The sequence below is a fragment of the Tachyglossus aculeatus genome, chromosome Y4 (assembly GCF_015852505.1).
Source record: "Tachyglossus aculeatus isolate mTacAcu1 chromosome Y4, mTacAcu1.pri, whole genome shotgun sequence".
In the NCBI taxonomy this organism is placed as follows: Eukaryota; Metazoa; Chordata; class Mammalia; order Monotremata; family Tachyglossidae; genus Tachyglossus; species Tachyglossus aculeatus.
In genome coordinates this window covers 2,251,205-2,390,167 of record NC_052096.1, presented here as the reverse complement: position 1 = coordinate 2,390,167, position 138,963 = coordinate 2,251,205, and the positions used below count along the sequence as shown (strand labels likewise).

Genomic DNA, 138,963 nt, shown 5'->3' with positions numbered 1-138,963 from the left:
GTAGTCCTGATCCCTGCCTTCAAAGAGCGATCTACCTAGCAGGGGAGAGGGGCCCTCAAATCCGTTACAGGGATGGGAAGTGGCAGAGCGTGGAGGTATGGACGGACAGTAGTGCTGTGGAGGGTAGGCCGCACCAGGGCCAGTGAGACAGACAGATGGGCGGACAGACAGCCACAGAGAGGAGAGAAAGAGTGGGACCCAGTGAGAGCACACTGATTCCCCCTCTTCCTCCTCCATCATCTTCCCCTTCCTCCTCCGTTTTCCTCCCTGTCCATTTTCCCCTTCCTCCGCCCCGGAAAGGTACTCCGGTCAGTTGACCGCTGGTCGGCAGGCACGCAGGAGAGCTCCATCCTCAACGCTTACCTCCACACCATCCGCCACAGCCGCCACTTCCTGTACATCGAGGTGGGAGCGGCTGAGGGGGAGGGCAGGGGGTGTGTGGGTTCTCACCGGGGTACAGTGTGGAGCGGGGTCCTGACCACTTTCCCCCTCCTGCCAGAATCAGTTCTTCATCAGCTGTGCGGACGGGCGGACGGTGTTCAACACAGTCGGGGATGCCATTGTGGAGCGGATCCTACTGGCCCATAAGTGAGTGGGGGCGGCGGGGAGGGGGGACCAGCTGGGGAGGGAAAGAGGGGGGCACCCATACTGGTCAGCCTGGCCGGGGTCTGAGCCTCACTGGGTCCCACGGGAGAGGGGAGAGGCCCAAGGAAAGATGTAGGAAGAACGTGGAGGGTTCGTGGGGTGGGGACCCACTGAGGGGGATGGTCAGTCAGTCATATTTATCGAACACTTTCTGGGTGCAGAGCACTGGATGAACACTGAAGTGACTTGCCCAAGAGCACGCAGCAAATGCGAGGTACTTAGACTGTGAGCCCTATGTGGGATGCGGAATGATTAACTTGTATCCTCTATGCGCTTGGGAGAGTCTAATACAAGAGAACTGAGAGACATGGTTTTTTTTCCTCCCAAGGTACTTGTTAAGCGCTTACTATGCGCCAGTCCCTGTACCAAGTACTGGGATAGGTACAAGGTAATCAGGTTGGACGTTGTCCCAGTCCCACAGGGGGCTCACAGTCTTAATCCCCATTTTACAGATGAGAAAACCAAGGCCCAAGGAAGTGAAGGGATTTGCCTCAGGTCACACAGCAGACAAGTGGAACTGGGATTAGAACCCAGGGCCTTCTGACTCATGGGCCTGGGCTCTGTCCACTAGCCTTGCTGATTCTCTGCCCACAGGCAGCATTGCCTAGTGGAAAGAGCCCCGGCCTGGAAATCAGAGGACCTGGGTTCTCGTCCCCGGCTGAACTTGGGCAAGTCACTTAACTTTTCTGTGCCTCAGTTACCTCTTCTGTATAAAGGGGATGAAATCCTATTCTTTCATTCATTCAGTCGTATTTATTTAGCACTTACTGTGTGCAGAGCACTGTATAAGGACTTGGGAGAGTACAATACAAAAATAAACAGACACATTCCCTGCCCACAACTAGCTTACAGTCTACAGGAGACATATAGTAGGAGTCCAAGTCTCCTACTTAATAATTATGGTATTTGTTAAGCACTTATTATGTGCCAAGCACTATACTAAGCGCTGGGGGTGAATACAAGCAACTCGGGTTGGACGCAGTCCTTATCCCACATGGGGCTCACAGTCTCAATCCCCAGGGGTAACTGAGGCACAGAGAAGTGAATCAATCCCCATTTTACAGATGAGGTAACTGAGGCACAGAGAAGTGAAGTGACTTGCCCAAGAGCACGCAGCAAATACGAGGTACTTAGACTGCGAACCCTATGTGGGACAGGGACCGAGTCCAACCTGATTAACTTGTATCCAGCCCAGTGCTTAGAAAAGTGTTTGATACATAGTAAATGCTTAACAAGTACCGTAATTAAGGAGTTTATAGTCTGGAATGAGCTTACAGTCCCCGGGAAGAGGAGGCATCTGAGGAGGCAGAGGGAGGGGAAAGGGCCCCCATGGGGCCCTGGGCTGGGGAGGAGGGAGCAGGGCTAACCAGCTGGGCCCCCTGCATCCCTCCTCCGACATTCTCCGCTCTCTGTCTCCCGCCCCAGAAAGGGGGAATGCTTCCGAGTGTTCATCCTCCTGCCCCTTCTACCCGGCTTCGAGGGAGACATCTCCACCGGGGGCGGGAACGCCATACAAGCCATCCTGCACTTCACCTACAGGTCGGTGACACCCTCCCTGGGGGTCCCAGTGGGACCCCCACCTCCCCCCTCAAGCCGCCTCTGTGTCCTCACACCTTGTCCCCGTCTTCACCCCCTCGTCCCCAACTCTGCCGCTCTCTCTCCCGTCATACCAGGACCCTGTGTCGGGGGGAATATTCAATTCTCCACCGTCTGAAGGCGGCAAGTGAGTGTGCGGGGTCGGGGTGGAGGGGTAGGCCTTCCGTCTCCCCTGTGTACACCAAGCTCCTAGCTCTGCGCCCCCCGCCTGTCCTTTGGGAGTCCTTGATGCCCACTGGGCACACGTCCCGCTCTTCCTCAAACTCATCCTTCCGCAATGCCCCCTTCCTGGGTTCCCCCACATCCGCTTTCCCGCTTCCCTCTCCCGGGCCCCCCTCCATGAGCCCAGGCCCTCCCCTCCAGCTGGACCGCGAAGGGAAGCGGGGGATGGAGGGAGGGCCCGCAGTCCACCAACCGGGCCCCTGCCCCCCCCCCCCCCCGACCCAGTGGGCACTGAATGGCGGGAGTTCCTGTCGGTGTGTGGCCTGAGGACCCACGGAGAGCTGGGCGGCAAGCTCCTGTCCGAACTCATCTACGTGCACAGCAAGCTCCTCATCGCCGACGACCGCACCGTCATCATCGGTCAGGCCCGTCGCGGGGAGGCCGGGAGAGACAGGAGAGTTGAGGGGGAGGCTGGGAGGAGACCGGGAGAAGGAGGGAATGGAGCCCAGAAGGAGAGACCATAGGAGTCCGGAGGGGCTGAGAGGAGGCCGGGAGGAGCCGGGATGGAGGCCAGTTGGGGCCGTGGGAGTCAGGAGAGGCTGGGAGGAGGCCAGGAGTAACTGGGGGATTTGAGGGGCTAGGGGAAGTCGGGGAGGCTGATGGAGGTAGATTTTGGGTGGAGTTGGAGGATTCGAATCAATCAATCGTATTTATTGAGTGCTTACTGTGTGCAGAGCACTCAGTGGAAAGAGCACGGGCTTTGGAGTCAGTGGTCGTGGGTTCAAATCCCGGCTCTGCCAATTGTCAGCTATGTGACCTTGGGCAAGTCACATAACTTCTCTGGGCCTCAGTTCCCTCATCTGTAACATGGGGGTTGACTGTGAGCCCCCCGTGGGACAACCTGATCACCTTGTAACCCCCCAGCGCTTAGAACAGTGCCTTGCACATAGTAAGCGCTTAATAAATCCCATCATCATTATTATTACTAAGCGCTTGGGAAGTACAAGTTGGCAACAGATAGAGACGGGCCCTACCCAACAGTGGGCTGGGTTTGTGGGAGGTTCGGAGAGCCGTAAGAGGAGAGCAGGGAGGTTGGGGGCGTCTGCAGGAGAGCACGAAGGTAGGTGGGCCACCCGCCGCCCCCAGGCTCGGCGAACATCAACGACCGGAGCCTGCTGGGGAAGCGGGACAGCGAACTGGCCGTGCTGGTGGAGGACACGGAGACGGAGCCGTCGGTCATGGACGGGCAGCCCTACCAGGCGGGACGCTTCGCCCTCGGCCTGCGCAAGCAGTGCTTCAGGTGGTACGGGGTTGGCGGGCGGAGGGCGGGGATGGCGGGGGGCGGGGATGGCGGGGGGTCTGAGCCCCTCCATCCCCGCAGTGCCCTCCTGGGGACCGCGGCCCAGCCGGGCCTGGACCTGCAGGACCCGGTGTGCGACCACTTCTTCGACCGCTGGCTGGACACGGCCCAGGCCAACGCCGACATCTACGAGCAGGTGGGCGGAGGCCGGGGAGCGGCGCCCCCTAGCGGCCAGCGGGGAGGCTCGAGGGGGTGGGCGGGGCTTGCGGGGTGGGTGGGCGGGGCTCCAGGCGGAGGGCGGGAGGCGATTGGTGGAAGGGCGGGGCGGGCGGGAGGCGATTGGCTGAACTCCTTGTCTTCCCTCCCAAACCCTGCCCTCTCCCTGACTTTCCCATCTCCGTTGACGGCACTACCATCCTTCCCGTCTCACAAGCCCGCAGCCTTGGTGTCATCCTCGACTCCGCTCTCTCATATGTATATATGTTTGTACATATTTATTACTCTATTTATTTATTCATTTATTTATTTTATCTGTACATATCTATTCTATTTATTTTATTTTGTTAGTATGTTTGGTTTTGTTCTCTGTCTCCCCCTTTTAGACTGTGAGCCCACTGTTGGGGAGGGACTGTCTCTGTTGCCAATTTGTACTTCCCAAGCGCTTAGTACAGTGCTCTGCACATAGTAAGCGCTCAATAAATACGATTGATTGATGATGATGATGATGATTCACCCCTCACATCCATGCCATGACCAAAACCTGCCAGTCTCAGCTCCGCAACATTGCCAAGATCAGCCCTTTCCTCTCCATCCCAACCGCTACCCTGCTCGTTCAAGCTGTCACCCTATCCCGTCTGGACTACTGCATCAGCCTTCTCCCTGATCTCCCATCCTCGTGTCTCTCTCCACTTCAATCCATACTTCATGCTGCTGCCCGGATTATCTTTGTACAGAAACGCTCTGGGCATATCACTCCCCTCCTCAAAAATCTCCAGTGGCTACCAATCAATCGGCGTATCAGGCAGAAACTCCTCACCCTGGGCTTCAAGGCTGTCCATCCCCTCGCCCCCTCCTACCTCACCTCCCTTCTGTCCTTCTACAGCCCAGCCCGCACCCTCCACTCCTCCACTGCTAATCTCCTCACCGTACCTCGCTCTCGCCTGTCCCGCCATCGACCCCCGGCCCACGTCCTCCCCCGGGCCTGGAATGCCCTCCCTCTGCCCATCCGCCAAGCTCGCTCTCTTCCTCCCTTCAAGGCCCTACTGAGAGCTCACCTCCTTCAGGAGGCCTTCCCAGACTGAGCCCCTTCCTCGCCCCCTTGTCCCCCTCTTCATCACCCTCATCTTACCTCCTTCCCTTCCCCACAGCACCTGTATATATGTATATATGTTTGTACATATTTATTACTCTATTTTATTTGTACAGATCTATTCTATTTATTTTATTTTGTTAGTATGTTTGGTTTTGTTCTCTGTCTCCCCCTTTTAGACTGTGAGCCCACTGTTGGGTAGGGACTGTCTCTATATGTTGCCAATTTGTACTTCCCAAGCGCTTAGTACGGTGCTTTGCACATAGTAAGCACTCAATAAATACGATTGATGATGATGATGATGATTGGCTGTCCCACCCGCAGATCTTCCGCTGCCTGCCCTCGGATGCCACGCCGTCGCTGCGCGCCCTGCGGGAGTACGTGGTGGCCAAGCCGCTGGCCGCCGTCAGCCCCGCGCTGGCCCGGCCTGAGCTGGCCCGCCTCCGCGGGCACCTCGTCCGCTTCCCGCTCAAGTTCCTGGAGGAGGAGTCCCTGCTCCCGCCACTCAACAGCAAGGAGGGCATGGTGCCCGTCGAAGTCTGGACGTGATGGGGCGGGGCTGGACTGTGCTGGACGCCCCAGCAAGCACCCAGACCCTCTGAGATTCCCCAAACGGCCGTGAGCCCACTGTTGGGTAGGGACTGGCTCTATATGTTGCCAATTTATAATGATGATGGCATTTAAAAGAGAAGCAGCGTGACTCAGTGGAAAGAGCCCGGGCTTTGGAGTCAGAGGTCATGCGTTCAAATCCCGGCTCTGCCAATAGCCAGCTGTGTGACTTTGGGCAAGTCACTTAACTTCTCTGGGCCTCAGTTCCCTCATCTGTAAAATGGGGATGAAGACTGTGAGCCCCCCCCATGGGACGACCTGATCACCTTGTAACCTCCCCAGTGCTTAGAACAGTGCTTTGCACATAGTAAGCGCTTAATAAATGCTATCATTATTATTATTATTATTTATTAAGCGCTTACTATGTGCAAAGCACCGTTCTAAGCGCTGGGGAGGTTACAAGGTGATCGGGTCGTCCCACGGGGGACTCACAGTCTTAATCCTCATTTTCCAGATGAGATAACTGAGGCACAGAGAAGTAAAGTGACTTACCCAAAGTCACACAGCTGACAGTTGGTACAACAATCTAACATACTTCAATTATACCAGACCAACAATTACTGAGTGCTTTACTATGTGCATAGCTCCGTACTAAGCACTTGGGAGGGTACGCTATAACAATCTAACATACTTCACTTATACCAGACCAATTTGTACTTCCCAAGCGCTTAGTACAGTGCTCTGCACATAGTCAGCACTCAATAAATACGATTGATGATTCATTCGGTTGTATTTATTGAGCGCTGACTGTGTGCAGAGCACTGCCCTAAGCGCTTGGGAAGTACAGGTTGGCAACAGATAGAGACGGGCCCTGCCCAACAAAGGGTTCCCAGTCGAGAGAAGCAGCGTGGCTCAGTGGAAAGAGTCCGGGCTTTGGAGTCCAGAGGTCATGGGTTCAAATCCCGGCTCCGCCAACTGTCAGCTGGGTGACTTTGGGCAAGTCACTTCACTTCTCTGGGCCTCAGTGACCTCATCTGTCCAATGGGGATGAAGACTGTGAGCCCCACGTGGGACAACCTGATCACCTTGTAACCTCCCCAGCGCTTAGAACGGTGCTTTGCACATAGTAAGCGCTTAATAAATGCCATCATTATTATTATTAGAAGGGGGATGGCACGGCTGCCCAGGGCTTCGATGCCTCCCGCTCCCAATGGGGACCAGTAGAGCAACCTAGGCTCCCCTATCCCTGGCTAGGCCCGAACCCCTCCCTTGGACCTCCTCCTTCCCTTCACTTCGCCCCCCCACCCCAAAGAAGGGGGGTCCACACTAATCCCCCTGCCCATTGGCTCATAGACACTAACCTTGGACTCAGACACTTTATAACTTTGGACTCAGACACTTTTGTTATTTCCTAAATAAACATTAGAAAAGGTATCTCTCTGGATTCCTTGCTTGGTCATGGGGGAGGGGGATGAACGAACATGTTGTGGGGACATTTGCTCCAGCCTTCGCCTCCCCCCCAGCTCCCTTTTATTTGTTTTTTAATGGTGTTTAAGTGCTTACTATGTGCCTGGCACTGTTCGAGGCGCTGGAGTTGAGCCAAGCGAATCGGATTGGACACAGTCCCCGTCCCATATGGCTCACAGTCCCAATCCCCGTTTTATAGATGAGGCAACTGAGGCCCAGAAAAATTAATAATGATGGTATTTGTTAAGCGCTTACTATGTGCCAGGCACTGTTCTAAGCGCTGGGGTAGATACAGGGTCATCAGCTTGTCCCACGTGGGGCTCACAGTCTCAATCCCAAATGAGGTACCTGAGGCACAGAGACGTTAAGTGACTTGCCCAAAGTCACACAGCTAAGTGGCGGAGCCGGGATTAGAACCCACGACCTCCGACTCCCAAGCCCATGCTCTTTCCACTAAGCCACCCAAAAGTGACTTACCCAAGGTCACACAGCAGACAAGTGGCAGAGCAATGACCCGTCTCCCAGGCTCATGCTCTATCCGCTACGCCTTGCTGCTTTTTATGACTGCCCTCTCCCACCCTTCTAATTCTTCACTAGTCCAGACACCCCCTGGAACCTCTCCCCTTCCCATCCAAGGATGAAGGAACAAATCCATCAATAGTATTTGCTGAGCGTCTACCGAGCGCAGAGCACCGTCTTAAGCACCCGCTGACTTGAAACCTGTCTGAAAAGTGATGGTGCCAATAGCATTTGGATGTCATGCCCAGGAACAGGCCTTGGGGGTTTGTGTCCTCCTGGTTCACGCGCTTTCTATTCCACCCTGGACCAGTGGCCCCCTCAGAGCTCAGCTCAAATTCTGTCCTCTCCAGGAAGACCTACTGGATTGCCCTGGAACCCACATCCCCTCCTCCCCCTCAGCCCCATCACCTCCGCCTCCACCACCATCTTCCCTCCCATCTGTCACTTCTCCGCTTACTCAGACGCCGCTTTTCGGGGGAGCCGATGCATTTCTGGGCTAGTTACAGACAGCACAGATGGCAGAAACAGATAGAGAGAGAGAGACTGAGAGATGAAAAGGAAAGAGGCAAACAAAGAGACAGAGAAAGAGGTGAGAGAGAGAGCGGGGAGAGACACGCACCTAACCCTTCTCTGACCTCAGGGAGTTGTCAGTCTAGTGTGCGTTCAGGAAGCCCACCTGTGCATGTGCGCGCGCGTACACACACACACACCCTCCCCACCAAGGTAAAAATATTGAAACCACAGAGAGCAGAAACCACGACTTCCATGTCTCTCAAAAAATCTCCCTGTATCTCTCAGCTTCTGTGTCTTCTCTCATCTCTATTGGCCTCTGTTTCTCTCTCCTCTCTCCCAGCCTCTGTTTCTCTTTTGTCTCTTTTGGCCTCTGTTTCTCTCTTGTCTCTCCCTCTCTCCTGGCCTTTCTCACTCTCTCATCTCTTCTGGCCTGTTTCCCTTTCATCTCTCTCAGCCTCTTGGTTCTCTCTCGTCTTTCCCAGCCTCTGTTTCTCTTTTGTCTCTCTCATCTCTTTCGGCCTTTGTCACTCTCTCACCTCTCCCTACTTGTTTCTCTCTCAACTCTCTCAGTCTCTTGTTTTTCTCATGTCCCTCTTAGCCTCTTGTTTCTCAGCTCTCTGTTTCTGTCTTGTGTCTTGGTTTCTTATTTCTTTTAGTCTGCTAAGTGTGCTCTGCACACAGTAAGCGCTCAATAAATACGATTGATTGATAGATTAGTCTCTTTTTCCCTTTCTTCTCTCTTGGACTCTCTCTCTTGGCTCTCCTGTTCGGGTGTCGTCCCCCCCAACCCCCTCCCACTTGTGACTCAACCTCCCAGGGATTCTGATGGTTCATGATGTGTCAGCCCAGAGCTCAAGAGCCTAGAGCTGTTCTGGGGGTGGGTTTGAAACCTCTTCTTTCCCTCCCCGGCAACCCCAGGGAGCCAGTCCCTCACCCTGTGGAAGGAATCTGGGCCTGGAAGTCTTCAGAACCTGGGTTCTAATCCCATCTCCACCGACTGTCGACTGTGTGACCTCGGGCGAGTCACTCAACTTTTCTGTGCCTCACGTACCTCAGCTGTGTAAAATGAGGTTTAAGACTATGAGCCCCGCGAGGGACAGGGACTGTGTCCAACCCGATCGGCTTGTACCCACCCCAGCGCTTCGTAAAGTGCCTGGCGCATAGTAAGTTCTTAACAGATGCCATCTGGGTTTTAATTCCTGCTTTGCCACCTGCCTTCTGGGTAACTTTGGGCAGGTCACTTGATTTCTCTGGGCCTCGTTTCCTCATCCTTACATACCTGTTCTCCCTCCCCCTTAGAGAGCCCTGGTGGGGGACAGGGACCGCATCCGAGCGAATGAAACACCCGGCATTTTCCGCCTCACCTTCCTGCCTGCTCTCCACACCCCTCACTGCGGCCAAGCAAACTGCCTTCAAGAGGCTTTCCCCGCCTAAGCTCTCCTTTCCTCTTCTTCCACTCCCTTCTGCGTCACCCTGACTTGTTCCCTTCATTCATCTCCCCTCCCAGCCCCAAAGCGGTTAGGTCCATCTCCATCATTTATTTCTATTAATGCTTGTCTCCCCCTCTAGACTGTAAACTCACTGTGGGCAGGGAGTTTTTCTGTTATATTGTCCTCTCCCAAGCGTTTAGTCCAGTGCTCCGCACACAGTAAATACAATTGACTGACCGATTGACTCCCCTCCTCACCATCGAGGAGACCCCCTTCCTGTCCTGCTTTTCCCTCCCCGAACCTGCAGCGGGAATGAGAGGAGGCCTTGCAGCATGAGACCTCAGAGAGCCTCGAGAGACAGTTTGTGACTGCGTGGACATTGCTGTGAACTCTGAATCACGAGGAGAAGCTCTGCTCCTCTGACTATGGCTCTCTGTTGACTTTTGTTTGCCTCTTGTGTATTGTGTATCTGTCCTTGTCCTCTATGCTGTATTTATGTCTTAGTGTTTCTTTGCTCCCGATGGGTCCGTCTCCAGTCCTCCCCCGAAGCAGCGTGGGATAGTGGATAGAGCACGACCCTGGGATTCAAAAGGTCATGGGTGCCACTCCCGGCTCTTCTACTTGTCTGCTGGGTGACCTTGGGCAAGTCACTTCACTTCTCTGGGCTTCAGTTACCTCATCTGTAAAATGGGGATTGAGACTGTGAGCCCCATGTAGGATAGGGACTGTGTCCAACCCAGTGCATAGTACAGTGCCTGACCCATAGTAAATGCTTAACAAATACCATAATTACTATTATTATTATTATATTCATAGATCGTGAGCCCTTCAAGGGACAGGGACCATTTCTAATTCCCACCTGTAGACTCTTTCCCAATGTTTACTACAGTGTTCTGGAATCAATCAATCAGTGGTATTTATTGAGTGCTTGCTGGGTGCAGAGTGCTGTACTAAGCTCTTGGGAGGCTACAGGACAGCAGAATTAGCAGGCATGTTTCCTGCCTATAACAAGTTTATTTTATGCAAAGAAAGCACTTAATAGTGTTGCTACGACTATCCTGTATCTAACCCAGACTTTAGTATAATAGTATATAATATAATAATAATAATATGCTTAGTACAGTGCTCTGCACACAATAAGCGCTCAATAAGAGCAACTGAATGAATTGAATAATAATAATTGTAGCATTTGCTAAGCGCTCACTATGTGCCAGGCACTGTACTAAGTGCTGGGGTGAATACAAGTAAATCGGGTTGAAAACAGTCCCTTCCTGTCCCACCTGGGGCTCACAGTCTTAATCCCCATTTTACCGATGAGGTCACTGAGGCCCAGAGAAGTGAAGTGACTTACCCAAGGTCACACAGCAGATAAATACAATTGAATGAAAAGTGGAAGAGATGGAATTAGAACCCAGGTCCTTCTGATTCCGGGGCCAGTGCTCTTTCACTAGGCCCTGCTGCTACTACTAATAATAATGGTATTTGTTAAGCGCTTACTATGTGCAAAGCACTGTTCTAAGCGCTGAGCACTGTTCTAAGCGCTGAGCTGCTCAGCATATAGTAAGCGCTTAACAAATAGCACAGTCAGGGGGTGGGGATGGGTGCGGGGGAGAGGTCCTGGCAGGATGGATCCTGACCCAAACTGGAGGGAGATGGAGATTGAATTGGTGTCAGTTTGGACTTTATCCGGGCTACTCAATCAATTCATTCATTTATTCATACTTATCGAGCTCTTACTGTGTGCAGAGCATTGGAGTAAGCTCTTGGGAAAGTACAATACAACAATAAACAGTGACATTCCCTTCCCACCACGAGCTATGAGTCTACAAGAGGGGAGAATGGCATCAGTACAAATAAATAAAATTACACAATCTGGTATTTATTGAGTGCTTACTATGTGCAGAGCACCGTACTAAGCCCTTGGGAGAGTACAACAGAATTAGCAGACACATTCCCTGACCATAACAGCTTTACAGTTTAGAGGGGGAGACAGACAATACGAATAAATCACTCATTTACAATATATAATTTAAAGATAAGTACACAAGTACTGTGGGGTTGGGGGTGGGCAAATATTAAATGTCCAAATGTCATAGATCTAAGTGCACAGATGACAAAGAAGGGAGAGCAAGAAGGGGGAAAATCAATCAATCAATCGTATTTATTGAGCGCTTACTGTGTGCAGGGCTTAATCATGGAAGGCCTCGATTAAGGAAGAGCAAGGGCCTAGGAATCAGAAGATCTGGGTTCTAATCCAGCCTCCGCCATTGTCTTCTGGGTGACCTTGAGCAAGTCACTTAACTTCTCTGTGCTTCAGTTATCTCACCTGTGAAATGGGGATTACGACTGTGTGTCCCACCTGATCAGCTGAAATCTCTCCCAACCCTTTGTATAGTGCCATCATGTAGTAAGTGTTTAACAAATATAATTTAAAAAGGAAAAAAAAAAAAGACCAGCCCCACTATTCAGCTCTTGGACTATGCCCACCCCTTCCTCCCTCTCAACCTCCCCTGTTTCTTCCTCACCTCCTGCGATAATAATAATTGTGGTATCTGTTATGCACTTACTATGAGCTGAGCACTCTTCTAAGCGCTGGGGTAGATACAAGGCAATCAGGTTGGACACAGTCCTTGTCCCACATGGCGCTCACAGTCTGGATCCTCATTTTACAGATGAGGTTAACTGAGGCACTGAGAAGCGAAGTGGTTTGCCCAAGGTCACACAGCAGACATGCGGCAGAGCCGGGATTAGAACCCACATCCTCTGACTCTCAGCCCCATGCTCTTTCGACTAGGCCATGCTGCTTTCTAAAGGCTTTTGAATTTGGGAGCAGAGGTTGAGGAAAGGGACAGACTCAAAGCCTGAAAATTAATTTGTTGGTCCTCACTCTTGATTCCCTCACTTCCAACTCTTTGCTCATACCTTCCATCTACACTCTTCACCCCCACCCCGACTTCCTTCTCTCCACTCATTTAATCATTCAATCGTATTTATTGAGCGTTTACTGTGTGCAGAGCACTGGACTAAGTGCTTGGGAGGGTACAATACAGAAATAAACAGATACCTTCCATGCGCACAATGAGCTTACAGTCAAGAAGGGGAGATGGACATTAAAATAAATAAATCGATTATGGGTGTTGGCAGAAGTGCTGTGGGGCTGGTAGGGGGGATGAATAAAGGGGGCAAGTCAGGGCAACACAGAAGGAAGTTGGAGAAGAGGAAAGGAAGGCTTAGGGAAGGCCTCTTGGAGGAGATGGGCCTTCAGTAAGGATTTGAAGAGGGGGAGAGTCCTCTCCAGCACCCCCACTTCACCAAATCTCATCCCATTCCTCCCTCAAAGTGCTCCTAAAAAAACCCCCACCTCCTCCAAGTGGCTTTCCCTGACTAATCCCTCCCATCCTTCCCCCTCCTGCTGTTCTAACATTACAGCATCCATGAGTCTAGTGAGTTTTACATTTCCTTGTTCATCTGTGACCGGCCAGGGTGAGGCTGGGGCTTCTCGAGGAGACGTGGGGATGGGACTAGAGATTTGTGGTTCCCACTCCGTGTCTGCATAGCGAAATTCCCATTCGGGCTAACTTGGCACCGAAAGTGAGATTTCCCTTGTGTGAATTGAGACCAAAAATGGAAGTTATTTTACCAGAAGCCTCTTCAAAAAATTTGCTTGGTCCCAGAGAGACCTGGCCACTGGCCTCAAGTTCTCTGGTTATTTTAAGCTAAAAATGGGGATTAAGAGTGTGAGCCCCATGTGGGACAGAGATGTTTCAAACCTGATCACCTTGTATAGTACAGTGCTTAATACATAATACAGTGCTTGGTGCATAGTAAGCTCTTAACATGTACCATTATATAATAATAATAATAATAATAATAATATAATAATAATATGGTCTTTTGAGGCCCAGTTGCCCAGATAGTTGAGGCTGAAGTAGATTCTGGGGATCTGGATTACCCAGATAATGTCTCAGTAGGGTCAATGTCACCATCTAAACTGTTTGGGAGAGGGGTCAGATGTGGTTAGTATTTCTGTGGCCAGGTCCCTGGAGTTGGGGGGCTCTGGTCCCCTAGGAAGGGTGACTCTAGGAAGAAGCGTGGCCCAGTGGATAGAGCATGGGCTTGGGAGTCAGATGACCCGGGTTCTAATCCCTGCCCTGCTCCTCGTCTGCTGTGTGACCTTAGGCAAGTCACTTCACTTCTCTGGGCCTCAGATACCTCATCTGTAAGGTGGGGATTAAGACTGTGAGCCCCATCAATCGATGGTATTTGTTGAGTGCTTGCTATGCACTTGGGAGAGTCCAATATAACTGAATCAGCAGACCCATTTCCTGCCCATAATGAGTTTACAGTCTAGAGTTCAGGTAAGACCTGGACTGTGTCCAACTTGATCAGCTTCAAGTGCTTAGTGCAGTGCCTGGCATATAATAAGTGCTTAACAAATACCATAAAAATAAAGACAAGCAAACGAAAAAAAACCTTCGGCCCCTCCTCGGGGTCTCAGTGACCTGTTACAGGAGGCAAAGTGGCCCTACAGCACCAGAGCCTCTCTCCCTAAGGCACCTGAGTCATTTCCACTCAGGTTCCACCTGGGACACCCTCCCTCTTCATATCTGACAGACGATGACTCTCCCGTGGCCTTATCAAAGGCCCACCTCCTCCAAGAGGCCTTTCATCATCATCAATCGTGATGATGAAATTTCATCAATCAATCGTTTCCTGACTAAACCCTCCTTTCCCCCTTTCCCTCTCCCTTCCGCATCATCCTGACTTGCTCCCTTTATTCATTCCCCACCCCCCCTCAGCCCCACCCCACTTATGTCCATCTCCGACTATTGATTTCTACTAGTGTCCATCTCCCCCTCTGGACTGGAAACTCAGTGTGGGCAGGGAATGGATCTGTTTATTGTTGTACTGTCCTCTCCCAAGCGCTTAGTACAATGCTCTAGCGCTCAGTAAGTGCTCAATAAATGCGACTGATTGATTGATTGACTGATTGGTAGGTGAGCTGGGCCTCCTTGGCCGGCCACCCTCGGCCCTGCCTGGGAGGCGACCAGGGGCTGAGGCGGCCTGCGCCCTTCAGGAAGCAGAGTGGCTCAGAGGTCGTGGGTTCTAATTCCAGCTCCGCCACTTGTCAGCTGTGTGACTTCGGGCAGGTCACTTCACTTCTCTGTGCCTCAGTTACCTCATCTGTAAAATAATAATAATAATGATGGCATTTGTTAAGCGCTTACTATGTGCAAAGCACTGTTCTAAGCGCTGGGGGGGATACAAGGTGATCAGGTTGTCCCACGTGGGGCGCGCAGTCTTAATCCCCATTTTACAGATGAGGTCACTGAGGCTCAGAGAAGTTACACAGTCACACAGCAGACATGTGGGGGTTAAGACCGGGAGCCCCACGTGGGACAACCTTGTATCTTTTAGACCGTGAGCCCACTGTTGGGTAGCGACTGTCTCTCTATGTTGCCAACTTGTACTTCCCAAGCGCTCAGTACAGTGCTCTGCACACAGTAAGCGCCCAATAAATACGACTGACTGATTGATTGATCTGCTCTAGAGCTTAGAGCAGTGCTTGGCACATAGTGAGCTATTATCAAATGCCGTGATTATTATCATTATCACGTGCCGGGTGGGGGCGCCTGTTGCCATGGCGACGGCGATTGTTTGGTGTGCACCCGCACCCCTCCACGAGGCCAATCACCCCGCATCACGGGCGTTGCTGAGGCTCAGAGAAGTTAAGCGACTTCCCCAAAGTCACACAGCAGACATGTGTGGATGAAGAGCCGGAGCCCCACGTGGGGCGACCTTGTATCTGCTCTAGCGCTTAGAGCAGTGCTTGGCACATAGTGAGCGCTTAACAAGTGCCGTGATTATTATCTCTATTTATTTATTTATTTATTTATTTATTTATTTATTTATTTATTTTACTTGTACATTTCTATCCTATTTATTTTATTTTGTTGCTATGTTTGGTTCTGTTCTCTGTCTCCCCCTTTTAGACTGTGAGCCCACTGTTGGGTAGGGACTGTCTCTATGTGTTGCCAATTTGTACTTCCCAAGCGCTTAGTACAGTGCTCTGCACATAGTAAGCGCTCAATAAATACGATTGATTGATTGATTGATTGATTATCCTCATGCTGCCCACACACAGAAGCAGACGTATGTTCACACACATGCCCTTTCGTTTAAATATGCCTCCAATGACGATGGGATCTGAATCATGTGGGAAGAAACATTATTTCTTGCTGTGCTGGTAGGTTTGTCCCTTCAAAGCCCTACTGAGAGCGGCGTGGCTCAGTGGAAAGAGCCCGGGCTTTGGAGTCCAAGGTCGTGGGTTCAAATCCCAGCTCTGCCAATAACCAGCTGTGTGACTTTGGGCAAGTCACTTCACTTCTCTGGGCCTCAGTTACCTCATCTGTAAAATGGGGATTAATCAATCAATCATATTTATTGAGCGCTTACTATGTGCAGAGCACTGTACTAAGTGCTTGGGAAGTACAAATTGGCAACATATAGAGACAGTCCCTACCCAACATTGGGCTCACAGTCTAAAAGGGGGAGTATAATAATAACGATGGCATTTGTTAAGTGCTTACTATGTGCAGAGCACTGTATTTTTAATAATAATAATAATGGCATTTGTCAAGCGCTTACTATGTGCAGAGCACTGTTCTAAGCGCTGGGGGGGAGATACAAGCTGATCAAGTTGTCCCACGGGGGGCTCACAGTCGTAATCCCCATTTTACAGATGAGGTCACTGAGGCTCAGAGAAGTGAAGTGACTTGCCCAAGGTCACACAGCAGACACGTGGCGGAGTCTGGATTCGAACCCATGACCTCTGACTCCAAACCCGGTGCTCTTTCCACTGAGCCACGCTGCTTCTCTGTGCACACAGATTAAGACTGTGAGCCCCCCGTGGGGCAACCTGATCACCTTGTAACCTCCCCAGCGCTTAGAACAGTGCTTTGCACATAGTAAGCGCTTAATAAATGCTATCATTATTATTATTATTATTATTATTATCACCTCCTCCAGGAGGCCTTCCCAGACTGAGCCCCTCCTTCCTCTTCCCCTCCTCCCCCTCCCCCCTGCGTTACCTCCTTCCCCTCCCCACAGCACCTGTAGATATGCATATATGTTTGTATACTCTATTGATTTTATTTGTACATATTTATTCTATTTATTTTATTTTGTTAATACGTTTTGTTGTCTGTCTCCCCCTTCTAGACCGTGAGCCCGCTGTTGGGTAGGGACCGTCTCTAGATGTTGCCGACTTGGACTTCCCCAGCGCTTAGTACAGCGCTCAGCACACAGTAAGCGCTCACTAAATACGATTGAATGAGTGAATGGTAATAACGATAGCATTTCTTAAGCGCTTACTATGTGCAAAGCATTCACTCATTCGTTCAATCGTATTTATTTAATGAATAATAATAATAACGATAGCATGTCTTGAGCGCTTACTATGTGCAAAGCATTCATTCATTCGTTCAATCGTATTTATTTAATGAATAATAATAATAACGATAGCATTTATTAAGCGCTTACTATGGGCAAAGCATTCATTCATTCAATCGTATTTATTTAACGAGTCCTAACGATAGCATTTCTTAAGCTATTTCTTAAGATATGATCGCATATCTAGATGTTGCCAACTTGGATTTCCCTAGCGCTTAGTACAGTGCTCTGCACACAGTAGGCGCTCAATAAATACGGTTGGGTGAGTGAGCGCCGGGTGGGGGCGCCTGTTGCCATGGCGACGGCGACTGTTTGGCGCGCGCGCGCCTCCACGAGGCCCATCACCCCGCATCGCGGGCGTTGCCATGGGAACCGCGGGGGGGGGTTTCTGCGGGTCTGTGCGAGGGGGGGGGCGCCAACGGCAGTGCGGGGGCCGCTTTCCCCCGGCGCCCCCCCCGCCACGGGCCCTCGCGCACGCGCCCTGTCGGGAGCGCGCGCGCGCGCCAGCGGGCGGGGCGGAGGCGCGCACGCCTTTCCCGCCCCCGCCGCCCCCCACCGGCCCTCGCGCACGCGCCCCGTCGGGAGCGCGCGCGTCAGCCCGCGCGCCTTTCCCGCCCCCGCCGCCCCCGCCGGCGCCTGCGCAGTAGCGAGCGGGGCGCTCGCGCGGCTGTCAGTCCGTCAGTCCGTCAGGGAGGCGAGGCGGCGGGGGGCTGAGGAGAAGGACGCCGCCGCCGCCGCCGCCATCGTCGCCCCCCGCCCCCCGTGTTTCCCGATGGGGGAGCCGGAGCGGCGCCGTTGGGGCAGGTGCGGCGGCCGCAGCCTCCGCCGGGACGGAGCCTGAAGCGGGACACCCCCCCCCCCCCGACCGCCCGCCCCGGCCATGGGAGACCCGGCCCCCGCCCGCAGCCTGGACGACATCGACCTGTCCGCCCTAAGGGTGAGCCGAGCCGAGCCGAGCCGAGCCGAACCGCCGGGGGTCGCGGGCCCGGGGGGGGGGGGGGGGGGGAGCAAGCACGCGCACGCGCGCGCGCCCCCGCCGCCCTTCCCGCCTCGCGGCCCCTCACCTGAGCCCCGCCCCCTCACCTGTCCCCCGGCCTCCCCACCGCCCCGCTCCCTTGCTTTGGCTCCTTCCCGCTTCAATCAATCAATCAATCAATCAATCGTATTTATTGAGCGCTTACTATGTGCAGAGCACTGGACTAAGCGCTTGGGAAGTACAAATTGGCAACACATAGAGACGGTCCCTACCCAACAGTGGGCTCACAGTCTAAAAGATATGGCTTCAGGCCTTCCCACGCTCCCCCCCCCCCATCGTCCTCCTCGCACACTCCCCCCCCCCGTCCTCCTTACACACTTACCCTCACTGGCCTCCTTACACACTTACCCTCCCCGTCCTCCATGCGCACTCACCCCTGTCGTCCTCCTTACACACTACCCCCCGTCCTCCTTACACACTTACCCTCCCCGTCCTCCATGCGCACTCACCCCTGTCGTCCTCCTTACACACTACCCCCCGTCCTCCTTACACACTTACCCTCACCGTCCTCCATGCACACTCACCCCTGTCGTTCTCCTTACACACTTACCCTCACCGTCCTCCATGCGCACTCACCCCCATCGTCCTCCTTACACACTTACCCCCCCGTCCTCCTTATACACTTACCCTCACCGTCCTCCTTACACACTGACCCTCATCGTCCTCCACGCACACTCACCCCTGTCGTCCTCCTTACACACTTACCCTCCCCGTCCTCCTTACACACTTACCCCCCCGTCCTCCTTACACACTTACCCTCACCGTCTTCCTTACACACTTACCCTCACCGCCTTCCTTACACACTCACCCTCACCAGTCATCATCAATCGTATTTACTGAGCGCTTACTGTGTGCAGAGCACTGGACTAAGCGCTTGGGAAGTACAAATTGGCAACATATAGAGACAGTCCCTACCCAACAGTGGGCTCACAGTCTAAAAGCTGCCCGTCCTCCTCACACACTCACCCTCACCATCCTCCTTACGCACTTACCCTCACCGTCCTCCTTACACACTTACCCTAATCGTCCTCCATGCACACTCACCCCCATCGTTCTCTTTACATACTTACCCCCATCGTCCTCCTTAAACACTTACCCCCATCGTCCTCCTTGCCCGTGCTCCTCTATCGCCCTTTTTGCACGCACCTCCCTATCGTCGTCCTGGCACGTTCCCTCTTCCACCCCCCGTATCGCCCTCCTGGCGCGGCCCCCCCCCCCCCCCACCGTCCTCTTGGCAAGCTCTCCCCCCCCGCCCCCCATCGCCCTCCCGGTCCGCCTCCCTCCCCCATAGTCCTCCTTGCACGCCCACCCCTATCGTCCACTTGGCACACCCGCCCCCCCCTCTCTGCGCCCCCCGTGTCGTGCCCCTTCTGCCCCCCGGATCCGAGTGGTGCCAGTCCTCCTTGGCGGAGTCCCGGGTTCCCGGGCCGGGCTCCGGTGGGGGCGTCGTCCCTCGCGTCTCGTCGTCTTGCCCCTGCTGCCCCACACCTGGCCTCTCCCTCCCCGCCGGCGTCGCCCACCCACCCACCCACCCGCCAAGCCGTCCAGGCCTGCGGTTCCTGCCGCGGGCCAGCTGGGCATCCACCTGTCCGGCCTCACCTTGGCCCCTTGCCTGGTCCTCTGACCTCCCTCCACCCTCGTCCTCAGCTCTCCTTCCCTCCCGGGCCTCCGCACACCCTTCCCACTAATTCCCCATCTCCCTCCCACCCACCAGTCGCCAGGATCCGGGAACACAGCGGCCCCCCGCCTCCCCCCCAAAAACCACACCCCTTCCCCCGCTTTTTATCTTCCTGCCTGACCCCTCATCTGGTCCGGTCCTCGCCCCCCCCCTGCTGCCTTTCCCTTCTCCGGTCCGAGGGTTATCCATCTCCCCCCCCCCCAGGCCTTTCGGGGCTCCAGCCCCGGGGTAGGGCATTGCCCCCTCTGCAGCAGCCACGGGTGGGGAGAGACGAGTGCATTTGGGGGAGGAGGGGATGCATTTTGTGGGGAGGGGCGTGGAGGCCGGCTCCCTGGAGGGCTGGGGACGGTACGTGCGGAGTGTGAGGGTGAGGGTGAGGGTGAGGGTGCGGACCCGCCCCCCGGGGGGATTGTGTGGGCGAAGCTGGCGTCCGTCGTGGGAACGCCACCGAGCAGGAGATGAGAGGGGGAGACCACCAGGCCCGCCGCGCCTTCCTCCAGCGAATCCGTTCCCACCCACCGCCTCAAACCCTGCCCTTCATCAGCCGCCGGCCCGGATGAATAAGCATTTGTGCCAGCCTCCGTCCGCTCGTGCCCGGTGCCCGGGGGAGGGCCGCGAGGGAGTTGTGGGAAAGATTCAGTCTGGGGGGAGGCCCCCTCTCCTCTCCCTCCCCCGACCCCCCGAACCCCAGCCCCTTCCACTCTCGCCGTCGTGGGCAAACTTGGCCACCGGGTCAAAAGCCTGCCAGCCCGCCCGGTCCGACGGGGAGGGGGACCGGGGAGCGGGCAGCACCGTCACGGTGGAAATGAGGTTTCTGGAGGTGACACAGTTTTCCCCGGCATCCAGGTCACCGCGCCAGCCCCGGTTTTCCAAGGAGGAGAAGCCACTCGGTGGCTCGGGGCCGCACCTGGGCGCCCGGGGAGAGGATTCGGGAGGCTTTCCAGGGAAGAGCGGAGAATCTGGGCCAGGAGCCGGGCGGGAATCTGGGAAAAGGAGACTCAGGAGGCCGAGCTAGGCCGGCGGGGTTGGGGTTGGTCTTGGGGCCCGATGGGTTCTTATGGGTTCTTGCCCACCAAAATCCCCCGGCCCAGGTTATTAACTACCCTGGGGTCGGGAGCTGTAATAAAAGGGGTGGGTCTGCCCACGCCAGCCAGACTCTGCCCTCCCCTCCCGCCTGCCAGGAGGAAGAGGAAAAGTGGGGCCTGGCTCTGGCATTCATGCACGAGACCTGGATTCTAGGCCTGGCCCTTTAACTGCCCTTGGGGGGTGGGCTTGCCCAGGGTGCAGAGTCTCTCTGGGCCCTTGCCTGCAAAATGGGGAGAAGAATCCCCGCTTTCCCCTCCCTTCCCAGGGCCCCAACTCTATGGTATAGGACTCCTCTCCCCAGCTCACGGTACGGTGCTCTGCACCCAGCGCGCACTCCATAAATGCCATCGATCGCTTGTCTGATAAGGAGGTCGCCGATGCGAAAGTGCCAGGCCCCGACCTTGCCAACCGGGAGCCTGTGACCCTGGCTCTGACCTGACACCGGAACTGGGCCCAAATGACTCCTAGAGGCCAGTCACCACCCCCACCCTTCCCTGGGGGGGGCTGCTGGTTAGGAATAATGAGATGAATAATATCGTAATTCCTTGACTGTACATTGCGCTTGTATTTTCCAAAGAACTTTCCCATTACTCCTTTCGGTTGTCCTTCTAAAGTCCCTGGGAGGCAGGGAGTGGCTGGGAAGGATTACTGTTTTCATTTTACAGATGAGAAGACTGAGGCTCAGACAGGTTAAGGGACTTGCCCAAGGTCACTCAGCAGCGCTGGGACTAATGTAATAATAGTGGTTATCTGTTAAGCATGTTGTTCCAAGTACTTTACTGAGCACTGGGGAGACAGTCTGGCCTAGTGGAAAGAGCCCGGGCCCGGAAGTCAAGAGGACTTGGGTTCTAATCCCAGCTCTGCCCCTTGTCTGCTCGGGCAAGTCACTTCACTTCTCTGTGCCTCAGCTAACTCATCTGTAAAATGGGGGTGGAATACCCTGTTCTCCCTCCCCCTTGGACTGTGAGCCCCAAGTGGGACAGAGACTGCGTCCAACCTGATTATTGTGTATCTGCCCCAGCTCTTAGTTCTGTGCCTGGCACATAGTAACTACTTACCAAGTAGCATTTTTAAAAGTTAGTTTATATATATATATATATATATGAACTATATATACACATATGCATACACATACACACACGCAAAGATCGGACACAGTCCCTGTTCCAAATAGGACTCACCAGATTCCAGGTCACCAGATTCTTAGCTGTGGGCTCCCTCAAACTGACTGGGGGTTACCAAGAGAATACCACGGGTAATGGGGGGTGGGGGTTCCCTCACCCTGGCACCCAGCAGCCTGGGCCCCATCTCTGTTCCGCTGCTGCGTGACCTCAGGCAAGTCACTTAACCTCTCTGGGCCTCTGTGTGCCCATCTATTCAGTAGGGAGACACTTCTGGAGGAGTGGGTGAGAATTGGGGTTGGAGGCTCTGTGCTATTTTCAAGAAAGGCCTTGCCGAAGAGCTGGGTGATTGTCAATCAGTTAATCAGTCAGTGGTGTTCACGGAATGCTTACTGTGTGCTGAGCACTGTACTAAGTGCTTGGCAGTGGACAGTACCGTAGAGGTGGTAAATGCGATCGATCTCTGCCCTCGAGGAGCTGATGGGGGTGGAGTAGGGGGAAGCAACTGAGGTTTAAAAAGTAGTAATTAGAATGATTGTGGTATTCGGTCTGCGCTTACTATGTTTTAGGCACTGCACTAAGCGCTGGGGTAGTCACAAGATCATCAGGTCAGGCACAGTCCCTGTCCCACAAGGAGTTCACAGTTCACAGGAGGGAGAACAGGTATTGAATTCCCATTTTGCAGATGAGGAAACAGAAATGCAGAGAAGCGAAGGGACTCACCCAAGGTCACACAGCAGACAGGCAGCAGAGCTGGGATTAAAAAGCAGGTCCCCTGATTCTCAGGCCCGGGCACTTTCCACGAGGCCATGCTGCTTCTCAGGTCTGTTCAGAGTCTATCAATCAGTTGTATTTGAGGGCTTACCGTGCGCAGAGCACTGTTACTAAGCCCTTGGGAGAGAACAACACAACAGAGTTGGTCGACGTGTTTTCTGCTCACCAGGAGCTTACCAGTCTAGAGGGGGAAGGAGACAGACATTAATGTAAATAAAGAATTATAGATATAGATATGTGCACAAGTGCTGTGGGGCTAGGGTGGGGCAAATAGCAAATGCCCAAAGGTCACAGAGACAAGTGCATAGACGGCTCTTGGGAGACTGCACAGAAAGCGGAGGGAGCCGGGCAAAAGAGGGCTTTTGGAAGCAGCAAAGGCCTAGTGGGTAATAATAATAATAACAATAATGGTATTTAAGTGCTTACTATGTGCAAAGCACTGTTCTAAGTGCTGGAAGAGCCCAGGCCTGGGAATCAGAAGGACCTGGGTTCCCATTCCGGCTCCACTGCTTCTTGTCTGCTGCGTGACCTTGGACAAGTCACTTCACTTCTCTGGGCCTCAGTTTCCTCATCTATAAGATGAGGATTAAGACCGTGAGCCCCATGCGGGAGAGGGACTGTATCCAACCTGATTAGCTTGTACTTACCCCAGCGCTTAGAACGGTGTTTGACGCATAGTAAGCGCCTAACAAAGTGCTGAACTATAAGCTCGTTATGGGCAGGGAATGAGTCTGTTCTATTGTCCTTTCCCAGGCACTTAGTACAATGCTCCACACACAGTAAGCACTCAATAAATAAGATTGACTGACTGACTAATACCATCATCAATATCATTATTACTATTATGTGATCTTAATAAAGCTTTGAAGGTGGGGAGAGTGGGGGTCTGGTATATATGGAGGGGAGAGGGGGTTCCAGGTACAGAACCACCAAGATGCCCATGGGGTGAACCCACTAAGCAATTTTGGGGGTGTCTCACGGGCAGAGAAGGCTCTGTCTTCTTCCTTCCCAACCTGGGGTGACCACGGACAGCGACCAGAGACCATGCTCGCTCAGCAGTGGAGGGGAGTTAATAATAATTGTGGTATTTGTTAAGCACTTACTATGTTCCAGGCACTGTACTAAGCACTGGGGTAGACACAAGCAAATCAGGTTGGACACAGTCCCTGTCCCTCATGGGGCTCACATTCTCAATTCCCGTTTTACAGAGGAGGGAGCCAGGGCCCAGAGAAGCAAAGTGACTTTCCCGTGGTCACACAGCCCACAAGTGGTGGAGCCAGGATGAGAACCCAGGCCCTTCTGACTCCCAGTCCTGTGCTCTAGCCACTAGCCCACACTCCCTGGAGGAGGAGGAAGGGGAGGGCACCGGGCTGAAAAGCGGCTGGGGGGGTCCGGGTTCCGGTGGGGAGACTCGCCGCTGCTGCCCTCTAGACTGGAAGCTCGTCCCCTAGCCTGGAAGCTCATGGTGGGCAGGGTATGTGTCTGTTTATTGTACTTTCCCAAGCGCTTAATACAATGCTCTGCACACAGTAAGTGCTCAATAAATACGGTTGAACGAAGGACTGAGTGACCAGGCCCATGCTGAGGGGTCAGGCCTGGAGGAGCCCTGCCCAGAGATGATGGTGGCCATGGCAGTGGGTGGGAGAGCCCACTGGGCCCATTGGTTCCACCCCATCCTCGGCCCTCCCCTTCACCTCAGCCCGTGCCAGCCTGCTGGGCATTCATTTATTCCTTCCCCTTCTGTCCTGCCTGAGCAGGAACTCAATTAATCAAATCAGTCAATCGATCGATCACTGGTATTTATTAAGTACTTACTGTGTGCGGAGCACTGGACTGAGCACTTGGGAGAAGATGTTACAACAGAGTTGGTGGACAAATTTGGGCCTCAATTCCCTCACTTGTAAAATGGGGATTGACACTGTGGGCCCTACAGGAGACAGGGACTGTGTCCATCCGATTTGCTTGTATCTGCCGCAGTGCTTTGTACAGTGTCTGGCACATAGTAAGTGCTTCGCAAATACCACTATTATTAATATTATTATTATTATTAGGAGCCCCTTCCCCCCCAGATCCAGATCCCACAACCCAGCTGCCAACCTTGGAGTCTCAGGTATCTCCCTGGCTCTGCCCTACCTGGACCTGCTGCCCATTGTCTAGCCCCTGGCCCTCTCCTACCCCCTCTGCTCTTGCTCTTTCAGTCGGGGTGGGTGAGGTCGTAGTAAAGTCGACCTCCTGTGGTTCACCTCTGAGCTCCCTGGAGGTGGCATCCATGATGACCACATTGTATCACAGTCCTAATCTCCATTTTACAGATGAGGTAACCAAGGCCCAGAGAAATGAAGTGACTTGCCCAAGGTCACACAGCAGACAAGTGGCAGAGCCAGGATTAGAACCCAGGCCCTTTTGACTCCCTGTGTGCAGAGCACTGTATTGAGCACTTGGGAGAGTCCAGTACAACTGAGTTAGCAGACAGGTCCCCTCCATAAGCTGGACTCCCCCCATGCTCGGATCCTGGTACCAAGCTTCTCTTTCATCATCATCAATCATATTTATTGAGCGCTTACTGTGTGCAGAGCACTGTACTAAGCGCTTGGGAAGTACAAATTGGCAACATATAGAGACAGTCCCTACCCAACAGTGGGCTCACAGTCTAAAAGTGACCCTCTTTGGGGCCTGAAAGTGACTCTCTAGATTGGAAGTTCATTGTGGGCAGGCAATGTCACTGTTTATTGTTGTACTTTCCAAAACACTTAGTCCAGTGCTCCGCACATAGTAAGCACTCAATAAATACAACTGAATGAATGAATGACTCCTGGGGACCATCTCTGGGCATGGTTACACCAACACCCCCTGGAAGGGATTGGGGTAATGGGGAGCGTCATGGTATTGTGGCTAGAGCCTGGGCCTGGGAGAAGGTAATGGGTTCTAATCCTAGCTCCGTCACCTGTCTGCTGTGTGACCCTGGGGAAGTCACTTCATTTCTCTGGGCCTCAGTTCCCTCATCTGGAAAATGGGGATTAAGAATGTGAGTCCCACGTGGGACAGGGACTGTCTCCAACCCGATTTGCTTGTATCCACCCCAGTGCTTCATACAGTGCCTGGCACAGGGGAAGCACTTAACAAATATAATCATCATTATTATTATTTTTCTAGTAATAAGGATGATGAAGATGGAGATGAAGATACCCACCCTTTGAACCTCCAAAGTGGTTTCTTATCTGCCCCGTACACGTTCCTTGGAGGCAGGGAGAGGTAGGGCCTCCTCTTGCCCGCTCTGGGCAGAGGAAGAAATGGGCCCGGAATGGCGAGGTGGCTTGGGGTAAGGCTAAGGGGCAGAGCCCCCACTTCACTCGGGGTCCTGCCAGCTGCGCTCAGCCCACACCCTTCGCTGGAGAGGCCACGTGGTCTCCCTTCTCCTCCTCGCCATCCCCAGACTCTCACCCCAACCTCTGCCAGCCCAGCCCACCTCACGGAGGGGGGCTCACTGAGAGCCATCCCAGTCCAAAATCACCCCTTCTGCCTGGGCCACCCTCTCTGGTCGTGTGTCCCTCCCCGTCCAACACGCACTGCACCTCCCTCGGTAGTTTAAACCCCTTCTGTTCTGCCTGGGGCGGAACTCAATCAATCAAATCAGTCAGTCAATCGATCAATGGTATTTATTGAGTACTTACTGTATGCAGAGCACTGGACTGAGCACTTGGGAGAGAATGATACAACAGAGTTGGTGGAAACATTCCCTGCCCGCAACGAGCTCCCGAGAAGCATTCTGTGTCTCTCTTCTCCTCCTCCTCCTCTGCCTCTTCCACACTAAACCTTTGCCTTTTTCTTCCAGTTAATAGTAATAATAATGATAGTCATGATATTTCAGCATTTGCTCTGTGCCAACACTTTGCTGAGCGCTGGGGTAGATACAGTACAGGCAGATTGGACACAATCCCTGCCCCACAGTGGGCTCGCCTTCTGAAGCGGGAGGGAGAACAGGTATTGAATCCCAATTTGACAGCCGAGGAAACTGAGGCCTAGAGAAACCAAGTGGCTTGCCCGAGGTCACCCAGCAGGCAGGTGGCAGAGCCAGGACGAGAACCCAGGTGTCCTGACCCCCCCATCCAGTACCCTGCCATGCCGGTCCACTGTTGAAGCGCTTGGGGATTGGCACCTGGAGGGTACCCTTTGGGGATGGAGTGGGAAGGGAGGCTGGCAGTGAGGGGTAGGTCCCTCCCTGGATTCGAGGGTCTGGCCCGGAGCAGGGCCATCCCCTGGCACGTCAGCCCAGTGGGGGCTTCCAAGGATGTTGGCATGAAGCCGGTCATTTCTCTCCTGAGGTCGAGCGGCAGCTGGGCGGGAGAGAGAGGGACAGGTTGGCAAACAGCAGGTCTCTCTGGGGGGGCAGAGCTAGGGGCTGACTGGGCTTGGGACGGGCGGAGTTGGGTGGTGGCGGGGAGGGGGCCAGAGGGCTTCTCTCTGGGCTGGGTAAGGGGGCAAGGAAGGGGAAGGGGATGGGGACAGGAGTTACCCCTGCAGTGAATGACTTAGGCGGATGTAGGAGCTAAGCGAGTGGGGCCTTGATGTGGGAGGTGAGAGGAGGAGGTGGGTTTTTTTATGGCATCTGTTTAGTGCTTACTATGTGTCAAGCATTGGTCTAAGCCCTGGGGTCCATACGGTCAGGTCAGGCCCAGTCCCTGTCCAGCATGGGGTTCACAGTCAAAGGAGGAGGGGGAACAGGTCAGTCAATCTTGAGCACTTGCTGTGCACAGAGCACTGTACTGAGCGCTTGGGAGAGGAGACTAAAGCAATAATAATAATAATAATAATGGCATTTGTTAAGCACTTACTATGTGCAAAGCACTGTTCTAAGCGCTGGGGGGGTGGATACAAGGTGATCAGGTTGTCCCGCATGGGGCTCACAGTCATAATCCCCATTTTACAGATGAGGTAACTGAGGCTCAGAGAAGTTAAGTGACTTGCCCAAGGTCACACAGCAGACGTGTGGTGGAGCCGGGATTTGAACCCATGACCTCTGACTCCAAAGCCCGGGCTCTTTCCGCTGAGCCACGCTGCTTCTCCAATAAACAGACACAGTCCCTGCCCACAAAGAGCTTCCAGTCTAGACAGACATTAATAGAAATAAGTAATTGACAGATATGGAAATAAGTGCTGTGGGGCTTGAGGAGAGGGGAATGAATACAAGGAACACTTTTCACCCCCATTTCACAGATGAGGGAACTGAGGCCCAGAGAAGTGAAGCGATTTGCTCGAGGTTGCACAGTGGGCAAATGATGGAGCCAGGATGAGAACCCAGGTCCTCTGGCTCCCGGGCCTGGGCTCTTTCTACCAGGCCGTACTGCTTCTCTCCCCCTGAGGTGAGGGCATTTAGGCAAAGGAGGACTTGGGAGCTGAGGCCCGGCCGGGTAGCCATCAGGGCGGACTCGCAGGCCTTTCTCTGACCCCTCTCTCGCCCTCTGCCCCGGCACCGAGGCCCTGGGCTAGATCCAGAAGCAGAGTGGTCAGCGCCTCCCGGCCACCCGGGAGGCCTTCCAATATCTGCGGCTCCCGTGGGAAGCTGACTGGGCCGTGGGCCCCCCCCGGGCAAACATTCCCTGGAATCCCAGGGAATGTGTCTTGTTTTATTGTCCTTTCCCAAGCGCTTAGTCCAGTGCTCTGCACACAGTAAGCATTCAATGACTATGATTGAATAAATGAGTTGGCAAGATTGACTGAGCACCTGCTGTGTTCTGTTGTCCTCTCCCAAGCGTTTAGTGCAGTGCTGTGCGCACAGTAAGCTCTCAGTAAATACCTTTGACTGACCATGCACTGCCTTGAACCTAGCGCCTGTTGGGAGAGGATGGGAGAGCTGGAGGGGCGGGGGCGTCTCTCCACACTGTGGGGCCGGGGCAGAGCAGTCTCTCCCACCGACTCTGGTGAGTGAGGGGGAGAAGAGGCATGGGCACTGGGATCGAAACTTGTCCTCTAAACTAAGTTGGTTTTGGGCAGGGAATGTGTCTGTTTCTTGTTCTATTGTAGTCCCCCAAGTGCTTAGTACAGTGCTTTGCACATAGTAAGTGCTCAATAAATATGAATGAATGAATGAAACGGACGGAAGCTCAGAAGGCGCAGACAGGGCCCGGATTCCTCCCCGCCCCTGGTCAGAGCGAGGCTCCCTTCGCTCCTAATGTCGGGTGGTTCAAGGCGAGGCCAGAGACACTGGGGGGCAAGCGGACCCCAAGGCCCTGTCAGAGGGAAAGTGGGGGCCACGCTGGGCCCTAAACTGCGAGGTTGCCTGACAGGGATGATGATGATGACGGTATTTGTTAAGCGCTCACTATGTGCCAAGCACTGCTCAAAGTGCTGGGGTAGGCAGGGTCATCAGGTTGGACTCAATCCATTTCCCAAATGGGACTCACAGCATTAATCCCCATTTTTCAGATGAGGTAACAGGTCCAGAGAAGTGAAGCGACTTGCCCAAGGTCACGCAGCAGACAGGCGGTGGACCTGGGATTAGAACTCGGTCCTTCCGATTCCCAGGTCTGGGATCTATCTACTAGCCACGCCACTCCTCAAGGAGGGCGACCGGCTGGACAAGAGCAGGTGGGGGGTCGCCTACCGTGAGTTGGGCCCGAGTCTGGCCAGGGTTGGCTGGCGCCCAAGGGCCACTGATATCCGGGGGACACTCTGGAGGGGGAGTGAGGAACAGAGCAGGGTCTGGCCCTGGGCCAGGAGGCCGGGAAGCCGGGTGGGGGTAGCGGGAAGCCTTTCCCAGTCCATGAGCCCTGCAGTCTGTCCCCACCCCCACCCCGCCATGCGAAACCCGGCTTCCTGTTGACAGAGCGGCGCGGCAGTGGGCAGGGAAACCCCGGGCCTGTCCTGCCCCACCCAGTCCAGTCTGTGCTCATCCTGCTTCCCAGCTGTGCTCTCCCTCCTATTCCTCCTCCTCTTCTTCCTCCTCTTCCACCCCGTCCCCAACCCTGCCTCTCTCACCTGGCCCAGGGGTGGAAGCAGGAGGCCTAGATGGAGCTGGGCCAGGGCATGACGCGGGCCCTCGTCGGTAGCCAGCCCCGGGTTGGCGCCTGAAGAAGGGGTCGCCCCCGGGGCGGGTTGTCTAGACACGGGGGGAGGCACAGGGGGGTTCGCCCCCTCGGAGAGGCCAGAGGGTCCCGGCCCCCGGAGTGGAGGGAGACGGCCAACGGCACCAGGCTGTCCGCCCGCGGGACCCTCGAGTGGGCATAGGGGACGGACATGGCATCCGGGACCCCTGCTGCAGCCCTGGGAGGGTCCAAGCTGGAAGCAGGAGTCAGGCTGGCACGCCGACTGGTGGACCCTGCTGGTGGGGACCAACGGGGGGGCACAGGAGATGGCATCGGTGGTGGACGGAGGGTCGGGGCCGGGGGCTTGGCTGTGGGAGGCTGTTGGCACTGTGGGCGGAGAGGCCCCGGGCCCCCAAAGCCCGTTCTGCCCCGCCCGACTCTGCCCAGGTTTGTCATCCGCTCTCTAATCCCGGGCGGGCGCTGGTTCCCTGCTCTTGCCCGGGCCTGTCTCCCAGCCGCCCCCGGCAGCGGAGGCCTCCACCCTTGCTGGTGCTGGGAAGGGCTCGGAGACCATCCACCGAGGGGCAAGACCCCACATCTGGGAGTCAGAGGACCTGGGTTCTCACCCCGACTCCACCACACTTCTGCTGCGTGACCTTGGCCAAGTCACTTCACTTTTCTGGACCTCAGTCATCCCATCTGTCAAATGACTGTGAACCACATACAGGATGGGGCCTGTGTCCAACCTGAAGCTTGTATCTACCCTAGCGCATAGACTCCTTAGACTGTGAGCCCCATGCTGGACAGGGACTGGGCCTGACCTGAACAGTGCCGGACACATAGTGAGCATTTAACATTTACCACAGTTATTATTGTTACGCCCTGTCTCTGGGCCAGGCCCGCTGGTCTGAGTGGACGTTCAAGGCACAGGGAGGGTGGGCGAGGAGCTGAGCCCAACCACAGGGAGGGCACCCAATGCCACCCACCCCCCTGCTTGACGGTGAGTCCTCTCGCCTCCCCACAAATTTAGGGCTTCCCCTCTCCTTCCTCCTCTCCCTGCCCCACTGCAAAAATGTCGTTGTACTTCCGCTGTTAGAAAGTTTTCAGGTGAGAACTGCGTTCACCTTGGGCAGAGCCCAACACACACACACACACACCCTGCTGCTGCTGCTGCTCAGGGGAGTGGCCTGGCCCGGCCTAGCCTGGGTGATGCTGACAAACTGGGAGGTGGCGGGGGTGCCAGGGTGGGCAGGTCCGGAGCCAGTGGCGGCAGGGACCGTGAGGGAAACCGAAGGCCGTGGGCAAAGGGGTGCGTGCTGACGGAGCTATGCGTCAGGGATTCGCGGGGAGCCCCGGGGATCGGGGTGGGTGGAGTCAGGCGGGGTCTGCCCCGAAAGGCTTCCCGGAGGAGGCGGGGTGTGAGAGAGAGCTCAGAAAATGGGCAGGGGCGCAGTTGGGCCAAGACAGGTGGGGAGGGCGTTCTGGATAGGGTTTTGTGTGGAAGCCAACCCCTCTTCACCAGGATCCACCCCTCCACTGCCACCCCTGAGTTCTTGACGGGGTCCTGGGGAGTCAGGGATGCCTGGGTCCTTGCTCCCGCCCCTTCATTCCCCTCCTTTGCCCCCCCCCCCCCCCCCCAGCATCCTCCCTCTCCCCCTGGTTCCCTCCCTCTCCCCGCCTCCACTCAGCCCCACACTGTTCTCTCTCCGTCTCCCTCTCTCTCCCCCATCTCTTTCTCTGTCCCCGGTTCTCTGTCAGCCTGGGGCTCCGGAGCGGCAGCTGGCAGCCTGGGGCAGAGCTTGTCTCATCCCCCCACGGATGGTGGGCGATCGGTAACCGTCTGGTCCGGGCAGGCGGACGGGCAGGCGCTGCAGCTTCCCGGCTCCGGCTCCCGGCCACACGCCACCTGCCCTTCTTAGATTTCACCCCAGGGTTTGGGTTTCAGCTGTGGGTCGGTGGGCGCCGGGCGCCCGAGGGTGAAGGAGCTGGTGGAGAGAAGGGGCGCATTGCTGAGAGAGAGATAGGGAGAGAGAGAGAGAGTAAATCAACCAGCGTAGCCTAAGGGAAAGAGCTCGGGCCTGAGAGTCAGAGGACCTGGGTTCTCATCCCGGCTCCACCACCCATCATCTGTGTGACCCTGGGCAAGTCATTTCACTTCTCTGGGCCTCAGTTCCCTCATCTGTAAAGCGGGGATTATGTGGGACAGGGACTGTGTCCAACCTGATTATCTTGCATCTACCCCAACACTTAGTACAGTGCCTCACGCATAGTAAGCACTTAACAAACAAAAAAATGGGTGAGAGGCCCAGAAGGGATCATAGAAATAGGGAGTCAGCCGAGTCTGGGGTGGAGCGTGCTGAGGAACGGGATGTCAGGGGCCAACCTGAGGTCAGCGGAGGCCGGGCAGAATCCACCAGCCCAGCACAGCCCAACTCACTCATTCATTCAATTATATTTATTGAGTGCTTACTGTGTGCTGTATTAAGTGCTTGGAAGAGTACAGTAGAACGATAAACAGACACATCCCTGCACCTCCGTGAATCCCTCTCATGTCAGCCCCAGCCCACCAATCACTGCCATCACTGCTGCTTTGTGGGCACCTCCTGTCTAGTTCAGGGAGAGGGACATGGCAAGCATGCAGATTTAGACTGCAAACCTAGCGAGGGCAAGGACAGATCTTCTCTCTCCCTCTCCCAAGAGCTTCGTACAGTGGTCTGCCCACAAGAGGGTCAGTGATGATGATGATGGTTTTTGCTAAGCACTTACTATGTGACAGACACTAGTCAGTAAGCAGTGTCGGGGGCCGGGGTGGGGGGGGGTAGAAGAGGTGGTGAGGAGGAAGTGGGAAGTGCGGGCGAAGGAAATTTAGGAATGGCTGCCCTCCCACGGGCAGGGGCCGTGGTCATCCACAAACTCTCACCGGGGCCTGGGCCAGACGCTTTCTCAATTGGACACATGCATCCAGTGCTCTGCCCATAGAAGGTGCTCAAAATGTCCCAAAATATACCATAGCACTTCTGTCCATATCCTTAATTTATTTATTTCTATTAATGTCTGTCTCCCCATAGAAGCTCACTGTGGGCAGGGAATGTGTCTGTTTATTATTCTGTTGTCATCTCCTAAGCGCTTAATACAGCGTTCTGCACGTAGTAAGCGCTCAATGAATATGATTGAGTGAAAGAATGAACCATTGAGGGATGGTGCGAGGCCTGACCAGTCACTGGCCACCATTACCGCTGCGGTTTCCTGGAGAAGGCCAGGGCTTCCATGTGACCTTAGGCAAGTCACTTCTCTGGGCCTCCGTTCCCTCAGCTGCTAAAAAGGGATTCGATCCTCTTGCTTCCTCTTACGTAGACCGTGAGCCCCATGTGGGACTCGATGATCTCATATTTTCCCCAGTGCTTAGTACAGCGCTGGGCACATGGTAAGCGCTTTACAAAGACCATGATTATGTTAACCTTCTCCTGTACTTTGATCTCATTTATCTTGCCACCGACCTCTCACCCAACCCAGCCACCTCCTCCACCCTCTCGGGAGGAAATCGGGTCCGGGAGGCTGGGACAGAAGAAGATGTGGAGCCTCCTATCCCGAGGCCTGGAAATCTGGGAAAGGTACACACCGACACTGACCGCCCCCCCTTGCCCGGAGGCAGAGGAATAGACCCAATGACCTCCCGGGGCACCATCTGGTCCGTAAAGACTGGGATGATGGAGAAGCCACCCTCAATCACCTGCTCCGGCATCTGCTAGTTGTGCCTGCCAGGAAGTTTTCTCCCTTATTAGCCTTAAGAAACACTCAGTTGCTCTTCCCTTTTTTTAAATAAAAAATTATATATATATATATATATATATATATATATATATATATGTATGTAGTATTTAAGTGCTTACTATGTGCCAGGTGCTGTATTTAGTGCTGGGGTAACTTCAAGACAATTAGGTTGGACCCAGCCCCTGTCCCACATGGGGCTCACAGTCTTAATCCCCATTTTACAGATGAGGTGATGGAGGCACAGAGAAGTGAAAGGGCCTGCCCAAGGTCACACAGCAGATAAGTGGAGGAGCTGGGATTGGAACCCAGGTTGTTCCGACTCCCAGGCTTGGGCTTCTAAAAGGATCCATCTAAATGGATATATCCAGCCTGAGGGACAGAGGCAGAGCCCAGACCCCAGCCATAGCAGCAGGCAGACAGGCAACCAACCAATCAGAGGGATTTACCATGGGCTCTACTGAGCTAATAATAATGATAATAATAATAATAATAATGATGATATTTGTTAAGCGCTTACTATGTGCAAAGTACTGTTCTAAGCGCTGAGGAGGTTACCAGGTGATTAGGCTGTCCCACAGGGGTTCACAGTTTAAATCCCCATTTTACAGATGAGGTAACTGAGGCCCAGAGAAGTGAAGTGACTTGCCCAAAGTCACACAGCTGACAGTTGGTGGAGCTGGGATTTGAACCCGTGACCTCTGACTCCAAAGCCCGGGCTCTTTCCACTGAGCCACGCTGGTGGTATTCGTTAAGCAATTACTATGTGCCAAGCACTGTTCTAAGCGCTGGGGTAAGTACAAGGTTATCAGGTTGTCCCACGAGGGGCTCGCAGTCTTAATCCCCACTTTACAGATGAGGTAAGTGAGGCACAGAGAAGTTAAGTGACTTGCCCAGGGTCACACAGCAGACAAGTGGTGGAGCGAGAATTAGAACCCAAGACCTATGACTTCCAAGCCTGTGCTCTTTCCACTAGGCCACGCTGCTTCATAAAAATAATAATGGTATTTAAGCGATTTCTATGTGCCAAACACTGTTCTAAGCGCTGGGGTAGGTACAAGCTAATCAGGTTGTCCTGCATGGGGCTCAACCTGAATCCCTGTTTTACAGATGAGGGAACTGAGGCCCAGAGAAGTGAAATGGTTTGCCCAAGGTCACACAGCAGTGGCACCACCGACCTCTCCACATCCTGGAACCCCTCCCTCTTAATAGCCAACAGATCATCACTCTCCCCACCTTCAAAACCTTATTCAAAGCCCGTCCCCTCCCAGAGGCCTTCCCTGACTAAGCCCTAATTTCCTCTTCTCCCTCTCCCTCCAGCATCACCCTTGCACTTGGATTTGCTCCCTTTATTCACCCCATCCTCAGATTCCCTCCCCCCAGCACTTATGTCTCTATTTGTCATTTATTTCCATTAACATTAGTCTCCCCCTCTAGACTGCAAGCTCCTTGTGGGCAGGGAATGTGTCTACCAACTTCATTCATTCAATTGTATTTGAGTGCTCACTGTGTGCAGAGCACTGTACTAAGCACTTGGGAGAGTCCAATATAGCAATAAACAGAAACATTCCCTGCCCACAGTGAGCTTCCAGTCTAGAAGGGGAGACAGACATGAATAGAAATAAACTACGGTTATGTATATAAGTACTGTGGGGCTGGGAAGGGGGATCATCATCATCATCATCAATCGTATTTATTGAGTGCTTACTATGTGCAGAGCACTGTACTAAGCGCTTGGGAAGTACAAATTGGCAACATATAGAGACAGTCCCTACCCAACAGTGGGCTCACAGTCTAAAAGGGGAAGACAGAGAACAAAACAAACCATTTTAACAAAATAAAATAAATAGAATAGATATGTACAAGTAAAATAAATAGAGTAATAAATATGTACAAACATATATACATATATACAGGTGCTGTGGGGAAGGGAAGGAGGTAAGAAGGGGGGGATGGGGGGGGCGAGAGGGAGAGGAAGGAAGGGGCTCAGTCTGGGAAGGCCTCCTGGAGGAGGTGAGCTGAATAAAGGGAGCGAGTCAGGATGACTCAGAAGGGAGTGGGGAAAAGAGGAAAAGTGGGTTTAGTCACGGAAGGCCTCTTGGAGGAGATGAGCCTTCAATAACTCAGTTCTGTTGGAGTCTCCCAAGTGCTTAGATCAGCGCTGTGCACACAGTAAGCGCTCAGTAGATACCAAAATAATAAAGCACTCAAATGTCATTGAGTGGGAGAGTCCAATAGAGGCCAAGCCCCCATTCCCCACCTTCGAGGAGCTTCCAATCTAAGGGGTCAGATAGACGGACAGATAAATTATTTGAAAGTAGTGGAAATAGGACATGGCGACACAGATGTGTCCATGTGGAGTGGCCGAGTTGATAATTGGGCGCACACTGAATGGACACAAAAGCGGTCAAGAGGGCATTCGGGATGTCGGGAGACCTGTCGGGTCGGCCCAGCCTGTAACATTGGCACTGGAGAGGGCAGTGAGGGACTGAGAAGCGGTGTGGCCTAGTGGCTAGAGCCAAGGCCTGGGACTCAGAAGGACCTGACTTCTCATCTCAGGCCACCATTTGTCTGCTTGTGAGTTTGGGTAAATCACGTCACTTCTCTGGGCCTCAGTTCCCTCATCTGGAAAATGGGGATTTAAGACCACGAGCCTCACCCGGGACAGGGACCGTTTCCAACCCAATTATGGTCATATCTATCCCAGCTCTTAATACAGTGCCTGGCACAAAGCGCTTAACTACCACAATTTGTTAATTTAAGGAACATGCCTACCGACTCTGTTATATTGGGCTCTCCTAAGCAATTAGGGCAGAGACGTGGAGAGGGCATTTTTGAGGTGAATTATCTCTCGTTCATCTCTCCTTCCACCTCAGGCCACCTCTCCACCCAGAAAGATCTAACCGGGGGAGAAAAGACAGCAAAAAGGGCTGCGTGTGTGCATGCCTGCCTATGTGAGTGTACGTGTGTGTGTGGGCATGTGTATGTACACATCCATACTGCGTGTCTCCGTCCCACTGGGGGAGGGGAATCCCTTATGTTCCACTGCCAACTGAGACAGGAGAGTGTAACTCCCTCTGCAGCTCTGACACCCCCAAAGTGTTTAAGTGCCTACTACGTGCTAAGTGCTGGGCTGGATGCAAAGACAGTCGGATCGGACACTGTCCCTGACCCAAACCGGGCTCACGGTCTAAGTAGGAGGGAGAGCAGGTACTGAGTGTCCATTTTGCAGATGAGGAAACCGAGGCTCAGAGTGGTGAACTGACTTGCCCAAAGGTCCCCCAGCCCTCTCCTGCCTCAGTGCCTGCCCCCCTCCACTGAAAGGGGAGAAGATCGGCTCGGACGCTTTCATGAGTTGGGAGGGGGAGGGGGAGGCTCCTCTTCTCCCTGGTTTCCCTCCCTGCAGCACTTTCTCTTGGAATTACTGTAGCTCAGATCCTGAAAAGTGGCTCCCAGGCTGATGACTGACTAAGGAATGTGTGCGTGTGTATGCGTGTGGAGAGAGGGAGAGGGATTTCTGCATGGTATCAGACTAGGCCTGCCCCCACTCCTTACTGGGCCTTTTTTCCCTTCCCCAGTCTCCCAGCCCCCTGAGATTCCTGGGGTTCCTGGGAGCCCACAAATCCGTGGTGAGGTGGCAGGGGGAGAGGGAGCAGGCTGACCCAGACCGGGAAGAACCACCAGGGGAAGCCAAGAGAGGGTGGGGCATGGGATGGCACCGCCACAGGGGAATCACCTCAGTGGGTTCCCAGGTGAGAGAGCCCAGGAATCTGGGGGGGTGGGGGGGAGAGTGTAAGTGTGTGTGTAATGTTTTGTTTGCTTCCCCCAGCGGCCTGCACCCCTCAACCCCAGGTTCTGTCCCGTGCCTCTTCCTACCTGCCTGTCTCTCTCTCCACTTGGGGTTTGAGGTCTGGCCTGGCTGGGCACTGCAGGGGGACCCGGGCGTGCCAGGGCAGCATCTAGGACGGGAAGGAACCCCAAGTCTTCAGGACCACCCTGCCGAGTGTGGCCCAGGCTGGGGGCTCCCCCCTCCATCCCTAGAGAGGAGGGCCAGTGGGAGGAGGCAGGAGCGGGGGTGGGTGGTGGTGGGGCCTGACCTCGGAAGTGGCCTGGGCCTCCTCTCCCCTTCCTCCCCCCACCCCACTCTGGCCTACCTTCCACAGGAGGGCAGTTTGTGGGGTCCAGGGAAGTGGGAGGGGCCTTCTTTTGTGAGGCCACAAGCCTGAGGGAGTGGGCTCCGGGGCTGACGGGGACTGGATGATGGGATCCCGGGTTGCCCCAGAGCTGAACAGCACGGAGCCAGGCGGGTGGGCAGGAAAACAGGCCTATTATTCTCCCCCTGCTGGGGAGAACCCTGCCTCAGTACCCTGCCACCTCCCCGCCTCCTGCTTTGAAACGGTTCAAGATAAACAGGTGCTGCCCCCAGGCCCCCCCCCCCCCTCCACCCCCAATGGGGTTCCCTCCTGGAAGAAGGAGCTGTTGGCCTAGGGATTGGCTTTGTTGTCTGAGCCGGGCCTAAGTTCCCCGACCAGCCAACAGCCACCGCTCCATCTCTCCCTGCCTCGTCCTCCTCCTTGTGGAAGTCGTCATCGCTCCCCGGACCACCTCTCTCTCCCGGGAAGCCTACCCCCAGCCAGGCTCCCCCAAGGGGAAGAGGCCAGATAGGCCCAGCCCTTAAGGAGGGCGGGCTGAGTCCCAGATGGGGACCAGCCATCTCCTCGTCCCCCAGCCCTGGGCTCCGTGATCCCGGTTTACTGGCCATCCCCTCTGTGGACACTCTCCAACCCATCCTTCAAACCATGGCATGTACTGAATGCTCTGAGCCCAGAACTAAGCAGTTGGGAGCTTTTGGTACAATATGTCCACAGGCAGCCGGGAAATGTCCGTGGACCATCCCCAAGTCCTTTCCCGCACCTCTCTCTCTCTCCCCCAGACCAGACACCAGGAACGCGTCCATCATCACCGCCAGGCATCCTCAGGGGTCAGGACTGTGGGGCGGGGCCTCCTGCCATCTCACCCACCCTGGTGGTCTCCGCCAGCCCCTCCCCGCCGCATACCCCGGGCCCCGATTCTCCATCCCCTCTGCATCCACCTCTGTGCGGGGGACAGAAGGGGTGGGAGCCAGCTTGGGAGTCTCCCTGCTGGACCCCCCCGCCTCGGGATGTCTGTGGCAGAAGCTCCCCCCTACCCTGCTGACCCTGCTGCTCAGTAACCACCCACCTCCAATAATGATAATGCTAATGGCCCGGGTAATAGCACCTCCCATCTGCCTCCGTTTATGTGGCGTCTTTATTTCCCAAAATGCGTTCTCGCCAATTAGCTCACTCTATCCACCCGACACCCCCGGGAGGCAGGGATTGGGCCCCCGGGATTCCTCTTCTCATTCATTCAGTCGTATTTATTGAGTGCTTACTGTGTGCAGAGCACTGTACTAAGCGCTGTTCTCATTGTACAGGCCAGAAAACCGAGGCCCAGAGAGGCCCGGGTCACACAGCGGGGACCAGAACTGAGGTTCCTGGGCTCCAACATGAAACCTCCCGACCTTTCTCCCACACCCCACTTCCTCCAAATGCCCCCCCCCACTGCTTTCACCTGCTGGTCCCACTGCACTCAGGCCTTCCCTTCCAGTCCCCCCTGCAGACCTGTCCCCCCACCTCCGAGCCATTCCCCTACTGGGAGTCCCCTCCCCCATCTTCTTCACCAACCCACGGCCTGCCTCTTCTTCAAAGCCAATCAATTAATCGTATTTATTGAGCGCTTGCCAGGTGCTGAGCACTGGACTAAGCCCTTGAGAGAGTACAGTATAACAGAGCTGACAGACATATTCTCTGCCCACAACACGTTTACAGTCTAGATGGGGAGCTAGACATTAATATAAATTGACATATGATGGATATGGACACAAGTGCTGTGGGGCTTAGGGAGGGATGAATAAAGGGAGCAAATCCAAGTGCAAGGGTGGCACAGAAGGGAGTGGGAGAAGAGGAGATGAAGGCCGAGTTGCGGAAAGCCTCTTGGAGAAGATGGGCCTTCAGCAAGGCTTCGAAGGCAGGGAGAGAGGTGGTCTGCCAGATATGAAGAGGCAGGGCATTCCAGGCCAGAGGCAGACATGGGCAAGGAGTCGACGGCGAGAGAGATGAGATCAAGATACAGTGAGTAGGTTGCATTAGAGGACAGAAGTGTGCAGGAAGTGTGCAGTCTGGGCTGTAGTATAATTCTATTTATTTTGATGCTACTGATGCCTGTCTAATTGTTTTGTTTTGTTGTGTGTCTCCCCCTTCTAGACTGTGAGCCTGTTGTTGGGTAGGGATTGTCTCTATCTGATGCCGAATTGTACTTTCCAAGCTCTTAGTACGGTGCTGTGCACACAGCAAGCGCTCAGTAAACCTTCCTTCCTCTCCCCCTCGTCCCCCTCTCCATCCCCCCCATCTTACCTCCTTCCCTTCTCCACAGCACCTGTATATATGTATATATGTTTGTACATATTTATTACTCTATTTATTTATTTATTTTACTTGTACATATCTATTTTATTTATTTCATTTTGTTAGTATGTTTGGTTTTGTTCTCTGTCCCCCCTTTTAGACTGTGAGCCCACTGTTGGGTAGGGACTGTCTCTATATGTTGCCAATTTGTACTTCCCAAGCGCTTAGTACAGTGCTCTGCACATAGTAAGCGCTCAATAAGTATGATTGATGATGATGATGATGAATGAATGAATGAATAGTAGGAGAGCAGCGAGGTGAGGTAGGAGGGGGCAAGGTGATGGATGCTTTAAAGCCAATGGTGAGGAGTGTTTGTTTGATGCCGAGGTGGATGGGCAACCCCTGGAACTTCTTGAGGAGTGGGGAGACGTAGCTTGAACGTTTTTGTAGAAAAATCAAGTCTCCCTCCCTCGGGAAGCCTTCCCAGACCCCAGAAGTGGGAGCTGGAGTGGCCAAAAAGTCACTCGGGGCTTCCAAACTCACGAGGGGATTGGCTCAAGGCTAGAAGCAGTGTGGTCCTAGTGGAAGGAGCCCAGCCAGAAGTCAGAAGACCTAGGTTCTAATCCTCCGCCATTTGTCTGCTGGGTGACCTCGGGCAAGTCACTTGGCTTTTCTGGGCCTCAGTTACTTGATCTGTAAAATGGGGATTCAGTTCCTGTTCTCCTTCCTACTTAAGCTACGAGCCTCTTGTTGAGATGGGAGCCACATCTGACCTGATTAGCTTGTATCTACTTGAGCATTTACTACAGTGCTCTGCACACACTAAGTGCTTAACAAATACCACCCCCATTAGTATAGTTATTATCGACCGACTTGGTCGTGCCTTTCATTCCATCCACTTCTTTTCCACCTCCCCCTCCACCCCCAGGCATCGGTTTGTCTCTGCAGGTTCATTCATTCATTCAATCGTATTTATTGAGCGCTTACTGTGTGCAGAGCACTGTACTAAGCTCTTGGGAAGTACAAGCTGGCAACATATAGAGACAGTCCCTACCCAACAGCGGGCTCACAGTCTCTGCTATGGAGAGAATGTCCTTGCCCCCACCATTGTTTGTGGGTCTCCTGGCACGTTTGTGTCTGGGGGGACAGTCTGCCCACCATGTTCCTCAAGGGCAGGGCCCGGACCAGTTACCGGAACCCAGCCGCCCCGGGGGCTCATGCCAGAAGAGTGAGGGTGGGCCTGGGGCCACCTGGCCATTCCCCTAGGTCAGGGGGACCTGCCCAGCCTGTTCAGTCCTACCTCCCTAAGCCCCCGGTTGTGTCTATTTCCCACGCTGGAGCCAAATGCAGAATTAAGTGGTGATGGGCAGGGGGGATGGACTCCCACGGGGAAGTGGGAGTTGGAGGGGCTGCTCACTCAACCAGGGGACTTTGGGGAGACAGGCTGGGGTAGCCCATCTAAGGACCCCCCAACAAATAGTGATGTAAGTCTGCTGGGGGCCGGCGGGACCCCAGATTGGCCCCTTTCCAGTCTGTTGTGGGAAGGAAGATTTCCCAATCTGGTATTTACTGAGTGCTTACAGTGTGCAGAGCACTATACCAAGAGGTTGGGGGAGAACAGTGCAACAGAGTTGGTAGGCGCATTCCTTGCTGCACAGCAAGCTTCCAGTCTAGAGAAGACCCAGAGCAGCATTGTGGCCGCCGAGGGAGCGGCTGTGGCTCTCCTAAGGCTGGTATGAGGGCGAGGAGAGGCCGTGGCAACACGAGGGAGTTGGGGCAGACTGAACGAAGGACCCTCCGGTCAGCAGACTCAGAAGAGGAGGGGAGGGCTGGTTGAAGGGCATGGGGCAGGGGATGGCTGAGATGAAGGCATCACCACTTTGCCTCTCTGGTTGGTGGTAGTGATGGTAGCGGTGAAGGTATTTACTGAGCACCCGGCGAGTTCCCCCACTTCACTGAGGACGTGGGATAGAGCAACAGAAGCTTGGGATGTCTCCCCATCTTGGGGGGGAAAAGAGCTGATAGGGTCTCAGGGCTAGGCCCGCAAAGCCATGGGGTAGCAGGGCTGCCCCTGGCGTCCCTCCCCCAGCCTGGAGGGACCTCCTGCCACCATCCCTAACCTCCCGCAGCCGACCTAGTGAGCGGCTATTTATACCGCTTCGTGGGGGCCCCAGCGGGCCCAACCAGCACATCACGGAACACGGGACGCGGGAGTAACCTACATCGGGCTGGGCAGGGGCCAGGGTGGCAAGCCATGGCTGGGGTCTATGGGGAAGTTGAGGCGGGGGGGTCCCCTAAACCTGCTCCTCCCCCCTTTCCCTTTCAACCATCAGCGTTCCCTCCGGCTTCTGCTGGCCGCCCCTCCCCAGGCCTGCTCTTGGGTGATGGTGTGGCGGGAGGGGTCTCTGAGACTCATTCCCACCCTCTCGCTTCCCACCCGGCCCCCCGAGTCACGTGTGCCCAAGTGACCGACAGATGTTTCCTTGGGCATCTGGGCCCTCCTGTCCCCAGGACAGCCCAGCCCAGCCTGGTCCTGGGGGATGGGCCGCAGCTTCCCTGGCTGACCAGCTTTGTTCAGCTCCCCGGCCGGAGCCCTCTCCGGCCGGCACAGCGGCCCCCTCCCCTCCAAGCCCTGCTCCAGTCCCTGCCCCTGCTCTCAGCTCAGCCCTGCACCAGTCAGTCGTATTTATTGAACACTTACTATGTGCCGAGCACCGTATTAAGCGCTTGGAAGAGTGAAATATAACAAAGGTGGTAGACACGTTCCTTGCCCTCAATGAGCTTACAGTCTAGAGCGGGAGATGGATAATAATAGAAATAAAATAAAATTACAGATGGGGACGTAAGTGCTGTGGAGCTGGGGCGGGGGATGAATAAAGGGAGCAAGTCAGGGCGACGCAGAAAGGAGTGGGAGAAGAGGAAAGGAGGGCTTGGTCAGGGAAGGCCTCTTGGAGGAGATGGGCCTTCAATAAGTCTTCGAATGGGCGGAGAGTCATTGTTAGATGTGAGAAGGGACCCGCCGCCACCTCAGCCTAAGGACTTGGCATTTGCCAGAAAGGCACCCCTTCCCCGTTCCCAACCCCTCAGGCCTCACTGTGCTTCTGCCGCCTGGCCCTGGGGTGATGGGGGATGGCAGGGTGGCAGTAATAATAATAATAATGATGGCATTTATTAAGCGCTTACTATGTACAAAGCACTGTTCATTCATTCATTCAATCGTAGTTATTGAGTGCTTACTGTGTGCAGAGTACTGTACTAAGCGCTTGGGAAGTCCAAGTTGGCAACATATAGAGACGGTCCCTACCCAACAGTGGGCTCACAGTCGAGAAGGGGCAGACAGAGAACAAAACAAAACATATTAACAAAATAAAATAAATAGAATAAATATGTACAAATAAAATAAATAAATAGAGTAATAAATATGTACAAACATAAATACATATATACAGGTGCTGTGGGGAGGGGAAGGAGGTAAGGTGGGGGTGATGGGGAGGGGGAGAGGGGGCTCAGTCTGGGAAGGCCTCCTGGAGGAGGTGAGCTCTCAGTAGGGCATTGAAGGTACAAGGTGATCAGGTTGGCCCACGGGGGGTTCACAGTCTTCATCCTCATTTGACAGATGAGGTAACTGAGGCACAGAAAAATGACTTGCCCAAAGTCATTCCCTTCTCCCCACAGGACCCGGCTGGCATCTTTGAGTTGGTGGAGGTGGTTGGCAATGGCACCTATGGACAAGTGTACAAGGTGAGTCAGGGTGAAAGGTTGGGGGGCGGGTCAGGGCCACAGTCCCCGCACAGAACTGCCCCCGTGGCTGGGCACATGTCCCACCCCGACGTGGGCAAAGCCGTGAGCTCGCCGGCCCCTGTCCGGTTCACCCTGGGGACTGGACCAGGGTTGGGCAGACCACGACCCCCAGGGCCAGGCAGACCGGGACCCTTGGGGACCCTTGGGGACCCTTGGGGACCCCTGCCCCCTGGGCCAGGGAGAGGTGGATTGGTCTGGGGCAGAAGAGTTGTTCCTGCAGGCCCAGGAGGGGCTAATGACAAGTCCAGGGCAGGGGAAGCTGGCCCATTCGAGTCAGTGGGCCCTACCCTGGGAGGGGCATTTGTGCCCACGTGTGTGTGTGTGTGTGTGTGCACACGAACACGTGTGTGAGTGTGGATGTGTGTTTGTATACACATGAAAGCCATGGGCAGTCCCCGGCCCCCTACCCTCCCTCTGCGATTTGGGAGAATCAGGCCCCAGCCACCCCCCACCCCTCTTCCCACCCGTTCTCCACCCCTCCACCTCCCCTCCCGTTTCTATGGAAACAGCCGCCCACCGCCTCCCTGCTTCTCACTGGGGCCTTCTGAAACAACTGTAGAGGGAGAAAATATCCTAGAGAACTTCCCCTGGACCCATCCCCCTCCCTGCTGCCTGGGGACCCTGGTCCCATGAGTGAGCCCCTGCCCCTGGCCCACCCCCTACTCCGCTACCTCCACAGGAAGGGCCAGTCGGCCTGCCGTTTCCTGCCCCGGAGACTCGGCGGGGAATCCGGAAGGGGAGACGGGGCCGGGGCTGTGGAGGGGAGGATGGGGGCACAAGGGGGCTGCCCCAGGCCTCCTGCTGGAGTCTGGGGGTCGAGGAGGGCAGACCCTCTCAGTCAGAAGGGAACTTGAGGAATCATCTGATCCAACCCCCTGCGTCCAGGCAAGTGTTTGCCCAAACGGTCCGGGGTGGGTGCTGGCCTGCCCGCCAACCGAGTTGGTAAAGTTCAGTGCCCCCACCTTCTGCTGCTCCGGGGTGTTCTCCGTCTCCCCTCCACCCTGAGGTTGTCGACTACGACCATGGCATCTAAACCCCCTCCTCCACCAACTCACTGCAGTTCCATCCTATTTCCCCCCACCCCGGCTCATTGACTTCACCCGGTCCGGAGAAGTGTCTCCCGATCCTCCCTGCCCCCACCCAGACTGCTGTCTGGCGACTTGCCCTCTCCCACCCCCCGCTGCCATCCACCCTCCAGTCTCCTTTGAATGCATTGGCACAAGGGAGGGGGCTTCTCCCTTCGTCTTTCCCCCCCACCAAGACCCGCCGGGAGGGGTTCTGTGGATGCTGTGGGGGAGCCCGAATGGAGTCTTGTGGGGTGGGAACTATAGCTGCTCCCGAGGGGAGGAACTGGGCCTGGATCTGGGGGCTGGGCCCACCAGCGGAGCTGGGGAGGGGGCACAGAGGAGAGGGACCTGGTGGCTTGGCTGGGGGAGTGTCAAGGTCAGGACCCCGCAGAGCCTGCCTCCCCTCATTGCTCAGGACCCCAAAGGTTAGTGACCCCCCTCCCCAATTCCCGGATCAGAAACCAGGAGGAAGTCGGGGCTGAGAGGAAATAAGGGGCAGGCTGGGGCCTGAGCAGGGCCATGATGAGGGTCACCGGGCCCATCCTTCTGCATTCAGGCCAACCTCCATCCTCTTGTCCCTTTCCATTAAAATCCCCCCAACCTCCCTCAGGAACCTGAGCCAGTGGCTCCCACCCTTTTAGTTAGGAAGTCCTTCCTCAGACCTAACCTGAAGCCCCCCTGCTGGGGTTTCCTGAGAAAACGGCTGCCCCCTGCCCCACCGGGAGGCCTCCAAAGTGGGCTGGGGGGTAAAGGAGGGCTCTCCCACCCACGGGTCACTCCTTTCTCTCAGGGTCGCCATGTCAAGACGGGGCAGCTGGCCGCCATCAAGGTCATGGATGTCACAGAGGTGCGTGGACTGGGGTCCCTGTGGGGGGTGGAGGGAGGAAGGAGGAAGTGGGCCAGAGAGGAGGAAGCTGTGATGGAGGAGGGGTCAGGATGGACACGGAGGGATGGGAGGGAAGGGAGAGAGATCAGGGCAAGTGGAGGAAGGGGGTGGGAGGGACTGGGTGGGGGAAGGGAGTTGGCTTCCCCTCTCTAACCCTCCCCCTCACCATTCCTTCCTCCATCCTCCCCCTCCCAGGATGAGGAAGAGGAGATTAAGCAGGAGATTAACATGTTAAAGAAATACTCCCACCATCGCAACATCGCCACCTACTATGGGGCCTTTGTCAAAAAGAGCCCTCCCGGGAACGATGACCAGCTCTGGGTGAGTTGGGGGTGACCCCCACCCCCAGCCCCGGGCCCTCATCTGATCCGTGCCTCTGTCCCTGAGCCCCGTGGAGGTCCCACAGCAGTTCTCTTCCAGGGCCAATGGACTTGGGTCCCTCCCCTCCCCTCAGGCCACCCATCCAGGATGCTCCTCTTGTCGAGGGGGGGGGGGGGTGGAACCTCCATCCCCCAACCCAGAGTACCCCCCGACACACACAAAGTGGGAACCCCGCCTCCCCTCATCCACCCAGTTCCCCGTCCCCACCCTGCCCTCTCCTGCCTGCCATGGGGCCACCACCACTCCCCCCAACCCAGGGTCCTCCGCCGGCCTACCTGCCCTCTCCTTCCCTCCGTGGGGCTGAGTCCAAGGGAGCCCCGCTGCACCTGCCCCTGCCCCCGAACTCCCAACACCGCCTCCTGACCCCACCGGGGCCCTCACCCTCCCCATCCCGTCCCGCCCCATCCCGCAGCTGGTCATGGAGTTCTGTGGGGCCGGCTCCGTGACCGACCTGGTGAAGAACACGAAAGGGAACGCCCTGAAGGAGGACTGCATCGCCTACATTTGCCGGGAGATACTCAGGGTGAGACTCTGCCCTATGCCTGTCCAGCCCCGGGCAACCCCACAACCCTCCTGGCACGGCCTCATCCAGCCCCCTACCTTTGGGCACTCTGGCTTCCCTCAGGCACTTCCCCTTTCATGCCTTTCGCCCCCCCCAACCCCTCCCAGAGATGCTCTGAGAGGTGCAGCACCTAGTGCAGCCCCCCAGCCTCCTCTCCCCGCCCCCGCCACCCCCAGGGCCTGGCCCACCTCCATGCCCACAAGGTGATCCACCGGGACATCAAGGGCCAGAACGTGTTGCTGACGGAGAATGCCGAAGTCAAGCTGGGTGAGTGTGGGCCCCAGTGTAGGGGGGTAGAGGTGGGAGGGGTGCCAACTCTTCTCCCCTGCCCTTCTGAGTCCCCGCCCCCCACACCGGCCCGCTGCCCTCAGGCAGGGAGCTGCCTCCACTGAACCATTTCCAGCCTCCATGTTGACCGCCCATGCAGCTCCCCATTCAGGGGACCCATCTCCCTGCCCCCAGCGAACCCCCAAACCCCAGAAGCCTGCCCCTCCCTGCTCCCCAGCCTCTCCCCCTACCTCAGTCCTCCCTCCATCCTCGGGGACCCCACACACCACCCTCACCTGCTAGGCGTCCCCCATGCCCTCTTCCCTCTGACTCCCGCACAAGCCCCCACTCTCCTGAACGAGGCCGAGGGCGGCCTGGGGAGTGGGCCGGGTCCCTGAGCCCCCTCCATACTGGTACCACGCAGTGGACTTTGGGGTGAGTGCCCAGCTGGACCGCACGGTGGGCAGGAGGAACACGTTCATCGGGACGCCCTACTGGATGGCCCCCGAGGTCATCGCCTGTGACGAGAACCCCGATGCCACCTACGACTACCGGGTGCGGAGGGGCCTGTGGAGGGGAGCGGGAAGGGCAAGGGCGGGGGTGGTAAGGCTGGACGCCCAGAGCCGGTGGGGGGAAAGGGGTGGGAGGAGAGGTTGAACTCGGGGAGCGGAGAGGGCCCGGGGAGACGAGACGGACCCCAGACCGCAGAGGGGGCAGAGATTCTCGCTGCCCCCTCCCCCCACATACACAGGCACACCCCTGCTGACCCTTTCCCTTCCCACAGAGTGACATCTGGTCCTTGGGCATCACAGCCATTGAGATGGCGGAGGGCGCACCCCGTGAGTAGCTGGGGAGTGGGCTGGTACTCCAAGGGGGGGCAGGTGGGAGCGGGGAACCGGAGGTGGGGAGGGGGGCTGACGGCCCTGTATCTGCCCCCCACCAGCTCTGTGTGACATGCACCCCATGCGGGCCCTGTTCCTCATCCCCCGCAACCCCCCACCCAAGCTCAAGTCCAAGAAATGGTACGTGTCTCCGGAGAGGGGGCCGGGGAGGGAAGAGACCCCGGGTGTCCGCCCCGATCTGATTTTGCAGAGGAAGGGGTGGGAGGGACTCCGGACCCGCCCCACCCCCTCAGCGCCCCCCCCCCCCAACCCCACCCCGTGCCCGGCCCGATCCCTGCCCCCATCGGACAGGTCCAAGAAGTTCATCGACTTCATCGACACGTGTCTCATCAAGACATACCTGAACCGCCCCCCCGACCGAGCAGCTGCTCAAATTCCCCTTCATCCGGGACCAGCCGACGGAGCGCCAGGTCCGCATCCAGCTCAAGGACCACATCGACCGCTCCCGCAAGAAGCGGGGCGAGAAGGGTCAGTGGGGCGGCCCCCCTACCCACCCACCCACACACAACCCCCTCCCCGGGGCACCGTCCATCCCCGACACATCCCCTCCACCTGCTGTGAGCCCCCCAACCCCGCTCCCGAGATCCGGTTCTCCCTCTTCGGGTTCGTTCCTCCTGCACGTCTGCTCCCTCCCCACCACCCGCTCAATCAATCAATCAATCAATCAATCATATGTATTGAGCGCTTACTATGTGCAGAGCACTGTACTAAGCGCTTGGGAAGTACAAATTGGCAACATACACAGTCCCTACCCAACATTGGGCTCATAGTCTAAAAGGGGGAGACAGAGAAAAAAAAAAACCAAACATACTAGCAAAATAAAATGAATAGATATGTACAAGTAAAATAAATAAATAAATAAATAGAGTAATAAATATGTACAAACATATATACAGGTACACAAGTACACAGACTCACAAGTACACACGGCCCCTTCCTTCTCCTCCTCTTTCTCCTCCTCCGTGGATGGAGCACATACCTGGGAGTCAGAAGGACCTGGGTTCTAATCAAATCTCTGCCACACATCTGCTGTGTGACCTTGGGCAAGTGACTTAACTTATCTGTGCTTCAGTTACCTCGCCTGTAAGATGATGACATTTGCTAAGCACTTACTATGTGCAAAGCACTGTTGTAAGCGCTGGGGAGGATACAAGGTGATCAGGTTGTCCCACATGGGGCTCGCAGTCTTAATCTGATGAGGGAACTGAGGCACAGAGAAGTTAAGTAACTTGCCCAAAGTCACACAGATAACAAGTGGCGGAGCTGGGATTTTTGAACTCATGACCTCGGACTCCCAAGCCCATGCCCTTTCCATTGAGCCACGCTGCTTCTCACATAACAGTGTGAGCCCCACATGGGACAGGGACCGTGTCCAACCTGATTAGCTCGTACCTACCCTAGTGCTTAGAACAGTGCTCGGCACATAGTTAAGTGCTTTACAGATTCCGTAATTTGTATTCTCTCCCTCCTGGCTGCCTCCACAAGGCATCCCACAGTGGGCTCCCCGATTTTGGGTGGGATCAATCAATCAATCAATCAATCGTATTTATTGAGCGCTTACTGTGTGCAGAGCACTGTACTGAGCGCTTGGGAAGTACAAGTTGGCAACACATAGAGACAGTCCCTACCCAACGGTGGGCTCACAGTCTCAAAGGGGGAGACAGAGAACAAAACCAAACATACTAACAAAATAAACTAACAAAACAAAAAGGTTTGGGATGGTTCACTCCTAACCGTGAGAAGCCTCGTGGCCTGGAGGATGGACCTCGGGTCTGGAAATCAGAAGGACCGGGGTTCTAATCCCATCTTTGCCAATTTTCTGCTGTGTGACCTCAGGCAAGTCACTTCACTTCTCTGGGCCTCAGTTTCCACATCTGTAAAACAGGGGTGAAGACTGTGGGCCCCATGAGGGACGGGGCCTGTGGCCAACCCGATTAGGTTGGATCTACCCTAGCACTTAGTCCAGCGCCTGGCACACCGAAGGCACTTAACAAATGCCTTATGAAAAACAACAAAACCATGATCATGGAGGCCAAGATGGGGCAGCCACTGCTTGCCACCCTGTCTTCATCGTCCTTCTCATCTCCTGCTCTTCCTTCTCCTCCAAGGGCTTCCTCCCTCCGACCCTCCCCCTATTCCCGCCGTGACAGAAGCTACTGCCTACTCCCAGGCCTGGGGAGTGTGTGTGTGTGTTGGGGGGGGTCCTTATACCCTGAGGAAGCCCCTTTTTTTCCAGTTCCAGCCGGCTTGTGTTTGGTTAGGGGTAGGCATCGGTGGGCATGCTAAACTAATCACCTGGATGTGCCCCCCGCTTCTCTCTGCCCCCACAGATGAGACCGAGTACGAATACAGTGGCAGCGAGGAGGAGGATGACAGCCACGGGGAGGAAGGGGAGCCCAGGTAAGCCCCCACGGGGGTGTGGGGTCACGCGGGGCCTACGGACGGGTGGGAGGGGGACCGACTGAGCCCCTTTTGGTCGGTCCCCCCATCCACCCCACGACCCACCGCCCTCCTCAGCTCCATCATGAATGTGCCCGGGGAATCCACGCTGCGCCGGGAGTTCCTGCGGCTGCAGCAGGAGAACAAGAGCAACTCGGAGGCCCTGAGGAGGCAGCAGCAGCAGCAGCTGCAGCAGCTGCAGCGGGACCCCGAGGCCCACATCAAACACCTCCTGCACCAGCGCCAGCGGCGCATCGAGGAGCAGAAGGAGGAACGGCGCCGGGTGGAGGAGGTGGGAGCCGCGGGAGTCCGGGGGGTGCGGGGCGGAGGGGTCCTGGCCAACCCCTCGCCGGCCCACGGAGGACCCATCCCACTCTGCAATGGTTCGGCCTGGGGCGGTTCTATGACTGGGCCGAGCCCTGGTCGGGGCCAGCCCACCCTAGGAAAATCAACAGGCAACAGTTTGGGAAGCCCCCAGGTCTTTCCTTCCTCCTTTCCCTCCCTCCCTTCCTCCCTGGACCTGGGTTCTAATCCCCGCTCCGCCGCCTGTCTTCTGTGTGACCTCAGACAAGTCACTTCACTTCTCTGGGCCTCGGTTCCCTCATCTGTAAAACGGGGATTAAGACTGTGAGCCCCACGTGGGACAATCTGATCACCTTGTATCCCCCCCCCCCCCAGCGCTTAGAACAGTGCTTTGCACATAGTAAGCGCTTAACAAATACCATTATTATTTATTTATTTATTATTCCCTCCCTCCCTCCCCGGACCTGGGTTCTAATCCCCGCTCTGCCACTTGTCTGCTGTGTGACCTCAGGCAAGTCACTTCACTTCTCTGGGCCTCAGTTCCCTCATCTGTAAAATGGGGATTAAGACTGTGAGCCCCATGTGGGACAGGAATGTGTCCAACCCGTATAGTGTCTGGCATATAGTAAGCGCTTAACAAATACCACAAGTATTTATTATTATTATTATTCTCTCCCCCCCTTTCTTCCCTCCTTTATTCCCTCCCTTCCTCCTTTCCCATCGTGACCGGGCTTTGGGCAGTCGCTCCCACTTTGGGAGCTTAAGTCTTAAGGTCCCCGAGGATGTAGGCAGACCCCAGGATGAACCGGGTCGAACAATCAATCAGTGGTATTTATTGGGCGCTTACTGTGTGCAAGGCACTGGACTAAGCGCTTGGGAAAGTAGAACAGAGTTGGTGGACACGTTCCCTGCCCGCAACGAGCTTCCGGTCCAGAGATCCCCGGGGCTTGAATCCCCACCCCACCCCCGCCCCCCAAATCTGTTCTGGAGCTGGCGGGCCGTCCGTCCATCCGTGCCCACCTCGGCAGGCTACTCGCCCGGAAGGCTTTTGCTCCCCTGCAGCCCACCGATTCCCCCTGCCCCGGGGCCAGCCTTGGAGACCCAGGAGTCCCTTCTCTCGATTACCTTGTATCTCCCCCAGCGCTTAGAACAGTGCTCGGCACATAGTAAGCGCTTAACAAATACCATTATTATTATTATTATTCTCCCCACGCCCCTGATCCTCCACAGCCTCCCACCGCCCGGGCTGAGACCGGATGGGCCGGATCGCTGGCTGGGCATCCAGGCTGTTGCAGGGCACCGTGGGTGGAGGAGGGGAAGCACCCGCTCCCCTCCCCCGGGCCGTGCCCATTTGGCCCAGGCTGGCCCGAGGGAGGGGCCACGGGGCTGACGACGGGATCCGCCCCTACCCCACTGGGCTTCCCAGCCTAGCCGGTTCCAGGGGCCAGTGGGTGCGGGCCGGGGTAGTCTATACAGCCCCCATCCGGGCCCTTCACTGCCCCCCTAAGTCTGGGGCTCCCCTGGGGGGGTCAGGCCCAGCCCCAGCAGAGACGCTGGTCATCCCTGGAGAAGCAGCGTGGCTCAGAGGAAAGAGCCCGGGCTTTGGAGTCAGAGGTCATGGGTTCAAATCCCAGCCCCGCCAACTGTCAGCGGTGTGACTTTGGGCAAGTTACTTAATAATAATGATGGCATTTGTTAAGCGCTTACTATGTGCAGAGCGCTGGGGCGATACAACGTGATCAAGTTGTCCCACGTAGGGCTCACAGTCTTAATCCCCAGTTTTACAGATGAGGTAACTGAGGCTCAGAGAAGTGAAGTGACTTGCCCAAGGTCACACAGCAGACTTGTGGCGGAGCCGGGATTCGAGCACACGACCTCTGACTCCAAAGCCCGGGCTCTTCCCACTGAGCCACACTGCTTCTCTGCTTAGCTTCCCTGTGCCTCATCTGGAAAATGGGGATTAAAACTGTGAGCCCCCCCATGGGACAACGTGGTCCCCTTGTAACCTCCCCAGCGCTTAGAGCGGTGCTTTACACATAGTAAGCGCTTAAGAAATACCATCATTATTAGTATCTCTGGACACCCTCCCCACCCACCTCTGCCCCTTCAGGACTGAGTTTCGCGGTTTTGCCTGTGGGCCCGGGGGTCCTGGAGCGACTCACCGTTGTCCCCGTCCCCACCGGCGCTTAGAACAGTGCTTTGCACATAGTAAGCGCTTAATAAATGCCATCATCATCATCATCACCTGCAACCTGCTGGGAGAGGAGGGGCAGGCCCGCCTCGCCCCCCGGGGCCGTCGCGCCCAGCCAACCTGCCCGGGCTGGTTCCCGGAATGGGGCGGGCCGCGGGACCGGCGGGAGGGAGCCGGGGGAAGGGGCATGGCAGCCCCCGACTGGGCTATGCGGTAGCCATCGGATGTGACAGTCCTCCCCTCGACGCCCCACCCCGGCTCCATCTTTCATCCTCTGTCCGGCCTTGCCTCCGCTCTCGAGTCTATAATCCATCCGCAGCACCTGGGAGGGAGGGAGAGGCGAGTACCGTTCCCCCACGGATGGGGAAATCAATCAATCAATCAATCGTATTTATCGAGCGCTTACTGTGTGCAGAGCACTGTACTAAGCGCTTGGGAAGTCCAAGTTGGCAACATATAGAGACAGGCCCTACCCAACAGTGGGCTCACGGTCTAAAAGAGACCGAAACCGAGACCCAGACGGGAGAAGGGACCTGCCCGAGGTCACCCAGCAGGGCGGCCGCAGAGTCGGGACCGGAACCCAGGTCTCAATCAGTCGGTCAGTCGTATATCAATCACTCAGTCGTATTTATTGAGCGCTTACTGTGTGCAGAGCACTGTACTAAGCGCTTGGGAAGTACAAGTTGGCAACATATAGAGACGGCCCCTTCCCACTTATATATTTATTGATTTTTAATGGCACATGTTACACGCTTACTATGTGCTGGGCACTGTTCTAAGCGCTGGGGTAGATTCAAGGTCATCAGGTTGGACACAGTCCCCACCCCATATGGGGCTCACAGCCCTAATCCCCATTTCACAGAGGAGGTGACTGAGGCCCAGAGAAGCGAAGTGACTTGCCTGAGGTCACGCAGTAGACAAGTGCTGGAGCTGGGATTGGAGCCCTGGTCTTTCTGGCTCCCAGCCTTATGCTCTATTAGGCCACGGTTGCATGTTGAGCAGTTATTGTGTGAAGAGCACTGTACTAAGCACTTAGGTCAGTAGGAGTGAGTAAAACAATAGAACAGATACATTCCCTGCCCATAATGATCTTACAGTCTAGGTCTCTTGAGCCCCCCAACTCCATGACACTTTCCATTACGCCGCTCTGCCTGTCTCCAGCCGTGCCAGCATCCTTCTCCTCTGTTCTAGAGGGGGGCTGCTCTATCTGAGGGAAAGCCCCTCGTCCCCCCTGACATCAGCTGGATACTCCCCTACTAACATTGGTGGGACAGCAAGGATGCCTGAATGGAGGAGTACACCCTTCAGCTGATGGGCTTCTGGTCAAGCTGTGGAGGTAGCCAGGGTGGGCCTGGGCCCTGGCCCCTGCTAGTGGGCCTCCATCCATCCATGGAGGTAGCCCACACGTGACCTGACCCCTGGCCCCTTCCCCGCATCTGGTGGGCATCTGATCAGCCGTGGCGGCAGCCCGTGTTTGACCCAGCCCCGGCCTTTTCCCCCTACAGCAACAGCGGCGAGAGCGGGAGCAGCGGAAGCTGCAGGAGAAGGAGCAGCAGCGGCGGCTGGAGGACATGCAGGCCCTGCGGCGGGAGGAGGAGCGGAGACAAGCCGAGCGCGAGCAGGTACCGCCCCCACCCACGACAGCGACAACGATAGCGACAGTGCCGACGATGACAGTGCCCTGGTCTCCGCGGGCTCCTCTCTCTTTGCCGCTTCATTCTCTCTCTGCTCTCTCTTCCCTTGGTCTACTCTCCCACTGTCTGATCTTCCCTTCCTCGCCACCTTGCCCGCCCGCCCTCCCACAATCCTCTTCCTCCTCTTCCTCTCTTCTTCCCCTCTACTCTCCCTGCCACCCTTTGTCCCTGGACTCCATCCTGCCGTCCCCTCTTCTCCCCCGCTGACTCCCCATACTCCGAACTCCTTTCTTGCTCTCCTGCTGATCCTCACCTTCCCCACCATCCTTTCCCTCTGTTCTCATCTTCTGGCTCCCTTTCCTGTCACCTCCGCTACCCTCCATTCCTCCCCACGTACCTGCCTGTCCTGTACCTGCTGTTCTGCCCTCCCTGTTCCCCCGACCTCTCTGTCCCCCCTTCCCCCATATCCCCTCTTCCTCCCTGTCCCCTCCTCCCTCCCTGTCCCCCCCTTTCCTCCCTGCCTGTCCTCCACCCCTCTGTCCAGGAATATATCCGCCACAAACTGGAGGAGGAGCAGCGGCAGCTCGAAATCCTCCAGCAGCAGCTGCTTCAGGAACAGGCCCTGCTGCTGGTAACGGGGTGTCTGTCCCCGTCCCTCCCTCCCCCCGCCCCGCCCCAGCTCTGCCCAGGACAGGAAGCTGTGGGAAGGCGTGGACCCAACTCTAGGCGGGTCGGGGGGCCAGGTCCAAACACAGAGGGCCGAGGAGCATCCTGGTGGCCCTGGGCACTGAGGAGAGGGATGGAGGAAGGAGGAGGAGCTGAAATTCTGGCCCTCCTGGGGCTGGGGGAGCTGACTGGAGTGGGAGGGAGAGAGACAGACCCAAAATAACATGGCCAGACCCCAGGAGGCCCTGACCTGTGGGAAAGAGAGAGGGAGCCCCGGGGAGCTGGGGAGACATTTGAGGCCTGAATGACCCGGAAGCCTCAGGCCCAGCACAGCCCAGCCAAGTCTTGACTGGGGCTCAGCTGGCCCAAGGGTGCCCTCAGCCTGGACGGCGCTCCTACCCAGACTACTGGGCTACCCAGCCACCGGAGTCCCAGAGCCTGCTAGGAGCTGTCACAGCTCTGCCAGATGAGAGGCAGAGGCCCAGGGGGAGCAGTCCGGGGGGAGTGGAGAGGGGAGGAGGAGGAGAGAAGGAGGAAGCAGACCACCGAGATCTTGACCCTACCCTTGTGGAGCTGATGGTCTAATGGGGTGGGGGGGGCCAGGGGAAGGCCCAGATGGACAAGCCCACATTGGGGTGACGGAGTGACAAGGACAGAGGGATGGCTCGCAAGAGCAAACTCATGTAATAGTCACATGCCAGTGGGGTAGCGGGAGGGTTGGGGGCTGGAAGGAGCTGGAGGGGGAATCAGTTTGGGAAGGCTTCCTGGGGCCTGGGGGTGGTAGGTGTAGAAAAAAGGGGGCACGGGCATGGGGGGCAGTAGTAGATGTAGATAGAAGGGGACGCGATGGGTGGGAGGTGTAGAAGGAAGGAAAGAGGCACTGGGGTGGTAGATATAGAGGTAGGGAACACGGTGGAATAGAGAGAAGGGGGCACCGGGGTTGTAGTAGGTGTAGAAGGATGAGGGCACAGGGAGTTGGAGAAGAGGCGTGTGGAGGGTGTACCGGGCAGGAGGAATGTCCCAGGGAAGGGGTTCGGGAGTAGGGGAGCCCAGCCTGGGAGCAGAGAGCGGGTCTGCGGATCCGCGGGCCTGCGTGCGCGCCAGGCAGGGTGAGGAGGGGAGCTGGTGGCCCGGGCCGGGGCCCGGGAGGGGACCGGTTTCTGGAGCGAGGGTCTGGGGTGGGGAGGGTCCCACTGAGGGTCCCCTGGCTCCCCGGCCCAGGAGTACAAGCGGAAGCAGCTGGAGGAGCAGAGGCAGTCCGAGCGGCTCCAGCGGCAGCTGCAGCAGGAGCACGCCTACCTCAAGTCGCTGCAGCAGCAGCAGCAGCTCCAGAAGCAGCAGCAGCAGCCGCCACCGCAGCCACCGCAACCGCAGCCCCAACCGCAGCCGCCGTCGGCCCAGGCCGGGACCCCCGGAGACAAGAAGCCACTGTACCACTACAGCCGCGGAGGCAACCCCGCCGACAAGCCGGCCTGGGCCCGAGAGGTACCCCCGACCCGGGCCCGCCGGGGCCGACGCACCCCTCGGGCTTCCCGCGGGTGGGGAGGGGAGCGAGAGAGGAAGGGGAGACCCTCCCAGAGGCAGAGCCGGGGCGGGACAGCCCCCCACCCTCACCCCGCCCACTCCCACTGACCCCCGCCCACTCCCATGGCAGGTGGAGGAGAGGACCAGGATGAACAAACAGCAGAACTCGCCCCTGGTGAAGGCCAAGCCGGGCCCTGGAGGGCCAGAGGGCCCACCCGCCCAGCCCCCCATGGGGCCCCCCAGGCCCCCACCTCCCAGACGCCCCCCATGCAGCGGCCCGTGGAGCCCCAGGAAGGACCGCACAAGGTCAGCCCCTCCCCAACCCGCGCTCGCCGCCTCTCTGTCTCTGGGTGGCCACCTCTAACTCTGATTAGAAGGGATCTACCCCAGCGCCTAGTACAGTGCCTGGCACACAGTAAGTGCTTAAAGGACACCGCAATTATTATCACCGTTACTATTAACGCCCTCTCCGCCTCAGCCTTGGGCCCTGGGGTCGGGGGGGTCCGGATCCCCCAGCGGTGCATCTGAGGGTCTCGCCCCATCGATCCGTCAGTCGTGTTCTTTGGGGGCTACCGTGTGCAGAGCGCTTGGGAGAGGGTTGTGCCCCTGGGGGTAGGCTGGCCGCTTTCTGGGGTCGTCGTCCGTCCCCCCCCGCCGCCGGCCTCCTGCCCCCTGCCTGGCTGTCCAGAGCCAAGGCCCCCACCCCCCCCCGGAGGCTGACACCCCCCTCCCCTCCCTTCCTCCCTCCTTCCCCGCCACCCCCGGGTCCGGTCGCCCCCCCGCAGAGCCTGGTGGCCCACCGGGTGCCCCTGAAGCCCTACGCGGCCCCGGTCCCGCGCTCCCAGTCCCTGCAGGACCAGCCCACCCGCAACCTGGCCGCCTTCCCCGCCCACGACCCCTCCGGCCCGCCCCCCGCCCGCGGGGCCGTCATCCGACAGAATTCCGACCCCACGTCCGAGGGGCCCGGGCCCGGGCCCGCCCCGCCCCCCCAGCCCTGGGCACGGCCCGACCCCAACGGCGAGGCGCCCCCCAAGGTGAGCACAGTCATTCAGTTCATTCAGTCGCCTTTATTCAGCGCTTCCTCTGTGCAGAGCACTGGACCGAGCGCTTGGGAGAGTCCAGCGCGACGTTAAACGGACACACTCCCTGCCCACAACGAGCTGCCGTGGACCCCGGGCGGGACTTAGGGGAGAGGGAGGGTCGATGAGGAGCCCCCTCCCCCTTCTCCTCCCCCCGTTTCCGACCCCCGCTCCCGCCCAGGTGCCTCAGCGGACCTCGTCCATCGCCACGGCGCTCAACACCAGCGGGGCCGCCAACTCCCGCCCGGCCCAGGCCGTCCGTGCCAGGTAAGCCCTCCCCCGCGGGGGCACCGGGGCACGGCTTGGGCGGTGGGGGGGGGGCCGGGGAGGGTCACCCCCACTTCCCCTGCCCGCCCCCCGAGCCCCCGAGCCCCTGCGATCCCTCCACAGACCCCGCAGCAACTCAGCCTGGCAGATCTACCTGCAGCGGCGGGCGGAGCGGGCGGCCCCCCGACCCCCGGGGCCCCCCTCCCGGCCCCCCGCCCCACCCAACGCCAGTAGGTAATGGAGCCCCCCGACCCCTACCTCTCTCCCGCCCGGTGGCGGCCCCCCACAACTCTCCTGGTGATGGAAGCTGGAGGCGGGCCCCCATCCCGACCCGCGACCGGCCGCTTGGATGGCATGGCCTGGCATGGCCTGCCCCGCCCCATCCCGCCGCAGTGAGCCCCGTCCACCCTGCTCCGCTGACCCCACCCTGGTGCCCGGGCGCGCCCCCACCCCGCGCCCCCCAGACTCACCGCCCTCCTCCCCTCCAGCAACCCCGACCTTCGGCGGAGCGAGCCGGGCTGGGAGCGGGCAGACGGCCTCCTGCCGGCCCACGGACACCTGCCCCAGGCAGGGTCGCTGGAGCGCAACCGTGTGGGAGGTACGGCCCGGGAGGGCAGGGCATTCAGTCATTCCAACGGCTTGTTGATCAGAATCATAATCATGAGAATTATGGCACTTGTTAAGCGCTTACTCTGTGCCAAGCGCTGTCTCTGGACTGCGAGCTCGTCGTGGGCCGGGATTGTCTCGCTCTGTTGCCATATTGCGCCTTCCAAGGGCTTAGTACAGTGCTCTGCACGCAGTAAGCCCTCAGTAAATACGATTTTGAATGAGTGATTTGAGCGCTGGGGTAGATGCAAATTGATCAGGTTGGACACAGACCCTGTCCCACACGGGGCTCCTACTCTTATCCCCGTTTCACAGATGAGACAACTGAGGCCCCGGGAAGTTAAGCGCTTGCCCGAGGTCACACGGCGGACGTGTGGCAGAGCTGGCATTAGAACCCAGGTCCTTCCGACTGCCAGGGCTGTGTTCTGTCCAGTAAGCCACGCTGCTTTATTGAGCACTTACTGTGTGCAGAGCACTGTACTAAGCACTTGGAAAAGCCCAATGGAACAATAAACGGACACATTCCCTTCCCACAATGAGCTTACAATCCAGAGGGGTAAATAGACATTAATAGAAATAAATAAATTACAGATATGGACATAAATTACACGTATAGATTACAGCAGGGCCCGGGGAGGGTGGGGCAGGGGAGGGGCTGGTCTCTATCTTCCTTTTTCTCTAATCAATAGTATTTACTGAGCGCTTGCTGTATGCAGAGCACTGAACTAAGCGCTTTGGAGAGTCCAATACAACATGTTCCCTGCCGTCAAGGAGCTGACAGTCTAGGGGGGAGACAGACATTCAAGATAGACCACGGCTATGGACACAAGTGCTGTGGGGTGCATATTAAAGGAACGCATAGAAGATGTAGAAGGGATAGGGAAGCAGCATGGCCTAGTGAACAGAGCACAGTTCTGTGAGTCAGAAGGACCTGAGTTCTAATCCCAGCCCTGCCACTTGTCTGCTATGTGACCCTGGGCTAGTCACTTTGCTTCTCTGGGCTTCAGTTCCCTCCTCTTTAAAGTGAGGATTAAGACTGTGAGCCCCACATAGGACATGGGCTAGGTCCAACCTGACTATCCCAGCACTTATTATAGTGCCTGACACATAGAAAGCGCCAGACAAATTATGTCTTTTAAAAAAGGAGTAGGGGAAAAGAGGGATTAGTGGGGGAAGGCCTCTTGGAGGCCTCTGATTGAGGTGGGCCTCTCCAAGGGAGAGGACGAGGTTGAGCGGGAACCCAGGGAGCCCAAGACTGGATGCAGGGGGAGGGAGGGGGAGCAGACCCCAAGGGGTGGTCAGAAAAGTCAAGTGAGGGACAAGGATGGGGGACTTGAAGTGGAGAGGATGGGGTGGCGGGGGTGGGGGGAGACCCAGGAGAGTCAGAGAGGGGCCATTGGGGAAGCTAAAATTTGGGAGGGAGGGAGGGAGGGAGAGGGATCGTGAGAACAATCCAGAGGGAGAAATTAGGAGGGGGCTCCTAGCCCCCTTCAGCTCATCCTGTGCCCTGCCTTCTTATGACATTCTTCTTCCTCTCCCTTCTCTCCTCTCTGCCTCTACCTCCCTTCCTCTGCCTCTCCCTCGCCTTGTCTCTCGGCTCCCCGCCTCTCCCTTCCCACCTCTCTGTGTCTCTGCCTTCCCTCCTGCCTCTGCATCTCCGTCCGTCCCCTCGGCCCTGTGCCTCTCCCTTGCCCTCAGCCTCCTCCAAGCCGGAGAGTGCCCCCATCCTGCCCCCTGGGAACAAAGAGAAGGGTGAGGACCACCGCTCTCGGCCCGGCCGGCCTGCCGTGAGTATGCTGGGCCTCGGTTGAGGCCGCCGAGGGAAGGGGGGGGGGGGGGGGGGGGCGTGTGGGAGGGGGCGGTGATGTGGAGATTGTAGACGGAGGGGTACGGGAGGAGGGCCGAGATGGCCACCACCACCCCCACCACCCCCTGCGGCACTAACCTCTTATAACCTCTTCCCTGCCTGCCCTGGCGGCCTCTGCCTCCCAGAGCTATAAGCGAGCAATCGGCGAGGTTAGTGAACCTTGAGGAAGGGGTGGGCGGGTGAGCATGCGGGCGTGTGCTCTGACAGGCGTGTAGACACGGCCCCTGCCTTGCTGCCCCCGGCTCTTCCTTCCCTTTCTGCACCCCCAACGACCCTGACTCAGGCCGGGCGGGGAGGGGGGACGAGGCCCCCAGACCCCTCTGCCCCAGCCCACCCCCGGCCTCCCTTCCCCCAGGACTTTGTGCTGCTGAAGGAGAGGACGGACGAGGCCCCCCGACCCCCCAAGAAAGCCATGGACTACTCGTCGTCCAGCGACGAGATGGAGAGCAGCGAGGAGGAGGAGGAGGAAGAGGAGGGGGAGGGGGAGCGCTCGGAGGAGAGCAGGGACACGCCGGGGACACGGTAGGGGCGGGCCGGGGGTTGCGGGGGTGGGCCGGGGGGGGGTGGGGGCCGTTGAGGGGCATCTCGCCGTGACTCCGGCCGGGCCCCACAGGGACGGGGACACGGACAGCGTCAGCACCATGGTGGTCCACGACGTGGAGGAGCTGCCCGGGACCCAGACCCCCTACGGAGATGGCACCATGGTGGTCCAGCGGGTAAGCCCATCTACCTGCTCCTCCCCTCCAAGATCCGCCCCCTCGGTAGTCCCTCTCCTCCTCCCCCCCACATCCACGATGGCGCCATGCCGCTGGGGCTGGGTTCCCCCTAAACTTTATCCCCACCCCAGCCCCCTGCTCCCTTGGGACCCAGCCCCATCCCTGTGGGTCCTCCGTATCCTCAAGCCCCCACCCCTTGGGGACTCAGCCCCTTGGAGCTTAGTCCTCCCCTTCCCCCCATCTGAACCCCCCATCCCTTTCATTCATTCATTCAATCGTATTAGAGAAGCACCGTTGCTTAGTGGAAAGTCAGAAGTCGTGGGTTCTAATCCGGTCTCCGCCACTTGTCAGCTGCGTGACTTTGGGCAAGTCACTTAACTTCTCTGTGCCTCAGTTACCTCATCTGTAAAATGGGACTTAAGTCTGTGAGCCCCACGTGTGACAACCTGATTACCTTGTATCGACCCCAGTGCTTAGAATAGTGCTTGGCACATAGTACGTGCTTAACAAATACCATTATTATTATTTATTGAGCGTTCACTGTGTGCAGAGCACTGTACTAAGTGCTTGGAAAGTACAATACAGTACTAAAGAGAGACAATCCCTGCCCACAGCGGGCTTACAGTCTTGGGGCGGGGGGGGAGGCTTGGAACCTGTCTCCCCACCCTCTTGGGGTCTGTCTGCCCCGCCCCAACCCATTGGTTCCTGGTCCTCCCCTGCCCCCCGTGGTCCAAGTCCCCGCCTCAGTGGGACCCATCTCCCCACGGCCAACCTCTTGGGTCCCGGCTGTCACCCCCTCTTCCCCCCCCAGACCCCCGAGGAGGAGCGCGGTCTGCTCCACGCCGACAGCAACGGCTACACCAACCTGCCCGACGTGGTGCAGCCCAGCCAGTCGCCCACCGAGGGGACCAAGGGGTCCGGCTCCCCCGCCAAGGACGGCGGCGGTGGCGGCGGTGATGTGAGGAGGGTCCGGGAAAGGCGGCCCTGGGAGGGCTGGCCGAGGGGACCGGGGATGGATGGAGAGCGGGTGGGTGGTCCCCAGGGGGGAGGGGGCGGGTGTTGGGCTAGGCGGAGGGACGGAGGGAGGACAGGTCGAGCCAGGGCCTCGGAGGAGACGTTAGGGAGGGCACAGGGCCTACGGGGTGGGAGGGCCGGCAAGGAGTAGCCAAGAGAAAGCAGCATGGCATAGTGGAAAGAGCACGGCTTTGGGAGTCAGAGGTCATGGGTTCTAATCCCAGCTCTGCTCCTTGTCAGCTGTGTGACTTTGGGCGAGTCACTTAACTTCTCCGTGCTTCAGTGACCTCATCTGTAAAATGGGGATTAAGACTGGGAGTCCCACATGGGACAACCTGATCACCTTGATTCTACCCCGGTGCTTAGAACAGTGCTTGGCACATAGTAAGCTCTTAACAAATACAAAAAAAAAAGTGTGCCCTGGCCCGTGCCAACCACGCCACCCTCTTCTGCCTAGTACCAGTCGCGGGGGCTGGTCAAGGCCCCGGGGAAGAGCTCCTTCACCATGTTTGTGGACTTGGGCATCTATCAGCCGGGGGGCTCTGGGGACACCATCCCCATCACGGGTGAGTCCACGTGGGGCAGCTGGAGGCCGGGGCATGGGGCTGGTGGGACGTACCAGGCTGGCGGGGCCGGGGCTGGGTGGGCTGTGAGGGGTGGCAGGTGAGAGAGGGCACTGCCCTGAGCCCAGTCTCCCACCTCCCACGGCCGCAGCCCTGGTCGGGGGCGAGGGCGGGCGCCTGGAGCAGCTGCAGTACGAGGCGCGGAAGGGCTCGGTGGTGAACGTGAACCCCACCAACACGCGGCCCCACAGCGACACCCCCGAGATCCGCAAGTACAAGAAACGCTTCAACTCCGAGATCCTCTGCGCCGCCCTCTGGGGTGAGCCGGCCCGGGGAGCCCGAGGCCCGGCCCGAGAGGGGAGGCCCAGGCCTGGCCCGGAGGGAGCCGGGAGGAGGCCGAGGAGAAGGGAGATGGAGGTCTGGGGAGAGAGGGGAGATGGAGGCCCAGGGGGAACAGGGGAGATGGAGACCCGGGGGGGACCGGGGGAGATGGAGGTCCAGGGGAATGGAGGCCGGAGAGAGAGGGGAGGCGGGGGCAGGGAGAAGCCGAGAGAAGGAGAGAGTGTGGAGACAGAGGCCCAGTGGAGCGAGGAGAAGGAGGCCGGGGAGAGAGAGGAGACGGAGGTGCGGGGATGGGGGGAGCGGGGAGCTTGTAGACGGGGAGGGCACGGGTGTCTGGCCTGGGGCCCCCTGAGCGTTTTGTGGGCACACAGGGGTCAACCTCCTGGTGGGCACGGAGAGCGGGCTGATGCTGCTGGACCGCAGCGGGCAGGGCAAGGTGTACGGCCTCATCGGCCGCCGGCGCTTCCAGCAGATGGACGTGCTGGAGGGGCTCAACCTGCTCATCACCATCTCCGGTATGGGAGGGCCGGAGCAGGCGGGTCGGGCGGCGGGGCTCCGGGGGCGGGGGGCTCCTGCGCTCACCGGCGTCCTCCGGGCGGGCCCGCAGGGAAACGAAACAAGCTGCGGGTGTACTACCTGTCCTGGCTGCGGAACAAGATCCTGCACAACGACCCCGAGGTGGAGAAGAAGCAGGGCTGGACCACCGTGGGGGACATGGAGGGCTGCGGCCACTACCGCGTCGGTCAGGGCCAGGGCCGGGGTCTGGGGAGGAGGAGGAGGAGGAGGAGGGCAGAGGGCGGTGGGACAGGCTCGCGAGGAGCCACGGGCCCCTCCCCTGATCTCCCCCCCTCCCCTCTCCCCTTTCCCCACAGTGAAGTACGAGCGCATCAAGTTTCTGGTGATTGCCCTCAAGAGTTCGGTGGAGGTGTACGCCTGGGCTCCCAAGCCCTACCACAAGTTCATGGCCTTTAAGGTAACCGCTCTTCCCGCCTTTCTCCCCCTCCCCAATCCCCTGGATCCCCCCCACCCACCCACCCCGCCTCCCTAATTCTATGAGTCAATCAGTCGTAGTTAATTGAGTGCTTACTGTATGCAGTGCACTGTACTAAGCGTTTGGGAGAGTCCAATACAACAGAATTAGCCAACACATTCCGGGCCCATAACCAGCTTACTGTCTAGAGGGGAGGACGGGCATTAATATGACCAGATAAGTGGTTTGTAATATATAATTAAGAGAAATGGATATAAGTGCTGTGGGGTTGGTGGGGCGAATATTAAGTGACCAGAGGTCACACGTTGAAGTGCATAGATGACACAGGAGACACCATACCAATCAATCAATCAATCGTATTTATTGAGCGCTTACTGTGTGCAGAGCACTGTACTAAGTGCTTGGGAAGTACAAGTTGGCAACATATAGAGACAGTCCCTACCCAACAGTGGGCTCACAGTCTAAAAGAGAAAGAGGGCTTAATGGGGGAAGACCTCTCAGAGATGTGACCCTAGTAATGCTTTGAAGGTGGAGGGAGTGGTGGTCTGGCATACGTAATAATAATAATGGTATTTGTTAAGCACTAACTATGTGCCAAGCACTGGTGGGACTCCCAGGCAAGGGGGAGGCATGGGAAGGGGGTTGGCGGCGAGGCAGACGAGATCGGGGCGCAGTGAATAAGTTGGCACCAGAGGAGTGGAGTGTGCGGGCTGGGCTCTTATGGATCAGTGAGGTGAGGGAGGAGGCTTTAAAGCCGATGGTGAGGCGTTTAAGGAGTTTATTCTATCCCCAGCCCACCCTCTCTTCCCTCTGACCCTCCCAGCCCATACCCCCTCCTCCTCTACGCCCCCCGGCCCATTCTCCCCTGGCTCTCCTCCTCCTCCTCCTCCTCCTCCTCCTTCTTCGCCCGCCCCTGCCCCGGCTGGGCCTGAACCTGCTGCCCGCCCCCGGCCCCTTCAGTCTTTCGCAGACCTCCCGCACCGCCCCTTGTTGGTGGACCTGACGGTGGAGGAGGGCCAGCGGCTCAAGGTCATCTACGGCTCCAGCGCCGGCTTCCACGCCGTGGATGTGGACTCGGGGAACAGCTATGACATCTACATCCCCGTGCATGTGAGCTGGGGATGCCTGGGAGCCTGGGGGATGCGTGGGGAGGAGGGGGGGGGGGGGGCCGTAGGCCGTGGGGGTGGAGACCAGAAGGGTCTCGGTGGGTTCGGGGGCCATGGGAGTGGAGACCGCAAGGGCCGGGGATGACAGATTGGGGTAGAGTTGAGGCAGGGAGGTGGTAGGGGGAGGACGGGACCAGGAAAGCCGGGGATGATGGGTGGGGAGAGCATTGGAGAGGGCCTGGGGGTGGATCGGCACCAGGAGAACCGTATGTGAGCGTGGGCCTTCCCTGGCGGCAGATCCAGAGCCAGGTGACCCCCCACGCCATCATCTTCCTGCCCAACGCGGATGGCATGGAGATGCTGCTGTGCTACGAGGACGAAGGCGTCTACGTCAACACCTACGGTCGCATCATCAAGGACGTGGTGCTGCAGTGGGGGGAGATGCCCACCTCCGTGGGTGAGCCGCCGGCCCCAACCCCATGGGGAATGAATGCCTCCCAGGGGCCGGACCCCTAGCCAGGGAAGTTCCTGGGAGTTCACGGTCCAGAGGGAAAGGCAGGCAGGGGCGTTTTCTGAACCAGTGTATTGAGAGTTCATTCAGAGGGAACAGAGGGACTGTGGCTCTGGGAAGGCCCCTTGTTGGAGGTGGCTCTCTAGGGGGGCTCTGGATGGGACCCGTGCAGTTTGGAGAGGCTGGGAACGTCGTTGGGCATTCCAGGTGGGGGAATGGTGTGAGAGCAGAGGAGAGGTGGAACAGGAGGAGAGAGCAGAGGGGGAGGAGGGAGTCTTGTCTTAGACGAGAAGCCACGGGGTCAGCGATGTGGAAGATGGCAGCCACAGGGGCACCGAATGGGGCAAGAATCTGGGGGCTCAGATTCCCCTCCGTGGCTTTGCTCACTGTCACCCCCACTTCTTTCAGATGGTCCACTTCCCCCCAGATCCTGTAGGCTGACACCCCTCCCTAGCTTCCTTCAATATTCTTCATTCAGTCACCCCATTTCCCCCCCAGATACCCCTCCTTGGCTTCCTCTGTCACCCCCTTTCCCTTCAGCTGCCCCACTTTAGCCCCAGACCCTTCTGACTCACCAAGAACCCCCCCGCCCACCTCACAAGTCTGTACCTACCCCCTTCCTCCCCGCTGGGCTCCCCGCTCCCCGGGCCTCTGGGAGAGCAGGTGCGCCCGCCCATCCTTCCGTCCCAGCAGCCCGCCCTAGGGCTGGGGGGCCTGGGGAGGGGGCGCCTGCCTGGACCCCTGAAGGCATCCCCGCCCCTCACCCTGGCCCCCGTGTGTCCCGGCAGCCTACATCTGCTCCAACCAGATCATGGGTTGGGGCGAGAAGGCCATCGAGATTCGCTCCGTGGAGACCGGACACCTGGACGGCGTCTTCATGCACAAGCGGGCCCAGCGCCTCAAGTTCCTCTGTGAGCGCAATGACAAGGTAGGTGACTCCTGCCCCCTGTCCCCGCCGCCCTCCCGCCCCCCGCCCCCGCCCCCTGACCCAGGCCCCTCTGCCCGCCCCCCGCAGGTCTTCTTCGCCTCGGTCCGCTCGGGCGGCAGCAGCCAGGTCTACTTCATGACCCTCAATCGGAACTGCATCATGAACTGGTGAGGGGCTCCCACCGGTCCCCGGCCCCTCACACACACCCCACGAACTGGTGACGGGCCCCTGCCGGGGACCTCGCCGGACCGTCCCCACCCTCACGCCCCCGCCCTCCCACCCCACGAACTGGTGATGGGGCCTGGCTGGAACATTCCCGCCGACCCCCCCCCCCAGGCCCGTGAACTAGTGAGGGGCCCTGGCCGGTGGACCTCACTGGCCCCATCCCCAACTCCCCCCGGCCCGGGGACCTCACCAGGCGGCCCCCGCCCCTTGCTTCCCCCCACCCCGGTTTGATTCACTGGAACCCGCTGGGAGCGGGCCGCCGGATGCTTCTGTGATCACGTGACCCGCCCCTCTCCAAAGGAGCTGAGCAGGCCCTGCCCCGGCCCCCTCCTCCCCCCCCCCAACCCCAAGGGGAAGCCCCTCAGACTCAGACACACGCTGCTGCTGTTGCGGGGCGGAGTCTCGGGCCCCCCGTCCCCCAAGAGAGGAACCCTTTGGGTCTCCTCTCGACACCCCGCTGCTGACGTTGGCAGCAGAGCCTCCTCCTCCCTCCCCCCAACGCTTTGCACGCCGGGGGGGCCGGCCCCCCCCCATGAATGTACCCAACCCGGGGTCGGGGGGTGAGAGGGGACCGTTTCCTCTGTCATTCTCTGAAAGCACTTTAATGCCCCCAACCCCGGGAGAGGGGTGGAGCCTGGGGGGCTCCCCGCCAGCCAAATGTGCCCCCTTTCCTCCCCCTGCCCCCCTAAAGGCCTGGCCCTTGCTTGCATCTGTATATAGTGTGAGCAGCAAGAAGCCCCCCATTCCCTCTTGCCCCTTGCCCTCCCCGCCCCCTCCCCAATGTAGTGGCCTTGGAATCCCAATTTGTTAATAAAGACTCAGTTGAACCAGCTGCCTCCCCACTGCCCGCCGCTTCCTCCTTGCCCCCATGAGAAACCGGGGGTCAGAGGGGACGACCACCCCTCCCAAAGCTTAGTGAGGATCAAGAGGGTGGGAACCGACGACAGAGAACCATGCCAACCCTCAGGACCTCCTCTGAGCCAGGTGAGCTAGGCCTAGGTCAAGGAACCCCCCAACCATCGGTTGTCAAGGCCGCCTCCCACCCCCAGCCCGGCCAGCCGGCTGTCTGGCTACGGCTTCGATCCCCATCGCTGGCCTGTCGCGGGATGATTGGGAGCCCCATTTGGGACAGGGACCGTGTCCAACCCGATTTGCTTGTATCCACCCTGGCGCGTAGTACGGTGCCTGCCACACAGTAAGTGCTGAACAAAACACCACAATTATTATCATCATCTCCCCGACAGGTCTCCCGGCCACCGCCGGGCGGGAACCCCTTGTTCTCCCTTGGAGGGCAAGAAGCAAAGCTGCCATTCCTAGCGTACTGGACACTCGCATGCGCTTAGTCCAGTACTCTGCCCACAGGAATCGCTCAATAAATATGGATCATTTGTCCTCTGTGGTCAGGGAAAACCCACCTGCCTCCTCATAGAAGCCCTTGAGACCCTTGATCTTTGGTCCAACTGGCATCCTTCTCCGCAACCTTCTTTTCTCTAAGGCTTAACACCCCCTCAATTCTCTTCACTTATTTCTCCTCCAGGACCCTTTTTTTAAAAAAAGTTATTTGTTAAGCCCTTATTATACACCAGGCACTGTACTAAGCGCTGGGATGGAATTCAAGCTAATCAGGTTGGACCTAGTCCTTGTCCCACATGGGGCCCACAGTCTTAATCCCCACTTCACAGATGAGGGAACTGAGGCCCAGAGAAGTGAAGTGACTTACCCAAGGTCCCATAACAGATAAATGGCGGGGTTGGGATTAGAAACAGCATGGCTTCGTGGATGGCTTAGAGAAGCAGCGTGGCTCAGTGGAAAGAACCCGGGCTTTGGAGTCAGAGGTCATGGGTTCAAATCCCGGCTCCACCACTTGTCAGCTGGGTGACTTTGGGCAAGTCACTTCACTTCTCTGAGCCTCAGTTCCCTCATCTGTAAAATGGGGATTAAGACTGTGAGCCCCTCGTGGGACAACCTGCTCACCTTGTACCCCCCCAGCGCTTAGAACAGTGCTTTGCACATAGTAAGCGCTTAAATACCATCGCTATGGCTTCGTGGATAGCCATAGTGGGCCTGGGAGTCAGAAGGTCCTGGGTTCTAATCCTGACTCCGTCACTTGCCTGCTGTGTGACCTTGGGCAAATCACTTCACTTCTCTATGCCTCAGTTCCCTCATCTATAAAATGGGGATTTAGACTGTGATCCCCACATGACAGGGACTGTGTCCAATCAATCAATCAATTGTATTTATTGAGCGCTTACTATGTGCAGAGCACTGTACTAAGCGCTTGGGAAGTACAAATTGGCAACATATACAGTCCCTACCCAACAGTGGGCTCACAGTTTAAAAGGGTGGGGGGGGGGCACTAATCCAACCCGATTAGCTTATATCCGCCTGAGCACTCAGTACAGTGCTTGGCACATAGTAAGCGCTTAACAAATACCAGTATTACTATTACTAGATCCTTCTGACTCCCAGGCACGTCTGTGGCTCCGCCTGCCCCGGCCCAGGTTTGGTAAGCACACCGATTGTCTGATTCAACTCCTGGGGTCCCTACCCCCTCCACGCAAATTCAACACTGCCTTCCCTTTGGCCTGGGAGTCCCCGGCGGGCCGGGCTGGAGTGGCCTGGGTGTAGCCCGGTGCCCAGCACTGCAATAAACACCACTCTGAACTCTCACCCGTGGGAAACTCTTGGGTTTATTCCAAGAGGCCTGAATGCCTCTCCGGGCGGGCAGGAGAAAAACAGAGCGGGGAATACCTTAGGTTTGGTGGGGAGGGGGGAGCTGGGGCTGAGCCGGACCCCCTGGGACAGGCGGTTGGGGGGCGGGGAGGGGCACGGGGTCAGCCGATGCAGGGTGGGAAGGGCAGGTCGGGGATGCGGTTGAAATGGCCGCCAAAGAAGATGATGCCGGTGCCCAGGCTGAAGAGCAGCAGGGCCGCCCAGAAGCAGAGGTTGTCTATGGCCTTGCCCACCTGGACCCACTCGGCCATCTCCTAGGGAAGAGGCAGACCAGAACACAGCACGGGGCTGTCACACACCCACACCTTCCCGCCCCTCTGTCCTGGCCTTTCTTGTCAATCAATCAATCAATCATATTGATTGAGCGCTTACTGTGTGCAGAGCACTGGACTAAGCGCTTGAGAAGTCCAAGCTGGCAACATAGAGAGACAGTCCCTACCCAAGAGTGGGCTCACAGTCTAGAAAGGGGAGACAGAGAACAAAACCAAACACATTAACCCGTTCCCCCCACCCCCACACACATATTACCTGGCCGACACACTGCCCTCCATCAGTTTGAAACCTTCTGGGCACGGGGTACAGTGCTTAGTAAGCAAGCGCTTAGTACAGTGCTTTGCACACAGTAAGCACTCAATAAATAGGATTGAATAAATGAATACAGGGGTCAGGGGATGGGAGCCAGGGGAGACACTGGATAATAATAATAATAATAATGATGGCATCTATTAAGTGCTTACTATGTGCAAGGCACTGTTCTAAGCGCTGGGGGAGATACAAGGTGATCAGGTTGTCCCACGGGGGGGCTCACAGTCTTCATGCCCATTTTACAGATGAGGGAACTGAGGCCCAGAGAAGTTAAGTGACTTGCCCAAAGTCACACAATAATCCCACTATAGTGGGATTATTACTATTACAATTACTACTATTATAGTGGATCCCACTATAATAGTAAGTTAAGCACTTACTATGTGCCAAGCTCTAAGTACTGGGGGAGATACAAGTTAATCGGGTTGGACACAGTCCCTGTCCCACTTGGGGCTCACAGTCTTAATCCCCATGTTATAGATGAGGTAACTGAGGCCCAGAGAAGTGAAGTGACTTTCCCAAAGTCACCCAGCTGACAACTGGAGGAGCCGGGATTTGAACCCGTGACCCCTGACTCCAAAGCCCGGGCTCTTTCCACTGAGCCACGCTGCTTAGGCAGGAGGAGATGTGAGAGGGGTGAAAGATCAACGCACGGTGCTTGGCGCGGAGTAAGATGACCTCAGAATTCCCATCTGTAAAATGGGGACTAAGACTGTGAGCCCGCTGTGGGACAACCTGATCACCTTGTAACCTCCCGGGCGCTCTGCACATAGTAAGCGCTTAACAAATACAATCATTATTGTTATTATTACCAAACTAGGGGGAGGCCCAAGGTTCACTCCCGGGGTGGGGGGGCTGCTGGGACTGTCTCTTGCCCCTTCCCCAGACCCCACCTTACCTCCCCGCACTCCTCCTGCTCCCTCGTGCTCCGGGCGATGGAGTTGATGGCGTCCACGCAGTAGCGGAGTTCGGGGGCGGCCGCCGCCAGGCTCAGGCCCAGCGTGCCGGGAGAGGCGTCTGCGGGGGTGGGAGGGTTGGGGAGCTGTTGGTGCCCCCCAATGCCACCCCCCAGGAGCCCCCGGCCCACCTGCGGCCCGGTGGTGTCGGTGACGCTGGGCCTGGAAGAGCAGCTCGCTCCTTGGGGTGCGCAGGATGAGGTCCTCGGCGCGGGCCTGCAGGCTCAGTGATGATCCACGGCGTGGGGGGCCCAGCGCGGGGGGCTCCGGGGGCCCGGGGACGCCCACCAGTCTGGGCAGCAACTCCAGCAAAACCTGGCGGGAAGAAGGCGCGGGGACGGACCGGAGGGTCAATCAATCAATCGTATTTATTGAGCGCTTACTGGGTGCAGGGCACTGGACTAAGCGCTTGGGAAGTCCAAGTTGGCAACACAGAGAGACAGTCCCTACCCAAGAGTGGGCTCACAGTCTAGAAGGGGGAGACAGAGAACAAAACCAAACATATTAACAAAATAAAATAAGTAGAATAGATATCAATCAATCAATCGTATTTTTTGAGCTCTTACTGTGTGCAGAGCACTGGACTAAGCGCTTGAGAAGTCCAAGTTGGCAACATAGAGAGACAGTCCCTACCCAAGAGTGGGCTCACAGTCTAGAAAGGGGAGACAGAGAACAAAACCAAACATATTAACAAAATAAAATAAATAGAATAGATATGTACAAGTAAAACAAATAAATAAATAGAGTAATAAATATGTACATACATATATACCGGTGCTGTGGGGAAGGGAAGGAGGTAAGACGGGGGGATGGAGAGGGGGACGAGGGGGACTATATTTAAGCTCACTCCACAATCAATCAATCGTATTTATTGAGCGCTTACTGTGTGCAGAGCACTGTACTAAGCGCTTGAGAAGTCCAAGTTGGCAACATGTAGAGAGACAGTCCCTACCCAACAGCGGGCTTACAGTCTAAAAGAGGGGAGACGGAGAACAAAACCAAACATACTAACAAAATAAAATACATAGAATAGATATGTACAAGTAAAATAAATAGAGTGATAAATATGTACATACATATATACAGGTGCTGTGGGGAAGGGAAGGAGGTAAGATGGGGGGGGGCAGATGGAGAGGGGGACAAGGGGGACTATATTTAAGCTCATTCCACAATCAATCAGTCGTATTTATTGAGCGCTTACTGTGTGCAGAGCACTGGACTAAGCACTTGGGAAGTCCGAGTTGGCAACATAGACAGTCCCTACCCAACAGCGGGCTCACAGTCTAGAAGGGGGAGACGGAGAACAAAACCAAACATACTAACAAAATAAAATACATAGAATAGATATGTACAAGTAAAATAAATATGTGCAAACATATATACATCTATACAGGTGCTGTGGGGAAGGGAAGGAGGTAAGACGGGGGGCGGATGGAGAGGGGGACTATATTTAAGCTCACTCCACAAGACATGAATACAGACTTTAAAACGGGACATCCCTATAGTCCTAAACAAAATAGATGCGTAAGAACACAAACAAAAAATAAAGCAGCTAAAGCAAATCTTTCTCCCCTGCTCCGGCCCCCCCCCCAGGGACCCCGGCCTCACGCGTCGCAGCCTTGGGGACATGGTGTGAGTGGCGGGCGTCCGCAGGGACACGTTGAGCACCACCACGCAGTTCATGACGATCAGGGTCGCCACCACCATGACGAAGAGGAGGTACCTGTTGGGGTTGAGGGGTGGGGGGAGAGATGACGTCACGATCCCGGCCCCCCACCCAACTCCTCGACGCCCGTGGCACCGGGGAGGCCTTCATTCCTTCCACCCTATTTAAGGGGCGCTCACTTCATCCCCATTTTGCCATCTTACCTCCTTCCCTTCCCCACAGCACCTGTGTATATGTTTGTACACATTTATTACTCTATTTATTTATTTATTTTACTTGTACCTATCTATTCTATTTATTTTATTTTGTTAGTATGTTTGGTTTTGTTCTCTGTCTCCCCCTTTTAGACTGGGAGCCCAATGTTGGGTAGGGACTGTCTCTACATGTTGCCAATTTGTACTTCCCAAGCGCTTAGTACAGTGCTCTGCACATAGTAAGCGCTCAATAAATATGATTGATTGATTGATTGACGAGGGAACTGAGGCCCAGTGAAGTGACTTGCCCAGAGTCACACAGCGGACAAGTGGCGGAGCCGGGATTTGAACCCATCATCATCATCATCAATCGTATTTATTGAGCGCTTACTGTGTGCAGAGCACTGTACTAAGCGCTTGGGAAGTACAAGTTACAAGTACAAGAACCCATGACCTCTGACTCCAAAGCCTGGGCTCTTTCCACTGACCCATGCTGCTTCTCTGCCCTCTCCTCCTGCCCGGTAAAAGTATTTCTCTTCCCTTATTAACCCCCTGCCCATCACTCTCGTCAGCTGTCAGTTGTTCTAGACTGTGAGCCCACTGTTGGGTAGGGACTGTCTCTATATGTTGCCAACGTGTACTTCCCAAGCGCTTAGCACAGTGCTCTGCACACAGTAAGCGCTCAATAAATACGATTGATTGATTGATGATGATGTTGGCATTTGTTCATTCACTCAATCGTATTTATTGAGTGCTTACTGTGTGCAGAGCACTGTACTAAGCGCTTGGGAGGTACAAGTTGGCAACATATAGAGATGGTCCCTACCCAACAGTGGGCTCACAGCTGTTAAGCTTTTACTATGTGCCAAACTGCTCTAAGCACTGGGAGGGATACAAGGTAATCATGGGTTCTAATCGCGGCTCCAGCCCTTTCAGCTGTGTGACTTTGGGCAAATCACTTAATCAATCAATCAATCAATCAATTGTATTTATTGAGCACTTACTATGTGCAGAGCACTGTACTAAGCGCTTGGGAAGTACAAATTGGCAACATATAGAGACAGTCCCTACCCAACAGTGGGCTCACAGTCTAAAAGACTTCTAAAAGTCTAAAAGACTTAACTTCTCTGGGCCTCAGTTACCTCATCTGGAAAATGGGGATGAAGACTGAGCCCCCCATGGGACAATTTGATCACATTGTATCCTCCCCAGCACTTAGAACAGTGCTTTGCACAGAGTAAGCGCTTAACAAATGCTCTCATTATTATTATTATCAAGTTGTCCCACGTGGGGCTCACAGTCTTCATCCCCATTTTCCAGATAAGGGAACTGAGGCACAGATAAGTGCCTTGCCCAAAGTCACACAGCTGACAAGTGGCAGAGCCGGGATTAGAACCCATGACCTCTGACTCCCAAGCCCGGGCTCTTTCCTCTGAGCCACGCTGTGCGCAGAGCACTGGACTAAGCGCTTGGGAAGTACAAGTCGGCAACAGATAGAGACGGTCCCTACCCGACAACGGGTTCACAGGCTAGAAGGGGAGAGAGACAACAAAACAGAACAAGTTAGACGGGTGTCAATAAAACGGGCAGGGACGTCACCAGGCCTCCCGCCAGGACGGCCTCCCCGGCTCCCAGATGGCCGGTTTGGGCCTCACGTGATGCGGGGATGGAGCCAAAAATAAGAATAATAATTTATTTTATTTGGTTAATATGTTTTGTTTTGTTGTCTGTCTCCCCCTTCTAGACTCTGAGCCCGCTGTCGGGTAGGGACCGCCTCTCTATGTTGCCGACTTGGACTTCCCAAGCGCTTAGTCCGGTGCTCTGCACACAGTAAGCGCTCAATAAATACGACTGATTGATTGATTGGTACTTGCTAAGCACTGACTACGTGCCAGGTACTGGACTAAACGCTGGGGTCGATGCAAGGTAAGCAGGTTGGACACAGTCCCTGTCACATGGGGCTCACCGTCTTAATCCCCATTTTATTCGGCCAGTCGTATTTACTGAGCGCTTACTGGGTGCGGGGCACTGTACTGAGCAGTTGGTTTTACAGCTGAGAGAAGTGAAGTGACTTGTCCAAGGTCACCCAGCAGAGCAGTGGCGGGGCCTGGATCAGAATGTGGGTCCTTCTGACTCTCAAGCCCGGGACCACGCTGCTTTTCTGATCGATCAATCAATCAATCGTATTTATTGAGCGCTTCCTGTGTGCAGAGCACTGTACTAAGCGCTTGGGAAGTCCAAGTTGGCAACATAGAGAGACAGTCCCTACCCAAGGTGGTACCCCCACCCCCTCGCCACACACAGACACCCTCCCACCCCACTCCCTCACCGGCCCAGCAGAGGCACGGCCAGCGACGTCTCGGGGATCTTCTGGGCGATGAGGAAGAGGAAGACGGTCTGGGCCAGGAGCACGGAGATGGACAAGGTGCACTTCTGACCTCCCGCTAGGCCCGGCGGCCAGGTGACCCCCCAAGGGGGGGGATGATGGAGAAAGGACAGTGAGGCTCCCTTCCCCGGGTTGCCCGGGCCCCCCAGCTCCGCCCCGGGCCCCAGCTGTTACCCTGAGCAGGTAGGAAGTAGGCCAGGAGCACCAGGCCGGAGATGAGGACGCAGGGCACGATGATGTTGATGACGTAGAACAGCGGTTTCCGCCGGATCAGGAGCGAGTAGACCACGTCGGTGTCCCCGGGGGTGTCGGGGGGCAGGTGGGTGTGATGGCGGAGCACCCCAGAGCAGAATTCGATGGCCCACTCCCCGTTCTCTGCGGCCCCGGAGGAAGCGGGACAGAGGGACGAGATGCGGTCGCCCGGGCCCCGCTCCTCGGAGCCGAGGGGCAGTTACCACCTAGGGTCCCATCCTCATCAATCGCATTTATTGAGCGCTTACTGTGTGCAGAGCACTGGACTAAGCGCTTGGGAAGTACAAACTGGCAACATACAGAGACAGTCCCTACCCAACAGTGGGCTCACAGTCTAAAAGATAAAACCTAACATGATCATTTTGGAACGGAGTGAAATCTACTGCAAAAAACCCCTCCACCCCACACTATGTCACTGTTTTTCCCAAATTTGATCATAAAGCGTTGCTCTGATGTTAGTAATCAGAAAAGCCTTTCACTTACCTGAAAACAAATTTTAAAAGATCAAACGTTAAGTGGGGCGCTGCGTGTAGTTTATAAAAAAAATATTAACAGCTAATTTTAAAAATGCAAAGGGAATGGCTTTAAGTTCCTAAAAGTTCTCAAACTACACAACCTATTTCACGGATAGAAAGGGATAAGAACAAAACAAGGATATAAATCAATATTGCCAGTCATATTTCATATTAAATCAAACATCACCATCATCAATCGTATTTATTGAGCGCTTACTGTGTGCAGAGCACTGTACTAAGCGCTTGGGAAGTACAAATTGAGTACAAATTGAGGACCCATCACAGACCTCCTGGGGCAGGACAAGGGGACCCTACCATAATGCAGTAAGCAAGCAATCAATCAATGGTATTTACTGAGCGCATCCTAGCACTATACTAGATGCTGGGGTATTCAATTTATTCTGACGGTTTTGACACCTGTCCACCTGTTTTGTTTTGTTGTCTGTCTTCCCCTTCTAGACCGTGAGCCCATTATTGGGTAGGGACCGTCTCTATACGTTGCCAACTTGTACTTCCCAAGCGCTTAGTACAGTGCTCTGCACATAGTAAGCGCGCAATAAATACGATTGAATGAATGAGAGGACGATAGAAGAGTTAGTAGACACGTTCCCTGCCTACACAAGTTTACGGGCTAGTGGGGGAGACAGATTAATATTCCTTCATTCATTCAATCGTATTTTTTGAGCGCTTACTGTGTACAAAGCATTCATCCATTCAGTCGTATTTATTGAGCGCTTACTGTGTGCAAAGCGCTGTACTGAGCGCCCGGGAGAGTACCCTCTAACAATTTTGCAGTAATGAACCAGGAGGACCCCTCGCCGCCTCTGTCACTGGGGTGAGAGGGGTCGGGCTGGGAATTCATTCATTCATTCAATCGTATTTATTGAGCGCTTACTGTGTGCAGAGCACTGTACTAAGCGCTTGGGAAGTACAAGTTGGCGACATATAGAGACGGCCCCTACCCAACAACGGGCTCACAGTCTAGAAGGGGGAGACGGACAACAAAACAAAACATGGGGACAGGTGTCAGGTCGTCAGAATAAATGGAATTAAAGCTAAATGCACATCATTAACAAAATAAATAGAATAGTAAATATGTACAAGTAAAATAGAGTAAATGGATGAGTAATGAGTAAAGTAAATGTGTAGGGAATGAGGCAGGGGGGCGGCATTCATTCATTCAATCGTATTTATTGAGCGCTTACTGTGTGCAGAGCACTGTACTAAGCGCTTGGGAAGTATAAATTGGCAACATATAGATACGGTCCCTACCCAACAGCGGGCTCACAGTCTAGAAGGGGGAGACAGACAACAAAACATTAACAAAATAAAATAAGTAGAATAAATATGTACAAGTAAAATAAATAGATGAGAAGCAGCGTGGCTCAGTGGCAAGAGCACGGGCTTTGGAGTCAGAGGTCAAGGGTTCAAATCCCGGCTCTGCCAATTTGTCAGCTGTGTGACTTTGGGCAAGTCACTTCAATCAATCAAATTTACTGAGCGCTTACTATGTGCAGAGCACTGTACTAAGCGCTTGGGAAGTACAAATTGGCAACATAACTTCACTTCTCCGGGCCTCAGTGACCTCATCTGTGAAATGGGGATGAAGACTGTGAGCCCCCCGTGGGACAACCTGATCACCTTGTAACCTCCCCAGCGTTTAGACAGTGCTTTGCACATAGTAAGCGCTTAATAAATGCCATTATTATTATTATTATTATACATATATACAGGTGCTGTGGGGAGGGGAAAGGAGGTATGACCCACCTGTGTAGGCTTCCGTGTCTATTTCAATCTTCTCGATGAACCGGCCCGTGTCCGCGTCGGTGGCGAATTGCAGCGCCACCTCCTGGGCGCTGTAGGTCTGCGATCTGCCGGACACCAGAGGGGAGGCCACGCCCCCCACAAGTGTAGGCCACGCCCCTCCGCCCCCTGATTCGTCCTTTTCAGACCCGGCCCCGCCCCTTATTGGCTCCGGCCCCGTCCGCCCCCTGCCCCGCCCCCTCTGCACACGGCCCGCATGCGGAGACCACGCCCCCTACTGGAAGACGAGGGAGCAGTTCTGCCAGTCGAAGGGGAAGAAGGTCACTTGGATGGCGCAGACGCTGCGGTAGATGGCGGGGGGCAGCCAGCTCACGTACCCGCCCTCCAGCACCAGCACGTTGGCATCGTATGCCACCCCGAACTGCCCATCGATGCTGTGGACACACACACACACACACACACACACTGGGACACGGTCCCGCAGCCCCGACTCTCATCCCGCGCTTCAAAGCCCTACCCCAGTCCTGTCCCCTCTCACCCTCTGCCTGCTCCTGTCTCAGTCAATCATCATCATCATCATCATCAATCGTATTTATTGAGCGCTTACTGTGTGCAGAGCACTGGACTAAGCGCTTGGGAAGTCCAAGTTGGCAACATATAGAGACAGTCCCTACCCAACAGTGGGCTCACAGGCTAGAAGGGGGAGACAGAGAACAAAACCAAACATACTAACAAAATAAAATAAATAGAATAGATATGTACAAGTAAAATAAATAGAGTAATAAATCAATCCATCAATCGTATTTATTGAGCGCTTACTGTGTGCAGAGCACTGGACTAAGCGCTCGGGAAGTACAAGTTGGCAACATATAGAGACGGTCCCTACCCAACAGTGGGCTCACAGGCTAATAGGGGGAAGACAGAACAAAACCAAACATACTAACAAAATAAAATAAATAGAATAGATATGTACAAGTAAAATAAATAAATAAATAGAGGAATCAATCAATCAATCAATCGTATTTATTGAGCGCTTACTGTGTGCAGAGCACTGGACTAAGCGCTTGGGAAGTACAAGTTGGCAACATATAGAGACGGTCCCTACCCAACAGTGGGCTCACAGGCTAGAAGGGGGAGACAGAGAACAAAACCAAACATACTAACGAGTTAAAATAAATAGAATAGATATATCTCCCCCTTCTAGCCTGTGAGCCCACTGTTGGGTAGGAGCCGTCTCTATATGCTGCCGACTTGGACTTCCCAAGGGCTTAGTACAGTGCTCTGCACACAGTAAGCGCTCAATAAATACGATTGATTGATTGACTACGGAGCCCACCTCCTCCAGGAGGCCTTCCCAGACTGAGCCCCCTTTTTCCTTTCCCTCTCCTCCCCCTCCCCATCCCCCCGCCTTACCTCCTTCCCCTCCCCACAGCACCTATATATAGATGTTTGTACAGATTTATTACTCTGTTTATTTTACTTGTACATATTTACTATTCTATTTATTTTATTTTGGTGTCTGTCTTCCCCCCTCTAGACTGTAAGCCCGCTGTTGGGTAGGGACCATCCCTATATGTTGCCAACTTGTACTTCCCAAGTGCTTAGTACAGTGCTCTGCACACAGTAAGCGCTCACTAAATACGACTGAATGAATGAATGCTTTGCACGTGGTAAGTGCTTAAGAAATGCTATCATTATTATTATTCATTAAATAAATACGATTGAATGAATGAATGCTTTGCACATAGTAAGCACTTAAGAAATGCTATCATTATTATTATTATTCATTAAATAAATATGACTGAATGAATGAATGAATGCTTAATAATGCATTATTATTATTCATTCATTCAATCATATTTAGTGAGTGCTTACTGTGTACAGAACACTGCACTAAGCGCTTGGGAAGTACAAGTTGGCAACATCTAGAGACGGCCCCTACCCAACTGCGGGCCCACAGTCTAGAAGGGGGAGACAGACAACAAAACAAAACATATTAACAAAATAAAACAAATAGAATAGTACATTCATTCATTCAATCAATCGTATTTATTGAGCGTTTACTGTGTGCGGAGCACTGTACTAAGCGCTTGGGAAGTACAAGTTGGCAACATCTAGAGACGGCCCCTACCCAACAGCGGGCTCACAGTCTAGAAGGGGGAGACAGACAACAAAACAAAACATATTAACGAAATAAAATTAATAGAAGTACATTCATTCATTCATTCAATCGTATTTACAGAGCGCTTACTCTGTGCAGAGCACTGTACTAAGCGCTTGCAACATATAGAGACGGTCCCTACCCAACAGCGGGCTCACAGTCTAGAAGGGGGAGACAGACAATGAAACAAAACATATAAACCAAATAAAATAAATAGAATAAATATGTACAAGTAAAATAAATAGAGTAATAAGTATGTACAAATATATATACAGCTGCTGTGGGGAAGGGAAGGAGGTAAGGCGGGAGGGATGGGGAGGGGGAATAGACTGTGAGCCCACTGTTGGGTAGGGACTGTCTCTATATGTTGCCAACTTGTACTTCCCAAGCGCTTAATACAGTGCTTTGCACACAGTAAGTGCTCAATAAATACGACTGATTGATTGATTGAATAGGGGGGAGAGGAAAGAGGGGGCTCAGTCTGGGAAGGCCTTATTAGCAGCGTGGCTCAGTGGAAAGAGCCCGGGCTTTGGAGTCAGAGGTCATGGGTTTGAATCCCGGCTCCGCCACTTGTCACCTTGGGCAAGCCACTTAACTTCTCTGCGCCTCAGTTCCCTCGTCTGTAAAATGGGGCTGAAGACTGTGAGCCCCACGTGGGACAACCTGATCACCTTGTATCCCCCCGGCGCTTCGAACAGTGCTTTGCACATAGGAAGCGGTTAATAAATGCCATTATTATTATTATTCTTATCCCTTCCCCGGCCCCCTCCCCGTCTCATCCATTCACCCAGTCGTATTCACGGGGCGCTTACTGCGTGCAGAGCACTGTACTGAGCGCTTGGGAGAGGACACTATAAAAACAAACACACATTTCTACCGCAGGCCCAGCTCCTTGCCCCCTCCCTCTGTCCCCTCTGTCTCCCCCGCTCCCTCCCACCTTCCTCCACCCCCCTCCTCCCTCTTACTTGTTCTCCAGGACGATCTCCGGCAGCCAAACTTTCTCTGCGGGCACCCTTAGGGTCTCGATGCCCCCGTAGTCGTCCTTGCTGTAGTTGAGCCTGTAATCCTGCCAGTCCTGCCCGCGCCCACCGCGCCCATCACAGCCGCCCCAGCCTCGCCCCCCAACGGGGCGGCCCACACCCCGGCGCTTACAACGTATATCAATCATCAATCGTATTTATTGAGCGCTTACTATGTGCAGGGCACTGCGTATATGTCGCCGACTTGTACTTCCCAAGCGCTTAGTACAGCGCTCTGCACCCGGTAAGCGCTCAATAAATACGACTGATTGATTGCAACGGTGCTGCACACCCCGCACACGAATAAATCATTAAAAGCATCCTTAAAAGAAAGCAGCGTGGCTCGGTGGAAGGAGCCCGGGCTTTGGAGTCGGGGGTCGGGGGTTCGAATCCCGACTCCGCCACTTGTCTGCTGAGTGACTTAACTTCTCTGAGCCTCAGTTACCTCATCTGTAAAATGGGGATTAAGATTGTGAGCCCCACGTGGGACAACCTGATCACTTTGTATCCCCCCAAGCGCTTAGAACAGTGTAAGCACATAGTAACATAGTAACATAGTAACAGTGTAAGCACATAGTAAGCGCTTAACAAATGCCAACATTATTATTATTATTATTATTATTATCCTTCCTCCTCCTCCGAGCCCCCTCCTCCTTCTTCAGCGAGTAAGAGCCGCCCTTCCCCTTCCCCCCAGCCTCTTCCTCCTCCTCCTCCTCCTCACCAGTCCGATCCACACGTTGGTGGTGAGGGTCTCCTCCTTCTCGTTCTGGGGGGCGACGGAGCGTTGTGGAGTCAGAGATGGGGAAGACTTTTAGCCTGTGGGCCCACTGTTGGGTAGGGCCTGCCTCTCTATGTTGCAAGCGCTTAGTACAGTGCTCTGCACACGGTAAGCGCTCAATAAATACGATTGAATGACTGAATGAATGTCCTATTCCATTTATTTTATTTTGTTAATATGATTTGTTTTGTTGTCCGTCTCCCCCTTCTAGACTGTGAGCCCGCTGTTGGGTAGGGACCGTCTCTCTATGTTGCCAACTTGGACTTCCCAAGCGCTTAGTCCAGTTCTCCGCACACAGTAAGTGCTCACTAAATACGATTGAATGAGTGAATAATAATAATAATAGCATTTCTTAAGCGCTTACTATGTGCAAAGCATTCATTCATTCATTCATTCATTCAATCGTATTTATTTAATGAATAATAATAATGATAGCATTTCTTAAGCGCTTACTATGTGCAAAGCATTCATTCATTCAATCGTACTTATTTAATGAATAATAACGATAGCATTTCTTAAGCTATTTCTTAAGATATGATCGCATATCTAGATGTTGCCAACTTGGACTTCCCAAGCGCTTAGTCCAGTGCTCCGCACACAGTAAGTGCTCACTAAATACGATTGAATGAGTGAATAATAATGATAGCATTTCTTAAGCGCTTACTATGTGCAAAGCATTCATTCATTCATTCAATCGTATTTATTTAATGAATAATAATAATGATAGCATTTCTTAAGCGCTTACTATGTGCAAAGCATTCATTCATTCAATCGTACTTATTTAATGAATAATAACGATAGCATTTCTTAAGCTATTTCTTAAGATATGATAGCATATCTAGATGTTGCCAACTTGGACTTCCCAAGCGCTTAGTCCAGTGCTCTGCACACAGTAAGTGCTCACTAAATACGATTGAATGAGTGAATAATAGTGATAGCATTTCTTAAGCGCTTACTATGTGCAAAGCATTCATTCATTCATTCAATCGTATTTATTTAATGACTAATAATAATGATAGCATTTCTTACGCACTTACTATGTGCAAAGCATTCATTCATTCAATCGTATTTATTTATTGAATAATAATGATAGCATTTCTTAAGCTATTTCTTAAGATATGATAGCATATCTAGATGTTGCCAACTTGGACTTCCCAAGCGCTTAGTCCAGTGCTCCGCACACAGTGAGCGCTCAATAAATACGGTTGGTTGATTTTAGACTTTGAGCCCACTGTTGGGTAGGGACTGTCTCTCTATGTTGCCAATTTGTACTTCCCGAGCGCTTAGTCCAGTGCTCTGCACATAGTAAGCGCTCCATAAATACGATTGATGCTGATTGATGGATTGATTGACTGAAGGGGGTCGAGGGTCAGGGGTGGGGGGGCTTGGGGGTCCCTCACCAGGGAGATGAGGTTGGTCAAGGTGACCTTGATGCTGACGGTCACCGTCTCCCCCGGGGTCCGGACGGGCCTCTGGCCGCTGTCGTAGTCGGAGAACAGGGCGTTGTAGAGGCGCAGCTCCTCGTTCCCTCGGACCTCGACGAGGCCGGGCCCTAATCTGAACGCGGGGAGCGCTTGGCAAATAATAAATAATGATAATCATCATCATCATCAATCGTATTTATTGAGCGCTTACTATGTGCAGAGCACTGGACTGAGCGCTTGGGAAGTACAAATTGGCAACATAGAGAGACAGTCCCTACCCAACAGTGGGCTCACAGTCTAAAAGGGGGGAGACAGAGAACAAAACCAAACATACTAACAAAATAAAATAAATAGAATAGGTATGGACAAGTAAAATAAATAAATAGAGTAATAAATATGTACAAACATATATACATATATACAGGTGCTGTGGGGAAGGGAAGGAGGTAAGTTGGGGGGATGGAGAGGGGGATGAGGGGGAGAGGAAGGAAGGAAGGGTATAATAATAATGGTATTTGTTAAGCGCTTACTACGGGAGGAGAGGCCCTGGGCAAGTCATTTCACTCCCCCCTGTCTCCATGTTCTGTTTTGGACCTCCCAAGCACTTAGTACAGTGCTCTGCACACAGTAAGCGCTCAATAAATACGATTGATTGATTGATGACCCATACTGAGCCCCCTCCTTCCTCTCCTTCCCCTCCCCACAGCACCTGTATATATGTTCGTACGTATTTATTACTCTATTTATTTTACTTCTACATATCTATTCTATTTCTTCTATTTTGTTAGTATGTTTGGTTTTGTTCTCTGTCTCCCCCTTTTAGACTGTGAGCCCACTGTTTTGTAGGGACTGTCTCTATGTGTTGCCAACTTGTACTTCCCAAGCGCTTAGTACAGTGCTCTGCACACAGTAAGCGCTCAATAAACACGACTGATTGATTGATTGAAAAGGGGGGCTCGGTCTGGGAAGGCCTCTTGGAGGAGGTGAGCTCTCAGTAGGGCTTTAAAGGGAGGAAAGTACAGTGCCTGGCACATAGTGAGAGTTTAGCCCACTCTAGGGTAGGGACCGTCTCTATATGTTGCCAACTTGTACTTCCCAAGCGCTTAGTACAGTGCTCTGCACACAGTAAGCGCTCAATCAATACGATTGATTGATTGATTAACACCATAAAAACGAAGCAAACGAAATAAATACCATGGACTGATTGCTTGATTGACTGCTCCCTTCAACTCTCCCCACCTTCCCCTGCCTCTCACTGCGCCCCCCCAAATCCCCTCCCAATCTGTCTCCCCACCTTCCCGTTCTCTGACCCGAGCTCCCCCGTGTGTTTGTGTGTTTGTGTGTGTGTTTGTGTGTGTGTGCCCCTCTGCTCCGCGCCACGCAACCCCCTACCCCAGAGCCCCCAGCAGATCAGAGCCCAGATCGCCGTTGTCCCCATGTCGCCTGGCCCGGGTCCTCTGGGCCTCTAAATCCGGACACGGGTTTGGGGGCTGGGGTGGGGGCTTGTTCCAGCCCGGGGTGGGCCAGGGGAGGGAGGAAGGGAGGAGGGTGACAGTTCCTGCCGTGGAGATTAGTCTGTCACCCGATCTCCCCGTCCCTCGACAGCTGTGAGGGCCGCCCCCCGTCCCCTCCAGCTGACCCCTGTCTCCTGTCACCGTTCATTCATTCATTCATTCAATCGTATTTATGGAGCGCTTACTGTGTGCAGAGCACCGGACTAAGCGCTTGGGAAGTCCAAGTTGGCAACGTCTAGAGACGGCCCCTACCCAACAGTGGGCTCGCAGTCTAGAAGGGGGAGACAGAGAACAAAACATATTAACAAAATGAATAGAATAAATAGGTACAAATAAAATCAATAAATAAGCAGAGCACTGGACAAAGCGCTTGGGAAGTCCAAGTTGGCGACATACGGAGACGGCCCCTACCCAACAGTGGGCTCACAGTCTAGAAGGGGGAGACAGAGAACAAAACATATTAACAAAATGAATAGAATAAATAGGTACAAATAAAATCAATAAATAAGCAGAGCACTGGACTAAGCGCTTGGGAAGTCCAAGTTGGCAACATCTAGAGACGGCCCCTACCCAACAGTGGGCTCGCAGTCTAGAAGGGGGAGACAGAGAACAAAACAAAACATATTAACAAAATGAATAGAATAAATAGGTACAAATAAAATAAATAAATAAGCAGAGCACTGGACTAAGCGCTTGGGAAGTCCAAGCTGGCGACATATAGAGACGGCCCCTACCCAACAGTGGGCTCACAGTCTAGAATCAATCAATCAATCGTATTTATTGAGCGCTTACTGTGTGCAGAGCACTGTACTAAGCGCTTGGGAAGTACAGAAGGGGGAGTCAGAGAACAAAAAAAACGTATTAAAATGAATAGAATAAATATGTACAAATAAAATCAATAATAAGCAGAGCACTGGACTAAGAGCTTGGGAAGTCCAAGTTGACAACATCTAGAGACGGCCCCTACCCAACAATGGGCTCGCAGTCTAGAAGGGGGAGACAGAGAACAAAACAAAACATATTAACAAAATGAATAGAATGAATATGTACAAATAAAATCAATAAATAAGCAGAGCACTGGACTAAGCGCTTGGGAAGTCCAAGTTGGCAACATATAGAGACGGCCCCTACCCAACAGTGGGCTCGCAGTCTAGAAGGGGGAGACAGAGAACAAAACATGTTAACAAAATGAATAGAATAAATATGTACAAATAAAATCAATCAATCAATCTGCCCCTCCTGCACGAAGGAAATCTCAGCACCCTGGACACCCTACAAAAAACCCAGGCCGCCCCAGCACATGGTAAGCACCTGAAGACTGTGAGCCCCCCGTGGGACATCCTGATCACCTTGTAACCTCCCCAGAGCTTAGAACAGTGCTTTGCACATGGTAAGCGCTTAATAAATGCTATCATTATTATTATTAAATACCATTAAAAAATAAATGAAGTCAATATTTCTCTTAACGCGGTTCTAGCTTATAGCCTGGTCCCTGCTCTCTGCTGCCGCCTGGTGTCCAGGTGTGTAATAAGACGAGGACCGCGTCGTTTCTGCCTCTCTGCTGCCGCCTTGTGGCCATGGATGTGTATGAGGAGTCGGTCATTCATTCATTCATTCAATCGTATTTTTTTGAGCGCTGACTGTGTGCGAAGCGCGGGCCTAAGCGCGTGGGAGAGTCAGTGGAACGATAAACAGACATTTTCCCTTTCCACAACGAGCTTATTGTCAATAAGTCTCCCCCTTTTAGACTGTGAGCCCACTGTTGGGTAGGGACCGTCTCTATATGTTGCCAATTTGTACTTCCCAAGCACTTAGTACAGTGCTCTGCACACAGTAAGCGCTCAATAAATACGATTGATGATGATGATGATGATGATGATGAGTCAGCCAGCCAGCCGCAGTTATTGGCTTCCGGAGAAGCCGGCGTGGCTCAGTGGAAAGAGCCCAGGCTTTGGAGTCAGAGGTCAATTAATCAATCAATCAATCGTATTGATTGAGCGCTTACTGTGTGCAGAGCACTGTACTAAGCGCTTGGGAAGTACAAGTTGGCAACATAGAGAGACAGTCCCTACCCAAAAGGTCATGGGTTCAAATCCCAGCTCCGCCACTTGTCGGCTATGTGACTTTGGGCAAGTCACGTCACTTCTCTGGGCCTCAGTTCCTTCATCTGGAAAATGGGGATGGAGACTGTGAGCCCCCCGTGGGACAACCTGATTACCTTGTAACCTCCCTAGCGCTTAGAACAGTGCTTTCCACATAGTAAGCGCTTATTCATTCATTCAATCGTATTTATTGAACACTTACTGTGTGCAGAACACTGTACTAAGCGCTTGGGAAGGAAGTACAAGTTGGCAACATAGAGAGATGGTCCCTACCCAACGGCGGGCTCACCCCTCAACCCCCTGCCCACCGCCAAACTGCCTGCTTCCCCTCCGCACAACCCCGTCTGCAATTGGGTCCCATTACGTGATCTTACCTCAGCGCTTAGCGCAGTGCTTGATGCCTAATAAACACTTTAACAAATCCCCCAACAACCATACTGAATAAATGCTATAAAAAATTAAGTGCTTACTATGTGCAGAGCACTGTACGAGGCACTCCAGAGAGTACAATGCTTGGCACACAGTAAGCGCTTAACAAATACCAACATCATTATTATTATTACAACATGATAATAAAAGACACATTCCCTGCCCACATTCACTGTACACTCTAGAAGTCTACAAGAGAAGCAGCGTGGCCAGAGGACCTGGGTTCAAATCCCAGCCCTGCCACATGCCTGCTGTGTGACCTTTAAGTGCCTCAGTCACCTCATCCGTAAAATGGGGCTCAAGACCGTGAGCCCCATTGTGGGACAAGGACTGTGTCCAAACTGATTACCTTGTATCTACTCCTGTGCTTAGAACAGTGCTTGGCCCATAGTAAGCCCTGAACGGCGAGCTCCATTGTGGGCAGGAAATGTGTCTGTTTGTTCATTCAATCGTATTTATTGAGCGCTTTCTGTGTGCAGAGCACTGTACTAAGCGCTTGTTTGTTGTTCTGTTGTCCTCTCCCAAGCGCTTAGTACAGTCCTTTGCGCACAGTATGTGCTCAACTGAGTGAATTGAATGAATGAAATACCACAATTAATATTAGCAGCAGCGTGGCTCAGTGGAAAGAGCTCGGGCTTTGGAGTCAGAGGTCATAGGTTCCAATCCCGGCTCCACCAATTTGTCAGCTGTGTGACTTTGGGCAAGTCACTTCACTTTTCTGGGCCTCAGTTACCTCATCTGTAAAATGGGGATGAAGACCGTGAGCCCCCCCACCATGGGACAACCTGATCACCTTGTAACCTCCCCAGCTCTTAGTACAGTGCTTTGCACATAGTAAGCGCTTAATAAATGCCATCATTATTGTATTGTATTATTCTAGACTGTGAGCCTGTTGGGTAGGGACCGTCTCTCTACGTTGCCAACTTGTATTCATTCATTCATTCATTTATTTTATTTTGTTAGTATGTTTGGTTTTGTTCTCTGTCTCCCCCTTTTAGACTGTGAGCCCACTGTTGGGTAGGGACTGTCTCTATATGTTGCCAATTTGTACTTCCCAAGCGCTTAGTACAGTGCTCTGCACATAGTAAGCGCTCAATAAATACGATTGATGATGATGATGCTGATGATTCATTCAATCGTATTTTTGAGCGCTTACAGCGTGCAGAGCACTGTACTAAGCGCTTGGGAAGTACAAGTTGGCAACATACTTCCCAAGCGCTTACTTAGTCCAGGGCTCTGCACGCAGTAAGCGCTCAATAAATACGGTTGAATGAATGAATGATTATTAAGACGAGCCTAGCGTCATCTCTGCTGCCCTCTTGCGGCTAAGTCTGTAATACGGCGGACAATAGGCGGGGTCAGGAGTCGCCGTCGGGGATCTGCCAAAATCGGCAGAATTCCCAACCCGTGCCTCCCGCTGCCCTCCCGCTCTCGGCCCCGGTGGGTGGTCGCCCTCAATCAATCAATCAATCGTATTTATTGAGCGCTTACTGTGTGCAGAGCACTGTACTGAGCGCTTGGGAAGTCCAAGTTGGCAACATATAGAGACAGTCCCTACCCAACAGCGGGCTCACAGTCTAGAAGGGGGAGACAAAGAACAAAACCAAACATACTAACAAAATAAAATAAATAGAATAGATATGCACAAGTAAAATAGAGTAATAAATATGTACAAGCATATATACAGGTGCTGTGGGGAAGGGAAGGAGGTAAGATGGGGGGATGGAGAGGGGGACGAGGGGGAGAGGAAGGAAGGGGCTCAGTGTGGGAAGGCCTCCTGGAGGAGGCGAGCTCTCAGTAGGGCCCAGAAGGGAGGAAGAGAGCTAGCTTGGCGGATGGGCAGAGGGAGGGCATTCCAGGCCCGGGGGAGGACGTGGGCCGGGGGTCGACGGCGGGACAGGTGAGAACGAGGCCCGGTGAGGAGTTTAGCGGCAGAGGGGCGGAGGGTGCGGGCTGGGCTGGAGAAGGAGAGAAGGGAGGTGAGGTAGGAGGGGGAGAGGTGATGGACAGCCTTGAAGCCCAGGGTGAGGAGTTTCTGCCTGATGCGCAGATTGATTGGTAGCCACTGGAGATTTTTGAGGAGGGGAGTAACAGGCCCGGAGCGTTTCTGGACAAAGACAATCCGGGCAGCCGCGTGAAGTATGGATTGAAGTGGGGAGAGACACGAGGATGGGAGATGAGAGAGAAGGCTGATGCAGTAGTCCAGACGGGATACGATGAGAGCTTGAACGAGCAGGGTTAGCGGTTGGGATGGAGAGGAAAGGGCGGATCTTTGCAATGTTGCGGAGCTGAGACCGGCAGGTTTTGGTGACGGCTTGGATGTGAGGGGTGAATGAGAGAGCGGAGTCGAGGATGACAGACGGGAAGGATGGTTCCGGGTCCCTTTCCCGGTTCGGTCCGGGGCTCCGGGGCCAAGCGTCTCTTCGACGGGCAGCAGCGGCGGCGGCGGCGGCGGCGGGCAGCGGGGACCCTCGACGGCATCGTTTCCGCCCCTCCGCTGCCCCCTTGTGGTCGTGGGTGTAATAAGGCCGACGAGACCAGCGTCCATCTCATCCCTCCGCTGCCCTCTAGTGGGCGTGAATGGAATAAAAGAGGGACTAGCAGCGGGGTTTCTTTCCTCTTTTTTATGGCAATCAATCAGTCAATCAAGCGTATTTATTGAGCGCTTACTGTGTGCACAGCACTGTACTAAGCGCTTGGGAAGTACAAGCTGGCAACATTTAGAGACAGTCCCTACCCAACAGTGGGCTCACAGTCTGTTAATGATGATGATGGCATTTGTTAAGCGCTTACTATTGCAAAGCACTGTTCTAAGCGCTGGGGAGGTGGCTACCAATCAACCTACGCATCAGGCAAAAACTCCTCACCCTCGGCTTTAAGGCTGTCCATCACCTCGCCCCCTCCTACCTCACCTCCCTTCTGTCCTTCTCCAGCCCAGCCCACACCCTCCACTCCTCAGCCGCTAATCTCACTGGGCCTTGTTCTCACCTGTCCCGCCGTCGACCCCCGGCCCACGTCCTCCCCCTGGCCTGGAATGCCCTCCCTCCGCACATCTGCCAAACTAGCTCTCTTCCTCCCTTCAAAGCCCTACTGAGAGCTCACCTCCTCCAGGAGGCCTTCCCACACTGAGCCCCCTCCTTCCTCTCCCCATCCCTCCGCCTTACCTCCTTCCCCTCCCCACAGCACCTGTATAGATGTTTGTACAGATTTATTACTCTATTTATTTTACTTGTACATATTTACTATTCTATTTATTTTATTTTGTTGTCTGTCTCCCCCCTCTAGACTGTGAGCTCGCTGTTGGGTAGAGACCGTCTCTATATGTTGCCGACTTGGACTTCCCAAGCGCTTAGTACAGTGCTCTGCACACAGTAAGCTCTCAATAAATACGACTGAATGAATGAATGAGTACAAGGTGATCAGGTTGTCCCACGGTGGGGGCTCACAGTCAATCCCTATTTTCACAGATGAGGTAACAGGCACAGAGAAGTTAAGTGACTTGCCCAAAGTCACACAGCTGGCAAGTGGCGGAGCCGGAATTTGGATCCATGATGTCTGACTCCAAACTCCGGGCTCTTTCCACTGAGCCACGCTGCTTCTCCTATGTACCAGGTACTGTACTCAGCGCTGGTAGATCATTCATTCAATCCACTCGATTGTATTTATTGAGCGCTTACTGGCTGCAGCACGCTGTACTAAGCGCTAGGGAGAGGATACTACAACAATAAACAGATATAGTCCCCGCCCAGCATTCCTTTACCCAGATCTAAAGGGAAATTGGCAAATCTCTGACCCCAGGAATCCACTCAATCAATCAATCAATCAATCGTATTTATTGAGCGCTTACTGTGTGCAGAGCTAGTCTAGTCTTTGGTTCTAGAGTGAAGTGAAATGAGGGGCCCTGGAAAAGAGGAGGGGAACAGGGTGAGGAGGAGAAGGGAACAGGGTGAGGAGGAGAAGGGAATGGGGATCTTGTGTGAGCCCCTCGTGGGGTGGGGAATGTGTCCAACCCGAATTGCTTATATCCACCCCAGCGCTTTGTACAGTGCCTGGCACATAGTAAGCCCTTAATACCAGAGTTATTAATATTATTACTAGGAGAGGCCTGCCAGATAGTTGAGCGACCAATCAATAGCATCTATTGTGCGTGGAGTCCTGTACAGGGAAGCAGCGTAGCTCAGTGGAAAGAGGACGGGCTTTGGAGTCAGAGGTCACGGGTTCAAATCCCGGCTCCGCCACTTGTCAGCTGGGTGACTTTGGGCAAGTCACTTCACTTCTCTGTGCCTCAGTTCCCTTATCTGTAAAATGGGGATGAAGACTGTGAGCCCCCCGTGGGGCAACCTGATCACCTTGTAACCTCCCCAGCACTTAGAACAGTGCTTTGCACATAGTAAGCACTTAATAAATGCTATTATTATTATTATTATTATTATTATTATTATTACTAAGCACCTGGGAGAACACAATGCAGGTGGTAGACACGGTCCCTGCCCTAGAGAGGCTTAGAGACCCTACAGTAGGGGAAGCCACTGAGTATAAGGAGAGGCACAACAGGGCTGTAAATGTGTGAATAAGTAATAATAATTATGCTATTTAAGCGTTTACTATGTGCCAGGCACTGTACTAAGTGCTGGAATGCTTAGGGTAGGGCTAAGGATGTAGGAGATGCAGTAGGGAAGGAAAATAGGGTGGGAAGATGGGAGGTGAGCCATGGAAGGCTTCCTGGAGGAGATGTGATTTCAGTAGGTCCTTGGAAAAGGGGAGAGTGGTGGTCTGTCAGATAATAATAATAATTGTGGTATTTGTTAAGCACTTACTATATGCAGCGTGGCTTAGTGGCAAGAGCCTGGGCTTGGGAGTCAGAGGATGTGGGTTCTAATCCCGGCTCAGCCACTTGTATGCTGTGTGACTGTGGGCAAGTCATTTAACTTCTCTGTGCCTCAGTTACCTCATCTACAAAATGGGGATTAAAAATTTGAGCCCCACATGGAACAACTTGATTCCCCCAGTATGTACCCCAGTGCTTAGAATAGTGCTTGGCTTATAGTAAGCGCTTAACAAATACCATCATTATTATTATTACTAAGTGCTCGGGTGGATACAAGTAAACCAGGTTGGGCACAGCCCCTGCCCCTTGTGGGGCTCACTGTCTCAATCTCCATCTCATAACTGAGGTCCAGAGAAGAGAAGTGGCTTGCCCCAGGTCACAGGGCACACAAGTGGAGGAAGCAGGATCAGAACCCAGCTCCCCTGAAACCTGGGCCCCGGCTCTTTCCACTAGGCAATCCGGCCACGCTGCCTCAGGAGACCCTTTGGTCACTAACTGGGTGAACTAAGGAAACCCAGGGCCCGTGCCCACTCCCTTGGATTGGCACCCTTTATTCCTCACGCCACACCACAAGCCAGTCAATTGTATTTATTGAGCACTTACTGTGTGCAGAGCACTGTATTAAGCGCTTGGGAGAGGACACTATAACCATATAACAGAGGATGTTATATGAGGCCTTCCCAGACTGAGCCCCTTCCTTCCTCTCCATCCCCCCATCTTACCTCCTTCCCTTCCCCACAGCACCTGTATATATGTATACATGTTTGTACATATTTTTTTACTCTATTTATTTATTTATTTTATTTGTACATATCTATTCATTTTATTTTGTTAGTATGTTTGGTTTTGTTCTCTGTCTCCCCCCTTTTAGACTGTGAGCCCACTGTTGGGTAGGGACTATCTCTATATGTTGCCAACTTGTACTTCCCGAGGGCTTAGTACAGTGCTCTGCACACAGTAAGCGCTCAATAAATACGATTGATTGATTGATTGATTGATATAACAGACACATTCCCTGCCCACAACGAGCTTCCAGTCCAGAGCACTTTTGTCCAAATCCATTATATATTGATATCTGTTTCGCCGTCCAGACTGGGAGCTTGTTGTGGGGCAGGGAACACATCAACTCTGCGATATTGTCCGCTCCCCAGCGTTAAGTCTAGTGCTCTGCCCCAGTAAAAACTTTGGCACCCTACGGCCTGCAGTAAGTGAACCCTCCTCCCACCATTATCCTACCCCTCCTACAATAGACGGGATTGCCCTGGTCAGTGGTGGGAAGAGGAAAGCTAGTGGGGCTGGTCCTGCCCCCACCCCCTCCCAACCGAGTTGGCTCCCGCAAGGCCCCTTCCCCTCGTCGTCCTCTCCGGGATTAGGAGAAGCGGGTGGGAGAGGAGATAAGGACCCGGCCTTCCGACCACGCTCCAGTCGCTTAGGGGCTCGGGACCTCTATCTGCCCGGCAGCTTCGCCCACTGGCTTCCTGCCTCTGCCCCGGCCCCCACCGGGGCCTGGGTGCTTGGCAGAGAGACGGCCAGAGCGGGGAGAAGCTACCAGGCTGCTGACACGGTGGGAACCGGTGAGTTGGGGTTGGGGGCCGGGACTGGAGGGGCAGGACGCCTGGGATCCCTGGGGAGAATGAGAGCGGGAGGGAGATGGGTCCGGGTCGGCAGGGTGCCTGGAATAATATAATAATAATAATTGCGGTATTTGTTAAGTGCTTACTATGTGCCAAGCCTCGTTCCTTAGCACCGGGGTAGAGACAAGGTCATCAGATCAGGTCTCTGTCCCACATGAGGCTCACGGGCTTGATCCCCATTTTGCAGATGAGGGAACTGAGGCCCAGAGAGGTGAAGTGAGCCTGAGGGAAGGGAACCCCTCTCCGTCAGCCCCCGGGCTCCATGCCGCCCCATCTCCTCCTGCTCCTTCTGCTGCTGCTGCCCCTGCCCACGAGGCCCCAGGGATCCATGGCCTCTTGCCTCAGCGAGATGAACCGTTTCCATGACAAGCTGGAGACCAACTGCCGGGGCCTGGGGCTCCGGGCCGTGCCCCCTGGCCTGCCCGCGGACACGGGCATCCTCGGCTTGGCGGAAAACCAGCTGGCCCGGGTCTCCACCGCCAGCCTCGCCCACTTGCAGCAGCTCACCCACCTCGACCTCTCCGGGAACAGCCTCCACACCCTGGATGCCAAGTACCCGCTGCCCGGCCTCCTGGAGCTCAACCTGGCCAACAACTCCCTGGAGGCCCTGCCCGCTCTGAGCGGTTTCCCCAACCTCGTCGTCCTCGACCTCTCCTCCAATTCCCTGGAGACCCTGGCCGAGGGGGCGTTGGCCGGCCTCCGCAACCTGGAGCGCCTGTACCTGGGGGCCAACAGGCTGCAGGACCTTCCGGAGGGCCTATTCCAGCCCACGCCCAAGCTCAAGACGCTCGACCTCGCCCACAACCAGCTGGAGGCTCTTCCCGGTCTCCTCCTGGAGCCCCTGGACAGCCTGGAGGACCTCATGCTGCAGAACAATCGGCTCCGGTACCTGCTCTCCGGCTTCTTCGCCAGTCAGATCCTCCTGCCTTACGTCTTCCTCCACGACAACCCCTGGCACTGCGACTGCGGCATCTCCTACCTGGCCCGCTGGCTGCGGGACAACGAGAGGAACGTCTACCAGAAGGAGGAAGGGACCTTGGGCAAGGAGTCGCTCACGCCCAACGTGGAGAGCGTGCTGTGCGCCACCGGGGAACAGGTGCCCAAGGGGACGCCCGTCTACAAGTTCAAGGCCCACTGCCCGGTCGGGGGCGATGCGGACTACGATTCAGAATACGGGGACGAATACGAGGACCCGACCACGGTCTCGTTGGCACCTACGGTCGTGTTGCTCACCACAGAAAATGCCGGGGCCTCGACAATCACGGAAGCCACCACGGTACCGGCCAAGGCCCCGATAACTACGGGATCCGGTGTGGTCCTGATAAGCCTGAAGAGTGCCGGGGTCCTCGCAACCACGGAAGCCGCCCTGTTGACCACGCAAGTCACTCTGGTCTCAACAGCCACGGAATCCACCACGGAACCCAGCGTGGCCCCAACAACCACGGAAGCCGACGCCACTACCATCGACATCACCACCCTCGCCCCTGACACCACCCTCGCCACCACCATCACCACCATCCTAGAGGCTACCACCGTGGTCTCTGCCACCATGGCGCCCACCCCTTCCCCAATTTCCCAACCACTTACAACGCCCTCGTCCATTATGAAAGCCAGCCCCACGGCTCCATCGACCCCACAACCCACCCCCAAGAGCTCTTCCACCGTGGCACCCATCACTTTTCCGATCACCTCAGAGCCTCCCTCTTCTCCAACCTACCCACAAGTCATAGACCCCTTCTTGGCCCCGGGCACGGCGGAACCCAGTCCGAACCTTACGCTCCCTACCTCTGGCCCGCACCCCCAACTTCAGACCACGTCGCCCCAAGTCTCCTCCCTGAAAGTCACCCCCACACCTCCCACTTCTGCCCCTCTCTCGATGCCTTCTGAGGTCATTTCCTATGGAGTGGCGGCAGCAGAAAGAAAGAGGCAGGGCCCAAGCTCACCCCTTCTGGTGTCGTGCTGCCTCCTCTCCCTGATACTGTACCTCCTGGGGGTGGCATTAATCCTGGGCTCCCTAGTAGCCCTGGCACTGACCATGGCCCGCACCCACCCACCTCCGCTCATAAGCCCACCCTCCACGCCCCACCTGCTGCGGTCCCGGCCACCCAGCGAGTGGGCCCCGTCCCCGCCCACCTTCCAGGCTGGCATCCTCCTGCCCCTGGGCAAGTGGGTGACCGTGCCCCGGGCCTGGCTCCTCCACCTCCTGTCCCCGCTGCCAACCTTCCGGTCCACCCTCTTCCTCTGGTTCCGTGGGGGTGCCTGGGTGGTGCCCCGCCAGGGGGGCAGGAGGCCCTCGGTGCTCAGCGTGGATCGTGGCACGGATCTCCTTGGGGGAGTCAAGATCAAGTATGCCAATCACAGCCTGTGAAGGCCGCACCGACCACCCCAGGCCCACCCTGCTGGTCCACCCCAACCCAATCTCAGGCCAGGGGTGGAAACGGCCCAAGGGCCTGGCCCAAGCGATACCAGAGAAATGGGGTGCCAGGGAGCCCAGGGTCTCGGGGCTGGAATGCCCAACTGCTGAGCCCTGCCTCCTCCCAGAAGCCTCCCTTCCTCCCGGAATCCCCCCCAGACGCCTGGAAGCTCGGGAATTTGGCCAAACTGGTAAACCGAATTTGGTCATCTCCTTCGGCCCCAGATATGAAACTTAGCCTAACCTCTCCGTCCTGTTGTGTCCAGAGGACAGTCCGCCTCTGGAAGAGTTGGAATGGGAATAAAAAAGAACCTGGAAATTCCGCCCCTCTCTTCTAGTCCTGTCCTTTCTAGATTCTCGGCGGCTGGCGTCGCATCGGCTCTGGACCCCGGCGGGGAGGGGGGAGGTCGGAGAGAGTGGGGCTAGACTCTGAGCCCACTGTTGAATAGGGACCATCTCTATATGTTGCCAACTTGTACTTCCCAAGCGCTTAGTACAGTGCTCTGCACACAGTAAGCGCTCAATAAATATGATTGATTGATTGGGGCCTGGTGGGAAATGGGGGGCGGTTTTTGTAAAATGCCCGCTCAACACCCACAGAGCAGGGCACTAAGGGGCATAGCCCAAGCCTGTAGCCTGGGGAACTTGTGGGTAGGGAATGTGTCTGCCTATCATTGTATTGTCCTCTCTCAAGCGCTTAGTACAGTGCTCTGCACACAGTAAGCGCCCAATAAATTCAACTGATTGAATGAATAGGGCAGACTGTCCTTCCCAACCAGGACAAGCCCGCATACGAAATCACTCGGCTGGCCGAGCGCAGGGATTGTGTCTGAGCAGCGTGGCCTCATGGAAGAAGCCTGGGCTTGGGTTCTAATTTCTGCACTGTCACTTCAGACAAGTCGCTTTTCTTCTCTGTGCACCCATTTCTTCATCTGCAAAATGGAGATTCAAAATACCTGCTCTCCCTCACTCTTAGTCTGCAAACTCCGTATGGAACTGGGATTATGTTTAACCCAATTATTTTACACCTGCCCCAGAGCTGGGCACATACTACTAATAATAATGGCATTTATTAAGCGCTTACTATGTGCAAAGCACTGTTCTAAGCGCTGGGGAGGCTACAAGGTGATCAGGTTGTCCCACGGGGGGGATCAGTCTTAATCCCCATTTTACAGATGAGGTAACTGAGGCACAGAGAAGTCAAGTGATTTGCCCAAAGTCACACAGCTGACAATTGGCAGAGCCGGGATTTGAACCTATGACCTCTGACTCCAAAGCCCGTGCTCTTTCCACAGAGCCACGCTACTTCTCAGTAAAAGCTGCTGCTTTTACTGTGTGCTCTGCACACAGTAAATGCTCAACAAATACAACTGATTGCTCATAGTACTGCACTGTCCCAAGGATTTGCACAGAGCAGTTCAGTAACAGTGGCTACAGCCCAGGCCCAGGAGTTGCCACGAGACCTTTGGTAAGTCACTTGACTCCTCTGTGCCTCAAGCACCTCATCTGTAAAAGTGGGTCTTAAGCCTGTGATCCCCACCTGGGACAGGGACTGTGATTCCAGTGCTTACTACAGTGCTTGGCACGTGGTAATCTTTAAACAAATACGGTAAGATTGAAAAAAGGAGTTCCTTGACCAATGCTATTAAGGCACCTTAAACTCCACAAGGACAACAAAATAGCGGCCCAAATGCAGGTTTCTTTGGGATTTCCCAACAGGTGGGTGGTATTTCAGATGCACCTTGGTCCAACCTAGTGGTGAGCAGGCAGGGCCAAGGATCAGTGGGATCCTTTCAACCTCAGGCCCATCTTCCTCATCAGCTTCTCCGGTGGGAACTTTTGCCTGAAAGAAACCAGGAAAGCCCGAGAGAAGCCAGACAGCGGGCCGAAGCTAGAGACCATGACTCTCGTTTGGGCTCCCAAGCCTCTGACCGCCACTGGGAGCCTTAAAGCAGGGCGGCGGGGGTCTTCCCCTGGCAGATGTGTGCAGCTGGGGGAAGATCACAGAAGGCTGGGGAGGGAGAGTATGGTCCCCAGGCCTGCAGGCTGGCAAATCCCCAAGTCTGTCAAGCAGAATAGAAGAACGGATTGGTGCGTCCCGCCGGGGGCTGGAGGGCGCCCAGGACACCCGGGGCCCTGAGAGGGTTGGGGGCGAGCAGGGGGAGAGTTATGGCCTGAGAGAGGCTTGGGCCAGCCCTGGGAGACCCAGCCTGGGGTGTTCCCCCCCAGGGCATAAAGTGCAACAAGCAAGAAAGCAGGGGTGCAACACCCAGGCACAGTTATACCACACAGGGGACACCTGGAGCCCATGATGGAGGCCCTGGGCCAGCTCCAGGATCCCGAAGAAGTCACCTGCCTAGTGGTGGCATTAGCCTCCACCGATATGGCTGCCTATTAGCCTGCTGCTTCTCAGGCTCAGGGCTGAGCCGGCTCACCCTGATGGGTCCCTGGTCAGAAACCTTGACTGACCCACCGGGCAGATTCTGGATCACAGGCCGGATCTCCCGATACCCAGATCCGGGACCAGACCCAGGCCTACCGATTCCTGGGTCTGAGACCAGAATCCCAGCCTCCCGAATCCCGGAGCTGGGACGGGAACCCGGGCCTCCTGATTCTCAGATCCGGGACCAGAATCCCGGCCGCCTAATTCCCGGGGCCGAGACCCGAACCAGGTCTCCTAGTTCCCAGAACCAGGCCCAGAACCCGGGCCTCCTGATTCCCAGAGCCGGGTCCAGAGTCCGGGCCTCCTGATTCCCAGAACCAAGACCAAAACTTGGGTCTACTGATTCCTGGAGTGGAGCTGGGGCAAGAGTCAGGAGGGGAAAATGACACTGGTGGAACACATTGGGCTCATGGCTGAGATGGGTGGGTGGGTGGGTGGGGGCTCACCTAATTCTCTCCCCAGTGCTTAGTGCAGTGTTATACCACAATAAATGCTCAATAAATACCTTCGATTAATTAGATTAATGGAAATCTCATTTCACCAGAAAAACGGGCGGAGGGTTCACTCGGGATAGGGGGACTAATCAAAATCGGGTTTAAATTTTAAAGTCCGTCTCCCCTCGTAGACGGTAAGCTCCTTGTGGGCAGGGAACGTAGCTACCCTCTCAGTTGTACTGGACTCTCCCAGGCGCTTAGTACAGTACTCTACAACCCAGTAAGCGCTCAATAAATACCACTGATGGATGGACCCCAGCTGGATAACAGTAGCTGGGCTAGGCTCAGTGGGGGATAGGAATGGGATGGGTGGACTCTGTCAAGGCTAGAGGGGGTAGAGCCCAGGACCGGGCACCTTTCTGGGCGGTGCCATGGCCCAGCTGTGCTCCCTCTGGGCTATTCCTTTCTCCTCACCCCACTCCTGGCACAATTTGGAGTCTGAGGGGGTCAACGGGCAGAGGTCACATGGGGCTGAGAAGAGAGGTCTGTGTTGGGCAGGGGGAACAGAGGTGGAGGCTGGGCCGGGTGTGACCAAGGTCCTTTATGGGAAAGGAGCCCAGGCCGGGTTGGGGGGGAAGTGGGGGACAAGCAGGAGTAATAAATAGGGCCACGGGGGCGGGGCCTGGAGGGAGCAGATTCCCAGGCCCATGGTGAGACGGGCAGGGGGTGGGGGAAGGCCTGGCTCGCTCTCCCCTGGCCCCATCCTCCTCAAGACCCTCTCCCCTGGACCCCCCAATTCAGCCCCACCCCCGGGGGGGGGCTCAGCCGCTGAGGAAGAGCGTCTTGTACATCTTGTTCATCTGCTCCAGGAAGATGAAGGTGAGGACGGTGTGAGGGCCGAGGCGCGCGTAGTAGGGAGTGAAACCCTTCCACAGGCTGAAGAAGCCCTCGTAGCGGATCACCTTGACCAGCACGTCCTGCCCGGGGAAGACAGGTGGGGTCAGCAGGGGTCTGCAAGGCCCTCTCCCCCTGCTCGCCCCCAGCCCTCTCAGGGCCCCAGGTGTCCTGGCCGCCCTCCAGCCCCCGGCGGGACGCACCAGTCCGTTCTTGTATTCTGGCTTCCCGTCAATCATTCTCATGTTCTGGATCCTGAGGAGGAGAAAGAGGAGGAAAAAGAAGAAAAGGAGGGGGGCGTGGACATGAGGAGGGGTGGTCTAGGGGCAGCCTGGGCTCCCATCCTGGCTGCCCGCCCCCTCCTGCCTCCCAAGGACCTGCTGAGGGCCTCGGGTGACCTCACCCCTCGGGGGGGTGGGTGTGAATGTGTGTGTGTGTGGTCACAACCTCTCAAAACAGGTCCATCCCCAGACAGGACAGGACACCCTCCTCGCCCGGCCCGGCAACCCCTGTGGTCTCATCTCTCACCTGGTCTTGACGATGTCTACGGGCATCGAGGCAGCCGTGGTGACCAGGCCGCTGATCATGCTGGCGCAGAAATGGCACAGGATGTTGTCGGAGAAATAGCCTGAGGGAGATGAGGGGGTTCAGCTGAGTTCCCCTGGCAGCCCCGGGGGGGGGGCTAGTTCTCGGGAGGAGGGGGTGGGCATGCCCGAGGCACCCCAGTCTGTGGCGGGGAGTAGGGTGGGCACGGGCTGGCCGCGCCGGCGGGTCGATGAGGAATGGGGTGTGCACAGGCTGGGCACCCTGGTCTACTAAAGGGAGTGGGGTGGGAACAGGCCAGATGTCCTGATCTAGTAGGGGTAGTGGAGCGGGCATGGGTGAGATACCACGGTCTCTGACAGGGAGCAAAGTGGGCACGGGCCAGATGACACAGTGCTCTGCACACAGTAAGCGCTCAATAAATACGGTTGAATGAACAGAATGGGCACAGGACAGATGCCAAGGTCACTGAGGGGAGGCGGGGTGGGCACAGGCCGGAGGCCCTCACCTGAATCCAGTAGGAACTGCTTCGATTGGGAGTAGGAGGCCAGTTGGGCGGCGTTGACCACGACAGCTCGGGCCATGGTGGGGATGCAGCCCTGGGATGGGGAAAGGGGGAGTCACAGTCTGTGGGGTCCCCGGTCACATTCCCCCTACCTCTTGGCACACCTGCGGAGTCTCTCTGCTCGTTACTCAAGACGCTTCCCAGCCCCGGGGACTTTAAGCTCAAAATGGGCAGGGAATGCGTCTACCAACTCTGCTGTATCGTCCTCTCCCATACTGCTTTAGTCCAGTGGTCTGCACAGTCAGCGCTCAATAAATGCCACTGGCTGACTGACAAGGGGGACTGGAGGGAATAGTGGCGGCGGTGGGGGGAGGGGCTTTCCAGAGTTCCACTGAGAGAACCTGGATTGCGTCCCCTTCCCAGCCAGGCCGGGGTTTCCCATTCCCTCCAGTCCGAAAACCTCCCCCTCCCCCCAACCCCCGGCCTGGGGCTTTCCTGCTCCCTCAGAGCCGGAGGACTGCCCTTCCGGGACCCACCTTGGGTGTTTTTTGTGTGTGTTAGTGGTGTTTGTTAAGCATTTACCATGTACCGGGCACTGTTCTAAGCACCGGGATGGATACGAGGTTGGACACAGTCCATGCCCCACGTGGGGCTCAGTCTTAATCCCCATGTTTCAGATGAGATAACTGAGACCCAGAGTAGTGAGGTGACTGGGCCCAAGATCACACAGTAGATAGATGGGAGAGCCAGGAGGAGAATCCAGGTCATCATCATCATCATCAATCGTATTTATTGAGCACTTACTATGTGCAGAGCACTGTACTAAGCGCTTGGGTAGTACAAATTGGCAACATATAGAGACAGTCCCTACCCAACAGTGGGCTCACAGTCTAAAAAGGGGAGACAGAGAACAAAACCAAACATACTAACAAAATAAAATAAATAGAAAAGATATGTACAAGTAAAATAAATAAATAAATAAATAGAGTAATAAATATGTTCAAACATGTATACATATATATAGGTGCTGTGGGGAAGGGAAGGAGGTAAGATGGGGGAGGGAGAGGGGGACGAGGGGGAGAGGAAGGAAGGGGCTCAGTCTGGGAAGGCCTCCTGGAGGAGGTGAGCTCTCAGCAGGGCCTTGAAGGGAGGAAGAGAGCTAGCTTGGCGGATGGGCAGAGGGAGGCCATTCCAGGCCCGGGGGATGACGTGGGCCGGGGGTCGATGGCGGGACAGGCGAGAATGAGGTACGGTGAGGAGATTAGCAGCGGAGGAGCGGAGGGTGCGGGCTGGGCTGGAGAAGGAGAGAAGGGAGGTGAGGTAGGAGGGGGCGAGGGGATGGACAGCCTTGAAGCCCAGGGTGAAGAGTTTCTGCCTGATGCGCAGATTGATTGGCAGCCACTGGAGATTTTTGAGGAGGGGAGTAATATACCCAGAGTGTTTCTGGACAAAGATAATCCGGGCAGCAGCATGAAGTATGGATTTTTGACTTTTGACTTCTTTTGTCAAGAAGTCTTTTGTCAGGTCCTTTTGACTTCCAAGCCCGGGCTCTATCCGCTAGGCCACGCTGCTTTCCACCTGGTAAGCGTGTGTGTTTGTACGTGTATGGGCATGCGTAGGTCCGTCCGTCCACTGGGTTGGCCTGTCTTTTCCATTAGACAGTAAAGTCACTGAGGGTAGAGAACCTACTGCAGCCTTCCAAACCTACAGTAAAGTGTCATGTATCTCATGGATGTGTGCATGTGTATGTGTGTGCACATGTGTCTCCCCCACCCCCAGATGGCTAAGCACCATGACGCAGGTCACTCTAGCCCATCCAAGAGCCCGGGGGCGGGAACCTCGACCCGGCCGGACCCCCAGACGGGTCGCGGAGCTGCCCTCCCTCCTTGGGGAGAGCCAGGCCCGGTGCCACCAGAGCTCTTCGTGGTCCAGGCACGACTAAGCTCCTCGGGGGCCGGGAACCTGTCTACCAACTCTGGGGTATTGTCCTCTCCCAGCCTCCCAGTACAGTGCACTGCACGCCGTAAGCGCTCGATAAAGAACACCGATCGACTCACCCGCCAGAGGGTGAGGACGCCTTCCTCCCGGACGATCCGGATCAGGGCGTCAAACACGTTCCGGTAGCCACGCCGTTCTGCCACCGGCAGCCTGCGAGGGGGTGGGAGAGTGGGCGGGGGGCCGGGACCCCAGGGATCCCAGGGGCTGGGGTTGCGGGGTGGGACGTGACTCACCGTCCGTCGGCCGTCATGCGGATGAGGGCGACCTCGGCGGGGGTGCCCACGAAGGCGCCGGTGGCCCCGGCCGTCATGCCGATGATGGCCTTGAGCAGGAAGCTGGGGGGCGTGCCGTCCGTGCCCGTCAGCCGCTCAAACAGCACCGTGTAGATGCCCAATCGCGTCGTGGTGTAGGTGGCCTGGCGCAGAAGGCCGGCCGACAACCTGGTGCCCGGGACCGCCCGGCCGTCAGTGCCCCGAGCACCGCCGCCAACCCGGGGAGCCGGCCCACCCCCATCCCCTGGGGACCCAGTGATCGGCGCCTCCGGGACCCGGGTCAGAGCCCCCAGAACCCAGCCCACCCCTACCCCGGGGACCCCACCGGGGTCAGGACCCCAGACCCGGGCCTGCCGGCACCCCTGGGGACCCAGTGGTCAGCGCCCCCGGACTAAGCCCACTCTTAGAGGCCAAGCGATCAGCGCCTTCACGACTTGGGGTCACCCCCACCCCCGGGGACCCAGAGGAGGTCAGTTCCCTAGGGACCCAGCGATCAGCAACCGAAAACCCGGGCCCACCCCGACCCCAGGACTTGGGGCCGCACTCACCCCGGGGCCTCAGAAATCAGTTCCCCGTGGGAGCCAGCCCACCCACACCCTCTGGGACCCAACGGTCAGTGCCACCAGGTCCCAGCCCACCCCCACGGGGACCCAGGCAGCTGTCGTCCGGTCCCCTGCCGTCGCCTCCCATCGTTCTCACATCGGGAAGCCAAACAGCCTGGATGGTGTTCCCTCTCAGCTGCCCATCTTGGCACCGAACCAGGACTCCGGCCCCGTCCCCGGCACCTCCCACCCCGCCCGCAGTGCCCTCTAAGGATCCAGGCCCCTGGCATGGCTTGCCCGGCGGGAGGGAGGGAGGCGGGTACCCGGTGTAGATGCCCCGGATGCCCTCGGCTCGCAGGATGCTGGTCAGGGCGTGGAAGCTGGTCCGGTACTCACGACTCTTGCCCCCCTGGCCGCTCAGCTGCATCCGGTTCTTCACCAGGTCCAGGGGCTGCACGAACACAGTGGCCCCCATACTGCCAGGGCGGGGGGCATTCATTCATTCATTCAGTCATATTTATCGAGTGCTTACGGTGCGCAGAGCACTGTACCAAGCACTTTTTTTTAATGGCATTTATTAAGCGCTTACTATGTGCCCAGCACTGTTCTAAACGCTGGGGAGGTTACAAGGTGATCGGGTTGTCCCACGGGGGGCTCGGACTTAACCCCCATTTTATAGATGAGGGAACTGAGGCACAGGGAAGTGAAGTGACCTGCCCGAAGTCACACAGCTGCCAACTGCCGACTTGTACTTCCCAAGCGCTTAGTCCAGTGCTCTGCCCACAGTAAGCGCTCAATAAGTACGACTGAATGAATGAATTAGCAGAGCTGGGATTTGGAGCCACGACCTCTGACTCCAAAGCCCGGGCTCTTTCCATCATCATCATCAGTCGTATTTATTGAGCACTTACGATGTGCAGAGCACTGTACTAAGCGCTTGGGAAGTACAAATTGGCAACATATAGAGACAGTCCCTACCCAACAGTGGGCTCACAGTCTTTCCACTGGGCAAAGAGAGACAATCCCTGCCCCAAGGAGCTCACAGTTTTGGGGGGCGGGAGGGAGAGACAGACGGCACGACAAATAAACAGACATCAATATAAATAAATTACAGATATATGCAGAAATGTTGGGGGGGCGGAGAGGGCAAAGGGAGCCAGTCGGGACGACGCGGAAGAGAGTGGGAGACGAGGAAAAGCGGGGCTTAATCTGGGAAGGCCTCTTGGAGGAGACGGGCCCTCAGCAAGGCATCCAAGGGTGGAAGCGGGCCCCCGAATTCTGCTGCACCGGACTCTCCCAAGCGCTCAGCACAGCGCTCCGCACACAGTCAGCGCTCACTACGGGGTCTACTCCCCACTCCGCCACTTGTCCGCTGTGTGACCTTGGCCAAGTCACTTCACTGGGAAGCAGCGCGGCTCGGTGGAAAGAAAAGGGGCTTGGGAGTCAGGGGTCACAGGTTCGAATCCCAGCTCCGCCGCCTGTCGGCTGTGTGACTTTGGGCGAGCCACTTCACTTCTCTGGGCCTCAGTGACCTCATCTGTACAATGGGGATTGAGACTGTGAGCCCCAGGTGGGAGAACCTGATCACCTTGTATCCTCCCGACCGCTTAGAACAGTGCTTCGCACATAGTAAGCGCTTAACAAATACCACCATTATTATTATTATTCAGCGGGCCTCAGGTCCCTCATCTGTCAAAGGGGGATGAAGACTGTGAGCCCCACGTGGGGCAACCTGATGACCTTGTATTGCCCCCCGTGCTTAGAACAGTGCTTAGCACAGAGTAAGCGCTTAACAGATTCGACTATTTACAATAATAATAATCATAATAGCATTTATTAAGCATTTACTATGTGCAAAGCACTGTTCTAAGCACTGGGGAAGTTACAATGATAATAATAGTAATAGTGATGATGGCATTTATTAAGCGCTTACTATGTGCCAAGCACTTTTCTAAGCGCTGGGGCAGTTACAAGGTGATCAGGTTGTCCCACGGGGGGCTCACAGTCTTCATCCCCGTTTTACAGATGAGGGAACTGAGGCCCAGAGAAGTGAAGTGACTTCCAAAGTCACACAGCTGACAAGTGGCAGAGCTGGGATTTGAACCCATGACCTCTGACTCCAAAGCCCGGGCTCTTTCCACTGAGCCACGCTGCTTTGTCCCACAGAGGGCTCACAGTCTTCAGCCCCATTTTACAGATGAGGTAACTGAGGCGCAGAGAAGTAAAGTGGCTTGCTGACAAGTGGCGGAGCTGGGATTTGAACCCACGACCTCTGGCTCCAAAGCCCGGGCTCTTTCCACTGAGCCGCGCTGCTCCTCAATAATATTAATATTCTCAATGATATTATTAGTAGCGTGGCTCATTTATTCAATTGTATTTATTGAGCGCTTACTGTGTGCAGAGCACTGTACTAAGCGCTTGGGAAGTCCAAGTTGGCAACATAGAGAGACGGTCCCTGCCCAACAGTGGGCTCACAGTCTAGAAGACTCAGTCCCTACCCAACAGTGGGCTCACAGTATAGAAGGCTCAGTGGAAAGGGCCCGGGCTTTGGAGTCAGAGGTCATGGGTTCTAATCCTGTCTCCGCCAACTGTCTTTGACTTTGGGCAAGTCACTTCACTTCTCTGTGCCTCAGTTCCCTCATCTGTACAATGGAGATGAAGACTGTGAGCCCCCTGTGGGACAACCTGATCACCCCGTAACCTCCTCAGCGCTTAGAACAGTGCTTTGCACATAGTAAGCGCTTAATAAATGCCATCATTATTTATTCACTTCTCTGGGCCTCAGTTCCCTCATCTGCAAAATGGGGATTAAGCTTGTGAAGCAGCGTGGCTCAGTGGAAAGGGCACGGGCTTTGGAGTCAGAGGTCATGGGTTCAAATCCCGGCTCCCCCAACTGTCAGCTGTGTGACTTTGGGAAAGTCACTTCACTTCTCTGTGCCTCAGTTCCCTCATCTGTCAAATGGGGATGAAAACTGTGAGCCCCCATGGGACAACCTGATCACCTTGTAACCTCCCCAGCGCTTAGAACAGTGCTTTGCACATAGTAAGCGCTTAACAAATACCATCATTATTATTATTATTATCCCCCCCATGGGACAACCTGCTCACCTTGCCAATCAATCAATCAATCAATCGTATTTATTGAGCGCTTACTGTGTGCAGAGCACTGTACTAAGCGCTTGGGAAGTCCAAGTTGGCAACATATAGAGACAGTCCCTACCCAACAGTGGGCTCACAGTCTAGAAGGGGAAGAAGCAGAAGCAGCACGCAGAGAAGCAGCATGGCTCAGTGGAAGGAGCCCGGGCTTTGGAGTCAGAGGTCATGGGTTCAAATCCCGGCTCCACCAATTGTCAGCTGTGTGACTTTGGGCAAGTCACTTCACTTCTCTGGGCCTCAGTTCCCTCATCTGTAAAATGAGGATGAAGACTGTGAGCCCCCTGTGGGACAACCTGATCACCTTGTAATCTCCCCAGCGCTTAGAACAGTGCTTTGCACATACTAAGCACTTAACAAATACCATCATTATTATTATTATTATCCCCCCCCCTCACCATGGGACAACCTGCTCACCTTGTCAATCAATCAATCGTATTTATTGAGCGCTTACTGTGTGCAGAGCACTGTACTAAGCGCTTGGGAAGTCCAAGTTGGTAACATAGAGAGACGGTCCCTACCCAACAGAGGGCTCACAGTCCAGAAGGGGAAGACAGAGAACAAAACCAAACACACTGTCCGCTCCCCAGCGCTTAGAACAGTGCTTTGCACATAGTAAGAGCTTAATAAATGCCATCATTATTATTATTATCCCCCCCCATGAGACAACCTGCTCACCTTGTCAATCAATCAATCGTATTTACTGAGCGCTTACTGTGTGCAGGGCACTGTACTAAGCGCTTGGGAAGTCCAAGTTGGCAACATACAATCAATCGTATTTATTGAGCGCTTACTGTGTGCAGGGCACTGTACTAGGCGCTTGAGAAGTCCAAGTTGGCAACATACAATCGTATTTATTGAGCGCTTACTGTGTGCAGAGCACTGTACTAAGCGCTTGGGAAGTCCAAGTTGGCAACACAGAGAGACGGTCCCTACCCAACAGTGGGCTCACAGTCCAGAAGGGGAAGACAGAGAACAAAACCAAACACACTGTCCGCTCCCCAGCGCTTAGAACAGTGCTTTGCACATAGTAAGAGCTTAATAAATGCCATCATTATTATTATTATCCCCCCATGAGACAACCTGCTCACCCTGTCAATCAATCGCATTTATTGAGCGCCTACTGTGTGCAGGGCACTGTACTAAGCGCTTGGGAAGTCCAAGTTGGCAACATACAATCAATCAACTGTATTTATTGAGCGCTTACTGTGTGCAGAGCACTGTACTAAGCGCTTGGGAAGTCCAAGTTGGCAACATAGAGAGACGGTACCTACCCAACAGCGGGCTTACAGTCTAGAAGGGGAAGCCAGAGAACAAAACCAAACACACTGTCAGCTCCCCAGCGCTTAGAACACTGCTTTGCACATAGTAAGAGCTTAATAAATGCCATCATTATTATTATTATCCCCCCCCATGAGACAACCTGCTCACCCTGTCAATCAATCAGTCGCATTTATTGAGCGCTTACTGTGTGCAGGGCACTGTACTAAGCGCTTGGGAAGTCCAAGTTGGCAACATACAATCAATCATTCATATTTATTGAGCGCTTACTGTGTGCAGAGCATTGTACTAAACGCTTGGGAAGTCCAAGTTGGCAACATACAATCAATCAACTGTATTTATTGAGCGCTTACTGTGTGCAGAGCACTGTACTAGGCGCTTGGGAAGTCCAAGTTGGCAACATCTAGGGACAGTCCCTACCCAACAGTGGGCTCACAGTCTAGAAGGGGGGGAGACAGAGAACACAACCAAACACACGGTCAGCTCCCCAGCGCTTAGCACATAGTAAGCGCTTAGTAAACGCCACTGTGGCTCAGTGGAAAGAGCCCGGGCTCGGGAGTCAGAGGTCACGGGTTCGAATCCCGGCTCCACTACAAGCCTGCCGTGTGACCTTGGGCAAGTCACTTCCCTAAGCCTCAGTTCCCCCATCTGTAAAAATGGGGGTGAGGACTGTGAGCCCCACGGGGGACAACGTGGTCACACTGGATCCCCTCCCCAGCGCTTAGCACAGTGCTTTGCACATAGTAAGCGCTTAGTAAATGCCATCATTATTATTATTATTATTATTATTACTAGATGCCACCGCCTGCTGGGTGCAGCTGCCGGTTCCCGAGGGGCCGCTCTTACCCGGCCAGGCCCCCGAACAAAAACTTGACGGACTTCGGGGAGGTGCGAGGCCTGCTCTCGCCCCCCGCCGCCGCCGCCATGGCTGCACCGCAATCCCCGACGGCCCGGGCCCGGGGCGCGCGCCCCTCCCACGCGCACGCGCACGCGCACGCACCCCCACGCGCGCGGCCCCGACGGCGCCCAAGGTGACACCGCGCACGCGCGCGGCCCCGACGGCGCCCAAGGTGACACCAGGCGCGCGCGCGCCCGCAGCGCAGGCGCCCCGGCGGGGTGACTCCACAGCCGACCAGGCCGCGCAGGCGCAGTGCCGCCGATGCCGCCCGGGCGCGCATGCGCCCTGGGGAGCCCCTCCCCACAGCCCTCAATAATAATACTAAAGGCCTTGATTAAGCGCTTACTACGTGCAAAGCACTGTTCTAAGCGCTGGGGGGATACAAGGTGATCAGGTTCTTTCCCCTTCTTCTTCTTTCCTTTCCCCCTCGTCCCCCTCTCCATCCTCCCATCTTACCTCCTTCCCTTCCCCACAGCACCTGTATATATGTATATATGGTTGTACATATTTATTACTCTATTTATCTATTTATTTATTTATTTTACTTGTACATTTCTATCCTACTTATTTTATTTTGTTGGTATGTTTGGTTCTGTTCTCTGTCTCCCCCTTTTAGACTGTGAGCCCACTGTTGGCTAGGGACTGTCTCTATGTGATGCCAATTTGTACTTCCCAAGCGCTTAGTACAGGGCTCTGCACATAGTAAGCGCTCAATAAATACGATTGATTGATTGATTGATCAGGTTGTCCCGCAGGGGGCTTACAGTCTTCATCCCCATTTTGCAGATGAGGCCACTGAGGCCCAGAGAAGTGAAGTGAAGTGAAGAGAACTCTATTTATTTATTTATTTATTTATTTTACTTGTACATTTCTATCCTACTTATTTTATTTTGTTGGTATGTTTGGTTCTGTTCTCTGTCTCCCCCTTTTAGACTGTGAGCCCACTGTTGGGTAGGGACTGTCTCTATGTGATGCCAATTTGTACTTCCCAAGCGCTTAGTATAGTGCTCTGCACATAGTAAGCGCTCAATAAATACGATTGATTGATTGATTGATTGATTGAAGCTTTTAGACTGTGAGCCCACTGTTGGGTAGGGACTGTCTCTATGTGTTGCCAGTTTGTACTTCCCAAGCGCTTAGTACAGTGCTCTGCACATAGTAAGCGCTCAATAAATACGACTGATTGATTGATTGATTGAAGCGACTCGCCCAGAGTCACCCAGCTGACAAGTGGCAGGGTCAGGATTCGAACCCATGACCTCTGACTCCAAAGTCCACACTCTTTCCACCGTGCCACGCTGCTTCGTATTTATTGACCGCTTACTGGGTGCAGAGCACTGGACTAAGCGCTTGGGAAGGCCAAGTCGGCAACACGTAGAGATGGTCCCTACCCAACAGCGGGCTCACAGTCTAGAATCAATCAATCAATCAATCAATCAATCAATCAATCGTATTTATTGAGCGCTTACTGTGTGCAGAGCACTGGACTAAGCGTTTGGGAAGTACAAGTCGGCAACACATAGAGACAGTCCCTACCCAACAGCGGGCTCACAGTCTAGAAGGGGGAGACAGAGAACAAGACCAAACATACTAATGAAATAAAATAAATAGAATAGATACGTACAAGTAAAATAAATAAATAAATAAATAGAGTAATAAATCTGTACAAACATATATACATATATACAGGTGCTGTGGGGAGGGGAAGGAGGTAAGATGGGATGGAGAGGGGGACGAGGGGGAGAGGAAGGAAGTTAATAATAATGATGGTATTTGTTAATAATAATAAGAAGAAGAATGATGGCATTTGTTAAGCACTTACTATGTGCAAAGCACTGTTCTAAGCACTGGGGGGATACAGTGGGATCAAGTTGTCCCACGTGGGGCTCACAGTCTTAATCCTCATTTTACAGATGAGGTAACTGAGGCTCAGAGGGTAATAGTAATAATAATAATGTTGGCATTTGTTAAGCACTTACTATGTGCACAGCACTGTTCTAAGCACTGGGGGGGATTCAAGCTGATCAAGTTGTCCCATGTGGGGCTCACAGTCTTAATTCCCATTTTACAGATGAGGGAACTGAGGCGCAGAGAAGTGAAGTGACTTGCCCAAGGTCACACAGCAGACATGTGGCGGAGCCAGAATTCGAACCCACGACCTCTGACTCCAAAGCCCGGGCTCTTTCCACTGAGCCACGCTGCTTCTCATGAGAAGTTAAGTGACTTGCCCAAGGTCACACAGCAGACATGTGGCAGAGCTGGGATTCAAACCCATGACCTCAGATTCCAAAGCCTGGGCTCTTTCCACTGAGCCACGCTGCTTCTCATAATTTTGGTATTTGTTAAGCACTTACTATGTGCAAAGCACTGTTGTAAGTGCTGGGGAGGATACAAGGTGATCAGGTTGTCCCATGTGGGGCTCACAATCTTAATTGCCATTTTACAGATGAGGTAAATGAGGCCCAGAGAAGTTAAGTGACTTGCCCAAAGTCACATGGCTGACAAGTGGTGAAGCTGGGATTTGAACCCATGACCTCTGACTCCCAAGCCCGTGCTCTTTCCACTGAGCCATGTTAAGCGCTTACTATGTGCAAAACACTGTTCTAAGTGCTGGGGAGGATACAAGGTGATCAGGTTGTCCCATGTGGGGCTCACAATCTTAATTGCCATTTTACAGATGAGGTAACTGAGGCCCAGAGAAGTGAAGTGACTTGCCCAAAGTCACACAGCTGACAAGTGGCGGGGCCGGGACGCTGTATATATGTTTGCACAATCAATCAATCAATCGTATTGAGCGCTTACTGTGTGCAGAGCACTGTCCTAAGCGCTTGGGAAGTCCAAGTCGGCAACATATAGAGACGGTCCCTACCCAACAGTGGGCTCACAGTCTGGAAGGGGGAGACAGAGAACAAAACAAAACATATTAACAAAATAAAATAAATAGAATAGATATGTATAAGTAAAATAAATAGAGTAATAAATACGACTGACTGAATCGTATTCATCCAGCCCCCTCTCCATCCCCCTCGTCTTACCTTCTTGCCTTCCCCACAGCACCTGTATATACGTATATCAATCAATCGTATTTATTGAGCACTTACTGTGTGCAGAGCGCTGTATATATGTTTGTACATATTTATTACTCTATTTATTTATTTTACTTGTACATATCTGTTCTATTTATTTTATTTTGTTAGTACGTCTGGTTTTGTTCTCTGTCTCCCCCTTCTAGACTGTGAGCCCACTGTTGGGTAGGGACTGTCTCATAATAATGGTATTTGTTAAGCGCTTACTCTAGGCAAAGCACTGTTCTGAGCGTCTATGTTGCCAACTTGGACTTCCCAAGCGCTTAGTACAGTGCTCTGCACATAGTAAGCGCTCAATAAATACGATTGATTGATTGATTGATTGATTGGACTTCCCCCTCGTCCCCCTCTCCATCCCCCCATCTTACCTCCTTCCCTTCCCCACAGCACCTGTATATATGTATATATGTTTGTACATATTTATTACTCTATTCATTTATTTATTTTATTTGTACATATCTATTCTATTTATTTTATTTTGTTAGTATGTTTGGTTTTGTTCTCTGTCTCCCCCTTTTAGACTGGGAGCCCACTGTTTGGTAGGGACTGTCTCTCTATGTTGCCAATGTGTACTTCCCAAGCGCTCAGTCCAGTGCTCTGCACATAGTAAGCGCTCAATAAATACGATTGATGATGATATGCTTGTACCTATTTATTATTCTATTTATTTATTTATTTTACTTGTACCTATCTATTCTATTTATTTTATTTTGTGAGTATGTTTGGTTTCATTCTCTGAATCCCCCTTTTAGACTGGGAGCCCACTGTTGGGTAGGGACTGTCTCTCTATGTTGCCAATGTGTACTTCCCAAGCGCTCAGTCCAGTGCTCTGCACATAGTAAGCGCTCAATAAATACGATTGATGATGATATGCTTGTACATATTTATTATTCTATTTATTTATTTATTTTACTTGTACCTATCTATTCTATTTATTTTATTTTGTGAGTATGTTTGGTTTCGTTCTCTGCCTCCCCCTTTTAGACTGCGAGCCCACTGTTGGGTAGGAACTGTCTCTCTATGTTGCCAATGTGTACTTCCCAAGCGCTCAGTCCAGTGCTCTGCACATAGTAAGCGCTCAATAAATACGATTGATGATGATATGCTTGTACATATTTATTACTCTATTTATTTATTTTACTTGTACCTATCTATTCTATTTATTTTATTTTGTGAGTATGTTTGGTTTCGTTCTCTGTCTCCCCCTTTTAGACTGTGAGCCCACTGTTGGGTAGGGACTGTCTCTCTATGTTGCCAACTTGGACTTCCCAAGCGCTCAGTACAGTGCTCTGCACCTAGTAAGCGCTCAATAAATACGATTGATGATGATTGACTGACTGACTAAATGAAGGCCCCCCCCCATCCCACCCCATCGGGCCCGGGTTGGTCTCGCGAGATTTTCCGGCGGCCGTTGGGGCAGGAGGGAACGCGGGGAGGGGGGCAGGGAGATCTCGCGAGATTTGGGGCGCAAGTAGCGGCGGCGGCGGCTAGAGGGAGGAGAGGTGTGTAAACAGTTGCTGTGGGTGGGGTAGCGGGGGCACAGCGGCCAGGATCGGCCTCCCTGAGTCAGGGGGTCCGGGCTTCAGACCGGTAGGGAGCCCTTCTTCTTCAGACACCAGGGCCGCCCCTCCCACAAGACCCTTCGGCAAGCGGGCCGGAAGTCCCCCGGCCTGGCAGAGGGGCTTCGGGTTACCGGAAGTGCCTCTGCCCTTACCGGAAGGCCTTGTGCCAAGGGGCGGAAGTCCCCTCCTCGTTGGGATTTCCCCCCCTGTCTTTCACCGGAAGTGCCTTTCTTGTCAGCTGGTCATCATCATCAATCATCATCAATCGTATTTATTGAGCGCTTACTATGTGCAGAGCACTGGACTAAGCGCTTGGGAAGTACAAATTGGCAACATAGAGAGACAGTCCCTACCCAACAGTGGGCTCACAGTCTCGTATTTATTGAGCGCTTACTATGTGCAGAGCACTGTACTAAGCGCTTGGGAAGTACAAATTGGTCCTCCCCCCCCCCACCAGCATCCCCCTCCCCAATTATTAACCCTAAATTTTTTACTCTATTTCATTTGTACATATCTATTCTATTTATTTTATTTTGTTAGTATGTTTGGTTTTGTTCTCTGTCTCCCCCTTTTAGACTGTGAGCCCACTGTTGGGTAGGGACTGTCTCTATATGTTGCCAATTTGGACTTACCAAGCGCTTAGTACAGTGCTCTGCACATAGTAAGCGCTCAATAAATACGATTGATGATGATGATGATAAATCTGATCCATCCTGGGTGAGTTAGGGATGCCCTACTCACCTTTCTCCTAGGGACCCAAGCATTCTGGTCTTCTCCCATCCCAATGTCCAGTCCACCTCTCCATCCCTTTTCATTCATTCATTCAGTCGTATTTATTGAGCGCTTACTGTGTGCAGAGCACTGGACTAAGCGCTTGGGAACCTCCTTCCCTTCCCCACAGCGCCTGTATGTATGTTTGTACATATTTATCACTCTGCTTGTACATATCTATTCTCCATCCCCCCCAACTTACCTCCTTCCCTTCCCCACTGCACCTGTATATATGTATATATGTTTGTACATATGCGTTACTCTATTTATTTTACTTGTACATATCTATTCTATTTATTTTATCTTGTTAGTATGTTTGGTTTTGTTCCCTGTCTCCCCCCTTTTAGACTGTGAGCCCGCTGTTGGGTAGGGACTGTCTCTATATGTTGCCAACTTGGTCTTCCCAAGCGCTTAGTACAGTGCTTTGCACACAGTAGGTGCTCAATAAATACGATTGATTGGTTGATTGATATTTATTACTCTATTTTACTTGTACATATCTATTCTATTTATTTTATTTTGTTAGTATGTTTGGTTTTGTTCTCTGTCTCCCCCTTTTAGACTGTGAGCCCGCTGTTGGGTAGGGACTGTCTCTATATGTTGCCAACTCATAATTCCCAAGCGCTTAGTACAGTGCTTTGCACACAGTAAGCACTCCATAAGTACGATTGATTGATTGGGAAGTCTTCCAAGGTTCACAGCCGGGGTAACAAGGATTTGGGGGGCAATAGGGTCTCAGAGAGAGAGAGAGAGGGCAGAAGCCCCGGTATCTGGGAGGAAAAGGGTCTTGGAGTGAGGGGTCAGGACAGGGTGGCTAGAGGCTCTGACTGTGCTGTGATACCTGGTCCTAGGAGTCCGGCTCCGCGGCCCGCCATGCACCCCGCGGCCGTCCCCTTCCCCCTCTTTGCCGCCACTATGCTGTGGGGGACAAGCCCGGCCTGGGGCCTCATCCGAGCGGTGAGTCTAGGGTGCGAGGCGGGGGATGCGTGGGACCCTGAGGGAAAGTGTTGGGGAGGGAAGCAGGATGGCCTGGAAACCTGAGGGAAAGGGCTGGGAGGGAAGCAGGACACTTGGTACCCAGAGGGAAAGGGCTAGGCAGGGAAGCAGGACGCCTGGGGTCCTGAGGTAAAGGGCTGGAGAGGGAAGCAGGACGCCTGGTAGCCTGAGGGAAAGTGTTGGGTAGGGAAGCAGAACCCCTGGGACCCTGAGGGAAAGGGCTGGAGAGGGAAGCAGGACACCTGGGACCCTGAGGGAAAGTGTTGGGTAGGGAAGCAGAACCCCTGGGACCTTGAGGGAAAGGGCTGGAGAGGGAAGCAGGATTCCTGGGACCCTGAGGGAAAGCATCGGGTAGGGAAGCAGAACCCCTGGGACCCTGAGGGAAACTTCTGGGGAAGGGGAGGCGGAATGCCCGGCTCCCTGAGGAGGAGTGGGGGCTGGGGGGGCGCGGAAATTGGAGCCAGACTAAGATCTCCTTGTCAGATCTCGGATCACAACTCCAGCATGGACTTTGCGGACCTTCCCGCCCTGTTTGGCGCAGCGCTGACCCGGGATGGCCTTCAGGTGAGCATCCACATGAGAAGCAGCACGGTCTAGTGGATAGAGCCCGGACCTGGGTCCTAATCCCGGCTCCACCACTTGTCTGCTGGGTGACTCTGGGCAAGTCACCTCACTTCTCTGAGCCTCGGTTACCTCATCTGCAAAATGGGGATTAAGACTGGGAGCCCTATGTGGGACAGGGACCCTGCCCAACCCGATTTGCTTAGATCCGCCCCAGCGTCTGGTACAGTGCCTGGCACAGAGTAAGCCCTTACCAAATCCCGTAATTATGGTTATTATTGTTATTATCCATGGGGCCGGAGAGCCAGTGGACCTGTGGCCCGATGCAAGTTCGCGAGCCACTAAGTCCAAGCGAAGTGGCAGAGGCGGAGAACGCCCATGAGCACCCCCAATGCCTGTGAGATGCACACTTGGGGGGACAGAGCCCTGAGGGAGATGGGGGTGGTGGGATGTGGGGAGTTGGGGAGGAGGGTGGATGGTTGGGTCGGCCTGTCAGTCAATCGGTGGTATTTATTGAGTGCAGGCAGATATAGGCAGATCACCGTGCTAAGCACTCGGGACAGCACAATACAACAGAATTAGTAGACACATTCCCTCCCATAAGGAGCTTTCAGCCTAGAAGGGCGGAGGCGGGAGGGAGTGGGGATGCCAGGGGCCACCGGACACCGGGGACTCCCTGACCACAGATCCCCTTGGCCCCGCTCCAGGGGTTTCTCATCGAGGCCCAGCCGGCCAACGCCTGTGCCCCTATCGCTCCCCCGCCTCCAGCGCACACCAACGGCTCGGTCTTCATCGCTCTGCTGCGCAGGTTCGACTGCAACTTCGACGTCAAGGTCAGGGGCCCCTGGGAGGCTACCGGGGTGGGGCCGGGAGCCGGGGGAAGCGGGGAGGCCCGGAAAGGGGCGGGAGGGCCCACCCCGACCCTCCCCCCGATGAGCCCATGCCCCTCAGGTCCTGAACGCCCAGAAGGCCGGATACCGTGCAGCCGTGGTCCACAACGTCCATTCCAACGAGCTCCTCAACATGGTGTGGAACAGCGGTGAGGGCCGCCGGGGCAGGGAGGGGGCGGACGGGCGGGGACGCCCGGGTCCCGCGATTCCCCTAACGAGCCCGGTCCCCGCAGAGGAGATCCAGCGGCAGATCTGGATCCCGTCCGTGTTCGTGGGAGAGACGAGTTCCGAATACCTGCGCTCCCTCTTTGTCTACGACAAAGGGTACGGGCCCCACCCACCCCTGCCGAATTCCGGCTCCTCTCCCTCTGGACTCCTCCTTCTCCTGTCTCGCTCTCCTCCACCCCATCCTCTCTCTGTCAATCCATCAATCGATCGTATTTCTTGAGCGCTTACTGTGTGCAGAGCCCTGGACTGAGAGCCAACCCACCCTCTCTCCATCGGTCCATCGATCAATCGTATTTACTGAGCACTTACTGCATGTAGAGCACTGGACAGAGAGTTTGGGAGAGGCCAGTCCGCCAGTGGTAGACACGTTCTCTGCCTCTGAGGAGCTTACAGTCTAGAGGGGGAGACGGATGCTAAAATAAACGATCTCTCTGTACTCTTCTTGCTCCTCCCACTTCCCTTCCATCCTCTCCCGCAGGCCCAGCCACTAACCACCTCCTCCTGTCAGGGCCCCTGTTCCTTCTCCTGCCCGGTCCTTGGATCATGAGACCTTAAGAAACAGTGCAGCCTTAGTGCAAAGAGCACAGGGCTGTGAGTCAGGAGATCTGAGTTCTAGTCCCGGGTCAGCCACTTGCCTGCTGGGTGGCCTTGAGTGAGTCACTCGACTTCTCTGGGCCTCCGTTTCCTCGTCTGTAAAATAGGGACTTCATAGCTCTTCTCCCTTCCCCTTAGATTGTGAGCTCCACAGGGGACAGGGATTGGGTCTGATCTGATTATCCTGCATCTGCCAGGGTGCTTAGGACATAGTAAGCACTTAACAAATACCGCTCTTGTTGTTATCGTTGTGGGAAACAGAGTGGCCCAGTGAAAAGAGCCCAGGTCGGGAGTCTGCCACTTGTATGCTGTGTGACCTTGAGCAAGTCACCTCACTTCTCTGGGCCTCAGTTCCCTGCTCTGCAAAAATGGGGGTTCAATACCCGTTCTCCCTCCTACTGTGTGGAACCTGATGATCTTGTATCTACCCCAGTGCTTAATACGGTGCTTGGCACGTAGTGAGCGCTTAACAAATCCTGCCATCGCTGTGATTATCATTGAGGTTATTACTCCGTGCCCCATCCCCGGCTCTAAAGTTACGCATCCTATCGGATGCTCTGGATTCCTTGGATCCACCACATCATCTGATTGTCCCTTCCCAAATTCCCATCCACCCAATCTGGCCGCTCCTCTCTCCTCTCCTACCTCACAGCCCCAGGTCTGCCCTCTCCGCAGCGAAAGCTTTGCTTCAGCCGCCCCTCCGATGAGCCTTTTGCTTCCCCCCACTACTTGACATACTAACAAAATAAAATAAATAGAATAGATCGGTACAGGTAAAATAAACAAATAAGTAGAGTAATAAGTATGTGCAAACATATATACATATATACAGGTGCAAGCACTTAGTACAGTGCTCTGCACACAGTAAGCGCTCAATAAATACGATTGATCGATTGATATTTATTACTCTACTTGTACGTATCTATTCTATTTATTTTATTTTGTTAGTATGTTTGGTTTTGTTCTCTGTCTCCCCATTTTAGACTGTGAGCCCGCTGTTGGGTAGGGACTGTCTCTATATGTTGCCAATTTGGTCTTCCCAAGCGCTTAGTACAGTGCTGTGCACAGTAAGCGCTCAATAAATACAACTGATTGATTGATTGCTCAAGGACACCTAGACTGGAAGCTCATTACGGGGCAGGGAATGTGACTGTTAATTCTCTTGTATTGTTTTCTCCCAAGCACTTAGTCCAGTGCTCTGCATGTAGGGCATGCTCGATAAATACCACTGATTGATAGCAATAATAACAATAATAATGATATTCATTCGACCGTATTTATTAGTACAAAGCAGAGAAGCAGCATGGCTCAGTGGAAAGAGACGGGCTTTGGAGTCAAAGGTCATGGGTTCAAATCCCGGTTCCGCCACTTGTCAGCTGTGTGACTTTGGGCAAGTCACTTCACTTCTCAGTACCTCATCTGTAAAATGGGGATTAAGACTGTGAGCCTCCCGTGGGACAACCTGATCACCTTGTAACCTCCCCAGCGCTTAGAACAGTGCTTTGCACATAGTAAGCGCTTAACAAATACCATTATTATTATTATTATTATTACTAAGCGCTTGGGAGAGTACAATAGAACAACAAACAGACACATTCCTGCCCACAACGAGCTCACAGTCTAGAGGGGGAGACAGACATTAATCTAAATAAATAAATAGATATATAAATTACAGATATATACATATGTGCTGTGGGGGTGGGAGGGGGATGAAGGAGCAAGCAAAAACAGCGCAGAAGGGAGTGGGAGGAGACGAAGGCTTAGTCAGGGAAGGCTTCTTAGAGGAGATGTGCCTTCGATAAGGTTTTGAAGTGGGGGAGAGCAATTATCTGTCTGATATGAGGAGGGAGGGCATTCCAGGCCAGAAGTAGGATGTGGGCGAGAGGTCGGCGGCGAGACAGACGAGACTGAGGCACTTACTATGTGCTGAACACAGGGGCAGCTACAAACAAGACAGGTCGGACAGTCACAGCGGGGCTCACAGTCTTCAATCAATCGTATTTATTGAGCGCTTACTGTGTGCGGAGCACTGTACTGAGTGCTTAAAGCGGGAGGGAGAACAAATATTTGAATCCCCAATTTACAGGTGGGGAGACGGAGGTCCATTCATTCATTCAGCCGTATTTATTGAGAGCTTACTGTGTGCAGAGCGCTGCACTAAGTGCTTGGGAAGTACAAGTTGGCAACATAGAGAGACGGTCCCTACCCAACAACGGGCTCAAAGTCTAGAAGGTCCATAAGAGGAAAGTGACTTGACCAAGGTCTTATAGCCGCCCAGTGAAAGAGCTGGGATCTGAGACTCAGACCCTCCGATTTCCAGACCCGGGCCCTACCCATTAGGCTGTGCTGCTTCTCTTCCAGGCAGTTTTTCCCCCGTTATCCCCCGGCCGCAGTCCGGTCCCGTCTGATCCCGCCCTCAACTTCCCCACCCTCTCAGGTAGTATGTGTGTACACTTATGAACAGTGAGTGGGTGTTCATGTGCCCGTCCTCCCTGTGCCGATTGTCCGTGAGCTCCCTGAAGCCGGGGACCAGTTCTGTCCGCCGACGTGGACCCGCTTCCAGCCCCCTCCTCCTCACAGAGTGGGATCAGCCAGCCCTGTGTCTGTGGGTTTTTCAATACGATTCATTCAATCGTATTTATTGAGCGCTTACTGTATGCAGAGCGCCGTACTAAGCGCTTGGGAAGTCCAAGTTGGCAACATATAGAGACGGCCCCGCCCGACAGCGGGCTCACAGTCTAGAAGGGGGAGGCACTGTACTAAGCACTGAGGTAGATGGAAGCTAATCAGGAGGGACACAGTCGCCAACCCACGTGGGGCTCACGGTCTTCCTCCCCATTTTCCAGATGAGGGAACTGAGGCCCGGAGAAGCACAGTGACTTGCCCAAGGTCACACAGCAGACAAGCGGCGGAGCCGGGATGAGAACCCAGGTCCTCTGATTCCCAGGCCCGGGCTCTAGCCACTGCTCATGCGTTCGACTGACTCTGCTGGGCTCTCTGACCCACCTGCCCGCCTGCCCTGCAGGGTCCTTCCTCCTCTGGATCCCCCGCGCCCCCCAACCCTGGCTAACCTCCCTCCCCTCCCTTCTCCAGGGCCCGAGTGCTGCTGGTCCCTGAGAGCGGCTTCCCCTTGGGCTACTATCTCATCCCTTTTACCGGGGTCGTGGGGCTCCTCGTGCTGGCCATGGGGGCCGTGCTGGTGAGTGGGGTGCTGTGCCCCAGGGGCCGGGGCACCCGGGTCCCCGGAGGGAGAGCGAGGGGCTGGGGGTGCCTGGGTCCCCGGGGGCCGGGTGTGGGGAGGAGGGTGCAGCCCAAATGAGGGAGGGTCCGGTGCCCGGCCGCCCGCTCCCGCAGGTGGTTCGCTGCGTTCAGCAGCGGAAGCGTCTCCGTCGGAATCGGCTGACCAAGGAGCAGCTGAGGCAGGTGCCGACCCACAACTACCAGAAAGGTGAGCCCCACGGGGCAGGGACCATGGTGTGGGTCCGGGGTGGGGGGCAAGCCAGCCCTTAGAACAGTGCTTTGCACATAGTAAGTGCTTAACAAATGCCACCATTAATTAATTAATTAGGAGGTGAGGGGAGGGCCTCCTCGGAAAGGAGGGTGGGGAGCAGCAGAAGGCAGTGTGGTCCAGTGGAAAGAGCAGAGCTCCAGGAGACAGACCCAGTTCTCATCCCAGCCCTGCCCCTGACCTGTCGTGTGACCTTGGGCAAGGCACTTAACCCGCTCTGAGCTCTAGGTTCCTCAGATGTGAAATGGGGCTAAGATTCTTGCTCTCCCTCAATAATAATAATAATGATGGCATTTATTAAGCACTTACTATGTGCAAAGCACTGTTATAAGCGCTGGGGAGGTTACAAGGTGATCAGGTTGTCCCACGGGGGGCTCACAGTCTTCATCCCCCTTTTACAGATGAGGTAACTGAGGCCCAGAGAAGTTAAGTGACTTGCCCAAAGTCACACAGCTGACAATTGGCGGAGCTGGGATTTGAACCCATGACCTCTGACTCCAAAGCCCACGCTCGTTCCATTGAGCCACGCTGCTCAATCAATCAATCATATTTATTGAGCGCTTACTGTGTGCAGAGCACTGTGCTAAGCGCTTGGGAAGACCAAGTTAGCAACATATAGAGACAGTCCCTACCCAACAGCGGGCTCACAGTCTAAAAGGGGGTGACAGAGAACAAAACCAAACATACTAACAAAATAAAATAAATAGAATAGATATGTACAAGTAAAATAGAGTAATAAATATCAATCAATCAATCGTATTTATTGAGCGCTTACTGTGTGCAGAGCACTGTACTAAGCGCTTGGGCCCTCTCAGACTGTGAGCCCTACGTGGAACAGGGCCCCTCGGGATTGCTAGTGGCCCTAGAGCTTAGCCCAATGCTTGGCACGCAGTGTGGGCTTAGGAAATGACATGGTTGTTATAGGAGAAGGTTGGGGCATGGAGGGGAGGAGGGGTGGAGAGGAGGTGAGTAGGGAGAGGCATGGAGGTGAGGCAGAGCTTTGGACGGAGAGATGGAGTAGGGAAATGGATTGTGGGGGTGTGAGGGGAGCAGGGAGGCTGGCATCATCATCATCAAGTGTATTTATTGAGCGCTTACTGTGTGCAGAGCACTGTCCTAAGCGCTTGGGAAGTCCAAGTTGGCAACCTATAGAGACAGTCCCTACCCAACAGTGGGCTCACAGTCTAAAAGGGGGAGACAGAGAACAAAACCAAACATACTAACAAAACAAAATAAATAGAATAGATATGTACAAGTGAAATAGAGTAACAAATATGTACAAACATATATACATATATACAGGTGCTGTGGGGAAGGGAAGGAGGTAAGATGGGGGGGGATGGACCCCCTCCCCGCCACCCAGAGAAGAGGCTGGGGGTGACTGGGCGGAGTCGGGCCCCCCAAAGAAGAGGCTGGGGATCTGTGGGGGTGGCGGGGAGATTGGGTCCAGAGTCGGGAAGCCGCAGGAGGGGGCAAAAAGCATTCGGGCCCTGGAGAAAGGTGAGACGGGAAGGGGCAGGAGAGCCAGGTGGAGGGAGGGAGGAGATGGGAGGGAGATGGGCGGGGGGGGTCCGAGGGGGAAGCTGGGGTCTTCCAGGAGAAGCAGGGCAGGGGGGGTGGGGGGGCTGTGGGTGGCCACACCGGAGAGGGGGAGGTACAGGCAGGCGCCAGCCCCAGGAGCCTGGAGTGGCCATATAAGGTCAGGAGCACGGGGAGGCCCTGCCCACCCCCACCCCCCCACCTCCCAGTTTCCGCTCGGCCTCACCCCCTCCCTTCCCTAAACCACTTCCCCCTCTCCCCCCCCCCCCACCCCCCAGCTTCACCACCCTGTTCTGTTTCCCACTGCCAGCCGCCCCCTCCCCAGGTTGCCGAGATGCAGTTGGGCCCGGCCCCTCCCTGCCCCCCCCAACCCCCCCCCCCCCACTGCATCCTGCAGCCCCAGCCGAGGAGGGGGTCGGTGCTGGGGGGCCGAGAGAGGCACCGAGGGGCAGGGGAGGGGTCTGTGAAGCAAGGAGGTGGCGGGGTGTTGAGGGGGCGGGGGGGGGAAGGACACCCCAGGAAGGACCCCATAACCCATCCCACTCCCACCATCATCCATCCATCCCTCCTCGCTTTCCCATTCCCCCTCCGACCCCCTTGATGCCATCCCGTCTTCCCCGACCCCAGGGGACCAGTATGACGTCTGCGCCATTTGCCTGGATGAGTATGAAGAGGGAGACCAGCTGCGGGTACTGCCCTGTGCTCACGGTGAGGGACCCCGGACCCCCCCCCCCTCCATCCCCCGCCACCCCGCTCCCCCCAGACCATCCGCTGCCTGCCCCCTCCACGGGCTCCACCCCTGCCCCGTGTCACCTCAGCCTTGGCCTCCAGTGACCTCCGCTCTACCCCCCATGACGGTCCCCGTCCCTCCCTCCCAGCCTACCACAGCCGCTGCGTGGACCCCTGGCTCACGCAGACCCGGAAGACCTGCCCCATCTGCAAGCAGCCTGTGCAGAGGGGCCCCGAGGACGAAGAGGAGGAAGAGGAGGGCCCAGAAGGGGCCAGCCTGGCCTCCGAGCGAACCCCGCTACTGGGCTCCTCGCCCGGAGGGGCATCGCTCCCCTCCTTTGGTTCCCTGGCCACCTCCCCCCCCGCCCCAACCGAGCCCCCTGCCCCCGTGGTGGTCTGAGGCCCCTCTCCCAGGCCCCTTCTTGGGGGAGGGAGTGAGTTTGGACACTACAGGGCCTCTTGCCACCCTCCAATGCCAAAGCACCCCCGTCCCAGGTGGGGCTTCCGAGGGGGATGGGGAGAAGGGGCTGGGTTGGGGGCTGGGGGCGCCCACTGTCATTTTGGATTATTAAAGTTGGTTTCTTTCTGGACCCGCCTGGGGTCCGTGGCGGGCGGGGTGGTCCCCGTCGCCCCACCGGCTGGGGTGAGAGGGAGGGGGCTGGTTGCCAGGGCGACACCCCCAGCGTCCCGTAGGTGACTCAGCCTGGAGGGAGAGGAAGGTCCAGGCCTGCCTCCACGTGGGGCTGAGTCAACCGAGCTGGCCCTTGCCAGCCCCTACCCTGCCCCCAGGGCCAGGTCTGCGCCCAGGCTTCCCTGCACCCACACCCGGTGGGCTCCCACCCCGCCAACCCAGGCCTGGGCCGCAGCGGAGGGGCAGAGGCCGCCTAGTCCCTTCCCTCAGAGCAAACTCGACCTTCGACCTCCAACCCAGACAGGCTCACCCGCCCTGCCCTCTCCGCCGGGCCTCCCAGCCTCCGCCCTTCCGCTGCTCCACCTCACCCACCCTGACGATGATGGCATTTGTTAAGCACTTACTACGTGCAAAGCACTGTCCTAAGCGCTGGGGGGATACAGTGGGATCAAGTTGTCCCACGTAGGGCTCACAGTCTTAATCCCCATTTTTACAGATGAGGGAACTGAGGCTCAGAGAAGTTAAGTGACTTGCCCAAGGTCACACGGCAGACTTGTGGTGGGGTCGGGGTTCGAACCCACGACCTCTGACTCCAAAGCCCGTGCTCTTCCCACCGAGCCATGGTGCTGGGTGGAAGGAGCCAGAGGGCTTGAACGCTTTATATTTGAAATTGTATTTGAGCGCTTACTGGACTAAGCACTTCAGGAGTCCAATATAACAGCGTATAGACATTCCCTGCCCGCAAACGACCTTACATTCCGGGCTGGCAGGCCCCTACACCATTCATTCACTCACTCGATCGCATTTATTGAGTACTTACTGTGTAGAGAGTGCTAAACTAAGCACTTGGGAGGGTAAATCCAGTGCTTAGAACAGTGCTTTGCACATAGTAAGCGCTTAATAAATGCCATAATAATAATAATAATATTATTATTCCCCCTTCTAGACTGTGAGCCCACTGTTGGGTAGGGACTGTCTCTATATGTTGCCGGCTTGTACTTCCCAAGCACTTAATACAGTGCTCTGCATACAGTAAGTGCTCAATAAATACGATTGATTGATTGATTAATAATAATGATGGCATTTGTTAAGCGCTTACTATGTGCCAAGCACTGTTCTAAGCGCTGGGGGGGATACAAGGTGATCAGGTTGTCCCACATGGGGGCTCACACTCTTAATCCCCATTTTACAAATTAGGTAACTGAGGCTCAGAGAAGTTAAGTGACTTGCCCAAGGTCACACAGCAGACGTGGAGGAGTCAGGATTCAAACCCATGACCTCCGACTCCAAAGCCCATGCCCTTTCCACTGAGCCACGCTGCTTCCCTCCGCCGCCGACCCCAGGACTCACCGTCCCCCTCCCACCCTTTCACAGAGCCTTGATTACACAGCCTCCGTTTAGTAGAATCTGGTTTTATTCATATTCCAATATAAGTTTCCAGGAAAAAAAAAACAAACAAAAAAAAAACCAAAAATGTATTTTTTTCTCTCAAAAAAAAAAAAAAATAATAATCTTCCCAACCACACACGGGGGGTCTGGGGGACAGGGGAGGGGGGGGGCGAGTGGTAGGGCCCGGGTCTCGGCGGCCGGCGAGGGGCGGAATGAGGGGCCAGCCCGGGACTCCCGCGTGGTTTTGGCAGCGATGAGGGGGTCGGGGTGGCGGCGGCGGGGCGGGTGGTGGTGGTGGTGGTCAGGGGGGAGAGGAGGGGAGCCGGGGGGGACAGGAGGAGTGCAGAAGCGGCTGGGGGTGTGGGAGGAACCGGAGGGGGGTTAGGGGCAGGGGTCAGTACTGGGAACGCCTAAGGTGGGACGCCATCTCGTAGCATTTCTTGTTGATCAAGCCGCCGTGGACGCCCTCCTTGCCCATGAGCAGAACTAGCGCTGTGGGGAGAAGAGGGCGAGGCGTTACCATCTCAGCACACCGCCCTGGCACCCTCCCCCCCAGCCCCCCGGCCTCACCATCCTCCCCCCCCATCCTCCCCCTCCAGCAGCTGTCTGCCCTGGGGACTGGAAACTGAGCCTTCCTCACAGGCCCAGCTGTCGCTCAACTGGACACAATAGGGCATTTTTTTAAAAAAAAAGAAGGTCTCTGCCCCCTTCCCCCCCAGTCACGTGGCCGTATGGGAGTTAGAGGGGTCCGGACCACTGCATCCAGAGGTAGGGGGACAAAGGTCGAGGGCGGGGCGGCCGAGTTCCCCCCAACCACAAAGGCAGCTTCGGCCCCTGCAGCCTCTATTCTGGGGTCGGGCAGGTAAACGGGTGACTGATCTTCAAGGGCAGGTTAAAGGTCGCCAAGGGGGAGGGTGCCAGTCGAGTTCTCTGAGCAAAGACGGTCCCGGTTTTTTTTTCCTTTTTCCTAAATCTTAGGTAGCTAAACCCACATCCCGCCTTCCCCTCCCTTCCCCCTCCCTGCCTCTGCACCAATCTGACTGCAGGCTGGCCCAGCTCCACCCCAGAGGCCTCGCTTAAACACGCCGGCATTCCTGAGGGTCCCAGCGAGCGACGAGCACCAGGGGCAAAGTTACCCATCCCTGCTCCGCTCCCTCGAAGTTCCCGAACAGCCTCCTAACCGAGGCCCGAGAGCCTCTTGGGGACGAGATTTCCCAGCACCTCCCCGGGTGGCTCCAGAGCCTTCCGAGAAGGCCTGCGGGACGGGACGGCCCTTACTGACTCCATCCTCTGAGAGGATCTGCGAGAGGGAGGGAGGGCGGGCAGGGAAGACAGAGGCAGGCCAGAAGCCCGCTCCTGTTCCGGAGGGGCTTTCTGGAAGGATCCGGCCAGCCGGTCTCCAGCCCGGGAAAATTGGGGGGGGCGGGGGAGAGATATTATGTTGATGGGACAATGAGCCCCCTCCCCAGCACTCTTGGTGAGAAGCTCCTTTGGGTTCTGGGAGGCTTTCGAAGGGCCACTCCTACTTTCCACCCACCTCGCTCTGTGGGTCCAGGGAATGGGTTAGAGCCTGTGACAGATCTTTCACCTCTTTCCTCGGGACGCCCCAAATGACAGGGGCCTGAACGCAGCTCCCTTCACCCCCCTGCCCCTCTGCTGCCTCAGGTTTCTCCACGGATCCCCTGGGGGTGGAGGGGCATGTGAGTGGCCTCAGGGCCTGCAGGTCTCTGCTTGCAGGCAGATGAACCAATCTGACCCTTGCCCAGAGGAAGATCGCCTCCCCCTTCTAGACCAGAAGCTCACTGTGGGCAAAGGGAGGTGTGCGCTAACTCTTGCACGGCCTCTCCCAAGCGCTCAGTACGGCACTCGGTGCCCAGTAAGCGTTCAATACCACTGCTTGATTGATGGCGGGGAGCACTGGTTTAGCCTCCCCAGGGGCCACGAGAGGATCCCTCGGGTCAAAGCGAACAGCTTCTCTCTGTAGTTCAACACCCCCCACCCATCGCCACCCACAGCAGGCCTCTGTGGCCACAGACCAGCCGCTCGGCTTCCTCTTCCCAAAGCACTGGTGACCCGAGGTGGTGGGTTTGGCGATGGGCCCTCGCGCTGCTTGTGGTCCTGGGGGGCAAGATATTTGGGGGGGGGGGGGGCGGTGTCAGGGACACGACACTCACTCTTGGCGGTCATGGTGACGGTGAGGTTGAAGGTGGGGGCCCCTCCGGTGCTCTTAGTGCGCAGATCCATGGTGAACTCCCCGTCCTGCAGCAGCGAGTCCCGGATCACGGAGCACTTCTGGCCGCCCAGCGTCAGCCCGTTCACGTAGAAACTTGACCGGTCCTTGCCCACCAGCACTCCGACTTCTGCCGGCTACACGGACACACACGCACCCAGACACGGACACGCACACAAACATGAGGGGCCAGGCTCGAACCCAGCCAAGCCCACCCCCCTGAAATGCCTCACTCCCCAGCCCCTCAAAGCCTGCCCATGACCTACACCCACCCACCCTCCGAGCCTCTCCCCCAGACCTGCATTATTCACACACACCCCCCCCAGCCCCACGGCATTTATGTCCATATGCCCAGTGGAAAGGGCACGGGCTTTGGAGTCGGAGGTCGTGGGTTCGAATCCCGGCTCCTCCAATTACCGGCTGTATGACTTTGGGCAAGTCACTTAACTTCTCTGTGCCTCAGTTCCCTCATCTGTAAAATGGGGATTAAGACTGTGAGGCCCCCTGATGACCTTGTAAATTCCCCAGCGCTTACCATGTAGTAGGTGCTTTATGCCATCATTATTATTATATCTTTAACTCATTTCTATTAACGTCCCTCTCCCCCTCTAAACCGTAAGCTCCTTGTGGGCAGGGAATGTCTGCAATACTGTTCTACTGTCCTGTCCCAAGCGATGAGTACAGTACCCTGCCCAGAGTAAGCCATCATTATTATCATATCTTTAACTCATTTCTATTAACGTCCCTCTCCCCCTCTAGACCGTAAAGCTCCATGTGGGCAGGAAATGTGTCTGCAATACTGTTCTATTGTCCTGTCCCAAGCGATGAGTACAGTTCCCTGCCCAGAGTAAGCCATCATTATATCTTTAACTCATTTCTATTACCGTCCCTCTCCCCCCTAGACCGTAAGCTCCTTGTGGGCAGGGAATGTGTCTGCAATACTCCTCTATTGTCCTGTCCCAAGAGATGAGTACAGTTCCCTGCACAGAGTAAGCCATCATTATTATTATATCTTTAACTCATTTCTATTAACGTCCCTCTCCCCCTCTAGACCATAAAGCTCCTTGTGGGCAGGAAATGTGCCTGCAATACTGTTCTATTGTCCTGTCCCAAGCGATGAGTACAGTACCCTGCCCAGAGTAAGCCAGCTTGTACTTCCCAAGCGCTTAGTACAGTGCTCTGCACACAGTAAGCGCTCAATAAATACGATTGATTGATCATTATATCTTTAACTCATTTCTATTAACGTCCCTCTCCCCCCTAGACTGTAAGCTCCTTGTGGGCAGGGAATATGTCTGCAATACTGTTCTATTGTCCTGGCCCAGGCGATGAGTACAGTACCCTGCCCAGAGTAAGCCAGCTTGCACTTCCCAATCGCTTAGTACAGTGCTCTGCACACAGTAAGCGCTCAATAAATACGATTGATTGATTGATCATTATATCTTTTCTATTAACATCCCTCTCCCCCCTAGACCGTAAGCTCCTTGTGGGCAGGGAATATGCCTGCAACACTGTTCTATTGTCCTGTCCCAAGCGACGAGTACAGTTCCCTGCACAGAGTAGGCACTCCATAAACAGGATTGAGGGGACACAGAGGCTCGGCCTGGGTGGCCCCAAACTCCTAGATTGTGAGCCCGCTGTTGGGTAGGGCCCGTCTCTCTATGTTGCCAACTTGGGACTTCCCGAGCGCTTAGTACAGTGCTCTGCGCACGGTAAGCGCTCCATAAATACGATTGAATGGTGTTGGGGGGGCAAGGGGAAGAGGGGACAGGCTGGAGATGGTGGGGGCGAATTGAGGGTGCAAGGGGAAGCCCCCGGGCCTCCACCCCCGTCTCGGGAGGGAAAGCAGAAGCGGTTGTGGCGGCGTTGGGAGAGGGAGCCGTGTGTCCTTATTTGGGCAAACGCGGGTTGCTCGGGCCGGGCCGGGCCGGGCCGGACGCCTGGGTCCCGGGCAGGAAGCCCGGCCGCTGATCGGGGACAGGTTGGCCGGACGGGGACCCCCGGAACCCCCTACTTCTCCCCGACGGGGCGGGGCCCGGGGGGGGGGGAAAAGAGGGGGGAGGGGGACGGGCCTTGGCTTTTGCCAACTTCCGGGAAGTTGGGAAACTTTTGGGGAGCGGAAGGCGGGAAGGGGGGGGGAAGGCCAGGATGGGGCCCTGCAGGCCCTCCCCCCGACGGCGCGGCCCCCTCCTCCCCCGCCCCGCTTCCGGGCAGTCTGGAAACTGGGGGGGGGGGCCCGGCCTTAAGCCCCCCCCCTTCCTGGGCTGGGCCCCCTCCCCCCTTTTACGCCCCGAGGCAAAGCGGGGGGCGGAAGGAAGGGGAAGCCGGGGGTCCGGGGGCGATGGGGGGGGGGGAGGGGAGGGGGCCCGCGCGACCACGCGCCGCTCCCGCGTGGGGGAACAATGGGAGGAGGGGGAGGGGGAGGGTCCGCAACCGGAAGTGGCGGGGGAAAGGGGGGCCCCGGCCGCCCCCGCCATTCCCCTCCCCCCCCCCTTTGCCCCCCAAATTTTCCAGGCCGCCCCGCCCCGCCCCGCCCCGGGGAGGCGGAAGTGACCGAGGCGTCCGGGCCCGGACCAGGCCGCCCCTCCCTCCCTCCCTCCCCTCGCCCCGGATGGACCCCCCCCCGAAGGCCCCCGTTTCTCGGGTGGGGATGGAAGGCCCCCCCCCCTTTTACCCCCGCCACGTCCAGGCCGCCCCTCCGCGTGACCCCCAGCCCCCCACCGCCTCCCAGCCCCCCTTGGCAAGGTGACCGGCCGGCCGGCCTCCCTCCTGGTACCGTGATGTTGGCGAAGGTCTTGCCCGGCACGGCGGCCCAGACGGAGGGCGAGTCCTTGTGGCCCACGATGGCCGCGTCTTGGCACGTGCCGTCGGCCATCAGGTTGTCGACGTAGGCGTTCCAGCCGGCCATGCTCGCTCGCTCGCTCTCTCGTTCACTGTTGAGACACCTGCCTCCTCTGCTCCGCTCCTCTTCCTCCCTCGCTGCTGCTGCTGCTGCTGCTCACTCCTCGCTCGCTGGAAGAAGGCAGCCGCCACCACCGCTTCCTGCTCCTCCTCCTCCTCCCCTTAGCCCTTTCCCCTCCCCCCTCCCTCCCTTTTTTTTTTGGTCCACGGAGGGTGCAGCCCCCCGAGGGGCGGGGCCTCCCCTTCCTCCTCCCCCCCCCCCTTGGTTGCAGGAGAAGTAGGGAAATCCAACTTCCACCCTAATCAATCGTATTTATTGAGCGCTTACTGTGTGCAGAGCACTGGACTAAGCGCTTAATCAATCAATCGATCAATCGCATTTATTGAGACCGCGAGGCCACTGTTGGGTAGGGACTGTCTCTATATGTTGCCAACTTGGACTTCCCAAGCGCTTAATCAATCAATCAATCAATCGTATTTTTTGAGACTGCAAGGCCACTGTTGGGAAGGGACTGTCTCTATATGTTGCCAACTTGGACTTCCCAAGCACTTAATCAATCAATCAATCGTATTTATTGAGACTGCGAGGCCACTGTTGGGTAGGGACTGTCCCTATATGTTGCCAACTTGGACTTCCCAAGCGCTAATCAATCAATCAATCAATCGTATTTATTGAGACTGCGAGCCCACTGTTGGGTAGGGACTGTCTCTATATGTTCCCAACTTGGACTTCCCAAGCACTTAATCAATCAATCAATCGTATTTATTGAGACTGCAAGCCCACTGTTGGGTAGGGACTGTCTCTATATGTTGCCAACTTGGACTTCCCAAGCGCTTAATCAATCAACCGTATTTATTGAGACTGCGAGGCCACTGTTGGATTGGGACTGTCTCTATATGTTGCCAACTTGTGCTTCCCAAGCGCTAAATCAATCAATCAATCAATCGTATTTATTGAGACTGCAAGGCCACTGTTGGGTAGGGACTGTCTCTATATGTTGCCAACTTGGACTTCCCAAGCGCTTAGTACAGTGATCTGCACACAGTAAGCGCTCAATACGATTGATTGATTGAGACGTATATATGTTTGTACAGATTTATTACTCTTTATTTTACTCGTACGTACCTATTCATTTTATTTTGTTCATATGTTTGGTTTTGTTGTCTGTCTCCCCCTTCTAGACTGTGAGCCCACTGTTGGGTAGGGACTGCCTCTCTATGTTGCCAACTTGTACTTCCCAAGGGTTTAGTCCAGTGTTCTGCACACAGTAAGCGCTCAATACGATTGCTAGATTGATTGATTGAGACTGTGAGCCCACTGTTGGGTAGGGACTGCCTCTCTATGTTGCCAACTTGGACTTCCCAAGCGCTTAGTCCAGCGCTCTGCACACAGTAAGTGCTCAATAAATACGATTGATTGATTGAGACTGTGAGCCCAGTTGGGTAGGGACTGTCTCTATATGTTTCCAACTTGTACTTCCCAAGCGCTCAGTCCAGTGCTCTGCACACAGTAAGCGCTCAATAAATACGAATGATTGATTGATGGAGACTGTGAGCCCACTGTTGGGTAGGGACTGTCTCTCTATGTTGCCAACTTGTACTTCCCAAGCGCTCAGTCCAGTGCTCTGCACACAGTAAGCGCCCAATCAACACGTGTGTACATATGTACCTGTGTGCATGCACATGTGTGCACACACGTATTGACTGAGCGCTTACTGTGTGCAGAGCACTGTACTAAGCGCTCGGGAAGTCCAAGTTGGCAACATATAGAGACATTCCCACACACGTATTGATTGAGCACTTACTGTGTGCAGGGCACTGTACTAAGCGCTTGGGAAGTCCAAGTTGGCAACATAGAGAGACATTCCCTACCCAACTGAAAGGGGGATCACAGTGGGAAAGATCCTGGAACCCTAATGCAGAGGGGTGGCCGTGCAATTGTGCAGAAATACGTACAGTTACGGAAAAAGCCGAAACGCTGGCCCTCAGCAGCCGCAAAGGGAGAAAGGGTTTAAAAAGGGTTAAAAGGAAAGGCGTCGCCTGCCTCGGCGGGGCGCTCGAAGGTGGAGGGCGATCTGCGCAGGCGCGCGCCCTACGGCGCAGGCGCAGAACGCCCCCTTCCCCGCGCGGGCCCTACGGCGCAGGCGCAGAACCCCCCCTCCCCGCGCGCGCGCCCGGGTGGCTTGGAAAGCCCGGGAAAAGGAATGAAGAGGGGGGAAGTGGGTCCGGCCCCCCTCCCCCCCCCCGCCCTTTCCCGGAAGGCTTCGTTACGATCCAATGCGCCTGCGTGTGCGGGGTGAGGGGCTGGCGCGCGCTAGTGCGCATGCGCCTGACGTCCTTCTCTTCTCCCCCCCCCCCTCGAGGGCGGGGACGGGGACGTGTCTCGCGCCCAATTCCCCCGCGCGACGGGGCGGGACGGGGCGTCTAAAACTTGTCTGTGGAGTGTGCATGTCGTAGACGTCTCACAGAAGTCAGTGGCGGGCTGGGTGGGAAGGCAAGGGGCGAGCCCTCCCTTCCAGGCCGTGCCCTCCCCTCAGGCGGTGCCACGCTCAGGGCCTCAAGCCCCGTCACCCCGGGGATATCCCTCCGCCTGGCTGGGTGCTGCGGCCCGCCAGGGCCCCACCCAAAGCGGCTGCTGCTCAATCAATCAATCAATCAATCGTATTTATTGAGCGCTTACTGGGTGCAGAGCACTGGACTAAGCGCTTGGGAAGTACAAGTTGGCAACATATAGAGATGGTACCTACCCAACAATCAATTAATCGTATTGAGCACTTACTGCGTGCAGAGCACTGGACTAAAAGCTTGGGAAGTCCAAGTTGACAACATATAGAGACAGTCCCTACCCAACAGTGGGCTCACAGCCTAGAAGGGGGAGACATCAATCAATCAATCAATCAATCGTATTTACTGAGCGCTTACTGTGTGCAGAGCACTGTACTAAGCGCTTGGGAAGTACAAGCTGGCAACGTATAGAGACAGTCCCTACCCAACAGTGGGCTCACAGTCTAGAAGGGGGAGACAGAGAACAAAACCAAACATACTAACAAAAAATAAATAGAATAGATATGTACAAGTAAAATAAGTAAATAAATAGAGTAATAAATATGTACAAACATATATACATACATATATATGTATGTATATATACATATAAGGCCCTACTGAGGCCCTACTGAGAGCTCACCTCCTCCAGGAGGCCTTCCCAGACTGAGCCCCTTCCTCCTCTCCCCCTCGTCCCCCTCTCCATCCCCCCATCTTACCTCCTTCCCTTCCCCACAGCACCTGTATATATGTATATATGTTTGTACATGTTTATTACTCTATTTATTTATTTATCTTACTGGTACCTATCTATTCTATTTATTTTATTTTGTCAGTATGTTTGGTTTTGTTCTCCGTCTCCCCCTTCTAGCCTGTGAGCCCGCTGTTGGGTAGGGACTGTCTCTATGTGTTGCCGACTTGTACTTCCCAAGCGCTTAGTCCAGTGCTCTGCACACAGTAAGCGCTCAATAAACACGATTGATTGATTGATTAATAGAAGGGGGAGGCAGAGAACAAAACCAAACATACTAACAAAATAAATAGAATAGATATGTACAAGTAAAATGAATAGAGTAATAAATATGTACAAACATATCTACATATCTATATATATCTATATATATATATATACTCCTCCTCCTGTTCTTCCTCCTCTCCCTCCCCCCCTCCCGCCGGCTCGGCGCCCAGTACGTGTCCCTGCCCCGCGCAGAGGTCACCGACTGCGGACTGCCCGTGTGTATTCATTCATTCATTCAATCGTATTTATTGAGCGCTTACTTTGTGCAGAGCACTGTACTAAGCGCATGGGAAGTCCAAGTTGGCAACATACCTGTATATATGTATATATGTTTGTACATATTTTTTTACTGTATTTATTTATTTAATTTATCTGTACATATCTATTCTATTTATTTTATTTTGTTAGTATGTTTGGTTTTGTTCTCTGTCTCCCCCTTTTAGACTGTGAGCCCACTGTTGGGTAGGGACTGTCTCTATATGTTGCCAATTTGTACTTCCCAAGCGCTTCGTACGGTGCTCTGCACATAGTAAGCGCTCAATAAATACGATTGATGATGATGATATAGAGACGGTCCCTACCCAACAGTGGGCTCACAGTCTAGACGGGGGAGACGGACAACAAAACAAAACACATTAACAAAATAAAATAAATAGAATAAACATGTACAATTAAAATAAATAGAGTAATAAATACGTACAAACATATATACGGGTGCTGTGGGGAGGGGAAGGAGGTAAGGCAGGGGGGATGGGGAGGGGAAGGAGGGGGAGAGGAAGGAGGGTAGGGACCATCTCTATATGTTGCCAACTTGGACTTCCCAAGTGCCTACTACAGTGCTCTGCACACAGTAAGCGCTCAATAAATACGATTGAATGAATGAATGAAGGAGGGGGCTCATCTAGGCCCGAGGCGGCGGCGGGGACTACATTCTGAGGCGGAAGGATCACGAAATTCCACAGTCGAGAAAGGACGGTGTGTGGAGGGACACTGTGCTTCATTTTTGGGTTCTTTTTTAAAAAAACTTTTTCCCGGACCGAGCACGAGGCCTCCTTCCCTTCCCCACAGCACATGTATATATGTTTGTACGTATTTATTACTCTATTTATTTTACTTGTGCATATCTATTCTATTTTATTTTGTGAATATGTTGTTTTGTTCTCCGTCTCCCCCTTCTAGACTGTGAGCCCGCTGTTGGGTAGGGACTGTCTCTATAGGTTGCCAACTTGGACTTCCCAAGCGCTTAGTACAGTCTGTGCACACAGGAAGCGCCCAATAAATACGATTGATTGATTGATTGTGTATGGACGGAGACTGTGCTTGATTTTTGGGTGCTTTTTTTAAAAAAAAAAACGTTTGCCCGGACCGAGCACGAGGCCTCCTTCCCTTCCCCCCAGCACATGAATATATGTTTGTACGTATTTATTACTCTATTTATTTTACTTGTACATATCTATTCTATTTTATTTTGTTAATATGTTTTGCTCTCTGTTTCCCCCTTCTAAACTGTGAGCCCGCTGTTGGGTAGGGACTGTCTCTATATGTTACCAACTTGTACTTCCCAAGCGCTTAGTACAGTCTGTGCACACAGTAAGCGTTCAATAAATACGATTGATTGATTGACGGTGTATGGAGGGAGACTGTGCTTCATTTTGGGGGGCTTTTTTAAAAAAAACTTTTGCCCGGGCCAAGCACGAGGCCTCCTTCCCTTCCCCACAGCACATGTATATATGTTTGTACGTATTTATTACTCTATTTATTTTACTTGTACATATTTATTATTTTTATTTTGTTAAGATGTTTGGTTTCGTTCTCTGTCTCCCCCTTCTAGACTGTGAGCCCGCCGTTGGGTAGGAACCGTCTCTATATGTTGCCAACTTGGACTTCCCAAGCGCTTAGTACAGTGCCCTGCACACAGTAAGCGCTCAGTAAATACGATTGATTGATTGATTGATTCGTTTTCTGTCTCCCCCTTCTAGACTGTGAGCCCACTGTTGGGTAGGGACTGTCTCTATACGTTGCCAACTTGTACTTCCCAAGCGCTTAGTGCAGTGCTCCGCACACAGTAAGCGCTCAATAAATACGATTGATTGATTGATTCGTTCTCGGTCTCCCCCTTCTAGACTGTGAGCCCGCCGTTGGGTAGGGACCGTCTCTATACGTTGCCAACTTGGACTTCCCAAGCGCTTAGTCCAGTGCTCCGCACATAGTAAGCACTCAATAAATACGATTGATTGATTGAAGCAAGCTCCCTTCCTGGCGGCCTAGAGAGCCAACAGCTGCTCCTGAAAAGCCCATCCGATTCTATTTATTTTATTTTGTTAATATGTTTCGTTTCGTTCTCTGTCTCCCCCTTCTCGACTGTGAGCCTGCTGTTGGGTAGGGACCGTTTCTATATGTTGCCAACTTGGACTTCCCAGGCGCTTAGTACAGTGCTCCGCACACAGTAAGCGCTCAATAAATACGATTGATTGATTGATTGATTGAGGCAAGCTCCCTTCCTGGCAGCCTAGAGAGGCTGCAGCTGGTCCTGAAAAGCCCATCCGTGGGCGACCCGAGTTTGGCCCAATTCCAGCTTCCGAGGATGGGTGGGAAGGTGAATTGCCCCAAGGAGGGTGAGGTTTTGGGTGAGCTGGACTTTCAGGAAACTTCCCAGTCCCGTCCCCTGCCTCCCATTATCTTCTTTTCTCGAGGACCCAGGCGTCCTGACCCGTCCGTCCCTCCCCGCCCCAGCCCGGATTCCTAGACAGTTGCTGAGTCACAGGATCCGGGTGAGGGGCACCTGGTTCCGTCGTCTGCCCTCCTATAATAATAATAATAATGGCATTTTATTAATCGCTTACTATGTGCAAAGCACTCTTCTAAGCGCTGGGGAGGTTACAAGGTGATCAGGTTGTCCCACTTGGGGCTCACAGTCTTAATCCCCATTTTACAGATGAGGCCCAGAGAAGATAAGTGACTTGCCCAAAGTCACACAGCTGACAATTGGCAGAGCGGGGACTTGAACCCACGACCTCTGACTCCAAAGCCCGTGCTCTTTCCACTGAGCCACGCTGCTTCTCTGATCTCCGGTCCCCCCTTCCCCATCAGTCTCCCCAAACCCCAGGGACCCTTCCCGCCCTCGACGTCCCCCGACCCCAACAATCTCCATGCAGGTCGAAGATGCCAGAAATAAAAGCGCAATCGGCTGTGTGAGCTTGGGCAATAATAATTAATAATGGCATTTATTACGCGCTTACTATGTGCAAAGCACTGTTCTAAGCGCTGGGGAGGTTACAAGGTGATCAGGTTGTCCCAAGGGGGGCTCACAGTCTTAATCCCCATTTTACAGATGAGGGAACTGAGGCACGGAGAAGTTAAGTGACTTGCCCAAAGTCACACAGCTGACAAATGGCGGAGCCAGGATTTGAACCCACGACCTCTGACTCCAAAGCCTCCTCTGACTCTTTCCACTGAGCCACACTGCTTCTCTAAGTCACTAGCAGCGCTTAGTAATAATAATAATAATAATAATGTTGGTATTTGTTAAGCGCTATGTGCAAGGCACTGTTCTAAGCACTGGGGTAGATACAAGGTAATCAGGTTGTCCCACATGGGACTCACAGTCTTCATCCCCATTTTACAGATGAGGGAACTGAGGCCCAGAGAAGTTAGGTGACTTGCCCAAAGTCACACAGCTGACAAGTGGCGGAGCCGGGATTTGAACCCACGACCTCTGACTCCAAAGCCCGTGCTCTTTCCACTGAGCCACGGTGCTTCCTTAGTCCACTGCTTAGTACAGTGCCTGGCACACAGTAAGTATTCAACAAATACCATTATTATAACTTCTGTGCTTCAGTTCCCTCATCTGTAAAACGGGGATTAAGACAGTGAGGCTCATGTGGGACAGAGTCTGTGTCTAACCTGATTAGCATGTATTTATCCCAGTGCTTGGCATATAGTAAGTACTCAACAAATACCATTAAAAAAAAAAAAGGCTTTCCTTACTAAATCTTGATTTCTTCTACTCCCTTTGGCCTCCCCTCTACATTTGGACCTTTGAAAACTTGATATTCACCCCACTCAGCATGGGCAGGTAGACTGTGAGCTCCTTTGGGCAGGGAATGTCACTGTTTATTGTTGTATTTTGCCAAGCACGGGTGTGCTCTGCACACAGAAGGCGCTTAGAAATAGATTGAATTAATTAATGAATCCATAATTTAATAGCTGGGGACAGGGATCCTGTCTCTCTGTGTGACTTGGGTCAAACCACCTAACTTCTCTGTACCTCAGCTACCTCATCTGTAAAATGGGGGAAGACTGTGAGCCCCATATGGGACGTGGACTATCTCCAACCTGATTAGCTTGGTTCTACCCCAGCGCTTAATGCCTGCATAGTAATCGCTGAACAAATATCATAAAAAAATTAGGGTGTTTGTCAAGCATTCACTATGTGTCAAGCGCCGGTCCAAGCACTGAGGTCGATACAAGATATCCAGGTTGGGCACAGTGTCCCATTGAGGAGTCACAGTCTAAGCAGAAGGAAGCGTAGGGTTTAATCGCCGTTTTACGGGTGAGGAAACTGAGGCACAGAGAAGTGAAGTGACGTGCCCAAAGTCACATGGCTGACAAGTGACAGACTGGTAAGCTCGTTGCGGGCAGGGAATGTGTCCGCTAATTCTGCTGCACTGTATCAAGACTGTGAGTCCCATGTGGGACAGGGACTGTAGTCTAACCTGATTACCTTGCATCTACCTCAGTGCTTAGAACAGTGTTTGGCACATAGTAAGTGCTTAACAAA

At 54.8% G+C, this 138,963-nt stretch overlaps 6 protein-coding genes across 10 annotated transcripts in view; 3 read left to right on the top strand and 3 right to left on the bottom strand.

The window, feature by feature from the left end:
* The window catches only part of PLD2 (phospholipase D2), a 20,041-nt gene extending 14,343 nt beyond the window's left edge, over window positions 1–5,698 (top strand). For all 3 annotated transcript variants that reach the window (XM_038768530.1, XM_038768531.1, XM_038768529.1), the window contains 8 exons: window positions 301–405; window positions 500–588; window positions 2,071–2,184; window positions 2,319–2,368; window positions 2,689–2,823; window positions 3,550–3,703; window positions 3,785–3,899; window positions 5,337–5,698. In XM_038768530.1, the coding sequence (XP_038624458.1) occupies window positions 301–405; window positions 500–588; window positions 2,071–2,184; window positions 2,319–2,368; window positions 2,689–2,823; window positions 3,550–3,703; window positions 3,785–3,899; window positions 5,337–5,561 (987 nt within the window). In that variant the 3' untranslated portion in view covers window positions 5,562–5,698. The remainder of the gene's footprint in view (window positions 1–300; window positions 406–499; window positions 589–2,070; window positions 2,185–2,318; window positions 2,369–2,688; window positions 2,824–3,549; window positions 3,704–3,784; window positions 3,900–5,336) is intronic.
* A 39,772-nt stretch (window positions 5,699–45,470) lies between these two features.
* MINK1 (misshapen like kinase 1) lies at window positions 45,471–66,740 on the top strand. The gene is given in 32 exon segments (XM_038769076.1): window positions 45,471–45,567; window positions 45,802–45,927; window positions 46,400–46,510; window positions 46,726–46,816; window positions 47,241–47,371; window positions 47,601–47,655; window positions 47,760–47,838; window positions 48,010–48,067; window positions 48,069–48,186; window positions 50,049–50,118; window positions 50,236–50,449; window positions 54,157–54,273; window positions 56,173–56,436; window positions 56,606–56,716; window positions 56,719–56,781; window positions 57,261–57,509; window positions 57,736–57,821; window positions 58,310–58,419; window positions 60,126–60,214; window positions 60,420–60,443; window positions 60,650–60,816; window positions 60,908–61,010; window positions 61,822–61,968; window positions 62,482–62,590; window positions 62,739–62,906; window positions 63,301–63,444; window positions 63,537–63,671; window positions 63,802–63,902; window positions 64,881–65,030; window positions 65,324–65,483; window positions 66,326–66,465; window positions 66,553–66,740. Coding segments are annotated over 32 exon segments (3,789 nt in total). The 5' UTR covers window positions 45,471–45,552; the 3' UTR covers window positions 66,637–66,740.
* Window positions 66,741–69,511: 2,771 nt separating this feature from the next.
* CHRNE (cholinergic receptor nicotinic epsilon subunit) lies at window positions 69,512–96,477 on the bottom strand. Its single transcript, XM_038769072.1, has 12 exons — window positions 95,764–96,477; window positions 83,100–83,251; window positions 81,643–81,687; window positions 80,868–80,977; window positions 78,020–78,175; window positions 77,745–77,848; window positions 75,385–75,585; window positions 75,154–75,268; window positions 72,573–72,687; window positions 71,096–71,279; window positions 70,907–71,025; window positions 69,512–69,677 (listed from the first exon to the last, which is right to left on the bottom strand). Exons 1-12 carry the CDS (start codon window positions 96,251–96,253, stop codon window positions 69,525–69,527), a joined length of 1,944 nt encoding a protein of 647 aa, XP_038625000.1. The 5' UTR covers window positions 96,254–96,477; the 3' UTR covers window positions 69,512–69,524.
* Window positions 96,478–98,997: 2,520 nt separating this feature from the next.
* On the bottom strand, window positions 98,998–109,062 carry SLC25A11 (solute carrier family 25 member 11). The gene is made up of 8 exons (XM_038768624.1): window positions 108,955–109,062; window positions 103,998–104,150; window positions 103,094–103,300; window positions 102,920–103,010; window positions 100,866–100,956; window positions 100,343–100,442; window positions 100,018–100,069; window positions 98,998–99,897 (listed from the first exon to the last, which is right to left on the bottom strand). The coding sequence occupies exons 1-8, from the start codon at window positions 109,032–109,034 to the stop codon at window positions 99,742–99,744; spliced, it is 930 nt and encodes a 309-aa protein (XP_038624552.1). The 5' UTR covers window positions 109,035–109,062; the 3' UTR covers window positions 98,998–99,741.
* Window positions 109,063–113,566: 4,504 nt separating this feature from the next.
* On the top strand, window positions 113,567–123,977 carry RNF167 (ring finger protein 167). 3 transcript variants are annotated; one of them, XM_038768746.1, is made up of 10 exons: window positions 113,567–113,594; window positions 115,277–115,382; window positions 115,905–115,985; window positions 116,690–116,815; window positions 116,934–117,021; window positions 117,106–117,196; window positions 120,788–120,893; window positions 121,049–121,142; window positions 123,369–123,449; window positions 123,620–123,977. In XM_038768746.1, exons 2-10 carry the CDS (start codon window positions 115,299–115,301, stop codon window positions 123,868–123,870), a joined length of 1,002 nt encoding a protein of 333 aa, XP_038624674.1. In that variant the 5' UTR covers window positions 113,567–113,594; window positions 115,277–115,298; the 3' UTR covers window positions 123,871–123,977. The 3 variants fall into 3 exon arrangements, with proteins under 3 accessions (XP_038624674.1, XP_038624675.1, XP_038624673.1); XM_038768747.1 differs by lacking the exon at window positions 113,567–113,594 and adding an exon at window positions 113,635–113,682; XM_038768745.1 differs by lacking the exon at window positions 113,567–113,594 and adding an exon at window positions 114,345–114,371.
* Window positions 123,978–125,497: 1,520 nt separating this feature from the next.
* On the bottom strand, window positions 125,498–130,707 carry PFN1 (profilin 1). The gene is made up of 3 exons (XM_038768654.1): window positions 130,497–130,707; window positions 127,665–127,857; window positions 125,498–125,982 (listed from the first exon to the last, which is right to left on the bottom strand). The coding sequence occupies exons 1-3, from the start codon at window positions 130,626–130,628 to the stop codon at window positions 125,885–125,887; spliced, it is 423 nt and encodes a 140-aa protein (XP_038624582.1). The 5' UTR covers window positions 130,629–130,707; the 3' UTR covers window positions 125,498–125,884.
* Window positions 130,708–138,963: the final 8,256 nt, after the last annotated feature.

What these genes read in the sequence shown, in the direction of transcription:
- CHRNE (XM_038769072.1), bottom strand. Translation starts at nt 96,253, where the DNA reads ATGACCAAATTCGGTTTACCAGTTTGGCCAAATTCCCGAGCTTCCAGG. An exon ending in TGACCAACCTCATCTCCCTG is followed by an intron (nt 81,688 to 83,099) that starts GTGAGGGACCCC and finishes GTCGCCCCCCAG; the next exon opens with AACGAGAAGGAGGAGACCCT. An exon ending in GAGATCGTCCTGGAGAACAA is followed by an intron (nt 78,176 to 80,867) that starts GTAAGAGGGAGG and finishes GTGTGTCCACAG; the next exon opens with CATCGATGGGCAGTTCGGGG.
- SLC25A11 (XM_038768624.1), bottom strand. Translation starts at nt 109,034, where the DNA reads ATGGCGGCGGCGGCGGGGGGCGAGAGCAGGCCTCGCACCTCCCCGAAG. An exon ending in CGCATGACGGCCGACGGACG is followed by an intron (nt 103,011 to 103,093) that starts GTGAGTCACGTC and finishes ACCCCCTCGCAG; the next exon opens with GCTGCCGGTGGCAGAACGGC. An exon ending in GTAGACATCGTCAAGACCAG is followed by an intron (nt 100,070 to 100,342) that starts GTGAGAGATGAG and finishes TCTCCTCCTCAG; the next exon opens with GATCCAGAACATGAGAATGA.
- RNF167 (XM_038768745.1), top strand. Translation starts at nt 114,346, where the DNA reads ATGATGATAAATCTGATCCATCCTGG. An exon ending in TGGCCATGGGGGCCGTGCTG is followed by an intron (nt 120,894 to 121,048) that starts GTGAGTGGGGTG and finishes CCGCTCCCGCAG; the next exon opens with GTGGTTCGCTGCGTTCAGCA. An exon ending in GACCCACAACTACCAGAAAG is followed by an intron (nt 121,143 to 123,368) that starts GTGAGCCCCACG and finishes CCCCGACCCCAG; the next exon opens with GGGACCAGTATGACGTCTGC.
- PFN1 (XM_038768654.1), bottom strand. Translation starts at nt 130,628, where the DNA reads ATGGCCGGCTGGAACGCCTACGTCGACAACCTGATGGCCGACGGCACG. An exon ending in AGACCTTCGCCAACATCACG is followed by an intron (nt 127,858 to 130,496) that starts GTACCAGGAGGG and finishes GTGTCCGTGTAG; the next exon opens with CCGGCAGAAGTCGGAGTGCT. An exon ending in CGTCACCATGACCGCCAAGA is followed by an intron (nt 125,983 to 127,664) that starts GTGAGTGTCGTG and finishes TTCTCCCCACAG; the next exon opens with CGCTAGTTCTGCTCATGGGC.